The sequence below is a fragment of the Rosa rugosa genome, chromosome 1 (genome assembly GCF_958449725.1).
Source record: "Rosa rugosa chromosome 1, drRosRugo1.1, whole genome shotgun sequence".
Lineage (NCBI taxonomy): Eukaryota > Viridiplantae > Streptophyta > Magnoliopsida > Rosales > Rosaceae > Rosa > Rosa rugosa.
In genome coordinates, this window is record NC_084820.1 from 50159891 (window position 1) to 50304069 (window position 144179).

The 144179-nt window shown below is 42.0% G+C and overlaps 4 protein-coding genes, 1 long non-coding RNA gene and 3 pseudogenes across 6 annotated transcripts; 6 read left to right on the plus strand and 2 right to left on the minus strand.

Moving 5' to 3' along the window:
* Positions 1–21111: 21111 nt before the first annotated feature.
* LOC133729885 (uncharacterized) lies at positions 21112–26119 on the plus strand. The gene is made up of 6 exons (XM_062157512.1): positions 21112–21285; positions 21368–21416; positions 22579–22670; positions 23187–23259; positions 23684–25978; positions 26071–26119. Exons 5-6 carry the CDS (start codon positions 23697–23699, stop codon positions 26117–26119), a joined length of 2331 nt encoding a protein of 776 aa, XP_062013496.1. The 5' UTR covers positions 21112–21285; positions 21368–21416; positions 22579–22670; positions 23187–23259; positions 23684–23696.
* Positions 26104–29023, plus strand: LOC133725289 (uncharacterized). 2 transcript variants are annotated; one of them, XM_062152499.1, is made up of 7 exons: positions 26104–26594; positions 26902–27143; positions 27228–27431; positions 27513–27605; positions 27782–27904; positions 28233–28607; positions 28826–29023. In XM_062152499.1, the coding sequence occupies exons 1-7, from the start codon at positions 26288–26290 to the stop codon at positions 28847–28849; spliced, it is 1368 nt and encodes a 455-aa protein (XP_062008483.1). In that variant the 5' UTR covers positions 26104–26287; the 3' UTR covers positions 28850–29023. The 2 variants fall into 2 exon arrangements, with proteins under 2 accessions (XP_062008483.1, XP_062008482.1); XM_062152498.1 differs by lacking the exon at positions 28826–29023 and having other exon boundaries at positions 28233–28718.
* A 13721-nt stretch (positions 29024–42744) lies between these two features.
* On the plus strand, positions 42745–44197 carry LOC133725290 (uncharacterized). The gene is made up of 3 exons (XR_009854338.1): positions 42745–43075; positions 43186–43278; positions 43872–44197. It is a non-coding gene; the product is annotated as an uncharacterized LOC133725290 (long non-coding RNA).
* A 1460-nt stretch (positions 44198–45657) lies between these two features.
* On the plus strand, positions 45658–46530 carry LOC133729894 (uncharacterized). Its single transcript, XM_062157522.1, has one exon. It carries the CDS (start codon positions 45658–45660, stop codon positions 46528–46530), a length of 873 nt encoding a protein of 290 aa, XP_062013506.1.
* A 149-nt stretch (positions 46531–46679) lies between these two features.
* On the plus strand, positions 46680–47984 carry LOC133729900 (uncharacterized). The gene has a single exon (XM_062157529.1). It carries the CDS (start codon positions 46680–46682, stop codon positions 47982–47984), a length of 1305 nt encoding a protein of 434 aa, XP_062013513.1.
* A 371-nt stretch (positions 47985–48355) lies between these two features.
* Positions 48356–49734, minus strand: LOC133729911 (probable phospholipid hydroperoxide glutathione peroxidase; annotated as a pseudogene).
* A 13593-nt stretch (positions 49735–63327) lies between these two features.
* LOC133729921 (ABC transporter G family member 29-like) lies at positions 63328–110557 on the plus strand (annotated as a pseudogene).
* A 5768-nt stretch (positions 110558–116325) lies between these two features.
* Positions 116326–118515, minus strand: LOC133729928 (probable polygalacturonase At3g15720; annotated as a pseudogene).
* Positions 118516–144179: the final 25664 nt, after the last annotated feature.

Sequence of the window (144179 nt, forward strand, 5' to 3'; positions counted from 1 at the left end):
CAACCTCGGCATCAGGTTGGTCTTCTTGCTTTTCATCTTGTCAAATTCGCCATCTTTCTTTGCATTCTTCCCTTTTCCTGCTGTCCCATATGGTAGTTTGTTAACACTGCCGATTGGGCGTCCCCTCTTCCTCTTAGGTTGTTCGATAGTATGGGAAGGTCCCTCTAGTAATCCCATGGTCATTGCATCCAGATTTTTCTTTCCAATGGCTAGACTCAAACGAAGTTTTTTAGGAGAAATTGTTACCTCATCATCTTCCCGAATCCTACGTATTCCGGTGAGTTGGTTCTCATTGAGTCTTGGTTCAGGTAGTTCCCAAATCTGTACCTGTCTCTTGTGGCGTCGCATGTTCATGACCGATTGAGGAAGGAGAACTTCTGGTATGCTCCTTGGCACCTGCGCTTTGAATATTAGGGTTTGGTTATTGATCACCACCCTATTAGAGTTAGGGTTCGGTACAGATTCTCGCATGACATCCAAAGCCGTGGGTGGTGCTACTGCCCCCACCGGTGTATCAGTATCTTCAACTAGTGCCGGCCCGGAGCAGGGGAGGCCAACATGAGTAACCAAACCACAAGTGCCGCAACGACCGAAAAGCTTGTCATACCTGAACTGCACGATGAATTGGACTGCATCTTCGACCCAGAATCGACGACGGAACAGCAGGGGTTTCACGTAGTCGATCTTAACCCGAATACGCATGACCCGATTTCTGAACGCCGGACGATCGATTTCCTTGAGGTCACCGATCGTGCTGCCAATGAGGCGCATAATGCGCTCCGATCTAAATGCAGGTGGGATTCCTTGCAGCGTCATCCAGTACGATGACTTCTTGAGGGGTACATCCACCGCCGAGCTGACACCGTCATACAGTGCAAGGGCTATCGGAGCTCTGTTATAGCCCCATGGTCCTCCTTTCCAAACACGATCGATATCAGTTGGGTCTGTGAAGGAGAATAGAACTCTGTCATCTTCTCCGACGTCTTCCACCCGGAGGCTGCCATTGATCCTCCATGCAGCTCGGAACATTCCCAGGAACGAGCGGCGAGAGTATTCCCTCTCCGTAAGGAGCTTGCCAATCATGAAGGCTTCGGGTTGTCTTAAACCCTTGGATGGGCGCAGATCCACCGGGTTCTTCCCTTCAGCCAGGGCTAGGGAGGAGGCCAAGCGGGCTGCCATTACATCGATCGTTGTCATTGACGTGACAAAGAGAAGAAGCTACGCAGGCGGCAAAAGAAAACCCTAACCCTAGGTTAGAGAGAGCGGCTGCGACTTGAGAAAAACCCAAACCTCCTGAGCCTGTTTAGGTTTATATAAGCACTATCATGCTTTGTATTAGAATCAGTTTTATCATATCAAATTAATAAAAAAATGAGAGTTTTTTCTCAAATTTTCTAGTGGACTCCAGAGTTATCTTTTTAGGGTTTATTGCTTGTAAACCCAGGTTACTTTCGAGTTTCGACTGCGTCACTTATAAGGATTTGTCTGTTGTTTGAATGAAAAAAATTAGGCAGCATATCTCCTTCCCACCTTTGCTCAAATTTGGACCGAAATATTGATTTACCTTGTACCACAATATAGTTGTATATGTTGTATGAGAGTAAGTTGCAAAATATCATACAACACCTTTTTTTCTTTTTGTGTTGTGCAAGAGTTTGGAAGAAAATTAGATGTACCCCAAAATGAGAGTCATTACCCCCAAAACGACCAATTTTTGGGTGAAATGCTGGAACATGATTGCAAGTTCCTACAACAAAATGAACTATTTCTGTTGTGTGAATGAGAAATGCCTAGCCTAAGCGCCAAAACTGACATTTTGATGGCACAGACGGGAAATTTCAATATTTTGTTCCCTCAGTTGTGTAGCTATTCAGACAACGTAAATGCATCTATATGTTGTCTGAATAATAAAAAATAAAAAATAAAGCCAAAGTTAATGCTTAATGCCTTAGATAACTGAGGGCACACTTACCATAGCCGTTTTTCATGTCTGAGAGAACAACCCCAAACTTTTCTTCACTTTGAGCAAAACCTGGAGCTCTTCTCACCATCTTTCAAGTTTGGATTAGGGTTCTACTCGATTAGGGTTCGAGTTGGGTTCGATTTGGAGGTTTGGTTCTCACTAATCGAGTTGGGTATTCGATTAGGGTTCGATTTGGAGGTTTGGTTCTCACTAATCGAGTTGGGTTCTATTCGATTAGGGTTCGAGTTGGGTTCAATTTGGTGGTTTTTCGTTCTGCTGAAAAGGGGATTGAGTTATCACCAATCAAGTTGGGTTCAAGTTGAAGGAGAAGGAAAGGAGGTTTCACGAGTTTAGGGACTGGTGCCCAAATCCATTCGATTGGTAAGTTAAATTTGAGATTTCATTGCTCTTGTTCATTGTCTTTGTTTGTTTGGTGCTCAAATCCACTTCGGGTTTTAAGTTTTGTGAAGAAGTTGATTATCTTTGTTTGTTTAGTGCTCAAGAGCATTCAATTGGCTCAAGTTTATAACCACTTGTTTGTTGTTGTTGTTGGTGCTCAAGGTTTACTTCGTCTGAGTTTTCAAAGCATTCATCCTTTGCATCCCAGAGCTATACGTCCTTTGCAACGATGCCCGATTGATGATTTTTTTCATCTGTGAGTGGCATACTTATCATTTATGTTGTTGCAGGTTGTTGATGCCAAAGAGGCTGTAGGCAACTTGGGTGGCATGATTTCTTTGCGTTTATATCTTCCCCTAATATTCTCAGTGAATGTAGTTCACTGTGGCACACTGGTCAAGTCTCTTCCGGGTTTCTTTGGTGAACTTCCTTTCAACCTCTATACTGGGTATGTGTAATTTTGTAAGATGGGTTTCTTTGGATTCATAAGATTTAGGTACTTTGGTTGCTTGCATTTATCTAATTACTTATCTTCTCATCTATAATTACCTTTACATTTGGATGGTATACCACTGTTAATGGATCAAAGATGTTTTTAAAGGAAAACAGAGAGAATAGAAGAAAGCTAAGCATAAAAAACTTGTGAAATTGTATTGATCGAATGATCATTCTGTTATGTACACAGCTATTTATACATAGATGGTTGTTAACTTAGTTCCTAAACTTCAAGAAGGAAATAACCAACTGATTCTACATTCTTCTAGATTTCGTTACACAAGATATGAACATGCTTTCATTGTGTAAGAGAGTCTTGATCTGGTGTGGCATCTTGAGCGTCCTTTGATGGGGTTTGATTGTCGACAACAAGGCTATGCTCAATATCCCCCCTCAAGCTGAAGGGAGTGGCACGAACTGGAAGCTTGGTGTATAAGAAATGGAAACGGTCCTTGGTAAGAGACTTGGTGAAGAGATCAGCAGGTTGATGCAGGGTGGACAGATAAGATACTTGGAGGAACTTGCATGCTGAGAACCATTTCACAGATGTAGTGGTAGTTCATATCAATATGCTTTGTTCTAGCATGATTGACAGGATTGGAGGCTAAGGCGAGAGCACTGACGTTGTCACACCAAAGGCAGGGAGGCTGTGCGAGAACAAAGTGATAGTCACGAAGCAATTTGCAGATCCAAACAACTTCAGCAGCAGCCTGAGCCAAGGCATGATATTTAGACTCCGTAGAAGATCGAGAGACAGTGTGTTGTTTCTTGGAGGACCAAGAGATGAGATTGGAGCCTAGGAAGATGCAATAACCAGTAATGGAATGGCGATCAATAGGGCAGCCTGCCCAATCAGCATCAGAATAACCAATTAACCATGTAGAACAAGGTCTCCTTTGGAGAATTGAAGACTGTGATGTAGTGTACCCTTGAGGTATCGTAGAACTGCGTAGCAGCTTGTAGGTGAATGTCTTGAAGGGCGTGCATGAACTGGCAAAGTTGGCCAACGACAAAAGAAATATCTGGCCTAGTCCAGGTTAAGTATTGTAAAGCACCAACTAATGATCGATACTTGGTAGGATTAGAAATGGGAGTACCAGAGAGATCCAATTTGGAAGCTGAAGATGGAGTTGTGCAAGACTTGGTACCAACCATGTTATATTTGTGTAATAAGTCAAAAGTGTATTTGGTTTGGGATAGAAAGAGCTTATCAGTAGTACGATGGACTTCAAGTCCCAAAAAATAGTAAATTGGGGTAGGTGGCTTGATAGGAAATTTAGACTTTAGTTGAGAAATGATGGAATCACAAAGAGAGGAAGAGGAACCGGTGAGTAAGATGTCATCGACGTAAACAAGCATGAAAGCAATGTGATTACCAGCAACATAGTAGAAAAGAAAGGTATCATTTGGGGAAGGTGTAAATCCACAATCAAGGAGAGAGTTGTAAAGTTCATCGTACCATGCTCGAGGAGCCTGTTTAAGGCCATAGAGTGAGCGTTGAAGTTTGCAGACCATAGGTGTAGAGGATGGTGTTTTGAAACCAGGAGGTTGCTCCATATAGACCTCCTCCGTGAGATGGCCATGAAGAAAGGCATTGTTGACATCGATTTGCAAGATAGGCCATGAAAACTGAACAGCAAAAGTGAAGAGCAATCTGATTGTGTTGGGTTTGGCCACAGGACAGAATGTCTCAACATAATCGATACCTTCTTGTTGATGATACCCTTTAGCCACAAGGCGAGCTTTAAATATGTCAATAGAGCCATCTGGTTTGTGTTTGATCCTGTAAACCCACTTGCAACCAACTACATTCATATTGGGATGGTGAGGAACCAAAGTCCAGGTGTTGGTGTGTTGTAGAGCATAAATCTCTTCTTGCATAGCAGCATTCCACGCAGGATACTTCGAGGCTTGAGAGTAAGATGTAGGGGTGATGGGGCAGGAAGCAAAAAGAGAAGTAGCTTTGGGTAATGGGTGGTTAGTGGCAAAAAAAACTTTAGGTTTACTGTGTCCATTTTTGGATCGAGTGAGCATGTTGTGAGTGGGGATGGGAAGTGGTGGGGCAGGTTTGGAGCGTCTAAGCATGATACGTGGGGTTTTGGGGACTGGTGGGTGAGTAGGTGGAAGTGGGGCTAGAATAGATGATGGTGAAGGGACTGGATTGCGAATGGGAGGTGAGGGATTAAAGTGAGGTGATGGAACAGAAGTAGGTGAAGGTGATGTAGAATGGTGAGTGGGAGAGGATGTGTGTGGAGTAGGTATAGAGGGAAATGATTGTGGAGAAAGAGGGGATGTAGTAGTTATGGATGGTGAGTAGGGTTGCACAAAGATTGGAAGGTCAAAATGAGTAGAAGAGGGATGGGTAGTGAGTGTTGGAAATGGAAAAGAAGTTTCATCAAACTGAACATGGCGGGAAGTGTAGATGCGGCCAAATATGGGATCAAGACAATCATATCCCTTATGATCATGACTGTAACCAATGAAAATACTAGGGCTGCTGCGCGGTTCAAACTTGTGAGTGGTGTAAGGATGCAGCCAAGGGAAGTAGAGACAACGAAACGGTTTGAGAAATTGATAATCAGGGGCCTTGTTGTATAATATTTCAAAAGGAGACTTAGAGGTCATAGTAGGAAGTCTGTTGATGGTAAAAGTTTCTGTGAGACATGCACGAAGCCAATAGGAATAAGGCAATTGAGATTGTACAAGAATAGTACGTGCCATTTCAATAATGTGCCTATGTTTGCGTTCCACAACACCGTTTTGTTGTGGAGTGTGAGGACAACTTAATTGGTGTTGAATACCATGCTGAGTAAGATAAATTTTGAAGCTAGTACTAGTAAATTCACCACCACCATCACTACGCAAAGTTTTAATTGAAGTAGATAACAAATTTTCAACACGTAATTTGAATATATGAAAAGCCAGAGGTACATCAGATTTCTTGAACAATGGTATAATCCAACAAAACTTGGACCAGTCATCAACCAAGCTTAGAAAATACCTATGTCCTTGTACATACCTCCAACAATATGGAGTATTTGCTATCTCACCAAGCATAAGTAACACCCTCTTTGGGACACCCACAAGCCATGGTGAGGCCCAACCACTACTTGCATCTTGTAGCCCTATGTTTAAGCTACGCTACGGTATTCGGAAGTCGCAAATCCGTCGCCGGGAAGCCACCTTTCCGGCCTTGCCAACATGCCCTCACAACTAGGCATTTTAGACTAGAAATGGTGGTTGCTTGTCCCACATCGAAAACCATGTAAAGGAAGAGGAATCCTTCACCTATAAAAGGAACTCTCCTCCCACTTAGAAATTCATTCCATACCATCCCATTACATCTTTTGTAATCCCCTTGGGCCGCAAGGCTCAATACACTAGTTTAACATTAAAGTGGACGTAGTTTCCCGCTAAGGCGGGAGACGAACCACTATACATCTCGTGTCACTCTCTCTCTCTCTTTACTTATCGTTAATTAGATCCAAGCATTAACATTGGCGCCGTCTGTGGGAAGCCAACACAAATGTTTTGTCACCTACCACGAACTTTGACCCATCGGGGCCGGTCAATGCTTGGTCAACGCCCATCTGGGCCGGTCAACGCCGAACAAAGCTGATCAATGGCTGGTCATTGCTGATGAAGTTCGGTCAACGCTGAACCAAAAAAAAAAAAATATTCTATTTTACTCTGGACACCCAAGAATTTGCTCTTGGTACCCAGCCTTCTTCTTCGACTACATCCAACAGCCAAGCATCCGTTAAGCTTCATCAGCGGCAAAATTCCTCCGCTAAGCTTCATCAGCGGCACCGGCAAACTTTCGCCTAGAATCAGCGTTCAAATCACCCTGCTTCGTCGTTGATCACCACTCTTTGGTGTTCACCTTTCGCCTAGAATCGGCGTTCAAATCACCCTGCTTCGTCGTTGATCACCACTCTTTGGTGTTCACCTCCCTCACTGCCCGGAAGTGCCCGCACTTCGGCGGCCGTTGCACTTCATTTGATCAAACCAAATTTGAGGTCATCTCAGTTGATCAACCAGCCCCAGCTATCCGTGCAGGTCTCCAGCCCAGAGTTCCGCTAGCCACATCTCTGCTGGGCTTCACCGCTAGGAGTCACCGCTGACCAAAGCTCCTCTACCGCCAGCGCACCATCCGCTAGCGAGCCTACTTCCAGCGACCCCTCCGCCAGCGAGCCATCCGCCAAAGTGCCAATCACCACCAGACCTGCAAAACGCAGCAGCTAGCTTCAACGAGCACACCTCCACCGCTAGCCATGACCAAACAGCCTCCGCTACCCTAGAAATCTTCTGCCGGCGGCTCTTCCGCCTGACGGGTCTCCAGCCAGCGAGTCTTCCGCCGGCGAGTCTTCCGCCAGGCCTTGCTGCAAGCTCCGCTCCGCTGGCCAGCCACAGCACAAGCCTCTACACCGCTGGCCAGGCACCGCCGGACTGTCCGCTAGCAAGTCAAGCCTCTGAGTACGAGGCCTCAGCTGGGCTCTAGGCTTTCGCCGAGCCTCCGCTAGTAAGACAAACCTCCGCTACGCTCGGAGCCTCCGCTGAGCACCGAGAACCTCCATTGCACGGCCCCTCCACCAAGGGCCCTCCGCTGACCGTACTCCGCTCCGCTAGACAAAAGCTCCACTCCACCGTCTAAGAGCTCCGCTGGCAACCGGCAACCGCTGGCCATACGCCGCTACAGCCCACTGCCGGCCATGCTCCACAAAGCTACCGCCGGCAAAGCTTCCTCCGCTGAGTTTTTCCGCTAAACAAAACCTCCGCCAAGAACCCATGTTCTTCAAGCACCACCGGCCAAATGCTCCGCACCGCCGGCCAAATGCTCCGCACCGCCGGCCAAATGCTCCGTTCCGCCGAGCACCACCGCTGACCAAAGCTCCGCTCCGCCGAGCATCACCGCTGGCCAAGCTCCGCTGAACAACAGCTCCGCCGAGCATCACCGCTCTCCACCACCGGCCAAGTTCGCTGAGCGTCTCCACTAAAGAGCTCCTCCACCGGCCATTACCGCCAGTCAAAGCTTCACCGCCGGATAGTCTGCTGCACTGCACCACCAAGAGCCAGACCTCCGCAAAACTGCAGCTCCACTAGGCAAAGCTCTGCGAACCGCCAGAACGTTGTTTGCTGCATACCAAAATCTCCTCACCTAAACGTTGATCAGCGCCTGGAGCTGGAAAACTGGAAAGTCTTCTTTCTGCAAAGCTGCAAAACAGATGAGTTTTCTCTCGGTGCTGCAAAGCTAAAGCATATATATATATATATATATATGCATACTATAATCGTCCAAGGCATATATAATATTATATATATGTTTGATGTATGCTGCACGTCCGTGACCAAGCATATAATATATATGTTTACTGACAAAAGCATCACATACATGTGCTGTGCTTTGAAAACTGCCATGCTTTAAACACATCTCTCATTTATGCAAAGTATAGTGCATGCTTATTGATTGCATATTGATAGTCATGCTACATGCGTCATTCATACCACCCATCAAAAGTTCATAACCATGCAGGCTTGGATGTTTGCGGTTCTTATGACCCCAATGATCTCATATAAGCATGATAATCTTTGCTGCTTTATATATGCTAGCTCCGCTATACATCACTACATGTACATCTTACCTTGCTACTTATTCATTAGTGCACAAACCTTATGCCAGCTGCCGCACATGCACACTAACTCCATATAGCATAGGTGGCTATAGCATACATATATAATATGGTCATTCTTGATTAAATAGTTTTATCAAAAGACCACGTTAACTACTGCTATGCTTAATATCATGCGTGATATATGCTTCTCGGCATTATAATGGCACATTCAAAATAGCAACGACTGTTGGTCCAAACCCAATTTCGTCATTATGGTTCATTGTTTATATGGGTATGTCTATAAAGGCTCCAACGCCTACTGCACATGATGACTTATTTCCATTGTTACTTTGAAATTCATAATTTCATGGTCAAAATTGAAATGCATATTAGAGCACATAATTAAATATGTCATTTTGCCGTCAACTACTACTTCGCATATATACTTTGCTTAATATTTTATCAAAGTATATATGCAAAATACTAGTGTTGATTTTACATACTCATGTACTAATCACCTATTTTATTCTAAGGAAATTCAATTATTTCTATGGAGCATTCAACCTCAACTACGAGTAATGGACCGCCATGCTCGGCCAACTCCGCTAGCTTCCAAATCGGCATAAGATAAGTCACTATCTTATCTTTTACGCTCTTTCAAATTGATCTAATCCCATGCCAATCACATGCTTTTACTACTTCTAAGCATGACTACAATATATCACACTTGATATGCTTTTACATGCTTCCATAAACTTTTGACCATGCCAACAACATTTCGTAGATTTGGCAACACTTTCTAGACCTCACATGCTAGATATGCCATGCCTCATATACCGATCTCAATGATCCTTAAAGAAAATCTACAAAAGTGCAAAAATGATATTAGCATCCACACTACAAGTACATGCTGCACGTGCCATGCTTCTATTTAATTGCAAAGTTAAATAAATATGGGACACTCAAACAAAATTTTATTACTTGCTCTATTTTTTTGTCATGTTTCATACAAGTACAAACTTTACGAGTCTATGTTCTATGACCAACCGCCAAGCGGTAAGGCAACGCCTCATAATGACAATGACCGCTACGCGGCATTGCAGTTGTACATACCTCCAATAATATGGAGTATTTACTACATCACCAAGCATAAGTAAACACCCACTTTGGGACATCCACAAGACATGGCAAGGCCCAACCGAGACATACATCGTGTAGCCCTATGTTCAGGCTACGCGGCGGTATCCGGAAGTCGTAAATCCGCCACCGGGAAGCCACCTTCCCGCCCTTGCCAACATGCCTCCATAACATAGCTTTCTGCATGTTAAATAGACTAGAAATATGTGGAAACTTGTCACACATCGAAGAACAAGTAAAAGAGAAGCATTCCTTCATCTATAAAAGGAATGCCTCCTCCCACAACTCAACACATTCATTACATCTCTTGTAATCTTGTTAGGCCGCAAGGCTCGACACACTAGTATAGCTTTCAAGTGGACGTAGTCTCCCGCTCATGCGGAGGCGAACCACTATACATCTTGTGTCAATCTCTCTCTCTCTCTCTTTCTTTATTTATAGCTAACTAGAGATCCCCACGGATCACTAACGTTAACATTGGCGCCGTCTGTGGGAAGCCAACACATTGGCTTCGTCACCTACCGTGAGCTAAGTCTGCTTAGCGGAGCTTGAAGAAATTCCTTCCTTCTTTGAGTTTATGTTTGAATTAATGTTTCTTGGCGGCAACTAGAGCAGAGTGTCTAGAAATTTGCACCTTGCGGGCTGGTCAACACGTGGTCAACGCCCAGCGGAGTTGGTCAACGCCCATGAAGTGGTCAAAACTTGCAGAAACTGCTCAAAACACCAACGTATGAGCTGGTCAACGCCCGGCGGGGTCAGTCAACGCCCATCAAAGCTTGGTCAACGCTGGCACCACCAACAAAAAAAAAAAAAAAAAAAAAAAATTCTGGGCGGCCAAATTTTCTCTGGACACCCAGAAATCTTCTCTGGGCACCCATCCAGTTTTCAACTTTCCCGCCAGACTTTGATCCGCCAGCTGCAACTTCGCTGCGTTGCCCCCTGCCTCCCCTGCAACTTCGCCGCCCGACCCCCAATTGCTCCGCCCTGCTGCAGCCCACTGCTCCGCTAGACCTGCAGCTCCGCACGCTCCGCTGCAACACCTCCGCCAGTCTACCCCAGCGCCTGGCAACGTCAGGCACCACCTCAGCTCTCCGCTGCACCCAGCTCGCTGCGAGGAAGCGCTCCTCCGCTGGGCCGCTGGCAGAACTTTCCCAAGCTCAAAACCTCGCTCCGCCGGACTTCGACTTTGGTCCGCTACAAACACAGCTCCGCCCCGCTACGGCATGCCTCCGCTGGCATCACCTCAAGCCCAGCTCCGCCGAACTCTTGAGTCTCCGCTGGACTGTTCACCAAAGCTCCACCGCTGAGCTCTTCACCGCTGAACATCAGCGCCGAGCTTCACCGATGAGCCAAGCTTCACCACCTTCCGAGCTCCGAGCCGCCGCCGCTAGCAAACACCATCACCTTATCCGCCGAACTATCATCCAGCATCAGCTACATCAGCAGCAACCCAGCAGCCAAGGCATGCCTCGGAAACACGCATCCGCTCGCCTACAGTCCGAGCCAACCTCCGCTCCGCTGCACTACTCACAGCATGGCTCGCTGGCTCTTCCGGCACGTCTCCGCTGCACACTCGCTGCAAAGCTCCGCTGCATTACTCTGGGAATTAAACGTCAGCTCACTCCGCCCAACTTCGAGTCTCCGCCGGCCAACTCTTTCTCCGCTGACCACCACCAGAGGCAAAGCACCGTCGAGTGCTCCGCCGATCGCCCATCTCCCATCCGCCAACCAGCATCTCCGCTCCGCTAACTGGCAGTGAACTCCTCCGAGCATCTTCACTGCCTAGCCACCTCTCCGCCAGCCAAGCACTCAAACGCCAAAACTTGGACACCTAGCCTCCTATTCCTTGGGAGCTCCTCAATCATCATAGGCGCTTGGCGCTCTGAGGGAAGTCGGCACTCAGCCCCTGCAATTCGCCGCAGAACCAGGGAGATAAGTTTTCACAACCAATATTTCATCATTTACTCGTTCTGCCTCTATATCGACTTATAGAACAATCAATCAGCACACGTGTCGTTGATTTATGTGTTTCATGTGCATAACCTCTAGCCACCTACAGCACATTCTTAATTGCTAATTGATAGATGGGATTCAGACATGCACGTGCCATGCATGGAATTTTGGCCTTTCCACCCCACATACTTACAAAGTCCACACATGCCCCACATAAACGTACAACACAGGCTGCATGTTTTTTATATGTTTTCTACACATGATATACCACACAAAGAAACTAACCAATCACCACATGGTAGCTCGTACGCATATGATCAAGTCAGATGGACAATAATTGAGCATAAACTCCAGTAATTTATGGCTACCATGTTTACACTTTGTCGTGGTTCACAAAAATTTGGGACATGCCTCTCATGCATTTTCTGCAAAGTTCAAGCAGATTCCCAATCACTCTTCACATGGTTACGGTCTCATTCTTGGTAGCTTTATTACATCTGTCTATCAATTCGACATTCAAAATAGACATATATGCATGATATTTGTCATCAAGCACTACATTTGCTTATACACTTTGCTTATAATTCCATCAAGTACATATGCAAATTTTTGGTGTTGATTTTTTTCAAATCCACATATTAATCATATATTTTGCTTCAAGGAAATTTCTATTTTCCATTGCGCATTCAACCGCAACTACGACTCGACGGACATTATTGGAGTACTTTATTCGCCAATACAATGGACCGTCATGCTCGGCCAACTCCGCTCGCCTCCAAACCAGCACCGGATAAGTGCCTTCCTCTTATCTTTACGCTCTTGCAAATTTGAGCTACCGGACATGCCATGTCTATACATGCTTGCTCTGTGTGTTTTGTCATTTTTTCGTGCACATACAAACTTTACGAGTCCACGGTCTACGACCAAAACCGCCAAGCGGTCAGGCAACGCCTCATAATAGCCATTGATCCGGCAGCAAGGGACTAGTTAACACAGCCTACGGCAGCCATTGATCCGGCAGTTAACCCCGACGCTTGGGTACCAAAGATTGGGATCGCTTCCCAACACCCTCTGCTCCGTGCAGCTCCCCCTCAACAAACATGGCTGGGGAGTCGGGGACTCTCTAGCGGGCCTAGCAGGGGCCCAACCCTTGAACTTCCGCTCACGAGCTTCCCGCTCATGCCTTCCCGGCACCCCTTGAGCTTCCGCTCACGAGCTTCCCGCTCATGCCTTCCCGCCAACCCCTTGAGCTTCCGCTCACGAGCTTCCCGCTCATGCCTTCCCGGCATCCCATTGAGCTTCCGCTCATCCCCCTTGAGCTTCCCGCTCACGCCTTCCCGGCATTCTACTCGACACACCACACGTTAATGGAACATGGAATTTTTCTACCATTTGTCGCCCGCGACATATCAAATTCTTTTCGCGTTCCATTGATACAAGCGACAACCAAACAAACGCTTACCTTCGCAGCGCTCATACAACTTCCATTTATCATATGCAATCCATATGCTCACACGGCCATACGCGCTCTCGAGTTTGTACGTCATAATCGATCGTCCTCGACGCCATTCGCGTGTATACATCAACATGTATCACGCACCTCATACGTTTATATATGCCAACGCATATCAATGCAACTCACATTTTTTGCCCAATGCAACGAGCATTCTACGTATGCCTGCTTTTTGTTTTTGTTGTGCAGGTTAACGAGTCCCTTCTTGCTTACGGAGTTCGGGGACTTGTGGGCTCCGTACCGCCCGGTTACTTATGCATGATAACTTCATGATTTGAACTCCCCAACCAAGAAGCTCCTCTTACTCGGGGACTTCGGGGACTTGTACATACCTCCAATAATATGGAGTATTTACTACATCACCAAGCATAAGTAAACACCCACTTTGGGACATCCACAAGACATGGCAAGGCCCAACCGAGACATACATCGTGTAGCCCTATGTTCAGGTTACGCGGCGGTATCCGGAAGTCGCAAATCCGCCACCGGGAAGCCACCTTCCCGCCCTTGCCAACATGCCTCCATAACATAGCTTTCTGCATGTTAAATAGACTAGAAATATGTGGAAACTTGTCCCACATCGAAGAACAAGTAAAAGAGAAGCATTCCTTCATCTATAAAAGGAATGCCTCCTCCCACAACTCAACACATTCATTACATCTCTTGTAATCTTGTTAGGCTGCAAGGCTCGACACACTAGTATAGCTTTCAAGTGGACGTAGTCTCCCGCTCATGCGGAGGCGAACCACTATACATCTTGTGTCAATCTCTCTCTCTCTCTCTTTCTTTATTTATAGCTAACTAGAGATCCCCACGGATCACTAACGTTAACAGCAGTCAAGCTTCTCCTCCAAGAAATAGTAAAGGGACTAGTTAACACAGCCCACGGTAGCCATTGATCCGGCAGTTAACCCCGACGCTTGGGTATCTAAGATTAGGTTCGCTACCTAACGCCCACTACTTAAACGCAGCTCCCCTCATCAAACACTTTTTCGACCATCCGGAGGTCTAGAGCCAGGAGTGGGGGACTCCTTGCAGGGCCTAGCCGGGGCCCACCCGAAAGGGCAAAAGCGTTCGCTCCAACCAATTCTAGATGGACGACACACTCACACTAATTATGCTTGATATACTGCACAAAGCTACGCTTTGGTATCAACCCGCAAGAACACCCTCCTTGACTGAGGACTTCGGGGACTTGTACATACAGCCCAGCATAATTAGCAATGGTCACGCTCATGCCTCAGGGCATCACCTCGACCTACCCGTTAATGCCTCATGGCAACACCGAGTTTCGCGCTCGTGCCTCAGCGGCACCACCAGGCTTTCGAGCTCGTGCCTCAGTGGCACCGCCGAGCTTTCGCCCTCGTGCCTCAGCGGCACGGCTAGGCTTTCGCGCTCGTGCCTCAGCAACACCGCCAGGCTTTCGCGCTCGTGCCTCAGCGGCACCGCCAGGCTTTCGCGCTCGTGCCTCAGCGGCACCGCCGAGCTTTCGCCCTCGTGCCTCAGCGACACGGCCAGGCTTTCGCGCTCGTGCCTTAGCGACACTGCCAGGCTTTCGCGCTAGTGCCTCAGCGGCACCGCCAGGCTTTCGCGCTTGTGCCTTAGCGGCACCGCAGAGCTTTCGCCCTCGTGCCTCAGCGGCACGGCCAGGCTTTTGCTCTCGTGCCTCAGCGGCACCGCCGAGCTTTCGCGCTCGTGCCTCAGCGGCACCGCCGAGCTTTCGCCCTCGTGCCTCAGCGGCACGACAAGGCTTTCGCGCTCGTGCCTCAGCGACACCGCCAGGCTTTCGCGTTCGTGCCTCAGTGGCACCGCCGAGCTTTCGCCCTCGTGCCTCAGCGGCACCGCCAGGCTTTCGCCTCGTGCCTCAGCGGCACCGCCGAGTTTTCGCGCTTGTACCTCAGCGGCACCGCCGAGCTTTCGCGCTCGTGCCTCAGCGGCACCGCCGAGCTTTTGCGCTCGTGCCTCAGCGACACTGCCAGGCTTTCGCTCTCGTGCCTCAGCGGCACCGCCGAGCTTTACCATCATGCCTCAGCTGCACGGCCAGGCTTTCGCTCTCGTGCCTCAGCTGCACGGCCAGGCTTTCGCTCTCGTGCCTCAGCGGCACCGTAAGGCTTTCGCGCTCGTGCCTCAGCGGCACCGCCGAGCTTTTACGCTCGTGCCTCAGCGCCACCGCCAGGCTTTCGCTCTCGTGCCTCAGCGGCACCACCAGGCTTTCGCAACCGTGCCTCAGCGACACCGCCGAGCTTTCGCCATCGTGCCTCAGCGGCACGGCCAGGCTTTCGCGCTCGTGCCTCAGCGGCACCTCCGAGCTTTTGCGCTCGTGCCTTAGCGACACCGCCAGACTTTCGCGCTCGTGCCTCAGCGGCACCGCCGAGGTTTCGCCCTCGTGCCTCAGTAGCACCGCTGACTTTCGCCCTCGTGCATTCCCGGCACCGCCGAGCTTCCGCTCACCCCCGAGCTCCCGCTCACGAGCTCACCGCTCATGCCTTCACGGCAACCCCGAGCTTCCGCTCATGCCTTCGCGGCACCCTTGAGCTTCCCGCTCACGAGCTTCCGCTCACCCCCGAGCTCCCGCTCACGAGCTCACCGCTCATGCCTTCACGGCAACCCCGAGCTTCCGCTCATGCCTTCGCGGCACCCTTGAGATTCCCGCTCATGAGCTTCCGCTCACGCCTTCGCGGCACCTTCTAGCTTCCGCTCACGCCTTCGCGGCACCTTCGAGCTTCCGCTCACGCCTTCGTGGCACCCCGAGCTTCCGCTCACGCCTTCGCGGCACCCTTGAGCTTCCCGCTCACGCCTTCGCGGCACCCTTGAGCTTCCCGCTCATGCCTTCCCGGCAACCCTTGAGCTTCCCGCTCATGCCTTCCCAGGCAACCCTTGAGCTTCCGCTCATGCCTTCCCAGGCAACCCTTGAGCTTCCCGCTCATGCCTTCCCAGGCAACCCTGGAGCTTCCCGCTCATGCCTTCCCGGCAACCCTGGAGCTTCCTGCTCATGCCTTCCCAGGCAACCCGCGAGCTTCCGCTCATGCCTTCCCAGCAACCCACGAGCTTCCGCTCATGCCTTCCCGGCAACCCCGAGTTTCCCGCTCACAAGCTTTCCGCTCATGCCTTCCCGGCAGTCCTCGAGCTTTACACTCACGTCTACTCGACACACCACACGTTAATGGAACATTGAATTCTTCTACCATTTGTCACTTGCGACAAATTGAATTCTTTTCGCGTTCCATTAATACGAGCGACAACCAAACAAACACAAGCGTTCACGTATTCATCATTCACGAATTACAAACGCTTACCTTCGCACCGCTCATGCAACTTACATTTATCATATGCAATCCATATGCTCACACGACCATACGCGTTCTCGAGTTGAAGAGGTCCAGAGCAGATACTTGTAGAAGAAATCGAAGCAGGGCCCCAAACATCAGCATGTAGAAGCTAAAGAGGTCCAGAGCAGATACTACTTGAAGAAGAGAAAGGAAGCCTGTGAGCCTTGCCTTGCATACAGTGGACACACAGAGAGTGTTTTGAAGCAGCAGCTGGAACCTTGATGGCCTGCAGTACCTTATTAACAACCTGAGAATTGGCATGACCAAGACGAGCATGCCATACGTCACTAGAAAGTAAAGAAGCAGATTGAACTTGAGGTGATTGTGGTGAAGGGGTGGAGTGAAGCGAGGATGAAGATGAAGTGAAGTGGATGGGGTAAACACCATCACGCACCGGCCCTTGAGAAAGAGTTCTCATGAGTCCCAAATGATTGATCATTGAACCAGAGGGAGTGAGTACAAAGGCACAATTGGTATCAGATACAAATCGATTTACTGATAGCAGATTCTGTGTGATTTCCGGAACATGTAAAACATTATTCATGTTGAAAGAAGCAGATGGTGTGTGCATAATGGCCGAGCCAATGTGAGCAATTCTAAAATGTTGACCCTTACCAACTGTAAGTTTAGTGTTACCATAGTAAGGAGTGGCCTCAGAGAGCTGAGAAAGATCAGGAGTCACATGTTGACTAGCACCGGAATCAGCATGCCAAGTGGAGTTGGCCACCGGAGCAAGAGAGAAGGAGAAACCTGGAGAGGTTGGAGAGTATGGAGGATGCACAGAAGCTGTTTGTGAAAATGACGGTGTAGGAAGAATAAAGGAGGACCGAGTTACGAAGGCGACCGGAGCTTTAACAGGAGTAGTTGGAGCAGCAAACAGTGCGGTGAGTTTTGCCGGTGGAATGCGGCCAACATAGGCATGATTCATGCGGTTGTAATAATCAATGGCGAAGTGACCTTGACGCTCACAAATCTGGCACTGAATAGGAGGATGTGAAGGAACAGAGTTGAAGGATCCATAAGAATTACCTCGATAGAAAGAGTTGCGACCTCGACCACGATGCTGAAAACCACCACAAGCACCGCCATGAAAGGAGGAAGGAGGAGTAGCCATGGCTGCAAAAGAAGAGGCAGGAGCAGAAAGCTCAAGGTTGAGCTGCTTGCGGTCCTCAAGAATGACCTCTTCAGAGAGAAGGAGATTGTGGAGTTCAGCAGAGGTGACCGGAAAAACTCCCATTCTGGTGAACAGAGCAGTGGCGAAGGCAGCATACTCATCGGAGAGGCCTTGAAGGCAGTAGGTAACCAGATCGGAGTCGCTCACCGGAGCTCCGAGAGCAGCAAGACTATCGGCGTAGCCTTTAAGCAATTGAAGGTAAGCAGTCATAGAAAGAGTACTTTTCTTGCCCAATTGATGCTTAGATTTCAGATGAAGAAGATGAGCTTGAGAAATTCCGGCGAAACGAGCTTCGAGGTTGAGCTAGAGATCGCGAGCATGAGTGTAGCCGATGACGTAAGGCAAGACGGAATCGGAGAGTGTGGAGTTGATCCAGATGAGAAGCTGATACGTCTAAAGATGCACAACTTAAACCTTGCACTCAAATATCATCGCTGGTAATATAGTGATCAAGCAAGGGTCATTACCCGCTGAAGATTGTTCCTAAATTGCTAATCAAATGTCACAAACTACTCTAAACTATGCTACTGAACAGTTAACAAAAATAAATTAATTAACTAATCTAGACTCGATGGAATTTTCTGAAAATTTTACAGGACACTAAAGACGCATTGAGTAACACGTATACAAAATTTCAGAACAATCGAAGTTGACTTGATATATTAAATAATTTACAAAAAACTGAACACAGAAAGATAACGAAGCAGAAACAGATTTTATAACTTTAAAACTATTGATAGAAAGGACTCATTCTCCACCACCAAACACACTCAATCATATCAAAGCTCAGTTATGGAATCTTAATTCTCAATTGAATTTACCCGAAGTTAACTCACAAGCTCGAATTAACCCTGTTAACGTTAGTGATCCGTGGGGATCTCTAGTTAGCTATAAATAAAGAGAGAGAGACAGAGAGAGAGATTTGACACAAGATGTATAGTGGTTCGCCTCCGCATGAGCGGGAGACTACGTCCACTTGAAAGCTTATACTAGTGTGTCGAGCCTTGCGGCCTAACAAGATTACAAGGGATGTAATGTGATTGTGTTTAAGTGAGAGGAGGCATTCCTTTTATAGATGAAGGAATGCTTCTCTTTTACTTGTTCTTCGATGTGGGACAAGAAACCACACTATTCTAGTCTATTTAACATGCAGAAAGCTATGTTATGGAGGCATGTTGGCAAGGGCGGGAAGGTGGCTTCCCGGTGGCGGATTTGCGACTTCCGGATACCGCCGCGTAGCCTGAACATAGGGCTATACGATGCATGTCTCGGTTGGGCCTTGCCATGTCTTGTGGGTGTCCCAAAGTGGGTGTTACTTATGCTTGGTGATGTAGCAAATCCTCCATATTATTGGAGGTATGTACAAGTCCCCGAAGTCCCCTAGTAAGAGTAGCTTCTTGGTTGGGGAGTTATAACCACGAAGTCATTAAGCATAAGTAACCGGGCGGCACGGAGCCCCTACAAGTCCCCGAACTCCGTAAGCAAGAAGGGACTCGTTAACCTGCATAACAAAAACAAAAAGCAGGCATACGTAGAATGCTCGTTGCATTGAGCAACAAATGTGAATTGTATGGATATGCGTTGGCATATAGAAACGTATGGGGTGCGTGATTCATGTAGATGTATACACGCGAATGGCGCTGAGTACGATCGATTATGACGTACAAACTGGAGAGCGCGTATGGCCGTGTGAGCATATGGATTGCATATGATAAATGTGTGATGCGCACAAGGAGCTGTAAGTTGCATGAGCGGTGCGAAGGTAAGCGTTTGTAACGTGTAAATGATGAGTACGTGAACGCTTGTGTTGGTTTGGTTGTCGCTCGTATTAATGGAACGCGAAAAGAATTCAATTTGTCGGGAGCGACAAATGGTAGAAGAATTCCATGTTCCATTAACGTGTGGTGTGTCGAGTAGACATGAATGTGAAGATTGGGAATGCCGGGAAGGCGTGAGCGGGAAGCTCGAGGATTGCCGGGAAGGCATGAGCGGGAAGGTCGAGGATTGCCGGGAAGGCATGAGCGGAAGCTCAAGGGGGATGAGCGGAAGCTCAATGGGGTGCCGGGAAGGCATGAGCGGAAGCTCAATGGGGTTGCCGGGAAGGCATGAGCGGGAAGCTCAAGGGGGATGAGCGGAAGCTCAATGGGGTGGGCCCCTGCTAGGCCCGCTAGAGAGTCCCCGACTCCCCAGCCATGACGGACCTCCGGATGGTCGGTAATTTGTTTGTTGAGGGGGAGCTGCACGGAGCAGAGGGTGTTGGGTAGCGATCCCAATCTTTAGTACCCAAGCGTCGGGGTTAACTGCCGGATCAATGGCTGCCGTAGGCTGTGTTAACTAGTCCCTTGCTGCAATGCCGCGTAGCGGTCAGTGCTATTATGAGGCGTTGCCTTACCGCGTGGCGGTTTGGTCGTAGACCGTAGACTCGTAAAGTTTGTATCTGCATGAAAAAATGACAAAACACACAGAGCAAGCATGTACGATGTAGTAAAGGTGTTAATAACACGCCGTAGGCATGCGTAAGGGTTATAGAGATATGTATAGTCATGGCATCGGCGGTAGCTCAAATTGCAATAGCGTAAGAGATAAGATGTAGTGACTTATCTTATGCTGATAATGTTCGTCAACTCGTAGTTGAGGTTGAATGCTCAATAGAAATAGTTGAATGTCCTTGAAATAAAATATATGAGTAATATGTAGATTTGTAAAATCAACATAAATAATTTGCATATGTACTTTGATAAAATTTTAAACAAAGTGTACAAGCAAATGTGGTAGTTGACTACAAACATATTGAATATTGGCAATTCTGTTTTGAATTTTAGATTGGCAGGAAGCAAATAGAAGTCGTTACAAGTAACGATGGTTGAGGCATGGCAATTATGCATGACTGTGGCAATCACTGATGTAGATGTTAACTATATGGCACAAGTGAGGTAGCCTTTGACATACAGAATATGCAGCGGTGACGTGCATGGTTGTGTGAACATGAATATGTACTCATACCCCTACATGTATGGTAATAAGCATGAGATTGTAATGGCACCTGGGCGGTGGGGGTACATACATATATCATGAAGTTGACTATGCACTTGAGATTATAGATTCCATGAAGGAATATGTATGTGAAGTAGAGATGGCTATACAGACCGCTTGTCAGCAAGTAAATGAATATGCATGTGCAATAAAGTGGTAGCCGACATGTGCATGTGTAGACATTGTAAGCATGTGGGGCATAAAAGGCCTAAATTCCATACATGGCACGTGCATGCTTGAATCCCATCTATCAATAACACTACAAGAAAAAGGCTTATTTGCGACACTTATTTGCGACGCGAGACGCGGCCCTCGCAAAAGTCTTTAATTTTAGGCGGAATTAAGCGCCCAAAGTTGGCGCCAATATATTTGCGTCCCCCATTAAATGCCGTCGGGCACACTGTCGTAAATAGGTAGAAAATAAGGAGGTTTTGCGACGGAACTCAAAACACGTCGTATCAGCAATAAAAAAAAATAAAAAAAAAACTGAACAACGATCTAAATCAGTTCCCATCCCGTCTCCTATAGCTAGACGGCGTGCAAGACTCTCTAAATCAGTTCCTAACCCGTCTCCTCTAGCTAGACGGCAAGACTCTCTCTTTCTCTCGCTCTCTCGTTCAAAGCTGGTTCTTAGCAATCCGGCCTCAGTTTCTATCACGACTACAGAATCAAGCAAGGTTTGTTATTGCGTTTATGAAGGTTTAAATTGATTGTAGGATTATTGCTCGTTATACCCTAATTTCCCCCTTTTTCTTTCAGGTCTCTCTATCACTGCCCTAAATTGGTGATTTCTGTTCGTCTCAGTCAGGTAATGTCATTCAATATATCGCTTTTTTTGTTTTCTATGAACTAGGTGAGTCTTCTTTTTGTGATTCCTCTAGTGTGAATTGATGAGGGTTTAGTTAGTGAGTCGTCTATGAAAGGGGAAGGTTGTGATTCATCTTTGTTGAAGACATTCAATTTTGTGTTTGCTGTAAATTCCCAATTGCAATTTGTAGTGACTTGGTATGTGTGAACCCATTTTGTGCTTCTGAAATTGAATGCGAGAAAGTTAGTCTTAAGTTTCTGGATGCATCCAACACTTAATGATCATTGAACGTACTGCCTCAATTTTAGTACATTGCAAGTTGCAGAGTCATTGATTTTTCCTCATATGTTATGATTTCAGATTTACACATATACTTGTAAGTTTCTGGGTCCATCTTGACAGTGAACTTGCATCTTGTTTCCGTTGATCTCCGACAGCGATTTGCTTTTCTTCGCTCATTCTCTCTTTGCATCCTTAAAGATTTTGTTTTGATAACTAAAAGTTCTGTAGGAAAAAAAAAAAGATGGCAGAACTACCATAGATATGCTTGTGTTATGGGAAAGCCTTCATGCCCTCTGACATCAATCACTCATGCACTATATTCCTTTGGTACCAAAGCAACATAACCAACTATAGGGAAATTCATATTCGTGTTAAGTGGCTGTGTTTATGTCATGTCATTTTTATCTTTTTCTGGCTGTTCTTTCCTCTTTGGTTTGCTGCCAAGCTATTCTTTGCTGGGTTGCTTTTGTATTTGGGTGGCCTGATCAATTATTTGAGTGCTACTGCTGCTTTTTTCATCTTTCGCTGCTATTTTGGTTTTCTCTTTTTTTGCTGCTGCAGCATTCTTCACCTTATGCTGCTATGTATCTAAAGACTTAAGAGGGTAGAGACTTGACATGTTTTTGCTAGTAGTTATGTTTCTCCTTTTCTTCTTTTTTTGTTTTTTTTTTTTAGTTTTTGTTTTCTTTTGTTTTTGCTATGTTCTGTCTTCTTGTATAGTTGTTTTGTTAATAACCATTGATAAGTTGTTGCATTAATCTACCTGATCTATGTTGTATATATGAAGAACAATTGAAGCTAGTTTTCTTATATAATGGTCATCATCTGGTATCTCACAGTTGTATTCATCTAGCTCTTTTTTTTTGTTTTGGTCTTTTAGGTGAAGAAGAAAAGTTACAACTTTGATGCACTATTATCATCGCTAATTATTCCTGGGATTGGTCTTGGATAGGTATTCTTAATATTGAAGAGGTGCCTATAGTTCCTTTTTTTTTTTCTAATGATATGACAACATTGTTTGTTGTTTTTTAATTTGATATGCTGCTCTGCTTTGGTGGTCAAAAAATATACATGTATATAAACATAACATAGACCTTCTTTATCTGATCTCTTTTTCTTTTCTTTTTTTCCATTTCTTTCAAATTGTTCTTTGTCTTGTTTGGCTTAGATGCTTCCTTATTCTTAATCAAGCAAAGCTTGAGTACTACCATATAACACTTCCAAATAAGTCAGTAGTTTAGTTTAGGAACAGGTTATCAGGAACTTGACCATTGCTTGCTTATAATAAACTGATATGGGATCTAAAGTCCATTGACAATAACATTAAAATTGAACCACAGAGCAATTCTTGGAAAAAAAAAAAAGTCAGTAGTTTAGTTGTTGCATATGCTTGTTGTTTCTACATTTTGCTGCATTTTATTTTCATGCTACACATTGTAATTGTTTGTGTATTTTACTTTGCATATACTAATATAATTACATGTCTAGGATACGTATTGTACTTAATTGGAACATTTGCAAGACTAACAAGGAAGGTGTAGCATTCTCTTGGGAGAAAATCGTAAGTATCTTTTCTATTTCATGTACGAAATTCTCTGTTTTTCCATGCTTTTGTTTGGTCTGCTCTGTTTTTCTATGGTTAAATGATTAATAAATATGTTAAAAAAAATCTCTGCACAAAATTGAAGTTTTTGTACTCCTAACAATGCAATGTAAACATAATTTACTGAATTTAGTTCCTACAGTAAGAATTTTCTTAGGGTTGTGTGCAGTAAATTACAATGCCTATATCTCTATGTGTGTGTGTGTGTATAAAGCATGTTACATAAATTATTAATGAGTATTAGTCGGCCTTATTGATTACAAGAGATAAAATTAACTTATATGCCCAGTTTGATAGATAGTTTTTTAAATCTACATATATATATATATATTTATACATACACTTAATATATATATATATATATTTTTTTTTGGATAACAAGTAGGAGAATAAACATGGATAAGAGTTGGATTGATATACGAGAAACGGACTGGCATAAATATGAAGATGGAGTTGATAGTTTTTTGGAGTTTGCATTCGCCAACAGCGTTGATCCAACAAGGATAAAGTGTCCTTGTAAGCTATGTCGCAATCGCTATTTTAAGTCTAGGGAGGAAGCAAGAGAGGATATACTGGTAGACGGATTTTGGGAAACATATAGAATATGGGATAAACATGGTGAACCTTCCAGACCTGCGGCTGCATGCCAAGGTAGTGGGGTTAACTCTGATTCGGTCCTCATTGATGATATGTTTGGCATGATTAATGAGGCGATTGGGATTCCCACTGCAAATCCTGGTCTAGGTGATGATTTTCCGGTAGAAAGTGAAAATGTTGAGGGACCAAATGAGGAATCTGCGAAATTTATTAAATTGCTCAAAGATGCAGAATGTCCCTTATATCCCGGTTGTGAAAAGTTTACAAAACTGTCATTCATTGTTCGACTATTACACTTGAAAGTTCTTTGTGGATGGACAAACAAGTCTCTCGATTTATTGCTGGAGCTTTTAAAATCTTCTTACCCTGATGGAGTAAGCTTACCAGATTCTTTTTATGAGGCTCAAAAGCTGACTGCTGACTTAGGCTTCACATACAAAACTTGGGATGCATGTCCTAATAATTGTATGTTATTTAGAAATGAGGATGAGAAACTTCAAAAATGTGCTATTTGTGGAGAATCTCGATATAAAGAGTCTGAGCATGATTCTAATGACCAGCAGAGTGGTAGAAAAATTCCTGCAAAACAAGTGAGGTACTTTCCTTTAAAACCACGTTTACAGAGATTGTTTATGTCTTCTAAAACTGCTTCCCTTATGAAGTGGCATGCAGAAGACCGGACCAAAGATGACGTGCTAAGGCATCCAGCTGACAGTCCTGTGTGGAAAACACTAGATCAAAAGTTTCCAGATTTTTCTAGTGATAGTCGCAATGTTAGACTTGGGTTAGCGGCTGATGGGTTTAACCCATTCCGAACAATGTCCATAGCTCACAGTACATGGCCTGTTGTTCTAATACCTTATAACTTGCCGCCTTGGATGTGCATGAAGCAACCGTTTTTCAGTTTGTCAACGCTCATTGATGGCCCGAAAGGACCTGGAAATAAAATTGATGTATTTCTACAACCTTTAATTGAAGAGCTAAAAGAATTATGGCATGAAGGTGTTCCTACTTACGATGCCTCAACTAATCAGATGTTCAACTTGCGTGCCATGTTGTTATGGACAATCAACGACTTTCCGGCTTATGCAAATTTATCAGGTTGGAGCACTAAGGGTGCTAAAGCATGTCCTTGTTGCAGTAAGAATACTAAATCTAGTTGGTTGAAACATGGGAGGAAGTATTGTTATATGTGTCACCGTAGATTCTTACCAAGGAATCATAAATTTCGAAAAGATAAAGTATCTTTTGATGGCAAGCAAGAATGGGGTCGAGCACCAAATCGATGTTCTGGGACTGAGGTGAAAAGACAATTGCAGAATGTACTTACAGAGTATAAGAAGGAAGATCTTCGAAAGAGGAAAAGAGAAGAATTCGAGAACAAAAAAGGTCAGGATGAACACATTTGGAAAAAAAAGAGTATTTTTTTTGAGCTACCATATTGGGAGCATAATTTAATTCGTCATAATCTCGATGTTATGCACATTGAGAAAAATTGTTTGGATAATATACTTTGGACATTGTTGGGAGTTCCGGGAAGAAGTAAGGATAATTTGAAGTCTCGCCGTGATTTAGAAGAATGGGGAATTAGGGAGCCTTTACATCCTCAGCAACGGGGTTCTAATAAAGCATATTTATGTCCTGCATGTTTTTCCATGAATAGGGACAATAAGGATATCTTTCTACAAGTTTTAAAGAGAGTAAAACTTTCAGATGGCTATGCGTCAAACATATCTCGACGTGTTCGCTTAAAAGAACGTACTATCTCGGGTCTCAAGAGTCATGATAACCATATATTGATGCAGCAATTACTTCCAATAGCTGCACGAAGAGCACTCCCTAAGAATGTTGTTGAAGCATTGATTGAGTTGGCTAATTTCTTTAGGCAACTATGCTCAAAAGTAAACAAACCATCTGATTTGAAAGATATTCAAGAAAGAATTGTTCTTACACTTTGTCATCTTGAGAAGATCTTTCCAATGTCATTCTTTGATATTATGGAACACTTGCCTATCCATTTAGCTGAAGAAGCGTTGCTTGCGGGTCCTGTACAATTTCGGTGGATGTATCCCATTGAGAGGTATGTAAATACATTGCTTCAATCTTTGTATATTTTAAGCCTATATAATATTAACTATAGCTTGTCGGTATATGATACGGATACTTTTTTAGGTTTTTATTTACATTAAAAGAATATGTTCGTAATTTTTTTATGATATGATAACAATAGTTTTTATTTGGAGAAAGTTTTTAAGTAATTTGAAGTCAACTATTCATGACAACTCATCAATTATTAATTATGAACAATTATTTTTCATTCTCATTTGTTTATATATTTTTATTTTTTTACATCAATTCATTTGTTGATGGATTAATTTGATTCATTAGAATGTATTTCTATTGTTGTGGTATAAGGTTTCATTGCAGATTTATGGCACCTAAGAGAACAAAATGTATGTCTATGGAGGAGTTGATTCCACCTTCTCCTGTGAGACCAAGAAAGGGTCAGTCGCAAGCACGATCAACTAAACGTACGTCTGCTTCTGGTCAGTATAAACGGCCTAGATCTAATACTACTGGAAATCAACAAGAAGTTCAATTGGAGACACCTACAGCTACTCAATCAGAGACATCGCAGCATCATGTGTCTGAAACTAGTCAGGAGGAGCCTGTTACAACTCAATTACATGATTCAGGTTGGTTCAACTTTAAAAAGTTTTATTTTTGATGTGTTTTTCTTTTTCTTTACATTAGAATTAGCTAGAAAATATGTCACACCAAACTTGTATCAACTTGTAACATAGCTTGAAGCTTAATTGATGTAGTGTGCGCGCCTGCTAGTTCTTTCTGCCATTTTCCAACAAAAGAACAGAATAGTTGATTAATTACTTAAGGAAACTAGGAGAGGGTTTGAACATACAGTAGATAGCTCAAATAGATTTTGATTATGTGGCGTAGGTATAACTAGTAAAGTGTCTTTTGTTTACTATAACTATGGATCAGGTCAAATTACTCAAAGAGCTAAGAAAGGTAGAGGTGCTGCTTGTGGTATGCCTGAGTGGGGAACTGGAAAACTAATTCATATTGAGTTTGATGCTAACTGGATGCCTATTAGTGAAAATGGGAAGGGATTTAGTTCACAACTTGGAATTTTGGCGCGAGATGGAGAGAAGGTTCCTCTAACATATACTTCATGGAATGCCATGCCAGACGATATTTTGGATGCCATTTGGAAAGATGTCAAGGTACAAAGAAATTTCTACTACCTGTTTTAAACTAATCTTTATATTTTGTTTTGATTCTTGATTAATACATAAATTTTTTGTTAGGATAATACTGATGTTCCGGATGAGTATAAACAACATTGCTTAAAGGTTGTTGGTAGTAGATGGAGGGACTGGAAGTGCCGAGTCAAGACACAATGGTATGATAAATATGAAACGGATGAGCAGCGATTAACATTCATTCCTAGTCAGGTTGTTGGAGAGCAATGGAAGATATTAGTAAAGTATTGGGGTCTTCCGCAAATAAAGGTAAATTGATTAACTGAAATTATTTACTTTAGATCAAACAATACAAAAGAGTTAAGTATTGGTGTATGAGTATTTTTGTAGGAAATGTGTGAGACAAATAAATCTAGCCGTGCACAAGGAGGAGGTGTCCCTCATAGGACCGGTCGAAAATCTTTTGCTAGACTACGAAAAGAGGTATGTCTAGTATCCCAATAAAAGTACCATATATATAGAATCAATGCCATAATTAAGAATACTTGAATATGTCTAATTTCTTTTGTATATGGTAATGTATATGAGAATATGTTTATCATCACATTTTCTATTATCAGACTAAGAAATGTTGTTGCTTCCTTTTTTATTGGCTATAGATGATGGAGAATGGAGAGAAAACAGATCGTGTCAGCATGTTTGTCAAAACAAGAGCAATGAAAACAAAGGATGATGATGGTCAACCAATTGAAATTCATGATGAGGAGGCTACTGCTGTTATTGTAAGAAAAATATATTTAATTTGCATAATTGTATTTATATAATGAATGATATTAGACGTCTATGCACTGTGTTTTAATTGTATGTTGTTTAATTGGTTTAGTCCTTGACCACCTTCAATTCTTTATCAAACTTTTTTTTTTTTTTGGTTTCTGTTCTCTAATTCTTTGGTTTTAAGCTACTTGGTATGATGGGTAGAATAACAGTTATTATCGGCATTTTTTGTGTGAAGGATTTTGGCTTGTTTGTTATGTTGGTTATGTTTCCTGATGTTTATAATTAAACTTTGGTCTTAGTGATTATATTTTTTAATGAAATTATATTTTGTAGAGTCAATTCAATGAATATTTGGAGGAGAGGCCAGATGAACAAGATAATACTTTTCGTGAAGAGGTATTCACTAAAGTGATGGGAGAAGATGCACATGGACGTGTTCGCATGTATGGAACAGGTGTGACTCCATCTCAAGTGTTTGGTAATTCCAAAGCTTATGAGACTAATGAGAAAAGGACAATTGAGGAAATGGATAGAAAATACGAGGAAATGGAAAAGAACTATCAGACAAAGCTAGATGATCTTAAATTGAGCCATGAATCTCAATTGGGAGACATGAAATTAAAGTACGATGATGTATCGAATCGTCTCAATCTTTTGATGTCTCATGTTGGTATCCAAGTAAACCCAAGTGGAAGTACAAGTGAACAAGTATGTTTTTATTATTTTTTGTTTTTGTTTATCTTCTTCAAGATACCTAGGGTATAGCTTTTGTTATTTATTTATTTTTACTTATAGCTTTCATCTCTGTTGACTTTCATGATAAACTATAAGGTTGGAAATAAACGAATTCATCATCATTATAACAAAAATAATTTTATTATTTGGCTGAGTATATTGATCAATGGGTTTTCTTCTCATTTTTCCAGGTTGGAGAAATATCTAGGAGTTGATGCTGGAAGTACAAGATGTTAATAAATTTTACAATTAGCATGCTACTCTAAACTAGATCATTTTGTTTAGTATTTTGACTACTACTGTATTTGCAGCGACATTTTAGTTTGTATGACTCAAGGCATTTGTTATACAATTATTATATAGATTACTCTTTTGTATCATTTCAACTGCGATGAATCTTAAAGTTTATTTTGGTTATAAAAAATCAATTAAAATTCTCAAATTGAATTTATTATAAATCATTTGTAAAAAATTAGACACAGACTTCTTGCGACGGGAAAATTATAATAACCAGTGTCGCAAAGACTATTTACGACATTTACATTTGTCGGTAATAAGTATCGCCAAAACTAATTGCAACATGAAAACATTCGTCACAAAAAGATGTCGCAAAAAAATTACATTTTTAACGACATTTATATGGCGTCGCAAATATCTTTTTTGCGACAGACCTTCACGTGGCAAAAAAGAGTCGCAAATATCTTTTACGACAGACCTTCGCGTAGCAAAAGAGCGTCGCAAATTTCTTTTGCGATGCACCGTAGCGTGGCAAAACCATGTCGCATATATATTTTGCGACGGACTATCGCGTAGCAAAAAGGTGTCGCAAAAAAAAAAGTAAATTCGACGGAATTTTTACCGACGCAAAGTCAACCGTCGCAATTCCGTCGCAAATAATTAATAGCGACGCGAGTGACATGTCGCAAAAAGTGCTCGATTATTTGCGACGCGTTTTTTAACGACGTTTCTTTCCCCGTCGCAAGTCCGTCGCAAATAACCTTTTACGACGCTTTTTGCCTCTTTTACAACGGGTTCTTAACGTCGCAAAAAAACGATTTTTTTGTAGTGTAATCAATTAAGAGTGTGCTGTAAGTGGCTATAGGTTTATGCATATGGAACACATAAATAAGCGACACGTGTATTGTAGTTATGCACCATCAGAGAATATTATGTACAGAAGTAAGCATGATAGACGTGGTCTCATGTAGTCCGCACAGGTAGGCATATATTGCTTTGACCCTTATTATGATTATTCTATAAGTCAAAAATAGAGGCTGAACGAGTAATTGATAACTACTGGTTTTTGAAAACTTATCTCGTTGTCAGCTTGGCTGAGATTCTTTGAAGAGCTGTCCAATAGTTCGAGGACGAATGCCCAGATGGGTGTCAAGGCTAGCCAAATCAAGATCCTTCTTATGTTTTTGGTCGAGTCATGATAGCTGGGTCTGCTGCAAAATTGTAAATGAAGGCAGTGCAGCGACCAGAGCACAGCGGGAAAGCTCAGCGGGGGTCGTCCGGAGGAGAATCTCGGCGGGGGTCGTCCGGAGGAGAAGCTCAGCGGAGGATATGGCCGGCGGAGCGGAGGTGCCAGAACTAATGGGCGGTGCTCGGCGGAGTTGGCTAGCAGAGATGCTTTAGCGAGCTGAGGTGGTCAGCGGAGGCAGGATTGGCTAGCAGAATGGGGTATTTGACCACTGGTGCGAAGAATTTGACCGAGAGCAGAGCAGTCCACCGGTGGTGCTGGTGCTTTGACGAAGAGGATGATTGTTGATCGTGGGTGCCCATATCAATTGCAGTTTGACGTTTTGTGGCCGGCGGAGGCTTGGCTTGCGGTGGCAGCGAAGCTTGCTGGCGCTTTAGTGTGCTAGCGGTCCGTTTCCGGCGGAAGATGGTCTACTGGTGGTAGCAGTCAAGCTTGCTGAGCGGAACTTGGCCGGCGGTGGGCTGTAGCGGTGTGTTTAGCGGTGATGCCAGCAGTGAGTGTCCGCCAGTTGGGTTTGCCGCTGGTGGAGGCCAGCGGTGTCATTGGAGATGCTCATGGAGCTCAGCGGAAGAAAGTGCTACGGGTGGAGCGCAGCGGAAGAAATTGCCGCTCATGGAGATCAGCGGAAGAAAGTGCCGCCCATGGAGATCAGCGGAAGAAAGTGCCGCTGATGGGCTTAGCTGAGCCGCTGAGTGCTGGTGGCAGATGGTGGTCAGTTGAGATGCCAGTGGAGCTCGGTGGGCGCTAGCTGAGGACCTCGGCGGAGCTTGCCTAGCAGCAGAAGCCTGGCGGAGCGGAGGTGATGATTAAAGATGGGTTTGGGGAACTCATGGTGCTGAGCGGAGAAGAAGCGCTGTAGGTCGTGGGTGTGAAGAACAGATCTCTGGGTGTCCAGAGTAAATAGCCGCCCAAATTTTTTTTTTTTTTTTTTATTTATTTATTTTTTTTTTTGTGTAGTTGGCGTTGACCAACCCTGTCATCGTTGACCAGACGTTGACCAGACCCTATGGGCGTTGACCGCTTCCCCTGGCGTTGACCGACCCCGCCGGGCGTTGACCAAGCATTGACCGCCCCATATGTTGGTGTTTTGAGCAATTTCTGCAAATTTTGACCACTCCTTGGGCGTTGACTACGTGTTGACCGGCGTTGACCAGTGTTGACCGGCCCTCAAAGTGCAAATTTCTGCACATTCTGCTCTAGTGGTACCACTGGAGTGATGTTGATCATGCCTTGGCAAAAGTTGCCGCCAAGAAATATTAATTCAAACATGCATTCACTGGGAGCCGATGATGACTCAAGAATGATGATTAAACCAATGATTTTGAAGTAGCTCAAAGAAGGAGGGAAAACTTTCTTTGAGTTCCGCTAAGCAGACTTAGCTCACGGTAGGTGACGAAGCCATTGTGTTGGCTTCCCACAGACGGCGCCAATGTTAACGTTAGTGATCCGTGGGGATCTCTAGTTAGCTATAAATAAAGAGAGAGAGACAGAGAGAGAGATTTGACACAAGATGTATAATGGTTCGCCTCCGCATGAGCGGGAGACTACGTCCACTTGAAAGCTTATACTAGTGTGTCGAGCCTTGCGGCCTAACAAGATTACAAGGGATGTAATGTGATTGTGTTTAAGTGAGAGGAGGCATTCCTTTTATAGATGAAGAAATGCTTCTCTTTTACTTGTTCTTCGATGTGGGACAAGAAACCACACTATTCTAGTCTATTTAACATGCAGAAAGCTATGTTATGGAGGCATGTTGGCAAGGGCGGGAAGGTGGCTTCCCTGTGGCGGATTTGCGACTTCCGGATACCGCCGCGTAGCCTGAACATAGGGTTATACGATGCATGTCTCGGTTGGGCCTTGCCATGTCTTGTGGGTGTCCCAAAGTGGGTGTTACTTATGCTTGGTGATGTAGCAAATCCTCCATATTATTGGAGGTATGTACAAACCCATTACCCTTTCTTAGTTCCTCGTTAAGTGAATACAAGCTCACCACTTAATCTATTTCCAATTATGCAACCTAGACACAAGCTCACTAAGTTTAACATATCAAAATCATTAAGCAAGAAAAGGGTTTGGATAAATCTAGGGTCACAATTACATTGGTAGTCTTGCTAAACCTAGGGTTTGAGTCACATGTATCAAGAAAACATTTTGGTACTCAATTGGAATCAACACACGACATATACGAATCTAGTGTTACTCCTAGCATTAGAACCCTAACCTATTCATTTAGTTGCGCACCTAAACAAACAAGTAAAGATTCATCTTGTAGACACGGTGAAACAAACACTCAATTGATAATATAGAAAACCAAAAACTGAATTGTCATCAATATGAATTGAACATGTTTGGGGCTTTGAAATTGCCCCTAGCTACAAAAGTATTTAGCTAGTCATAGTCATGAATTCGCTGAAAGCATACATCAAGAGAATTGAAAAGAAAAATAGAGATGAAAGGAGTTGAGATCACGGCTAGATGATGGCAGAAGATGTTATTCTTTCTTTCTCTTGTGCGGCCGTCCTCCATCCAAACTGACGTCCCCTTTTTTATTGCTTAGGTTAGGAGATTTTCACTTCTTTTCCTTTTAGGAATCAAGTAGCTTCTCCTCTAAGATTCCTAATAATTTTCACCCATCAAAATATGTCATATATCTCTAATAAACAGAGATATTCAGTTAATACTCGTCGTTGGGCTTCTAAAAGGAATTCGGGCCTCAAATCATGGATTTCCGTCAAAGTGTCAGATTCTCGGACTGCCCGACCTTGCTGTACTAAATCAGCTATAACTTCTTGTAGAAAAATGATATGAACAAACAGTTAAAATTCCAATAAACTAGACATCCAAGGCTTTCCAAGCATGTAAAGTTCACTGTCTGGTTCATGCTGAGCTGCTCTCAGTTTCATGTCGAAGTTGACTGATCTGCATAGGCAGATTTACTGATTTAGCTTCCTTTCTTCTACTTTTCTCCATAACACCTACAAAACATAAAAATAAAGTAAATGACTCAAATAAATGGAAAACTAGCTAAGAAAACATGAAGAAATCAATACAAAATCATGTACATTTATGAGCTTATCAGAAGCTGCTGGTCACGTTCAAACCAAGAGATGAAAGCATCGTTCGGAACGAGATTGCTGGAGGAAGAAAGAACCTTCTCCGGTGGACATGGTTCAGAGCCATCGACAATGGAGAGGAGACGATACTTGTAAGCACCGGAAGAAATACCGATTTCCAGAGCAAATAGTTAGTCTCGGTCAGATGAACAGGAATGACCAGACCGAGATTTTGGACTTTCATCGACGACGAAGAAGCCTGAACCAGAGGGAAGGTCGGAATAAAACTACTGAATGAAGGAAAAGAAGCAATCTCAGCCTCTACAGCTAAGACCGCATTGATTACAAATAAAACAGTATTCACGTTTCTGATATTTTTGATGTTATAATGATCGATGCTTTCATGAACAATTAATCAGGTCTTGTAAGTGTTGATTGGCAATAAAACCCCTTAATGCTCATTCAAGTTAAATCCAAGCTTTGGTAACGTTTCCTCTTGCCATGAAACTGACAATCAAGCTCTTTGATGTGCCGCGGTTAATCAGCCGCGGTCATTCATTATGCCTTGTAGGTCATTTGATCTCTTCAGATTTAGTAACGCTCTATTATAAGCATTGCTGACATTCATTATGCCGCGCTCACTCATCGTGGTTCTACGTTATGTTGTGGCTATTCAACCGTTCAACCGCGGTTCTATGCTAAATTTGTTGTGGACTCTAACCACCTGTCTTCCATGTAGGGCTTGCCAAATTTGGATTCAAACAGAGCCCGCCCCAGTCCCTTGAGCTTCGGCATAAATATCGAGTGGTGAAGGGACTAAAGGATAATATTACAGGCTTAATTGGCAAGGTACACTCTATACGCTTCTTGCCTAATGTTGTTGACATCTCTCAATATTTGACATGTTTCTAAGCTCATTACTCCATGGCCATTTAACCATGGTCCTTCGCTCCTCAAGCTTCTTTTGTATCTCTTGATCCTGTCCCACCTTTTCCAATCTTCTGGCCAAGGCAAGTTCCCGTTGCTGTTGACGTTTTTGAGTTTTAGACAAAAGTGCAATGCGGTGGTCTCTAGAGATCCTGCCATACCATCTACTATCATAAGTAATTGGAGGTTTGTATGTTTATAACCTTCTTTCACCATATTCTCTATCGCCTCCATTACTTTGAGTGGTATTCCTACCAACCCAACCAGTGCGATTGGTTCGACGGTATTCTAGTTGAGATCTCATATTTCCTCGATCAGTTTGACCCAAATATATTAGAGAAACTTCCCTTATTCCATTGCCACAAGGAGGGTTATCATAACATTAATGCTTTCTACAGATGGGCTTTGGCTCAAGCTTTGCGGCTATTGGTCTCTCTCTCTTGGAGTGCTCTTCTCCACGTCTTCTATAATAACTTGGTTCTGCGGCAGAAGATATTCTCTGATTGAATTGTACTTTTGACTGAGACCTTTGAGAAACACCTTGATCAAGCAGCTTACCCTTCTCCTACACTATATCATTGTTATGAGTCTTTAGTTACAAAATTTTATCAAGACCAACCTCCTTCTGGTACCTTCTGCATAGAACTGCGGCCACAAGGACTTGAGCAGTTGTTAACTTAGAAGGAGAAAGCTTGATGGAACACACCATCACTCCTTCAACCATAGAGAGGTCCTTCTGCTTTGCACTCATGTCGGCTGCCATGGGAACCCAGCACTGATCATATTCACTTTGGCAGCTGGGAAAGGGTCGTTATCCACCTTCATTATAGAACTTGACTTGTCAGAGAACTTGAGCTTTCCTTGATTGATTAAGTCCTGCACAACATCATGAAAGATAACACAATTATTAGTCGAATGTTTCCAGGAATTATGAAACTTACAAAACATTCTTCCTTGCATTTGTTCAACAGATGGCAAAACATGTCCAACAGATAATTTAATTAACTTTGCGGCTAAAAGTTTATCCAAGATCAAATCAGCATTGCAAATGTCAAACGAATACGTGCGTGGTAGAGGTTTATAGGTGTCGTGTAGTGAACGTGCAACTGAATTCGTTTTCTCTAAAGCCTTGCATACAAAAGGCCTTTTCACAGTAAGCTCAGCCGAATTAATTTCGGCCATATCTTCGTCGCTACTCCACTCCTCAATATGGGTCGCGCCTACGGCCTGACTAGTGTAGTATGTGCCTTTTGAAGCAAGTCTTTTATGCACTTCTTCTCTCAAAATTGCATCATATCTTATGAGTCTGGATTCAAGTTCGTAAAGATCTCTAAACGTCAGACCTTCAAACTTTTTCCTTAACTCAAAGCCAAGTCCCGCCAATGCCATCTCTACAAACTCGAATTCTAGTAACTGCGCTTTGCATCTGGCTCTTAGGAGTGTAAATCTCCCTATATACTCTGGAGCGGTCTCATTGGCAGTCTAAAATGATTTAGCCAACTCAGCTATCGGTATGTTCTGCTCTGCCTTGTGGAATCAGTCATGGAATGCTCGCTCAAGATCCTTCGAATTTTGGATAGAATTGGGTGGTAGGACAAACCACGAAAAGGCTGGACCAGTAAGAAAATTGACGAACAACTGCATGTGGTTCTCTTTGCTATTTGCCTCACCACATTGTGAAATAAACTGCCCGATATGTTCAACCGTGGACTGATAAGCATCCCCAGAAAACAAATGGAAAGCGGGAACACGGTATCGATGCGGTAAGGGAACTTGGTCGATATAAGGTGGATACGGCTTCGTATAAATAGGTCTATCTACCTGCTGGCGTAGATCACCCACCATGCCTTCCACCAGATTCTGAATTTCATTAAAGAGAACAAGTCTATTATGTTCGCCATGCCATGGCTACATTGGTTGTTGTTGGTTCTGGATAGGCTGCCATCGTATTCAATGCTCTGCGTGATGTGGTGGATTGTGATGCAGGGGAATTTGTTATCCATATCCTTGATTTGCCGCTTGGGATAGCTGTGGCTGCCGACCAGTAGTTTGTTGTTGCACATATACATGCTGATTGAGAGGTTGAACATGACGCGCAACATTAGCTTGGTGAGCTAGGTGGTTCTGAGGCCGTGGAATCTGGTATACATGATTCTGGTTGCTTGTATTTTGCCCTAAGTGTCCACTAGGAAAAGCTTGTTGAGTTGACACTTGTTGAACTAACTACTGTCGCGGCTCTAAGAAAGACTATTGTTGACTGAGAGGATGAATAGTCGTGGCTGGTCTTATCAACATTGGTGCAGACTGTCCAGTTGGAGGTGGTACTTGCTGTGTTTGGCTGCTTTGACCTTGCTCAAAAGACCAATTTCTATTGCCTTCATTCTGACTACTCTGCGACACCTGTGTTCCTGTTCCAATCTGAAACCAACGTAGCCACTCGTTCATCATATCAGATTGGACTCCCATGCTACGGTTGAGTTGCCCAAAACTATTTTTAAGATTGCGATCAAGCCGAGTGAAACAATTTTCAAGACTTCGGCCCAACCGGCCGATGCCATGATCAACGTTGTCAAGATCATGGTTAAGGCTCTGCCAAGATACATCAGCTACAGTGGTTTCATGTGTGTTTGTAGGTGCTGGTTCATACAGTGGATTGAATCCTGGTGGTAGGCTCCACTTAGATTGTTCTGTCCCGGCTGTTGTTGCTGATGTATTAACCGGTTCATATAATGGATTATATCCTTGTGAAAACCCCCAAGGGAATGATCCAGTACTGATTGTAGTGGTTGGCATACTTATAGAATCGTAAAGAGGGGTATATCTTGGCGGGAGCCCCCATGGATAAGATACAAAGTTGTACGACTGCGTACTAGCGGCGATTGTACAATTATCTCTGCTTGATGTCCCTGAAACACGGACCTCATGCGACTGTTGATTAAAAAATGGATGACCAGCCGTAGTAGAGGCTGATACTACCGTAGCGGTCATTACACCTGATGTTACAGGATGTGCCATGACTCCACTTGTCATAGAGACCCCATTTGAAGTTGATGTTGATGTCATTGGAAGAATTGACATTGATACCACGGGATCTCTTGTTATGATTATTCTATTCAGACAAGAAGAAAAGGTATGGTCGTGTAACCTACACCTGTAACAACGATTCCTTCGAGATTTGGCGTAGGGATCTGATAACATTCACCGAATATTATGCCATCGGGTGTGCCAAAAGATGTTCGCTCAAAAATCGTCTCGGCCACGTGTCACTGGCCGAGGGCTTCTTTGACTTACACGTGTCCTTCTAGAGTGGTGACGTTATAATGATCGATGCTTTCATGAACAATTAATCAGGTCTTGTAACTGATGATTGGCAATAAAACCCCTTAATGCTCATTCAAGTTAAATCCAAGCTTTGGTAACGTTTCCTCTTGCCATGAAACTGACAATCAAGATCTTTGATGTGCTGCGGCTAATCAGCCGCGGTCATTCATTACGCCTTGTAGGTAATTTGATTTTTTCAGATTTAGTAACTGTTCTCTGAACACGTTATTTTCTGCCATAAATTTGAGAATCAACTTTGTAACTCTTTAATGTGCCGCAGCTAATTAGCCGCTATCATTCATTAAGCCTTGTGGGTTAGGCCCACCTATCTGCCACGTGGACCTTGCCAAATATAGGTTCAAACACATGATTACTAGGGTTCAAGCATGTGAGTTAAAGCCAGCCTTTGATCTTTCTACTTGCATTTTATTCCTTCTCTAGCCCCCCACCTCATCTTCTTTCCTGGAGTAATGAAAATTTTAAGACCTCACTACTTTTTTTTAATCTATTATAGCTGGTGTTGATCCTATATATAATTATTCTTTTTCCGGTCTCTGTACATATATTTAATTTAGCACCACCTAAAACTTTTAGAGATTCAGAAAGAAATTTCGAAGAGAATATAGAAAGAACAAAGAGATATGAAAATAAAGAGAAAGAAGAAATTGATATATAAAACAGGGATATCAGACAGGCAGACATAATAAGAGGTACATAAGGAGAGAATTACAGGTAGAAAAGTAGATAGCTAGCAGAAACAGAAGAAAGAAGAATAAGAGTTTGGAAGAGATAGATGTAATTACACTGAGGCTTTGTCTGCCAATAACAAGCTACAATTATCATCTAACAGAGACCACTTCTAAGTTCTAGATTTGCCAAATCCTAAAACCAAGTCTAGATAATTCCTAATGACATAGGTTAAGTATAGTTCCACTGGTAGTCCTAACTCACCATCTCCCTAGATAATTCCTAATGACAGACAGACAAAATCAAGTCCTTTTCAGTTATGTTTTTCTTGATTACAAATTGTTAGCAGCAACAAATCCCGCAGCGTAGTGTGGGGACCCTTGCTAGTAATTCACAAAATGGGGACTATATATGGTGGCAAGGTATGCTATTTTTCCAGCAAAATGTCTAACTTTTTTTTTCGTTTCAATTTTTGTTTTTGCTTTTCTGTTACATTGGAGACTCTGGTGCTTTACAATTTTTATTTTTTCTATCTACATAATTTTTTTTGTTCTTCTTTTTTCATATGTGGTGGCAAGGTATGAAACACTTCCCCATGTGAGCAAAACAGCCTCAAAGCTCAAGTCCTTAACAACTCAAGCCCTCCATTTTCAAAAAGCAAGCTTCTTTACTGCAACATTTGGAGATTGTGAAGAAGAAGAACCACAAAATCCAAAGAGACCCAAGTAGATGGTACATTTTCATGCACCATGTATGTGCCATGTTTTGGAACGATATAAATGTGTATCAGTTTTTGATGTCCCAAGTAGATGGGCATGCACTAGAATGCTTTTCTGGTTTAAATGTTGGCTTGGATGATTGGGAAACGCACCCCTTTTTCTTTTGAAGTTTAAAGTATTGGTTATATCGCTCATTTGATGGTTTGCAATGTTTACATTTGATGAACCACTGTTCATTTGGTAATTGGACCAATTTAATGCACAATTTAATTCACAAAGATCAGACAACATAATAGATATAATGACGACTCAATATTGTCTGACCGATTAAAAATGGAATAGTTACAAACTGCAATCATTCATATCACACATCGGTTTATAACAAATCAGTGTCTTCTAATTTATATTCACACACAAGAAGCAATTGACCCCAGTTATCCCAAAAGTAAATCATACAACAGATATAGTCCAAGAACTGAAGTTTGAAGATCAATCAGACAACACAAAAAATAAAAGTATGTTGTCTGACGAGCTTAACATACAACAGCTTGAAAACAAGCACTGTTGTCTGAAGGCAACGCCTCAACTGCTGCGCCTGGGATCTGCCGAGCGATCACACAACACTTATAACACATACCCGTCACCTGTGTGTTTCTCAGACAACTGTGTTCCGCCGTTGTTTGAATTTTCAACAGACAACGGCTCGGTCTACAACGATGGCACTCCAAATCACACAACAGTTTTCTCCCGTCCTCTGATAAGGTTTTTGGCATAGTGTGTTATCTTCTATTCCTGCTTTTTTTTTTTCACTCATGTTTTTATGAAGACTAATATGGTAGCTCACAAGCTAGCCAAATTAGCTCTTTATTTAACCAAATTTTAATTGATAGAGTTGTAGATTTCATTATTTACGATTTTTTCTTCGCATCTCTATTCGAATAATTTGATGTTTTAGAACAAGTTTCAAATATATTCATTTCAAATTATTTATCTTCGTTACGAAATTTTAAAACCTAGAATCAAGAGCTTCTTTTCTTTTCTTTTTTTGGATCTAAACCCTCTGTTTGTTTGATCCTTGACAAGAAAAACCAGACAGCTTAAAAGCAATCCGAAGTCCTAGACTCCTTTATTAATTATCTCGATCTGTTAATTTTACCCTTTCAATTTATTTCATAAAAATCTGAATAACACCAAAATGTTGTTTAAAAATAAATGCAGCATGGCTGCCACTAATCGTGTAATCACCACTTGCGTAAGAAGCTCGGTCTTTTAGAAGCTCTACCATGGAAATGCATTCCAACGCAGAACTAATCAGTATCTCTGACGAATTCAGACTCATCTTCCCAATTTATGATCGGGGTACATGCTTTATTTTCTTCAAATTCTTTTTAGGTGATCCAAAATGGAGGGAACAGAGAAAGTGAAGCTGATCGAGCCCACACCAGAGGCGCCATTGCGGAAGCAGATCGAACACCAAGTTGGAGCATGGAGGAGGTGTTTGGGAGTGCCACACACTCCCGAAGAAGCAGTCGAGGCCTGGGCTGCCATTGAGAGATTACCAATTTATAATCGATTCAGAACAGTATCATCAAGTCCTTTGTGGAAAGTGAATTTCCCCAGCCAAATAATAACAGAGTGGTGCATAGGGAAGTGGATGTGCTGAAGCTTGATATAGCCGAGAGCCAAAATTTCATAGACAGGATTTTAGTGGTTGCAGAGGAAGACAATGAAAAGTTCTATTAATTGAAGAAATTCAGAAGTAGAATTGATAGGTAAGTTATTGCATGTTTTATTCTCTAGATTTGATAGATAAGACTTGAGGGGCTTGATTGGAATTTTTTTCTAATTAATTAAGATCTGTAATTTGTTTAGGAATTCCTGATCAAATTCATACAAAATAAGAAAAGTTAGAGCTGCACGTTTAATAAATGACTCCAGATTAACTTGTCAACTCGAAAATCGGAAAATAACCCGTTTAATCCGTTTATTTTATTAAACATGTCCCTGATGAGTAACCTCCTTTATACTCTGTTATAATTCAACAAAACCTAGTCATATCTGATGTAACATTTCAATTACTTAATGTAATGCAATTTTTTCTTTTCTCAAAGTAAAAAACCTAAGTCATATATAAACTTAGAGCAACTCCAATAGTTGGAGCATTTCACATGCGCCGAATGGGGTTTATCTTGGGCCTAGGAAGCCTTTGGGTTCACCTTGACAAAGTAAAAAAAAAAAAAAAAAACTTAGAGCAACTCCAACAGCTTCCCCATATTTTGATTTTCCTCAACTTTAGGGAAAAAAGAGCCTCTTTTGCTCCAACAGATTCCCTATAACTTTCCCTATTTTAGGGAAAGTTAGGAAAGAGAAAACCAAGTTCCCTATATTTACAGCAATCTCTAAAATTTTAAGGAAGAATATGGAGATTTTAGAGATTGCTGTAAAATAGGGAATCTGTTGGAGTTGGAGAAGAAAAATATGCTAAAACTTTAACTTTTGCTTCCCTATTATACATAAATTATAGGGAAGCTGTTGAAGTTGCTCTTAGGGTGAAGACATCTTCTACGCTGCATTTAGATGAGAAAATTTTAAATTTTTGAGAAATTTTGAAATGATAGAATCTAGAACTCCATCAATTAAAATTCCATTAGTTGTAATTTTCATTGTTTGGTTGTAAATTTTTATAAGGGCCAATGATAAAAAAGGTCATTTTGAAGTATCTTATTATAATTCAGGACACACAAATATCCCCATGATAATTAAGGTCACCTCTTTCCAACCTACCACTAGAGTTAAATTTAATTACAACTCATGCCATCAGCTCTCTCTCTCTTTCCCGATCCATTTTAGAATAACCCCTCTCGCTCTCTCTCAAATCCACCGAAATCCGGGTCACCATCCACCATCACAGACGACCGCCGATGATGACGACGAGGATGATGAACTCGGTTTTCGATTCCCTGGTCAGCTACCTCATGCAGGTACCGTCTTCTTACTCCAGCAATGGCGCCAATCGGCGGGAGCGGTCTTCCGGCGATTTCGACGACTTAGCCTACTAGATCTCCGTCTCTGGCGGTAATTTCAAAACCTATTTTAAATTACGATTCCATTTTTGAATCTCAGATTTTGATGACGACGATGATGATGGTTGGGAATTCAAAGCTGCAGAACTAGAGAACCAGGTTGGCAATGAGAATTCCAAGGTAAAGGTGGTTCATTTTTGTGTTTTCAATTGATCTTGATTGTTTATGATCACATGAATTTGTCTTATGTATTTTGCTGGACACTAAGTGGAGCATTGGAAAAGCTATGATCTTTGCTATTGTTTTTGTTTATTTATCATGCCTTATTATGATGCCATTTTTGAATCTGATATTGGTTGGTTTGGGTGTTGCATGATTTGAATTATGTTGAAACGGAGTTTGCTTTTAGAGCATTTGTTCAATTCTGGTGTTTATTTTGAGATCTAAATAATAGCTACTCTAATCCGTTTTTGAATGAATTAGAATGAAAGAAGTTTGAGCATGATTTTGGAGCTCTGTTAGAATTTCAGCTTCCAACTTAACCATTTATGGGGACTTGAGGCAGTTGCCTCATATACAGCCATTCTAAGATGCTCAGAAGATGTTAATGTCTAAAAGTTCAGCGGTAGCTAAACATTCGTTAACGCTGATCCGATGGGCGGATCGATACTCGTGATGTTCTCAAAGATTCCGCTACCTGTCAAGTAAATTACAAAGCAGGGCCGGCCTTGCCCATGGGCATTATTGGCGACAGCCCAAGGCCCAGGATATTGGGGGGCACCAGAATTCAGCAATAAGATTTAATATATAATATATATATATATATATATTTAATTATATATAATTATATATGTATAGAGTGTAACGTGTAAAAAAAAAAAAAAGGATCAGATTTCCAGACGCATTATCGCGTCTTTACTTCTCCTCTTTCTTCTTCTTCTTCCAACGCGTCTTTACTTCTCCAGTTCTCCTCCTTCTTCTTCTTCCAAGTTCCAACGCACAACAGCAGGAAGAAAATTGATTATCCAAGCTCTTGCTCTCTCCCAAGTCCCAAACCTTGAAACCCTGCAAATTTTTTCTTTAAATTGGTTTCAATGGTTACTCAATTCTTCAATTCATTCTCATCAATCACCCAATCTTTCTCCTCTCTATGTTTATGTTATTCTACGGTGATCGTACGAAATTTTCAGCTTTCCATTGATGTAGGTTGAGGTACAAAGCAAAATAGGTATTGGGTGTTCTTCAATTTTGATATCTAATTTTGATTTGTATTGGGTGTTCTTCAATTTTGATTTCGAACAATCTGGACATTCATTAGTTTTCAATTTTCAATATTAGGTGCAATTGGAAGTTGCAGTTGCAAGTCAATCTCGATCAAAAGACTGAGAAGAGAAAGAACAAGAAGGAAAAAAGCAAATTCCAGATTTTCAGGTATTGTTTTAATGTTCTATTCTGAATCTTTGATATCTGGTGAACTTTCAAGCTTTGATTTTATTTTAAGTTTGGTTATTTGGCATGACATTTTGTATAAAATTAACTTGGTTAGTAAAAAGTTACAATCCAAAGATATGCTTCTTGATGTTGCCGTGAAGAACTTAGAGGGACTAGTTTCTTATTTTGAAAAGTATAGGCAAAATGGGTTTAATTTTGCCATGACTGAAGCTAAACAAATTGCAAATGACATGGGAGTTGAGCCTATATTTCCTATAAAACGTCATGTTTGCAGAAAAAAGCATTTTGATGAAATTCCAAATACTGAAAGGGAACAACAATCTGCTCAAGAGTCCTTTAGAACTGATTACTTTTTGGTTTTAGTTGATATAGCTCTTTCTCAATTAAAAAGCAGGTTTGAACAAATGAAAACTTTTGAATCTATGTTTGGCTTCTTGTTTGATGCATCAAAGTTAGCTTATTTGGATGATGATGACTTGAAAAGTTGTTTGAATCTTGAAACTGCTTTGAGAAATGGTGATGGTTCTGACATTGATGCGAAATATTTGCTTATGGAGTTACAAATTTTGCAGGAAATGTTGCTGAATGAGGCATATGAAACAGATAGGCCTTGGACATCCATTCAAATTATGGAGTTTGCAAAGAAAATGGATATGTTTGCAAGTGTTATGGTTGCCTATAGGATTTTATTAACTATACCGGTGACGGTAGCATCCGCCGAAAGAAGTTTTTCAAAATTAAAATTATTAAAATCTTATTTGCGGACTACCATGACTCAAGATAGGCTGAATGGATTAGCTATTTTAACCATTGAAAGAAATATGTTGGTAAATGTTGACTATGAGAAGATAATTGATGATTTTGCTTCAAGAAATGCAAGAAGGCATCATTTCAGATGCTTTGTAATCTTTTTTATATGGGGTTTTGGTTTTATGTCCTCCCCCCATTGTATAATATTTCTTTATGTAATAAAATCGGCGTGGGGATGAGCCGCCCAGCTTGACTGGGTTCCAAACCCCTAAATAAAGGATTTAGATTATGACATTTTGTAAGAATCATTACATTTATATTTCGGTTAGTTGGGCACACAAAAAAAATTTCGCCCAAGGCATCAAAAAGCTCAGGACCGGCCCTGATACAAAGGGCGTCAGAGGGAGACCGCGCTGGGCGGTCTTCAACTCTCCGATGCCTAAGTTAGTCAATGTATTTATGTTGACAAAGTAACAGTAGGTAAGTATTAAATGCGTAATTGATGAGGATAGAGGAGAGAACCTTTTATAGGTGAGGAGGAGGCTGATCTTCTCCTTGTTTTCGATGTTGGACTGATGTGCTTCAGTCCCCAGCTTCAGGAGCTTCTGATGCTATCTTGGCATGGCGCGTGGCGGCGCGTTGACGGTGATCTGGGGGTGATCCGAGGCTCAGGCTGTAGCTCGCATGGCGGTGTATCTGTATGTTATTTATTTGGCGGGAATTAGTACCTCTGGCGGTACAATGAGCATAGCCCATTATAGCTAATTATGCCTGTAAATGTACATGTATGTACAGAAGACTTATTTGTTTTGCATGTTTCATTTCCCTTTCTAAACATAACCAGCAGCTGTCATGAGAGAAACTATTTACTCCATGGCTTGCACTATCACCGGTTGTTGTCTAATTTTGTCTTTGTTGGATTGCCTATGCTGCAGTATGATGGAGGTTCAAATCCAGGGATCAGTTGTTTATAGAAACATATTCTATCAGCAGAAACAAGGGCATTCTTCCTGAGCATGGACATATTGAAGGACTTCATCACCAAACACAATTTTCCTAATCATGTCCCTGATGAACTTGTTGAAGATTGTTCTAACTGGATTACTGTAAATCCTCTTGTAATATAGTACAGTTTCAAAATGTCATTGAACAAATATATAGTTTTGTTCTTTATTCCAATTTTCATTTTATTAAGACTAAAACTTTCGTTTTAATATTGAAATTGATAACATTATTAATCTGGATAGTTTTCTTAGGGGGGTGTATTCAATATAGATTTTAAATGATTTTGTTTGACTTTTTATAATCCGTATATTCTGAGAATCCATGGATTGTTTTAATTCCATACAGATTTTAATAGATTCTAACGTATTTTATTAGCAAGATTTGTTTGGATTCTGTATGGATTGTTTTACACCTACAATCCACTAGAAAATATTTGTCTAACAATATAAAACATTTTAATTAACATGTTATACAAATGGAATGAGTATTCTCAGTACAGTCATTTGTATATCTTGAAAACCCTAGCAGAGCGCCGCTGTCGCCCTAGCCTTTGTTTTTGCCCTAGCTTCGCGCCTACGCGATTCATCGGTTTTTGAGACCAGCATGGCTTACCGGATCCTTGTATGGAACTGCAATGGGATTGCTAATTCGGTTACACGTCGGAATCTGTTGGATGTGGTTCGTAAGGAGCGGCCACGACTTATTTTCTTGGCAGAGACGTTGTGTGATAAGAAGCAAATTGACACTTTGAAGATTAAGATAGGGTTTGATCATGCCCTTGTTAAAGAGAAAGGACAGTTTAGTCAAGGACTTGCGTTGTTATGGATGAATGAAGTCCCAGTCCATATTCATCATTATTCTGCACGACATATTGATGCATGGATTGGAGCACCAGGAGATCCGGACCGATGGCGGTTCACTGGTATCTATGGATACGCATCTACAGCTCGCCGGAATATCACGTGGAATCTCATGAGACATTTGCATTCGGAATCTGACCTTCCATGGATAATTGTGGGCGATTTTAATGAACTTCTATGCTCAAGGGAGAAGACTGGGGGGGCATCCCGTAGGGTTTCACAGATGAATGAATTTCGTGCAGCTGTTGCCGATTGCTCTCTCAGAGATATGGGTTTCCGGGGTAGTCCTTTTACCTGGTGGGATCACCAGACTAAGGAGCTCTTAGATAGGAGCCTCTGGTCAGCTTCATTGCAAGCTTTGTTTCCCTATTCTCGTACCATTCATCTTCCACCAGGGGACTCAGATCATATTCCACTTTTGGTGGAGTTAGGCAGAACACCGTTCTTGCAAAGGCAACAGGTGAAAAGAGGCTTCAGGTTTGAAGAGTTTTGGGCCAGACATGGGGATTGTGATGCTATTGTTACAAAAGGTTGGGCAACTCCGGTTACTGATGATCCCATGAAACAGGTGTGTCTGAAGATTAGTTCTCAGATATACAAGGATGAAGACTGTTAAAGAACCCGACATCTCTTATTGCTCAAATATACAAGGCACTATACTTTCCAGAACGCTCTTTCTGGGAGGCGGAATTGGGTCAACAGCCTTCCTTTCCCTGGCGTAGTATTCTTGAGGCCAGGTCCGTGTTGACAGTTGGTACGAGGTGGATGGTTGGTAATGGAGCGAATATTCGCATTTGGGAGCATCGCTGGCTACCGGCAGAGCGGTATGCGCTTACACCTTGGTCACAGCCTCCTCTACATGGCCCTGTTTTTGTCTCGGAGTTGATTGATCACCCTTCAGCTACCTGGAATGAACCCTTGATTGATGAGTTGTTTTCACCCCCAGAGGCGCTGCTTATTAAATCCATCCCATTGAGTAGGCACCTACCTTGTGATAAAATTGCTTGGCATCCACATAAAAGAGGGTTGTTTACCACCAATTCAGCTTATTATGTGGCTCGCGATATTGCGTCTAATCGAATCAGCTTTCCTCCTCCTGCTGATGGATTCCAAGTTTTGTGGAAGACAATATGGAAGGCTAAAGTTCCAAAGAAGGTGGCTGTGGGTGTATGGCGAGCATGTCAGAATATCCTCCCTACCCGGGAACGCTTGTTAGCAAAAGGCTATGAAGGTGAAACCTCCTGTTTACTTTGTGCTTGTCCTCTGGAGTCAGTTGAGCATGTCTTGGCAGATTGTCAAGTTGCTAGGGAACTGTTGGGGGCGGTCTCCTTGCAGATCACTTGTCCGGTCACACCTATCTTTATTTTTAAGGAATGGATGTTGGAATGTGTCAATCGGGTCTCTTTACAGCAGTTTGAGAAATTCATGGTGTTCTTGTGGGCGCTTTGGAATAACAGGAACGCTGCCCTATGGGAGGATAAGCCACGACTGCCAGCAGATATAGCTATTGCTACCATGAGTTGGTTTAATGAATATAAGTTGGTACATGCTTCTTCCATTCCAGAAGTGAAGGTGGTTCAAAGGTGGTCCTCACCTACAGAACATGTGTTCAAGTGTAATGTTGATGGTAGTTATAATTCCCATCAGATGAAAGGTGGCATTGGTTGTGTAGTTAGAGACCACATAGGGGACTTTAAAGCAGGTTTGACGAGGGTGGTGCGCACTGCTAGTTCTGCTTTCCAGGTTGAGCTCTTTGCTTTGCAAGCTGCAGTTCAGTTTGCGATATCTTTGCACCATGAGAAGGTTCAATTTGAGACAGATTGCCTCCAACTCGTGCAAGTTATTCATGCTGAGGATGAAGATGCTTCAGTTGTTGGCCATATTGTGGAGGAGGTTCGTGGGCTGTTTCATAATTATCCTTTCTTTTCTCTAACTCATGTTAATCGTCGAGCGAATAATGTAGCTCATATTCTTGCTCAGACGGCTCTTCACTCTGAGTTGTCTCATACTTGGTTCTTGTATGCTCCCGAGTTTATACGGGATGCCATCTTAAGCGATATTCATCGCTAATTTCAATGAAAGTTCGTTTTATCAAAAAAAAAAAAATGGAATGAGTATTCTCACCAAACCAACCAATTGATAAAAGACACGATATTCTATATACATAAGATCATTGTTAATCATCCACACAAGGAATATAACATGTTTTTTCAGTTTGTGGAACTGATAGAGACTCTGCTTAATCAAACATTAACAAGTCTTGGTAGACAAAGCAAGCTTTTCAATTTTTATTTTTTCCTTTCGGTACACAATAGGCAAGCATATGCATACTGCTTAGCTGTGCTGAAATCCCATTTCTGAGACTCCCAACAGCTGTCTTTATGCCATGCTGCACAAAAAGTATGATATCAAAAGGTTATGTTGCGCAGACACAGGAAAACTCATGATCGATCAACTACACTAAACAGCAGAGGCAACATAACCAAATTAAAATCGGGAACCAGACATCTGGTTTTTACCTTAAGGCTAAGGGTGGCAGTTGTAGGGTAATAGCGATCAGAAACTTTCTCATCTGTCAACTAGAAACTTGGAAAAGTTCCACTGAATATCATCTCCAAAGACACCCATTTGCCTAACTTCAAGAACTTGTTGAAATGACTATAGGGGAAAATCAGGTATAAACTTTCTAAACTTGCAATTGTCAAAAGGAATTTCAAGTAAGCGGTCATTTAATTAGTACAGTCATTTGCTACTACTATTCTAGTTGATCTGACCTAAGACTTATAAACAAAGCTGTCCTCTAAATAATGGAAATGAGTTTTGCATGCTCATAGATGGAATCATGGAAATGCAGTTCCACATCATTTACAGAAACAATAATGAGATTGTGGTTGAAAAACCATATGACTGGCAGCAAATTGTAACATGTGTGAGCAACGGGAAAGTTAATGTTACAACATGTTCAAGATAGTCATTGTCAAATATCGGAAATTCTGATCTGAAACGAGGGGAAGACAAACTCTTCAATCTCTTCATTACTTCCGGGTTCCTGTGCAACAAACTTATTGCAAGGGAAAACCAGTATCTTGACTCCTACATCAACCCACAGCGAATCACACAAAAGGGACAAAATAATGAAAAATGTGGATTCATAACTTTTGAACTAGAATACTAGATATAATACATTTGAAAATGAGATTTCTGATTTACACTAGGAGGATTATTGTTTCTCTAATAAAATAAGACTATTCCATACGCAAAACAGTGAAAATTTATATGAAAGTTAAACAAGCAGCACAGCAGTTGTGCACATTTTAGAGAGGAAGTCAATGGAATCAATAAATGTAACTCACATGATAAAAGTAAAAAATTCAATGGTGTCACCTCAAGAACACAGTTCCTAAACTAGTTACCATTTTACAGTTTAACTGTCCTCAAAATGATAGGCATGAAAGAACAATAGTAGTTCAAAATTCAAACCTTGATCTTTATACTTTTCATATAGTTGATTCAGCTAGTTTGAGTTCGTTGGTCCACTGCAGCAAATCAGAGAAAAAAGAAGTGAAAAGAAAATAACTTTCCTATTTCTTAAAAATAAGAGAAAATGTGAGAAGCTACGGATGTGAAGATACCATTTGGAAGCAACTTTGACAATGAGCAGAACTTTTCCCTTATAAACGCTAAGATCAGCATCATTCTCTTTAGCATCCTGTACTAACATTCAAATGAATATAATAAAAGAACATTAGTTTCTCGACTCAACCTAATTAACCTCCTACATAGATTCAACAGAAACGTCCAAACAAACGTTCTCTAACATTCTCATCCCAATTCTCTGAATGTTTCCAATTTCAGGAACTCAATGGATCAAACACAGTTGTCTATCGTCCAATTGTTTCCCTAGACCTGTCGACATCCACTCCTAATCACCAACTGAGTTCTTAGGCATCTAAGAGTAAAATTGAGCAACAAGCTTCAATCTTGTGCATAATTGATTGGTTCCAATATTTGCAGAATCTAAAAATTGATGAGAAATTACCTTAGTTCGTAGAGAGTAGAGAAAGGTTGAGGTCTGTTCGTCTTCTATATCGAGGCCTTTTCATCTTCAAAATGAAGAAAGAGAGCAAAAACAAAAGACGTCAAAATCTCACGTCTAGATAGAGGATTTCTAATAGGGTTTGGTATTTATACCAAGCACCCTAGAATCCTACACAATCAAGCATTTAATAAAATCTTTGAAAACCTTTAGACTTTTGAATACCACCAGATTTGGAAGGACGTACTTTTTAAAATCTAAATTGAATATCACAAGATTTTAAAGGACTTTTCAAAATCTTAATTGAATACCACATGATTTTAAAGGACTTTTAAAATACAAAACAATCCAATAGACTCCTAATTGAATACACCCCCCTTAATCTTTAGAAAATCTATTTCAAAAGTCACTGGTCAGGTTACATTGCATGTCACTGACTATATCATTGTTATACACGTCACTGACCAAGTTACTGGTCAGGTCACATTACATGTCAGTGATCAGTCACTGGTCTATAACAATAATGTTTCATTAAGAAAAACTAAACATAACAGTGACACCATAAAAAGATACAAAAAACTAATTGATTTAGTAAGCTGGAGTTTACAATTGGGCAGGTCACTGGCTAGTCAATTGCATTCTAAGCCCTAAACATATTTCTAAAAATTTCATCTGTCCTTGTTACTCTTCTTTATATCATTTTTCTTCCTCGCTGGAATTTCTGCTTCTTCTTCACTTTCTTCCTCATGTTTTCTTTTACCCCGCCATGTGTCTTCTGTTTGTATATCCTGTACAAAATTGTGAAAATAAGAGGATCATCAGTGACTTTAACAGTTACATAATTAGTGACATGGTCAGTATCTTGGCCAGTCACATGGTCAATGAGTTGAGGTTAACAGTGACCCGGCCAGTGACTTAGCCAGTGACCTGAATTGGATGTAACTGACATGAACATCTCAACTTCTATGCATATTTCAGCATCAAACCTAGTATAGATTTAATGTCTACTCAGTGCATCAAAAAAGAAAAAAAAATGCAAAACAGGGGCTGGTTATGGCAAAGAGGGTTATTTGAAGGCATGGTCATTCAACATAGTCTTTCATCTTCAAGTGAGGGTCCGTGAAGTTTATTATCTATATGCATATTGTGTTATGCTGTCATATAATGGATAAACTAACTAATTGTACTTCCATTGCAAATGAGTATTAACACACAATACCATATGAAATGAAATCATGAAACAGCAACAAAATAAGATGGACACACACACACAAAAACAAAGCATAAACTACAAACTAACATAGCAATAGCCTCGCATGCTAAAGAACTTCTTGTCTTTCCTTTTTTCTCTATTGTACCTTCTTCTGTTAGTATTTCGGCTTACAGTAAGCAATTAATAGATCAGTAAGATAACTGAAAATAATGATATGGTAGAGAGAAGGTGTAGAGAGGACATCATGGGTTGCAGCACGCATTCTCGAATCTTCTCCAGAAACCAAAATGGATTGTGAAATTACCCAAAAGCTTTAATAAAAGTGAAGATGAACTTCTGATTTGTAAGCAAACAATCAGTTCTTGAATATAAACAAAACAGAGACCAAGTTGGCACAATTAACCAATCCAAACCTCCAAAACTACCATGAACCACACTAACATACAGACCAAGATGCGACACTAGAAATTCAATAATTAAAGAAGGAGAAAAAAAAAACACCAAGAGAAAATAGACCAGTCTAACCTCAAATGCATACTTTATAGGATGATATAATGAAACTGGCCAGTGAGGTCACTGGCCAGGTCGCTAGACAAGTCATTGGCCAGAGAAGTCACTAGAAAATGCCAACTCCTTGGCAACGTGTGTTAACCTCATGTCACAGATTATGTATATGATCATGTAACTGACCATGTCACTTACAATGTATGTAACTGACCATGTAACTGATCATGTAACTTACAATGTATGTAACTGACCATGTAATTGATCATGTCACTGACATTGTCATTGACATGACCTGTGACTTCACTGGGCCAACTCCTTGGCAACGTGTGTTAACCTCATGTCACAGATTATGTAACTGATCATGTAACTGACCATGTCACTTGCAATGTATGTAACTGACCATGTAATTGATCATGTCACTGACATTGTCATTGACATGGCCTGTGACTTCACTGGCCAGATCAGTAGCTGGCCAAGTTACTAGTCATGTAACTTGCAAACTCAATGCTAACCTTCTTATTTTAAAAATAGAACAAGAACATGTCAAGTCACTGGCTAATCATTGTTATATTCATATCATTGACCATGTTACATTGCAAGTCCTTGACCATGTCACTGTTATATCTAAAATGGAACAAGAACATGTCAAGTCACTGGCTAATCATTGTTATATTCATGCATTGACCATGTTACATTGCAAGTCCTTGACCATGTCACTGTTATACAAGTCACTGACCATGTCACTGGTTAAGTCACTGGCCAGTGAAGTCATTAGCAAAGCAATTATTAGGTCAAAATGCAACTGAAAATACATCATTACATCTACAATATTGGTCAACAACTTTATATATCATGGAGTAAACTTTAGGCCTTTCAGGCAGATTTATATATCATGGAAGCCAAATCCCCTAACAAGTTTCGCATTGTTGATCTTTCACCTATCCACAACAAAATGAATAATAATCTCAAAAAAAAAAACTAGTCATAAATCTAAGCCAGGATAAGGATGAACAAAGAAACTCAAAAAAAAATTGAAAATCGTAAACCTTGATTCTCCCAAGAAAGCATTTTACAGAAAACTAATACACTGACACAGTTTTCAAGCAGCTGAGATAACTAGATGGAGCAGAATTAACTTTGCAATTACCCCATTTGTTGTTCATATGAAATTCTAAAACTCTATAACATGCCTCCAAATTAAATGAACTGGTGTCAAAGCTTTACAGTCAAAGCTGGGGTTGAGGTAGAATGGATCAAAGAAGAAGATGGCGGAAGACAATATCTTTGTCTAGAATTCATGAATTCGACAATAGCTACCCTGTGCTTCTGAGGTTCAATTAAACCAAATAGATGGTCGAGGAAGACAATAGAAAAATCACTACGAAATTATGAACAACTATTCAACCTAGGTTGTGCCTGACATTTTATTACAAGGGTATCAAGCTGGGAATTGGCAGAATAGAAACTAAAGAAAGTGTACTTTGGTTACATATGGCAATCTAACCACTTGTTTCATTTCAAAAGAGATAGACCAAATTAATATGCACTTAAATAGAAAATTCGCAGCAATGATAAAACTTCAAAGCACGGATGGATCTTTAATTTTACACCAATCTTGTTCGGCAGCATGAGCCAAAGCAAACACTGGAAAGCAAATAACAATGTACACAAACAAAAGTAGACCAACAAGTATAGACAAATAAAGTAAAGAATATCAGTGTATTAATGGGTAACTATTGCCTGGTAATACACCAAGTATCACCTTTTCATACATGACCTAGGAGTCAAAATTTCAGGAGTGAGTAAAGTCTAGTAAGATAATCACTTGAACCAGTAAACACTTGGAAGAACAAAATTGTCAAGTTCCATGCATGTATTAGAGAACTTCAATTAAGCAGAAATTATGCAAAAATAAAAGAGGACTTCAGTTTCTGCACACACAAATGCCAAATATATAGCCATAAATTCCCAGACAAGTAGTACAGAACCACAAATCAAGCCTAGAAAGGCAAACACCAATACAAAGGCATCTAAAAGCAAAACCTATACAGCGATCTAGATGTTGAGAACAAAGCAATAACAACAAAATTAGAGAAGATTGAATTTGATGGAAAACCAATCAGGAATAAACAGATCACGAAAGTAACTAAGTCAATGACTAAGTCAAGATCGGAAATGAAGCCGAACCTGCCTGATGGTTACCGCATGCTTCAAAGTTAGAGCAAGGCACATAAGTGACTCTACTCCCCGTATCCACAATCAGAGTGCATATCTGAGGAGGTGTCCCAATCCACAGCCGCGTCGTGTAGTACCTGATTCCAATTCCAAGTTCCAGAACGTTTAATTCACTACAATTACAAATACCATAGCTGAAAAAAAAAACTAGGGAGAATTGAGAAGAGAATCAAACCCGTTGGTAAGGAGATCATCGTAGAGCCTCATGTGCGCGTTTGGCTCCGATCTCTGGAGACGTCGATCGTCGAAGGTTGGCCGGATTGCTGGCACCGCTTCAAGAACTCGCCCACTGATCCCAAGGGCGCGTCGTTCTTCGCCATTTACACTCGAGAGAGGAGATCTGTGTCTCTGTGGAGGAGAAGAATATAGAGAGAATTAGCTTGAAGGGCAGAATCGGAATCAAAAAATTAAAAATTGACCTTTTTTAACATCACATCATTATTCATAAGGACTAAATTAATATTACTAACAATTCACAATGGACCTTTTTATCAAGTGGGAAACTAGGTGATCTTTTTATCATTTCACTCTCTAAAGTGACATTTTCCATCATTTCCCTTTTTTATAATTTAGAATGAATAATAAATTAAGAAAGTTTAAAACAAACTAAAATATTTTTAAAAAAAATTGTTTTATGTTGTAAATATTAATGTGGCTATTCATATAATAGCAATTAGTGTTGCGTGATATACGCCAATTAAGATTGATTAGTGATTAACAGAATATAATTAGCGATTGAGACGAGTGATTGATGTAATCGTTAAATAGTTACCTTTTGTAAACCTGAGGTACTCTTATATAAGCCTCATTGTGAGATGAATAGAATCACTTCATTTTCCCATACTCCTTTCTCTATGTCTAAACTCTCTCTCTCTCAAATTCTTTTACTATCGTTTTACAACACGTTATCAGCACGAAAAGCTCTGAAATTGCTGATCAACCAAAGGAGGATCATCGTTCAATCTGGTTTAAGATCTGAATTACAAACAAGCTCTTGGATTGGCTGAGAAGACAACCTTCTCAGTTCTACACAAATAAGCTAAAGATTCATCCGTTCTTCATCAAGTAATGTTTTTCAAAATCTGTACATACATGTACATTTGCAAGCATAATTAGCTCTAATGGGCTACGCTCATCGTACCGCTAACGGTACTAATTCCAACCAAAGGAATGACATGCAGACACACCGCCAGGCGGGCTACAGCCCCAACGTCGGACCACCTCCAGATCGCCGCCGACGCGCCGCCACGCGCCGCGCCAAGATGGCATCAGAAGCTTCTGAAACTGGGAACTGAAGCATATCAGTCCCACATCGAAAACAAAGAGAAGATCAACCTCTTCCTCACCTATAAAAGGTTCTCTCCTCTCTCCTCATTAATTACGCATTCAATACTTACCTACAGTTACTTTGTCAACATAAATACATTGACTAACTTAGGCATCGAAGAGTTGAAGACCGCCCAACGCGGTCTCCCTCTGACGCCCTTTGTATTTTATTTGACAGGTAGCGGAAGCTTTGAGAACATCGCAAGTATCGATCCGCCCATCGGATCAGCGTTAACGAAGGTTCAGCTACCGCCGAACTTTTAGACATTAACAAAATCTAATTTTATATTCATGCTTATTGAGCCTATTGATTGATTATGTGAAAAATCACCATGATGCATGAACTCTAATCCTATGTGATTTATTTATTTGGGATATATATTTGTATATATTTGTTCATGTGTCTTGGATTGTTTGTTTGGAAAAGAAAAAAAATTAGGATTCTTTGGCTGTAGTTATTTCTAGCACTTGGTCCAGTAGTACCAATTCACAACTAAAGAGCATCAATCAATCATGCAAAAACAAAGTCCGCTGTTTTTGGGATTCGAATCCAGCCACAGCGTGTACCAGCCTAGCATGTTGTCCACTGTGCCATTATGACCAGTTGGTAATTATCACCACCATTTATTATTAATACTGCCAGAAGCATATTCAACTCCATTTAATTGGCGATTGATCAATTGATTCAATTCATGTTTTGGTTTTGATTGACATTTATCCAAAACAATTACCATAATAGTTTCACAATGTATCTTTTATTACTACATTTTAATATCGTATATTACGCGAATTATGGGCTTAATTTTTTGTTACACAAATTTGAATTTGCCATCATAATTCCTTATGCAAGAAGCATTATGGGCTAAATTATTACGTGAATATTATATAAACATTATACCAGAACCATTTACCCAATTTATTACCTATACGAAATGCCAGAAGCATTAATGGGATTTGAACCCATTTCCTTAGATACATAACCACTGCATTAATTTATTTACGTTATCATTTAATAACATATATTGAATTTGGTGTTATAATTGTGAATATTAAATGAGGCTGAGTCAGAAGCTCAAATCAAGCCCAAAATCACAACAACAAATCCGAGCCAGAAGCTCAGGCCCAAGTTGCAAGGCTAGCACAGAAGCTTGCCACGTGTTGCCATGGCAATGTTTATGAATCTTGTCCAAGTAGGCTCATCCAGTTGGATGCGATGTCTAGGTAAGGTTCAGATGAGGCTGTGTATTTAAGTGAGCCTTGCTCCACCAAAACCTCATCCTTCCTTACCTGGTCATATTCAATTGGAGTTACCAAAAGGATCGACTAATAACTTTTCATTCCTTGGCAGACCAGCCTGAGCCCAGAAGGCCCACTCTCCCTCCGCAGGACCTAGCAGCCCAGCAGGCCTCACTCACCTTTTGACTTACACATGAAAGCCCGGGTCACAAGCTTGCAGACTAAGCCCGGTAGGCTTCACTATCAAGCCCACTCATTCTTTGGTCCAGAAGAACCAAAATAAAAGGAAAAATGATTTGATATTATAAATAGGGAAAATTTCGCAAACAGTACACCAAGTAAAGGCCACTAATAATTCTTATACATAAAGTTTCAAACCAAACATTTCGGTACACGAAATCTGAAACTCGACCCACTATCAGTACACGACGTCAATTTTTGACACCAAAATGTCCATTATGCCCTCAGTTCTTTTTTTTTTTAATAAATTTTTTTTTCCTTCGTTTTTTCTGTTATTTTTTTCTATTATTTTTTTTCCTTCGTTTTTTCTGTTATTTTTTTTCCTTCATTTTTTCTTTTATTTGTTTCTATTATTTTTTTTCCTTCTTTTTTTCTGTTATTTTTTTTTCCTTCGTTTTTTTTCTGTTATTTTTTTCTATTATTTTTTTTCCTTCATTTTTTCTGTTATTTTTTTTCCTTAATTTTTTCTGTTATTTTTTTTTCTTCCTTCGTTTTTATCTCTTTCTTTCTTTTCACATGACTAAATATTGGCTGAGTTACAAATATAAGCTGTAGGACCATAAATCTCACCAATTGGAGGGCAAGGGCGGCGTTGGAAGCGAGGGAGTGAGCCCGGAAGAAGGAAGAACAAAGAGATAAAAACGAAGGAAAAAATAATAACAGAAAAAAAAAATAACAGAAAAAACGAAGGAAAAAAAATAACAGAAAAAACGAAGGAAAAAAATAACAGGAAAAAAGAAGGAAAAAAAATAATAGAAAAAAATAACAGAAAAACGAAGGAAAAAAAATAACAGAAAAAAAAGAAGGAAAAAAAATAATAGAAAAAAATAACAGAAAAAAAAAATTATTAAAAAAAAAAACTGAGGGCATAATGGACATTTTGGTGTCAAAAATTGGCGTCGTGTACTGATAGTGGGTCGAGTTTCAGATTTCGTGTACCGAAATGTTTGGTTTGGAACTTTATGTATAAGAATTATTAGTGACCTTTACTTGGTGTACTGTTTGCGAAATTTTCCCTTATAAATATATTCACCATATCTAATATGTGTAATTAATTGCCAGAAGCATTTATTCACATAATTGTGTGATAGTTAATATGTTAAATTAGTAGCATGCAATTAATATCTCAATTGATTTGTGATTTCCATTTATCCAATTTGTGAGATATTATTTCAATTTGCTCTATTCAATATTATTGTGTTACTTGTCTAAATTTTTGCACTAGAGTATATGTGTAGAAAATGCAGGTACCTAATGAACTAGAAGTTCTAAATGAACCAGTAGTTCATACATATATCGAACTTGTAGTTTCGATAATGCCATTTAAGAAACTTGAAGTTCCTTCATAAATTCACCACACATGATCAAACCAGTAGATTTAACATGTCTAATCAGATTTTTTTATACCATGTTATAGAACCTGAAGTTCTTATTAGTTGCTTATGAATGGTATTACCCAAAGCACTAAGATTATTTGTTCCTTTCCTGTAAGGAATGTCAAATCTCACTAAACTTGACTTTGTTGCTTTGGAGGATTCCGGAAGAACCTATCTAAAGTGGACTCAAGATGTGAAAATTCATCTGACTACAAAGAAGATGAGATCAACAATCAATACTGACAATGTCGTCACTGAGGCTTTTAAGGCGAGTGCCATAATGTTCATAAAGAAACATATGGAGAAAGCACTCCAAGTTGAGTATCCGATGAAGAGGATCCACAGACACTTGAGTCGCTCTGGAAGAGTACTTTAACCATCAAATGACCATTTCCTTGCCTGAAGCAAGACATGATTTGCAGAACTATATTACCCCATATGACCGTCTGCCACTTGGCCAAGGCCCAAGAGGACACATAATCAGGCTCCACGTGGCCAAGGCCCACGTGGTAGGAACCATGATGCCCTAACTCAGCAAGCCCGAGTTGAAAGGAACACTGGTCCGGCTTGTCGCCACCGGAATCAGCATGATCTTTGCTATTAATGTGGAGGAATTGACTGCTGGTCCCGCACCTGCTGTGCGATAGCCGAAGCAGTAGATGAGGATTAGAACTTGAAGGCATAAGTATAATTGGCCCCTCGTGCCATATCTATTTCATCTTAATGAATGAGAAACATCTTTTGTTTTTGGTGATTTATGTTTTCAATTATTTTGGATTATGGAAATGTGGTGCTGTTCGAATATATTTAATTCAATAAACTTATTTATACATGTGATCCATTGAATTAAATAAATGAATAGGCATATATGTGGAGAAGTTTGTTGTCTGGTTAAAAGTGTTATTACGCACACCATACTCCCAGATCGGAGATAATTTTCAAACTTATTGGCTATTCATACCTCTGTGATAACCTTATCAGGCCAATCTAACCTGATAGAGGGTTATGGCAAAACCCACTGTATGTTATCCAATGGTACTGGACCTACCATTAATGAAGTCTTATAATCTCTACGTTCCAAAAGAACGTTATTAAGTATTAAGGATATTTCAACCAACGGTTACCACGTTGAAACCACTGAGAAAAATGAGTGGAATATCTTTGCATAATCTCCGAGTGTGCGGCCAGAAGCGTACATTAGAGAAATTGAAATCTGTTAGCTAGAAGCTAACTAATTCAAGCAACTACTTGCTATGGCATGATCGTTTGAGACACTCAGGTCCAAGTATGATGCACTATATCCTCAACTCATCGCAGGTGCATCCCCTTTTGAATAAGGGTCTTGTATATAATGACCCACTATGCCATACTCGTTAAGAATATTTTATACTAGACCATCATATGCAAAGACTAGTACATACACCACCATTTTTCTGCACAGAATGATAGGGAAATTTGTGGACACATCCAACCACCATGCGGACCAGTTAAATATTAATGGTTTTGGTTGATGTATCGACAAAGTGATCACATGTTACACTATTGTCCACAAGAAAATGCTGCTTTTGCTAAACTCTCGCTCAGATCATGAAATTGAGGGCTCACCACTCGGATTATCCCATAAAGTCCATAAGACTTGATAATGCCGGAGAGTTTACATCGAAGTCTTTCGATGACTATTGCATATCCCTTGGGATTGATGCTGAACATATAGTTCCCTATGTTCACACCCAAGATGGTCTCGCAAATAGAATCTTGGTAATACGCACCAAGCTTCTAATTTCTACATGGGGCTACGCAATCTTGCATGCAGCTATGTTGGTCCCGTTGAGGCCCATTGCTACCAACTTACTCCGAGTTACTGGGTATGAACTTGTGCCGTCACAACATACAAAATTGGGTCCTCAACAAAGGATGAGCATACATGTCGATTATGAGTCCCAGCCATTATGTGCTCTTTAGAGCCCTTGACAGGCGATCTCTTTACCGCTAGATTTGCGGATTTTCACTTTGATGAGACAGTCTTCCAGCCGTTAGGGGGAGATAAGAATGTCACCGTTCCTGATGAACGGCGTGAATTAACATGGAATGTCCCCACAATGTCTCATCTTGATCCCCAAACCGCACGAAAATAGTGAAGTGCAGACAATTCTAGATCTATAGAGTATAGAATACAATATGCCAGACACTTTCTTTGATCTAGCTAAATGGACGAGATCACATTTACCTGCTGCAAATGTGCCTGCAAGGATAGACGTCCCCATAGGACATATTGTCCCAGATGGATGAGGTACGACCATGGCGGCTAACCAGTCATATGTCCTTGCCCATAAGCGAGGTAGACCATTAGGTTCGAAGGATTCTTATCCCCAGAAGAGGGTAAACTTGGCACAAACGAATCCTCTTGACATCGCAATCTCAAACCGATTCATCTCGTGAGATAAATCCGGATGATGGGTACGTCCTAGAAGAGACCATGTTGGGGGACGCTCCAAAATTTGAACCCACTCCCAAGAATAGAGAAATCTCAGTAAATTTAGTGAGATTTGAAATCGGAATGAGATTATCATCGATGATATATATATATATTTGCGGTGGCCACCGAAACTATAAAGCGATGACCTCGAACCTTGCTCTGTTGATGAATGTCAAAGAGACGACTGGCTAAAAAGGAAATAAGCAATCCAGGTCAAATTAGATTCCTTGACAAAGAGAAAGGTGTTTTGGACCTGTTGTTCCTACATCTCCCTATGTTAAACCTGTAGAATTTAAATGGGTATTTGTAAGGAAGCGTAATTAGAAAAACGAGATTGTGACACACAAGGCTCGTCTAGTGGCGCAAGGATTTTCTCAACGCCCTGTGATTGATTACGAGGAGGCGTATTCTCCCGTAATGGACGTCATAACGTTCCGCTACCTTATCAGTTTGGTAGTTTCCAAAAAACTGAATATGCAGCTTATGAATGTGGTCACAACTTATCTCTATGGGGATCATGGTACAGAGATATACATAAAAGTTCCTGAAGGACTTAATATACCCGATGCAAATAGTTCTAGACCATGGAACACGCTCTCCATTAGTTTAGATGCATTCACTTTATGAATTGAAATAATCTAGACGGAGGTGGTATAACCGTCTAAGTGAATATTTGATCGGGATGGGATATGTGAATTATAAACTATGCCCATGCGTGTGTATTAAGGAAACAAGTTCCAAGTTTGCAATTGTGGTTGTCTATGTCAAAGACATGAATTTGATTGATATTCCTGAAGAGATCAAGGAAACCGCAAAGCACCTGAAGTCAGAATTTGAGATGAAAGACCTTGGGAGAACAAATCATTGTCTCGACCTGGAGCCCGAGCACAGTGCAGATGAAATTTTGGTCCATCAACCAAATTACATCCAGAAGATGTTAAGAAGCTCTAATGAGGATAAAAGCAAGCACACCCATGGTCGTCCGGAGTCTAGAGAGAACCGTATTGTCCTACAGATGATAACGAGAAGATATTGGTGCCAGAAGTCTCATATCTAAGTGCAATAGGCGCATTATTGTACTTGACTCAATGCCCTTAGACATGACATTTCATTTGATGTGAACTTGTTAGCTAGATATAGCTCTGCGCCAACACGCCGCCACTGGAATGGCATAAAAGACATTTTTCGCTACCTTAGAGGTACGGTAGACATGGGTTTATTCTATCCATACGCATCAAGGAATGGATGAAACCCCCTTGATCCTCGGAATGATGCTCGCCTTGTTGGATATGCTGATATAGACTATCTATCAGACTCGCACAAGGCGCGTTCCCAAACTAGTTATGTATTTACCATTGAGAATACTGCAATTTCTTGGAGGTCTACGAAATAGACACTTGTTGCTACCTCTTCAAATCATGCTGAGATACTAGCTCGTCACGAAGCAGTATGTGAATGCACATGGCTAAGAGCCGTTACAAAGCATGTTTGAAACACATGTGGACTGCATTCCACCACTGATGAACCGACCATTATCTATGAGGATAATACTGCTTACATAGAGCAGATAAAGATGAGTTTCATCAAAGGAGACAACACCAAACATATTGCACCGAAGTTCTCCTTCAATCAGCAACAACAGGAGCATCAGAAGATTGAAGTTAAGCAGATTTGATCTGAAGACAATCATGCAGACCTCTTCACCAAGTCACTACCAAAGTCTACATTCGAGAAGCATGTCCAAGGTATTGGTCCACGTAAACTATCTGAATTACCTAACATGTAATTTTCAGGGGGAGTCGAAATCAGGGGGAGTATCCCGAAGCATACTCACTTGACCATCGTGTACTTTTTTTGTCCTTCGTCCAGGGTTATTTTGTCCCACTGGGTTTTTTTACCAGGCAAGGTTTTAACGAGGCACATCTTTAGCATGGTCACCCCACTTATACTACATCCTGAAGATGCTTTGATTCGACATATATATGCATTTGCTCATCTTTTCCCTTCGACCACGGGTTTCTCCCACTAGGTTTACCGGGCAAGGTTTTGGTGTAGCAACTCTAATGCATCCCTCTCGTAGACATACTACCTACTTATGGTATTGATAAGAAGACTTCACCTATCTCTAAAGTTATGATACTGCTACTCCACACTCAAGCGCGTTGTGCTCTTTTTCTCATTCGACCAAGGTTGTTTTTTCCCACAGGATTTTTATTACTTGGCAAGGTTTTTGACGAGGCAACTTAGAAGCGCATAGCAGGGGCAACACTATTGACATGGAATATCTAAGGGGGAGTGTTGTAAATATTAATGTGGCTATTCATGTAATTGCAATTAGTGTTTTGCGCGATATATGCCAATTAAGATTGATTAGTGATTAACATAATATAATTAGTGATTGATTGATTGTAATCAGATGAGTGATTGATGTAATCGTTAAATAGTTACCTTTTGTAAACCTGAGGTACTCCTATATAAACCTCATTGTGTCTAAACTCTCTCTCTCTCTCAAATTCTTTTACTATCGTTTTACAACATTTTAGAAACTAATAAAGAGATAGAAGGAATTTCTGCAGGAAATTCGAAATGATACCTATTTTAATGGAAATTAAAGTGAGGAATTCCTACAGTCAATTACTTCAATTTTTCCCACAGAGAGATTCATAATTTCCAAGTTTAAAATGCCAAACGAGGTAATTCATGTTTAGAGGTTATGAATTTCTCATTTTCATTTAAATTCCCTATTTTTTTCCTTCATTTAAAGTCACATGACTTGCACTCTTGTCGGTCGAAATTCCTTTATATGGGTGAAATGTGTCAATTTCCAATTCAACCCAGTACCACTTGAAGCAACCAATCGTGTTGCTCCCAAGATAGGAATGGTTCTTCCTTTCACTCCACTCGCAATGTCCTTTGACGATGTTAATAATGTTGGCGTGAGTCATACTTACCTTATTTATGTAGATATTCTGTAATATTCCATGATCTGTAATATTCTGTAATATCTGTAGTATTATTAGGTTTACTACTTGCCTTAGGAGTAGTACTTGTCTTATTAGGCACAATTGGAATTTGTATATAATTCCTTCTTGTAAGGCGAATGAAATATCTGAGTTATTCAGTCAAAATTATATCTTGTTTTTCGTTATATTTGACTTGGTATCAGATCAGAGATTTGATCCTGAACTCTGACTCATTGTTCTTTGATCCCTGACCCTTGTTCTTTGTGCTTGGATTTGTTCCTTGTTCTTTGATCCTTTCATCACCGTTGCCTTCTTATATTTCCAAGTACTTTGTTGTTTTTTTTCCTTCCACTGCATATTCACCATGGTGAAAGATCAAGACGTTTCGACCGTGATCAAGCAAGATGGAGATGGTAAGACTTCTCATGGTTTGTTTTGTTTATTGATGATTATACCCGTCTTACTTGGGTCTCTTTATTGAAACACAAATATGAAGTCTTCTCTGCTTTCCAAGATTTTTTTGCTCTTGTCGTTCAAAATCAATTTGGAGCCAATATTAAAGTCTTTCGTTCTGATAATGAAGGGGAGTTTGTCAATTCTCAGTTTCACCAATTCTTTCATTCTCATGGGATTATTCATCAAACTACTTGCCCTCAAACCCCTGAACAAAATGGGGTGTCAGAAAGAAAGAATCATCATGTTCTTGACATAGCCCAGTCTCTTCTATTTAGTGCTCATATGCCTAAGTATCTTTGGGGAGAAGCAATTCTCACTGCTTGTCATCTCATCAATAGGCTACCTTCCTTTGTTCTCAATGGTCAAACCCCCTATGCTGTCCTTTCACAACATGTGTCCATCCCTTCGTTTTCTAATCTCCCTGCTCGTGTCTTTGGGTGTGTTGTGTTCGTCCATGTTCCTAAGAATCAACGGTCCAAACTCGATGCCAGGGCATTAAAGTGTGTTTTTGTGGGCTATGGTGTTAATCAGAAGGGCTACAAGTGTTTTCATCCTCCTACACATAAAGTTTTTGTTACCATGGATGTCACCTTTTATGAGGATGCATGTTATTTTTCTCCCATTAATCCTTCACTTCAGGTGGAGAAACAACTTTTTTGGAAGAGAAGTCTTGTGGGATTAAAATTCAGCCCATTGAAACCAACGACACTGCTGCAGAAACAGAAATGACAATTGCCGAATCGTCTACCCTCCAAGAAGGCCAAGCTCCTCCACCCCTCTTAGATACAGATAACCTTTGTCAACCAATCCCAGAGGAGCATCCCAATCTTGAGGTTAGTGGTGTTTCTTCTAACTCTGATATTGGTGATAGTGTGTATGTTTTGCCTCCTAGGTCCACCCGTGGTAAACCACCTCGTCAATATGAACCATGTTTAGATGTTAAGTCTAAGTATGCCATAGCTAACTTTGTATCCACCCACCGGTTATCCAAATCCCATGCTTCTTTTGTGAATCAAATATCCTCTGTATTTGTTCCCAGTAAAGTGTAGGATGCTCGCAAGGATCTCAAATGGTCTAAAGTGATGAATGAAGAGATGGAGGCATTGGAGAAGAATAATACTTGGGAGTTGGTGCCACCTCCACAAGGAAAGAGAGTTGTTGGATGTAGATGGGTGTACATTATCAAACACAATGCAGATGGTTCAGTGAACAGGTATAAAGCAAGACTTGTTGCAAAGGGATATACTCAAACATATGGCATGGATTATGAGGATACCTTTGCTCCAGTAGCAAAGATTAATACTGTTCGAGTGTTGATGTCTCTAGCAGCTAATCTAGATTGGCCTTTGCAACAGTTTGATGTGAAGAATGCCTTTTTACATGGAGAGCTATTTGAAGAAGTCTATATGGATCTACCACCAGGATATGAGGCAAGCACAGGAGGTAGATGTGTAAGTTAAATAAGTCCTTGTATGGACTCAAACAATCACCACGAGCTTGGTTTGGAAGATTCTCTCAAGCTATGCGTCGTTTTGGGTACAAGCAGAGCAACTCTGACCATACATTGTTTCTGAAATGCTGTGAAGGTAAATTAACTGCCTTGATTATTTATGTTGATGATATGATAATTACTGGTGATAATTCAGAGGAGGTTGAAAGATTAAAAGATCTACTTGCATCAGAGTTTGAGATGAAAGATCTTAGTTCTCTTAAATATTTTCTGGGCATTGAGGTCGCCAGGGGGAGTTCAAGAATTTTCTTGTGACAGAGAAAATATGTGCTTGATTTGTTGACAGAGACAGGAATGCTAGGGTGTAGACCTGCTGATACTCCTATTAAGCAGAATCATAAACTGGCTGAGTACCCTAATCAAACTCTTACAGAGAAGGCTCGCTATCAGAGGTTAGTTGGCAGATTAATCTATCTCTCACATACTCGGCCAGACATTGCATATGCAGTTAGTGTTGTGAGTCAATTCATGCCTAGTCCAAGTGAAACTCATATGGAAGCTGTGATCCGTATTCTGAGGTATTTAAAGTCTGCACATGGAAAAAGCTTGATGTTTTCAAAGCATAATCATCTGCATATTAGTGGTTATATAGATGCAGACTGGGCAGGTTGTGTTACGGATAGAAAATTCACGTCTGGTTACTTCACTTTTGTAGGTGGTAATCTTGTTACTTGGAGAAGTAAGAAACAAAAGGTTGTGGCCAGGTCAAGTGCTGAAGTAGAGTATAGAGGTATGGCTCATGGAGTTTGTGAATTACTTTGGTTGAGAAATTTACTTCGTGATTTGGGATTTAAACCCAAACGAGCCATGGATTTGTATTGTGATAATAAGGCAGCGGTGGATATTGCTCACAACCCAGTTCAACATGACAGAACTAAGCATGTTGAGGTTGACAGATCGACATTTCATTAAAGAGAAGCTCGATGCTAAACTTATCTCTTTCCCTTTTGTCCACTCAGAAGAACAGTTAGCTGATGTTCTCACGAAGGCAGTATCGAGTAAGGCATTTCATGACTCACTTGACAAGTTGGGCATTCGAGATCTGTATGCGCCAACTTGAGGGGGAGTGTTGGCGTGAGTCATACTTACCTTATTTTGTAGATATTCTGTAATATTCCATGATCTGTAATATTCTGTAATATCTGTAGTATTATTAGGTTTACTACTTACCTTAGGAGTAGTACTTGTCTTATTAGGCACAATTGTAATTTGTATATAATTCCTTCTTGTAAGGTGAATGAAATATCTGAGTTATTCAGTCAAAATTATCTCTTGTTTTTCGTTATATTTGACTAATTACTATGTGGACATGCCCCTTGTGATGTTTCCTTTTTCCTTGTTGCACTCTTTATTCACCTAAAATGCTATACTGGTGTACTATTTAACTCTACTACCAAGGTGACTTGTTTCACTGTTACAAGAGATGAAGGAAGAAGGAATAACAGATGAGAGGCCACAACTACTTCGTGAAGTAACCGGTGCCTTCAGGCCTGGGGTTTTGACTGCTCTAAGAGCAAGCTAGTTCACCCGTTGGGTCACCGGGTCACCCACTGCTGTTTAGTGTTATTTTCACCCTCTGGGTCACGAGTACAGTGTATTTCGTGTCTTGGGTCACCCTGGATCACTTTCTGGGTCACCATGGTGACCTGCATAGTGTATTTTGTGCCCTGGGTCACGGGCACAGTGTATTTCGTGACCCAGAGAATGAAAATATACACTAAAAAGCAGTGAATAGTAGGTGACCCAACGGGTGAACTTGCTCTAATGGGGATCAGTGGGGCAGGGAAAACAACTTTGATGGATGTCTTAGCAGGAAGAAAAACAGGTGGCTATGTTGAGGGTGACATCAGAATATCCGGGTTCCCTAAGAAACAAGAAACCTTTGCAAGAATTTCTGGTTATTGTGAACAAACTGATATCCGCTCACCCCAAGTCACTGTCAAAGAGTCGCTAATTTGCTCGGCTTTCCTTAGGCTCCCTAAAGAAGTCAGCAAACAGGACAAGATGGTAAAACTCAACTAGTAATGCTTTTCTGAACAATGAATGAAGCAGTTCCATAGATGCTAAAATTACATTCTTGTTGTATATTTTATTATAAGGTTTTCGTGAGGGAAGTGATGGAACTGGTTGAGCTAGGCAGTCTCAAAGGTTGCTCTAGTGGGGCTTCCATGAATTACAGGATTGTCAACTGAACAAAGAAAAAGGTTGAGAATTGCAGTTGAGCTTGTTGCCAATCCATCAATTATTTTCATGGATGAACCAACATCAGGTCTTGATGCAAGGGCAGCTGCCATTGTTATGAGGACTGTTAGAAACACCGTTGACACCGGAAGAACAGTTGTTTGCACAATTCATCAGCCCGACATTGATATTTTAGAGGCCTTTGATGAGCTTCTGTTGCTGAAGAGAGGACAAGTTATCTACTCAGGACCATTAGGCCGGAATTCCCACAAGATCATCGAATATTTTGAGGCATTTTACATGCTAACAGCTTTTCCCTATCTTAGTTGTTAAAGATTGAATAGTTATCTAAGTCCACACTCATTGACTTAATTTAGGCAGTTCCTGGAGTGCCAAACATTAAAGAGAAGTATAATCCGGCCACATGGATGCTTGAAGTGAGCTCAGTAGGAACTGAAGTCAAACTTGGAATAGACTTTGCTCAACACTACAAATCATCTTCCTTGCACCAGTAAGTTATGGAAAGAAAAATAGAAGTACTAATAATTTGTAGAATCCATAAAATAAACATAAGTTATTACTTTCTGACAAGGAGAAACAAGGCTTTGATAAAGTAGTTGAGTACACCACCAGCAGGAGCAAAAGAGCTCTACTTTCCTACACAGTATTCTCAGTCAACATGGCAACAATTCAAATTTTGTCTCTGGAAGCAATGGTGGACTTATTGGAGAAGTCCTTATTATAACCTTGTCAGGCTGTATTTTACCTTGATTGCTGCTCTCATTCTTGGGACTTTGTTCTGGAAGGTTGGCAATAAAAGGTTTGTGATTTTGTCTACTAATAACAAGTTCAAACTCCAACTGATTCTTTTGGATGCAATAAAAGCTCTTCAGGAGTAGTTGACCTAGACTGATTACTTTGTTATTTATATTCCCACATGCAGGGAAAACACTGCTCATCTAAACATTATGATTGGGGCTATGTATAATGCTGTGATGTTTGTCAGATGTAACAACTGCGCAAACAGTGCAGCCAATATATAGTTTCCACTGAAAGAGTAGTTGCTGCTGGAATGTACTCTGCATTACCTTATGCACTGGCACAGGTAAGTTCAGATCCGAATTTTCTTAGGTACTCGAGTGTTTGCCATACACTCAGTTTGTTAAATATTTTGGACTATTAGATTAGTAATATATTTAATGGTCTAAAATATTTAAAATTTGGTAATCTGTTTAGCCCTTAGCCAATTACTATTAGTTAAATAGTATTTATTACTAATTAATGTTTGATTATCAATTAACAATTACACTATTGACAATTACGTTTTTTCCTTATTAAAAACAAAAGACTTCTAATCTAGGTTCACGGAATTAGTTTTAATTAAATAGTCTTTATTACTAATTAATTATAGCATTAGTAGTTTCCTTAACCAAATATAATTCTTTTTACATGCATTTTAGAACAACCACAACAATTAATGTAAAAATAGATAATCTTTGTTTTAGATGTAGTAACTACTTCACGTACAACTTGTTATTACTGTTTTTTGAACTAATTTACAAATGTTACCACAATGTGTTATCATATAGGTAAACCATTATATTTTGACTAAAAGCAGGTATGTTCTCATTGGTGTAATGAAGTTCTCCTTTGCGTAATTTAAGTAATATATTGTGTAATTTCCATCGTCGAAGTTGTAATTACTTTCAGTCAACGCAATTTACCACAAAATACAACAATTGATGTAAAAACGATAATTTTTGTTCTAATTGTAGTAATTACTCCACCTACAACCTATTTACTAGCTAGTTTATGGACAATTTAACAAGTGTGACAACAAATTTGTTGCCAGAGTGGTAAATCTTTATGTTTTTATCATTAATGAAATGATTACTTCAATGAGTATGCATTTTACCACAATCCACGACAATTGATGTAAAAATTGTCATTTTTGTTCTATTTGTAGTAATTACTCCACCTAAACTAATGTACTAGTTTGTGGACAATTTAGCAAGTGTGACAACAAATTTGTTGTCAAAGTGATAAATATTTATGTTTTTATAATTAATGGAATGATTACTACAATGACTACACATTTTACCACAAACCCACAACAATTGATGTAAAAGTGATAACTTTTGTTCTATTTGTAGTAATTACTTCAAAAACTATATCATTTACAAGATTATCAACCATTTTACAATTCTAATAACATTTGTGTTGTGAACATGGTAAAATTAATATTTTATAGCAAAAGATATGTAAGTACCCAGTATTGTAAGGAGGTTCTCCATTTGATAATCAATATTATCCATTTGATAAAAGCAGGGTTCTAAAAATCGGTCTAGGCGGCGCCTAGGCGCTGGGCGTGGTCTCACCGTTCCGATTAGAGGCTAGTCGATCCTTCTGGGCGTTCGGCTTCTAGGCGGGCACTTAGGCGGTATTAGGCGGGCTGGGCGCTAGGCGCGGAGCGCTGGGCAGATTGACTCAACTCTCCACCACCTCCGGTTTCAGCTCCACCAACCTCTCCTCCACCCATTGCTTCTCCTCCTCGTCTTCTGAATCACTTCCATACTTCTGCTTCTTCCTCTTTTTGTAAGGTTTTCTTTTGGATTTCTCCATTGGATCGTTAATTAGCTTCTGATGCATTTAGATCTCGAAGCCCAACTCGGAGTTTTGCTTTTTCGGAAAATCAGACTCCAACCCAGATAAGTTTTCAAAAGGGTCAGATTTGCTTGCGCAGGCGTCGACGAGAAAGGTGGTCCAACGGGGACTTGGTTCTGGTGCGAGTGAGGGTTGGGTGTGGGAGTGTAGTGGGGCGAAAGAAGAGGAGAAAGAAAGACTGGTTTACCATTGGAACGAGCACTTGGTTCTGGGTTTAGCCTCTTTGGTTAATAGGCTCTACCTTTTTCTTTCCATAAATTTAGATTCTTGCTTTTCTGGGTTTACTCTATCTGTATGTTTCTGGGTTTGTGGGGTTTAGATTCATATATGTTTACCTTTTCCTATATTACTTTTTGTGCTTCTTTTGTGGGTTTTGTCTTCTTTCATCCATTTCTTGTTATTTCTTATGTTTAGAATTTGAAACTTTGTCAGTTTGTAGACCCAAAGTACTCGGTGTTGCAGAGGATTAGGTAGACGTGTCATTTGTTCAAATTGAACTATAGAAGTCATTCAATGAATCAACTGATATAGCTAGCAAACCCACATAAAATTGAGATTTTTTGTTTGCTAATAATAGGAAGAATGTTAAATTCTTAAACAATTTTTTCTCTATTGATTATTTTTACTATTTCCAATTGATTATTAGAATTTATATAATTATATTTCATAAAAATAATTTAAAAATTAGAAAAATAAAAACAGCCTAGTTCCCGCCTAGGCCCCTAGGCGCTAGTCCTTGGCTCACCGCCCGACTAGCGCCTAGCGTTTTTTTGAACCTTGGATAAAAGTTGTCCAACTATGATATTTACATCTTTGACCATTCAATTACAATAACCACAATAAGTGTGGTCATGAGTCGTAATTTTAGTTCTACTAGGTGTAATTTATTATTTTGACATTATTTATTACTTGTTTCTGAACAGTATTACATTTTTTTTTTTTGAATCAAAGAAAAAATTTATAGATAGAAATTCAAAAGAGATTGGTTACAACCATATCGTAACACCTCCAAATAACATTTGTGGAGTGTTATCAAATAACTAGAAATTTGTGTTAGCCTAAGGCCAGAGTGGCCATTACATACCCTTCCGCTGCCATCTACAGACAGAACAAGAAGATGTGGTAGTACCCACGGTGGTACATAGAGATAGGTCCACCCATTTGATGTTTCATGCTCTACCAGTACAGAATAGCTTGAACCCTCCTTCAGTACTGTGATGCCCCGGAAATTTGTATTTATTTCCGAGGATTTTCCGGAATCTAATTTTTGCTTATTGGACGGTTTCGTGGCTCGTGGATGGAGCGGAAGTGTTTCGGGCGAATAAATATTCAGGAAGTGTCATTTTAGAGGGGGCGCAAAGGTTGACTTTTTATATGTTGGGTTTATCCGAAAACTTCCTTCAAGAAAGTTGTAGAGTGCGTCGATACGAGTTCGTGGACATGTGGAACGTGAAAATCGGAGTTTGTATGAAGAAGTTATGAGTGATTGAAATTTGGGGAAATTTCTATAAATATGAGAAAATTCCGGATTTTTCATTAAATCCCAAAAGTTTCCTTTTTCTCATTTTCCTCCCCAAACTCTCCGTTCTCTCTCCTCCCTATCCGTGCGACCCGACTGAACCGACCCGGCCGGAACGGCCACTTCCCGGCTTCCTCCGGTCACAACCCGGCCCTCCCCGAAGTCGTCTCGCCGAGCCCAGTCGACCCCCGTGGTCCCCTCACCCCGCCGCAGCCCCCAGGCCTGGATCGAAGAGGCCCCAGTCGTGCGACCCGACCCGGTCGGACCTCCTCGACGCCGGCGTTGCACGGACCGATCCTTCTCGGTTTTGGGTTGTCCTCCTCCTCCTGATCATCCCCATATAGGCCTTGCATCACGATTTGGAGTGTGGAGCAAAAGATCAAGGTTTGAAGCTTTGGACGGATCTGGAAGCGTGATCAGACGACCGAGGTTAATCCAAATTCCAAGCTTGATCTAGGACGATCTAGACCGAATCTCGCTTAGCTCCAGGTATGAAGGTGGCTCTTCTCCTCATTTTGAACAAGTTTGTAGTTGACGACTTTTGCATCAGAGGTGGTTGACTCGCCGTTGACTGCCTGCTGACCCGTCGCTTGTGGCGGCGCGTGGTGGCGCGTCAGTCAACCAAAATGTGTTTTGTTTTCAGTTTATGCATCTACGCATCCATACAATCGTTTTGATATATTATAGGGTCTTATTGGAAAAAGGTTGATGCATGCTAGATTTATGGTTTTACGCGTTATCTTCGGTTTGCGATCCGAGAGGATCCGACCGTCATATTTACTTCAAATTGTGATATGTTGATCGTAGAGCTGTTCCGATGACTTTGTGTGGTCACGGATGAGGATCCAACCGTTGGATCGTCGTCTAAGTGTGTTTATTGAATCGGTTGCTAAGTTAAGGTCGTACTTGTTTAGGTGATTGACGGATTTGATTGGCGAACGATTTGTGAATCGTTATTTTTGAGCTGTTATGAAGACGCAGCAGGATTTGGAGGTGAGTAAATCTCACGTGGTTCATTTACGAACGGATTTATTTATTACTCGGAATTACTTGTTTAATTTTTAAATCATTTTCGAAACAAATTATTTGTTTTAAAATATATGAACTTGATCAACAACGGTTCATGGGTAAGTTAGAACAATGTTTTGATATAAAATGATTTTCGAGAAGTATAATTTATAAAACTATAGTTGGTATTAGTGGTCATTCATGCGTGAATGACTACGTATATATATATATATATATATATATATATATATATATATATATATTTACGTGGAATATATATATTGATTGGCGTGTTATCGAGTGATGAGATGATTGGAATGAATTGTTGAATATGTGGTGAGAAAGCTATCCTGTATGTTGCGAATTTTGGATTTAGGGTCGACGTAGTGACCGGTATGAGGGAATCGGATGCTCTAATCTTAGGTGGATGATGGGCTACGATTAGTTGAGGGAATCGGGTGCTCTAATCTTAGGCGGATGATGGGCTACGATTAGTTGAGGGAATCAGATGCTCTAACCTTAGGCGGATGATGGGCTACGATTGGTTGAGGGAATCGGATGCTCTAATCTTAGGCGGATGACGGGCTACGATTGGTTGAGTGTATCGGATGCCATAACCTTAGGTGGTGACGGGCTATGATTGAGGTAACGATGTCGAGTTTTGAAACCAGTTATTTTGTGAGATGGTGTATTCGGAGGTGAAGGGTGAAGTCTTGGTTTTAGCATGAGTTGTTGATTTCTTTAATTAATTTCCTTTTTCATTTCTATTGTTTAGTTTCTTTTTCTCTTCTATGATTGATTTTTAAGTAATCTCCTGAACTAAATTTCTACGCAGGGATTACTACATTTTGTATTGTTTGTTTTAATGTAATCTCCTGAACTAAGTTATATGTAGGGATTACTATGGTTTCTTTGTTTGATTTTTAAGTAATCTCCTGAACTAAACTATATGCAGGGATTACTATGAATTCTTTTGTTTGTTTTCATGTGATCTCCTGAACTAAGTTATATGCAGGGATTACTATGAATTCTTTTGTTTGTTTTCATGTGATCTCCTGAACTATGTTTCTATGCAGGGATTACTGATTTTGCTTAATTCTTATTGTGGGTACAGTTGTGGGTTGTGATCTGTAGTGATTGGAAAATGAGTTGGAATGGCATGAATTTGGCAACCGCGTTATGTTGAGGGAAATGAGTATGATTTCCTGGTTGTGCCGTTGAGGCAAAGGAATGGTGATCAGATAGATTGTTGGGACGTAAAATGTTTAAAATATTGGGAGTTATTTGTATAATTGGAGATTGTGGGAAATAAGATAAAATGAATTGAGAGACAGAGCATGTGGGTTTTTAGTTGGGTTGAAATTGTTGAGCATGTTATTGTTTAATTTGAACTTGACGTTTTTGTTGTGATAATTGCATATTGTTTTTGTTAGGCTAAGATGGTGAAAGCATGTATTTTGTGGAATTAAATATTGTTGCTTTAATTCTTCTCATGAGTTGAGAAATTATAAGCATGCGTGACGTGAGTCACTTTATTTGAGTTTACTCATACGAGCTTAAAAAGCTTACCGGGTTTGTTTTGTTCAATCTCGGTACACTATTCCATGGTGTAGGGGTTATTGTGCAGGTCAGTGTAATCATCATCGAAGCTGAGGTTTTGTTGCTGTCATATCTTGGACGTAGTATGGTATTTTGGTTCTAGTCTTCCGCTGTGTTGTGAGTGTGGAGGGTGCGTTTACTTGTTGAATTGTTATTCGGTTTAATTTGTAAATACTTGGTGATGTGATATTTGACTCTAGAGAACGAGTCGGTGTTGAAATTGTGAGTTCAGTTTGTTTGTTGCTTAGTTTAAATGAAAAATTTTCTAATTGTCTTCTTGTGATTGTTTGTTCTCGCGTTTCGGATTTGAATTCATTTATTCAAAATTCGGGGCGTGACAGTTTGGTATCAGAGTGTAAGGTACATATTTGGTGACAGTCAGTGCTACTCGAGTGATAGCCCGTCTGCAGCGGATCCCTATCATATACTCTTCGGTATTGACATAGTCATTGCTTATGTGGAGTGTTAGGTGTCGTCTAGAACGTTAAGTCATCAGAGCATAGGTCGGCTCTGTAAGTGAAGTGTAGGAGCTTTGAGTAGCTTCTTGAGTTTTAGTCTTTTGAGGATTGGGAACCTCTGGATTGAACTCTGATTGAGTCGACGAGGATTGTTTCATGGAAGCGATGTCCTTTTGTACGGTTGAAGTTGGTTGGTTAGGGTCATGGCGTTTGACCTATGCTTGTATCTAAAGTTGGTACGAGTATTTGACCAGTAGTTGTTGTGCTTTTCTTGAGTTGAATCAGCAGATGTTTTGGGTTGTAAGGTACTTAGTGGTTATTGATTGGTTAGTGATAATGTTGTGATATAGTGGAGCATTCATTCCTGCACAATCTGTTTGGTGTTTGGGATGGCTTCGGTATATCTAACTAGGTATTGGGAATGATTGTGGAGTGTTGCTTCTCTGATTTTTGTTGTGGTAGAGATTTCAGCAATGTTGATTGTGTTTGTGAAATGCTTTGTGATGACTTATGTGTAGGTTAGCCGAGGCTAAACCTTACTGTGATTTTGGTTATGAGATGGTAGGAAGGGATAAGTGATTATGCATGCCTTAATTTTTTGTGGTGGTTGAGACCTTGGTGTAGTTTTGATTGGTGAAACGAATCCTTGGTGATTTGGAATGGTTTCACTGTGGCAAATTTATGTGTTGATTGAGTGATTGAAATGATGTTGTTGTTTTTTTTTTCTTTTTCAATTCTTGGAATGCTAGAGTTGCATTATCAATGTGTTGATGCAGATATTGTTTGCGGACAGGATTCTGAATTCTTGTGTAGTCTGTGTGCAGTGTTATAGTTAGCAGAGTTGTTGTGGTGTTTTGTACAGGGACGAGATTCATGATATGTTGAATTACCATCAAGTGGGGTGGTAGATGTCTTAGTGTGGTGATACTAGGTATTGTACTGGTATCAGTGTGTTTGATCGTGGTACAGTTTGAAGGGATGTTGATGTGACCATTGTTAGTGTCGGCTTGTATTCCAGACGGGATTACAGAGCAACTTGGATCGAGGGAAAGCGACTTGCTCAATATCTTGTGGAGGCTTCATGAGGAGAGCATTACTTGCAGGGGAGCGTGGACTAGATTTGAGAATAAGTTAGCCTTACCTGATTGTTGGGTAGAGTGCTTAAATTTCGGGACGAAATTTCTTTAAGGGGGGGGGGTAGAATGTGATGCCCCGGAAATTCGTATTTATTTTCCGAGGATTTTCCGGAATCTAATTTTTGCTTATTGGACGGTTTCGTGGCTCGTGGATGGAGCGGAAGTGTTTCGGGCGAATAAATATTCAGGAAGCGTCATTTTAGAGGGGGTGCAAAGGTAGACTTTTTATACGTTGGGTTTATGCGAAAACTTCCTTCACAAAAGTTGTAGAGCGCGTCGATACGAGTTCGTGGACATGTGGAACGTGGAAATCGGAGTTCATATGAAGAAGTTACGAGTGATTGAAATTTGGGGAAATTTCTATAAATATGAGAAAATTCCGGATTTTTCATTAAATCCCAAAAGTTTCCTTTTTCTCATTTTCCTCCCCAAACTCTCCGTTCTCTCTCCTCCCTATCCGTGCGACCCGACTGAACCGACCCGGCCGGAACGGCCACTGCCCGGCGTCCTCCGGTCACTACCTAGCCCTCCCCGAAGTCGCCTCGCCGAGCCCAGTCGACCCCCGTGGTCCCCTCACCCCGCCGCAGCCCCCAGGCCTGGATCGAAGAGGCCCCAGTCGTGCGACCCGACCCGGTCGGACCTCCTCGACGCCGGCGTTGCACGGACCGATCCTTCTCGATTTTGGGTTGTCCTCCTCCTCGTGATCATCCCCATATAGGCCTTGCATCACGATTTGGAGTGTGGAGCAAAAGATCAAGCTTTGAAGCTTTGGACGGATCTGGAAGCGTGATCAGACGACCGAGGTTAATCCAAATTCCAAGCTTGATCTAGGACGATCTAGACCGAATCTCGCTTAGCTCCAGGTATGAAGGTAGCTCATCTCTTCATTTTGAAAAATTTTGTAGTTGACGACTTTTGCATCGGAGGTGGTTGACTCGCCGTTGACCGCCTGCTGACCCGTCGCTTGTGGTGGCGCGTCGGTCATCCAAAATGTGTTTTGTTTTCAGTTTATGCATCTACGCATCCATACGATCATTTTGATATATTATAGGGTCTTATTGGACAAAGGTTGGTGCATGCTAGATTTACGGTTTTACGCGTTATCTTCGGTTTGCGATCCGAGAGGATTCGACCATCAGATTTACTTCAAATTGTGATATGTTGATCGTAGAGCTGTTCCGATGACTTTGTGTGGTCACGGATGAGGATCCAACCGTTGGATCGTCGTCTAAGTGTGTTTATTGAATCGGTTGCTATGTTAAGGTCGTACTTGTTTAGGTGATTGACGGATTTGATTGGCGAATGATTTGTGAATCGTTATTTTTGGGCTGTTATGAAGACGCAGCAGGATTTGGAGGTGAGTAAATCTCACGTGGTTCATTTACGAACAGATTTATTTATTACTCGGAATTACATGTTTAATTGTTAAATCATTTTCGAAACAAATTATTTGTTTTAAAATATTTGAACTTGATCGACAACGGTTCATGGGTAAGTTAAAACAATGTTTTGATATAAAATGATTTTCGAGAAGTATAATTTATAAAATTATAGTTGATATTAGTGGTCATTCATGCGTGAATGACTACGTATATATATATTTACATGGAATATATATATTGATTGGCGTGTTATCGAGTGATGAGATGATTGGAATGAATTGTTGAACATGTGGTGAGAAAGCTATCCTGTATGTTGCGAATTTTGGATTTAGGGTCGACGTAGTGACCGGTATGAGGGAATCGGATGCTCTAATCTTAGGCGGATGATGGGCTACGATTAGTTGAGGGAATCGGGTGCTCTAATCTTAGGCGGATGATGGGCTACGATTAGTTGAGGGAATCAGATGCTCTAACCTTAGGCGGATGATGGGCTACGATTGGTTGAGGGAATCGGATGCTCTAATCTTAGGCGGATGACGGGCTACGATTGGTTGAGTGTATCGGATGCCATTGAAGGAATGGATGGATTTCAAAACTTTTTAATTAGTGCGGAATTAGTTTAACCATTAAACTACTAACTAAACATAAAATCCATTCCTTTAACCCATGATCTTGGCTTATTGTGATATGTATATAAACATAGCATGCATAGTAAGGAAGAACAAAGAGGGAGTTTATGTTCTACTCACCCTTGGAGCGTGATTTTAATCCGATCCAAGTGAACCACCAAAGTTCCTCTCATTGATCTCTCCTTGTGTGTGTTTCCTCCACCTTGAAGCACCTTGGATTAAGAACTCCTTCTTGTACTCCTTCTTGTGCTTGTAATCTTCTCTTTGATATAACAAGTAAAGCCACAAAAGGATATGGCCTCTAAGGATCTTCACCAAGTGAATCAAGAGATGAAGAAAGATGAAAGAAAAGAAGAAATTATGCAAGTGTTCTTCTTTCCTTTAATTTTGTAATGGACCAAGAAAGAACTCTTTCTCTCTCTCTCTCTCAAATCTGAAAATAATAGTGTGGAGACACACTTATTCTCTTTGTCCATGCTTTCACTTTTATATAATAGGAAATAACTCCAATTACTAAAAGAAAATATTGACTTTCATAAAGCCAATATTTTGGCTGGTCCATACTTGTTATTGGGCACTAAAAATGTGTCTTGGGCTTTCATTTAAATCTCATTTAGTGAAGCCCAAGTCCACACGAAAAGCCCGACAATCGTTTAGGCCCAATAGGTTCGGTTTTACCCGAAAAACCTAATTATGTCCAAATAATAAATCTAATTAATTATTTGGTCATAACCAACTCTTGTTTAATCTTCTTCATATACAATCTCAAGGATCCACTTATATGGTGTGCGATCTCTTAGGTTCTAATTAACAAGGCAGTGAAGTTTATAGAAACCATTCTATTTTGTTTACGAATCAAAAACTCCATTTTTGATTCTCCCTTGTTATTAGGATTATAAATGTTTATTAATCCTCGGGGACTTCACAAGTCATGAGTGACGTCTTGCAACATATCATGACTACCCTAGTTAATGTAGAATGACAAAGAACCTATTTAATTGGAATTACAATACAATACGGTCCTTCTCTAACACTATGTTCTAAATCACATCATCGGGGTATGGAATTGATATGTCAATCCCCTAATGTGATTTTCATTCTTATGTGATTCTTAGAATGTGATTAAAAACTCCTTTTTAATCTCATTCAATGCTTTGGCCAAAGACTCATTGAATCACATCTTTGAACATACACCTTATTTACTTAAGGATAGAGATTCCTTATTGTACACTCACATGTCTCCATGACCGAATTGATTATACCAATGAATGCATCTATTATATCCATTAAGGGACACAATATTATTGCATCATCAAGAGATAATCCATTCACTCATAAGACAACTATGGTGTCTCAGGTCAAAGGACTAATTTGTATTATTGCAATTTAGAGTTCAAGTTTGACATGTAAGTAAGACTCCATACAAGAACTCTAATGATCGCGTTCAGTGTACTCTTTAAATTAAGAGCACCCACATACTTATATTAGTGTCTCTACACAAATGACAAGAGACATATCATCCTCCATATTGAGCATACATAGTATGTGCTAGTCTTTCCGGATTATCAATGTCCAAGTGATAATCCTATGACTAGGAACTTTTTAGGATAAGAGTGTGAAAGAGTAAAGGTCTCACACATCTAACTCTTTAGATTACTTTCTCTTTAACTCATATTCCTTGGACCTTGTTCAATCAAATATTAAATATAAGCAATGAACAATAAACTTGCCCTTTTGAATAATAATAATTACAATAATAATTACATCAAAATGATTGTTTTAGGACACAATTCCTTCAATCTCCCACTTGTACTAAACCCAATCAGCCATGAAACGTACACCCATCTTCTCAAGATGTTGTTCTAGCTTTGCTTGTGATAAAGGCTTAGTGAATGGATCTGATATGTTATCAACAGATGCTACTTTGAGAATGTTAACGTCTCCACGATTAACAATCTCCCTTATGATATGGAAACGTCTTTCGATGTGTTTGGATTTTTGATGAGACCTTGGTTCCTTGGCTTGAGCAATTGCCCCATTGTTGTCACAGAAAAGTGGAATCGGTGACTCAATGGTAGGAACAACATCAAGTTCAGTGATGAACTTTTTCATCCAAACTGCTTCCTTTGCAGCCTCTGCAGCTGCAATGTATTCTGCCTCAGTAGTGGAATCTGCAGTAACACTTTGTTTGCAGCTTCTCCAATTTACTGCACCTCCATTCAAGGTGAAGACAAACCCTGATGTGGATTTTCTGTCATTCACATCAGATTGAAAATCTGAGTCTGTGTATGCTTCCACTTGCAACTCTGATTGCAAATCACCACCTCCATAAACGAGGAATAAATCTTTAGTCCTTCTCAAGTACTTAAGGATATTCTTAACAGCATTCCAATGTTCTAAACCTGGATTGGACTGATATCGACTAGTTATGCTTACGCCATAACTGATATCAGGTCTTGTGCATAGCATCGCATACATGAGGCTCCCTATTGCAGATGCATATGGGATCTTGTTCATCTTCTGCACTTCCTCAATCGTTTGTGGGCACATTTTCTTAGAAAGGTGAATGCCATGTCTGACAGGCAGAAAACCCTTCCTAGATTGTTCCATGTGAAATCTATTCAACACTTTGTCTATGTACAAGGATTGAGATAATCCAATTAATCTCCTTGATCTATCTCTGTAGATTTTTATTCCTAGTACATAGGCAGCTTCTCCAAGATCCTTCATAAGGAAGGTCTTGGACAACCAAACTTTAATTGAAGATAACATTCCTACATCATTCCCAAATAGTAGGATGTCATCTACATAAAGTACAAGGAACACAATAGCACTCCCACTGACCTTCTTGTAAACACAAGGTTCATCCATGTTTTGTGTGAAACCAAAAGATTTGACTGCATCATCAAAACGGATGTTCCAACTCCTTAAAGCTTGCTTGAGTCCATAGATGGACCTATGAAGCTTGCACACTTTATGAATGTCATCTTTAGACGTAAAGCCTTCAGGTTGATCCATATAAAGGTCTTCCTCAAGGTTGCCATTCAGAAAGGCAGTCTTTACGTCCATTTGCCATATCTCATAATCATAGTGAGCAGCTATAGCAAATAATATCCGAATAGATTTAACCATGGCAACAGGAGAGAACGTATCTTCATAGTCAATGCCCTCTCTTTGCTTATAGCCCTTTGCCACCAACCTTGCTTTGTAGGTTTCTATTTTACCATCTGAACCTATCTTTTTCTTGAAGACCCATTTGTTTCCAATTGGTCTACTACCAGGTGGAGGGTCAACGAGAGTCCAGACTTGATTGGTATACATAGAGTCAATCTCGGATTCCATGGCTTCTTGCCATTTCTTTGAGTCAACGTTTGACATTGCTTCATTATAACTAGAAGGATCATGCATGTTTTCATTGTCACCAAGGAGATTTAACTCCCCAAGGCTTTCATGACACAAACCATACCTCTTGGGAGGTATCCGGATCCTACTAGATATTCTTGGAGTTTGTGTTATAGTTGGTTCAGGAAGTTGTTCAACGGGAAATGGAGTGTTAGTTTGTGGCTTGTTGGACACTTCCTTGAGTTCTACCATTTGCTCAACATTTCCATCAAGGACGTAGTCCCTTTCAAGGAAAATGGCATTCCTGCTAACAAACACCTTTTGTTCTTCAGGTTGATAGAAATAATATCCTAAACTATCTTTAGGATATCCCACAAATAAACACTTGCTTGATCTAGCTTCAAGCTTGCCTGCTTCTAGTCTTTTGACATAAGCTGGACAACCCCAAATCTTAATATGATTGAGACTTGGTTTCTTCCCATGCCACATCTCATATGGTGTAAGAGGGACGGACTTGGAAGGCACTTTATTCAACAAATAAATTGCTGTTTGAAGTGCATATCCCCAAAAGGATATAGGTAAATCAGTATAGCTCATCATGGAACGAACCATGTCTAACAAAGTTCGATTTCTCCTTTCAGAGACACCATTGAGTTGTGGTGTTCCAGGAGGAGCTAATGAAGAAACAATGCCTTCTTGTTTGAGATAATCAATAAACTCATTGCTTAAGTATTCGCCTCCTCGATCAGATCTTAGAGCCTTAATACTTCTGTCGGTTTGTTTCTCAACTTCATTCTTAAATTCTTTGAACTTTTCAAAGGCTTCAGATTTGTTCTTCATAAGGTATAAATAACCAAACCGAGAATAATCATCGGTAAAGGTTATGAAGTATGAGAATCCACCTCTACTAATAGTGGACATGGGACCACATACATCGGTATGTATTAGGCCTAGGAGTTCTTTAACTCTTGTTCTTTGTCCTCCATAATGTGACTTGGTCATTTTTCCTTTTAGACAAGACTCACAAGTAGGCATAGGATCAGATCCTAATGACTCTAAGTATCCATTTTTGGATAATTTGTGAATTCTATCTTGGCTAATATGACCAAGTTTAAGGTGCCACATCTTAATGGGGTTAACCGTTTCTCGAGTTCTCTTAGATCCCAAAGCATTTTCCTTCATACAGTTAATACTACCATCTAAAGCTAGATGAAAGAGACCATCAATAATATTAGCATGACATATCATGTGTTCATTAATAGATACAAAACCACTTAGTTTATCAAAAACTACTCTATAACCATCCTTCAAAAGCATGGAGATGGAGATAAGGTTCTTTATACATATAGGAAGATAAAGACAATTATTTAACTCCAATGTATCTCCTGATGGTAACTTCAAAATATAAGTCCCCACGGCTTTGGCATCAACTCTTGTGCCATTTCCTACACGTAGGGAAATTTCTCCAGCTTTAAGCTTCCTTGCTCCCACTAGGTCCTGCAACGAAGTGCAAACATGGTGGGATGCACCTGAATCAATTATCCAAGTGGAAGTATTATTAACTATAAATATTGATTCAATCACATTGATCATACCTTCTGTTGAAGACTTGTTCTTCAAGGATGCAAGATAAGCTTTGCAATTCCTCTTCCAGTGCCCATCTTTGTTGCAAAAGAAACAAATACCTTTTGGTTCCTTTTGTTCCTTCTTCTTCTTCTTTTGGACTACTCCCTTAGGCTTTATCACTTGTTTCTTCTTCCTTTTGCCTTTACATTTGGACTTACTGGATGAAGAAGAAGCGATAATAGCCGCACTCCCACTCTCTTTCTTAATTTGCTTCTCAGCTGTTACCAGCATATTGAGAAGATCAGAAAGAGTATGATCCATTTGTTGCATATTATAGTTCATTATGAACTGAGAAAATGAATCATCTAGGGAGGAAAGAAGAAGATCTTGAGCTAGCTCCGCATCAAGTGCAAATCCAAGGTCTTGAATTTGCTCAATAGGGCCTATCATTTTTAGACCATGTTGATGCACAGGAGCACCCCTCACATGCTTTGTCTTAACAAGCTCATTGACAGCTGTGAATCGCACATTTCTATTTCTCTCACCAAACAATTCAGTGAGATGGAGTAATATAGAACTGGCGCTATCCATATTCTCATGTTGCTTCTGAAGTTGTGAGTTCATGGATGCAAGCATAACACATTTAGCTTGAGTGTCATCATCCTTATGCTTTTGATAAGCAACACGTTGCTCATCGGTTGCATCTTGAGCCAAAGGAGTGTGAGGGGGTGCATTTTGTAAGACATAAGCGATCTTATCGAATGTCAATACAATTTTCAAATTGCGGAGCCAGTCATTGAAGTTTGGGCCCTCAAGACGATTTTCATTGAGAATTTTGGTGATAGGATGTCCTGACATATTGCAGTCTACATAACATAAAATAAAAGAAGTGAGATTGATTTTAAAACCAAGTGACTCGGGTCTTAAGAATCAAATGGCACCCTCTCACTATTTTAACAAATTCCAAATCCCTCAAAGGAATTCGAGAGTATAAATTAAAACTCTTAGTGAGTATGGAAGACTCATTTTCATTAAGCCAACCGCATCATAATAGAACTATAAGTCAACTTAATTTCCATGAGAGGATACTCTTATCCAATCACATCAAATGTGAATATCCATAACTTTGGCCTCTAAAGTAATTAAGTCTCACCATAATAGGATATTGATAAATTACTCTAGTTAAGCTATACCCTTCATCTCATGTAAGTATAGGGATCAAAAATTAAATCTCATCATAATAGAAAATTGACCAAGATTTGTCCCTACCTTACAACATCAAATGTTGAATAACCTCTCTTTAATGCTCCTAGCAAGAAATACCTCCGTTCGGAATGATATTCACATGCAAGAACATCTACTAGGAGATTACAATGTTGGAAGGCCACAAAGAAGCATTCATAATGACTTCTTCGTTTTTCAACTTAATATCACTTTGAGGGAATTTTAAGGTCTCATCTTTAATAATCTCATTAATAACAATCACATTGCATTTGCTTTGATCCTAATGCAATCACACATCCATTATACTTGATCTATAATAAAATACTCCCACTAATTGTTTTCAGAAAACAATTTGATTTCATCAAAAACATTTTTCAAATGGAATCATGGGAAATATAAAATTACTTGATCAAGTGAAATGAACATGCAATTATAATAGGTCACATAGGATGATTATGGACTTGTTGTTTGATCCAACATGAGCCAATATGTTGGATCAAGGTCATGTTTGGGTGGTTGATTTTAATTACGCGTAACGATTACGAGAATTAAATAACTAAGCTAAGCTATTACACTTTGCACTTGAACTCCTTTCAAGGCTTGATGACTTCAAACTTCTTCTTTGGATCATCCTCATGTGCCTCCATCTTTGATTACAAGAGTGGATGAGGGGCATACAAGCTCCCATTTAATTTAATCAAACTTGAATAAATTAAATAAGCTACTTAGTTACACAACCAAATGAATTAACTACTTTAATTACATAACCCAAATGAATTAACTACTTTAATTACATAACCACATTCATTCAAAATGAATAGTCGGCCAATCACATGCTCAATTATATTTGGCCATAGTCCATAATCATCCTTTAATTAACCAAGATTAATAAGGTTAATTAAACAAGCATAATTAACTTAATCAAAATAAGTTAACCACTAAATTACTTTAATTTAATGCAAGTAAATTAGTTGAGTGATTTAGGGGATGATGATGTCTTACATCATGCATCACTAACTTTTGGTGAGTAATTTAGGGGATGATGTCTCACATCACTTTTGATGAGTGATTTAGGGGATGATGTTTTACATCATGCATCACCAACTTTTGGTGAGTGATTTAGGGGATGATGTTTTACATCATGATTCACCAACTTTTGGTGAGTGATTTAGGGAGACATGTCTTTTATCTCATTCCAACTTTTGGTGGGTAATTTAGAGAAACTAATAGTAAAGATGACTAACTCTACCAACCTTTTGGTGAGGGAAACATGGAAATGATTTTATGTCATCATTAACTATTAGGTAAATTTGAATTCATGAATTTATGGATCAAAAGTGAAAAACAAACACCATGAAAAATTAGCTAGTTCATAACTAGATTAGACATGTTCCAAAGCTGGAAATAAAATTTCAGCTTTGTGTTCTTCCATTGAACACTTGTTTACTTCATCTTTGAAGCCAAAAATCATGCATACCCTAAAGCATATATAATCTAACATGTTTCTAAGATTAACACCTTAATTAAGAAACATATAGAATCCCTTAATACATATCTCATATGCATCAAAGTTTCATAAAACTTAAACCACTTCTTACATGTAATTTCCAGAAAACTTTTTCTAGCTATCATAAAATCTACCTTACATCACATGCTTCATAACTTTTATGATAAAGCAAATTTTATGATCTAAATTACATATTACTCTAAGCTTAAGAAAATCACATCAACCAACATACTTAGCCATGTTTATAACATATCAAAATTAAGCCAATGGCTCTGATACCAATTGAAGGAATGGATGGATTTCAAAACTTTTTAATTAGTGCGGAATTAGTTTAACCATTAAACTACTAACTAAACATAAAATCCATTCCTTTAACCCATGATCTTGGCTTATTGTGATATGTATATAAACATAGCATGCATAGTAAGGAAGAACAAAGAGGGAGTTTATGTTCTACTCACCCTTGGAGCGTGATTTTAATCCGATCCAAGTGAACCACCAAAGTTCCTCTCATTGATCTCTCCTTGTGTGTGTTTCCTCCACCTTGAAGCACCTTGGATTAAGAACTCCTTCTTGTACTCCTTCTTGTGCTTGTAATCTTCTCTTTGATATAACAAGTAAAGCCACAAAAGGATATGGCCTCTAAGGATCTTCACCAAGTGAATCAAGAGATGAAGAAAGATGAAAGAAAAGAAGAAATTATGCAAGTGTTCTTCTTTCCTTTAATTTTGTAATGGACCAAGAAAGAACTCTTTCTCTCTCTCTCTCTCAAATCTGAAAATAATAGTGTGGAGACACACTTATTCTCTTTGTCCATGCTTTCACTTTTATATAATAGGAAATAACTCCAATTACTAAAAGAAAATATTGACTTTCATAAAGCCAATATTTTGGCTGGTCCATACTTGTTATTGGGCACTAAAAATGTGTCTTGGGCTTTCATTTAAATCTCATTTAGTGAAGCCCAAGTCCACACGAAAAGCCCGACAATCGTTTAGGCCCAATAGGTTCGGTTTTACCCGAAAAACCTAATTATGTCCAAATAATAAATCTAATTAATTATTTGGTCATAACCAACTCTTGTTTAATCTTCTTCATATACAATCTCAAGGATCCACTTATATGGTGTGCGATCTCTTAGGTTCTAATTAACAAGGCAGTGAAGTTTATAGAAACCATTCTATTTTGTTTACGAATCAAAAACTCCATTTTTGATTCTCCCTTGTTATTAGGATTATAAATGTTTATTAATCCTCGGGGACTTCACAAGTCATGAGTGACGTCTTGCAACATATCATGACTACCCTAGTTAATGTAGAATGACAAAGAACCTATTTAATTGGAATTACAATACAATACGGTCCTTCTCTAACACTATGTTCTAAATCACATCATCGGGGTATGGAATTGATATGTCAATCCCCTAATGTGATTTTCATTCTTATGTGATTCTTAGAATGTGATTAAAAACTCCTTTTTAATCTCATTCAATGCTTTGGCCAAAGACTCATTGAATCACATCTTTGAACATACACCTTATTTACTTAAGGATAGAGATTCCTTATTGTACACTCACATGTCTCCATGACCGAATTGATTATACCAATGAATGCATCTATTATATCCATTAAGGGACACAATATTATTGCATCATCAAGAGATAATCCATTCACTCATAAGACAACTATGGTGTCTCAGGTCAAAGGACTAATTTGTATTATTGCAATTTAGAGTTCAAGTTTGACATGTAAGTAAGACTCCATACAAGAACTCTAATGATCGCGTTCAGTGTACTCTTTAAATTAAGAGCACCCACATACTTATATTAGTGTCTCTACACAAATGACAAGAGACATATCATCCTCCATATTGAGCATACATAGTATGTGCTAGTCTTTCCGGATTATCAATGTCCAAGTGATAATCCTATGACTAGGAACTTTTTAGGATAAGAGTGTGAAAGAGTAAAGGTCTCACACATCTAACTCTTTAGATTACTTTCTCTTTAACTCATATTCCTTGGACCTTGTTCAATCAAATATTAAATATAAGCAATGAACAATAAACTTGCCCTTTTGAATAATAATAATTACAATAATAATTACATCAAAATGATTGTTTTAGGACACAATTCCTTCAGCCATAACCCTTGGCGGTGACGGGCTACGATTGAGGTAACGATGTCGAGTTTTGAAACGAGTTATTTTGTGAGATGGTGTATTCGGAGTTGAAGGGTGATGTCTTGGTTTTAGCATGAGTTGTTGATTTCTTTAATTAATTTCATTTTTCATTTATATTGTTTGGTTTCTTTTTCTCTTCTATGATTGATTTTTAAGTAATCTCCTGAACTAAATTTCTACGCAGGGATTACTACATTTTGTATTGTTTGTTTTAATGTAATCTCCTGAACTTTTGTTTGTTTTCATGTGATCTCCTGAACTAAGTTATATGCAGGGATTACTATGAATTCTTTTGTTTGTTTTCATGTGATCTCCTGAACTAAGTTTCTATGCAGGGATTACTGATTTTGCTTAATTCTTATTGTGGGTACAGTTGTGGGTTGTGATCTGTAGTGATTGGAAAATGAGTTGGAATGGCATGATTTTGGCAACCACGTAATGTTGAGGGAAATGAGTATGATTTCCTGGTTGTGCCGTTGAGGCAAAGGAATGGTGATCTGATAGATTGTGGGGACGTAAAATGTTTAAAATATTGGGAGTTATTTGTATAATTGGAGATTGTGGGAAATAAGATAAAATGAATTGAGAGACAGAGCATGTGGGTTTTTAGTTGGGTTGAAATTCTTGAGCATGTTATTGTTTAATTTGAACTTGACGTTTTTGTTGTGATAATTGCATATTGTTTTTGTTAGGCTAAGATGGTGAAAGCATGTATTTTGTGGAATTAAATATTATTGCTTTAATTCTTCTCATGAGTTGAGAAATTATAAGCATGCGTGACGTGAGTCACTTTATTTGAGTTTACTCATACGAGCTTAAAAAGCTTACCGGGTTTGTTTTGTTCAATCCCGGTACACTATTCCATGGTGTAGGGGTTATTGTGCAGGTCAGTGTAATCATCATCGAAGCTGAGGTTTTGTTGCTGTCGTAGCTTGGACGTAGTATGGTATTTTGGTTCTAGTCTTCCGCCGTGTTGTGAGTATGGAGGGTGCGTTTACTTATTGAATAGTTATTCGGTTTAATTTGTAAACACTTGGTGATGTGATATTTGACTCTAGAGAACGAGTCGGTGTTGACATTGTTAGTTCAGTTTGTTTGTTGCTTAGTTTAAATGAAAAATTTTCTAAGTGTCTTCTTGTGATTGTTTGTTCTCGCGTTTCGGATTTGAATTCCTTTATTCAAAATTCGGGGCGTGACAAGTACTACTCCGGAAGATTCAACAGTATCACTTATGTCAAGGTAAACATATTTTGCTCGATCAAAGCCTCCAGGATCCCAAATACGAAACCCTAACAGATTAGAGCTCATCAATTTGGCCCACAAGAGAGCCAAACTCCAACTCAGAGCCCCTAGTTGAGCCCACTTCCAAGCTTTCACCCATTTAGGTCTCAAACTTCCTTTGGGCCCCCAATCAGAATTTACTTTGGGCACCTAGCATGGTGCAGGCACCCAAACTTGTTGGGACACTCTATCAGGACCCAGCATACGATCTCCATCTTCACGGCCGCTCCTCGACCCATCGCCCCGCCTCATCATTTCCATGCAAACATTCGTCGTCGCATCACAAGCAGACTTCGCCGCCCCGCATGCCGATCGATGTATGTCTCTCTGGAACCTTAGTCTACATCGCCGTGAGCAATCAGGCCTCATCGCCGTCGCCGGCTTCTGATTACAGTTGAACTCCGACATTGCTCGCTCAATTTCAAAGACATGCTGCAATGGCAGATCTGCAGCCTGCTGCCACCAGTCCAACCCAATCAACTCCTGCTTCCATCCTTTATGCCAAGCACTAACACTCTGCCATCCAAGATTTGCGATGTCACTCATAGCCATCTCCAGATCTTGATCATATAGAAGGCCTCTTCCAGACATGCCTGGGTCTACCTTGAGCCGACCTTTACTTGGACGAATCCGGAACACATAATTTTGCACCCACCGATCGAGTCTTGGATCTCCACGGATCAGACCACCCATCGATCTCATTCACCTCATTCAATTCATTCCGGTGAGGGTCAAAAGAGGTGATATTAATGAAAGGGTTAGATTGGGTGGCTGCCACACGAGGTTGGCGTTGGAGTGCCATCAACAGATGGCTTAGGATGGAGACCGCAGCCGGCCGCCATTGTTGGACTGCAGAGCCAAAGAGGCTAGGGTTTAGGAGGCAATAGCGCAGAGCCATCCCTAATATTCCTTAATGATGCATGTTCTTTGTTCTTGTTACGTCGAAATGAACAGTATCAAGAAACAATGTGTTGTTAATATAGTAAATTTTATTTTTAAAAATGACATATGTCAACATTTAAGTGAGTAACATGTTAACCAGTTCAATAGGTTTTCACTACATTAATTTATTAAAAATAAAAAATAAAAAAATAAGGGTATGGCATACATCAAGGTACCCTAAACGACCCCTGTTCAGATTAGCCATATTTTTGTTTACTGTTAATGTCTAAAAGTCCAGCGGTAGCTGAACCTTTGTTAACGCTGATCCGGTGAGCGGATCGATACCTGCGGTACTCTCAAAACCTCCGCTACCTGTCAAGTTGAAATACAAAGGTTGTCAGACAGAGACCGCGCTGGGCGGTCTTCAACTCTCCGATGCCTAAGTTAGTCAGTGTATTTATGTTGACAAAGTAACAATAGGTAAGTATTGAATGCGTAATTAATGAGGAGAGAGGAGAGAACCTTTTATAGGTGAGGAAGAGGTTGATCTTCTCTTTGTTTTCGATGTGGGACTGATATGCTTCAGTTCCCAGTTTCAGAAGCTTCTGATGCCATCTTGGCGCGGCGCGTGGCGGCGCGTCGGCGGCGATTTGGAGGTGGTCCGACCCTGAGGCTGTAGCCCGCCTGGTGGTGTGTCTGCATGTCATTCCTTTGGTTGGAATTAGTACCTTTGGCGGTACAATGAGCGTAGCCCATTAGAGCTAATTATGCTTGCAAATGTACATGTAAGTACAAGTCCCCCAAGTCCCCAGTCAAGGAGGGCAATCTTGGTTGGGGAGTTGTTCGGCGGTTTGAAGCGTTTTCTTCCGCTAGACTTGCAAGAGCATAATTAGCGTCAGTGCGTTGTCAACCGTTGGTTTTACTGAGCAAACGCTTTATACCCTTTCGGGTGGGCCCCTGCTAGGCCCCCCAGGGAGTCCCCCACTCCCCGGCTAAGATGGACCTCCGGATGGTCGGCAAATTGTTTTGAGGGGGAGCTGCATGGAGCAGAGGGTGTTGAGTAGCGAACTCAATCTTAGTACCCGAGTGACGGGGGTCAACGTGCCTGATCAGGGCCGTCGTAGACTGTTTGACAAGTCCCCGTGTCCCGTAGGGACGGTATGACGGAAACGTCGCGTGGCGGTCGTTTGTCAGAGTGAGGCGTGGCCTCGGGATCCGCCGGTGGCGGATGTCCCCCCGCGGGTTTGAAGCAGGAAACAGCGTCTAGTAGACGTGCTTGGCAGTACCTTATTGAGCGGTAATGCGCGGAATAAAGTACGACTTGGCAGACGAAAAGAGGGCTCCGCTAGCGGTGTGTGGTGTAGCGGAAGACGCCTCACTGGCAGGATGACAAGGGAGAACCTCCACTGTCGGGGACCTCGACGGTGTCGAGGCAAGTGGGAAGTTCCGCTGGCGGGGTTTCGCTCAGCGGAGACTTCGTCACGAGATGAAAAGTGAGAAGTTCCACTGGCGGGGTTTCGCTCAGCGGAGACTTCGTCACGAGATGAAAAGTGAGAAGTTTCGCTGGCGGGGTTTCGCTCAGGGGAGACTTCGTCACGAGATGAAAAGTGAGAAGTTCCGCTGACGGGGTTTCGCTCAGCGGAGACTTCGTCAGGAGATGAAAAGTGAGAAGTTCCGCTGGCGGGGTTTCGCTCAGCGGAGACTTCGTCACGAGATGAAAAGTGAGAAGTTCCGCTGGCGGGGTGTCGCTCAGCGGAGACTTTGTCAGTTGGTGTCGTTGCCCTAAGTGGTTGCTTCCCTTAGATGCTTTGTCTGATGGTGGCTGACACGTGGCAAACTGCTAGAGGGTTAGCGTGATCCCCTCAGCCTGGCCGTCTTCTCGCCATTAATGCGAGCAATGATGGAGTTCATAACCGAGGCGTCGCCTCGGTTAACCCGGAGAGTTAGTGTAGGCGTGGGACACGTGTACGGCCGGTACGTGATGTCGTTTTTTACTCGACGGCCCAGAAGCCCCTGATGTGGACATAAAAGGGGGGGAACGTAGCCAGATTTGCCAGTTTGCCAAAACCTCAAACCTTATTTGTCTTCAAGCTCTGTGTGTCCGAGATTCAAGAAAGAGGGTGCCGTGATTTCGCGGAGTTCATGTGTCCGGAAAGACGAAAGTTTCTGTCGTCGGAGACCAGCGCGCACCACGACTCCAGAAAGTTTCATCGCTGAGGTTAGTATTCTGGTTCTCTGTCCTGTTTCATTGGTTTTGGCGATTTCTGGGTTTGTTTGTGTTATTTCTGGGATTGGTGTCTTCTTTGTTGTTCTGGGAGGGTGTAGAGTGTGATTTGGGGGTGGGTTATGGTGCTTGATAGGGAGTTCGTATTTAGGCTAGCTTTTGCTAGATGGTCCAATCTGGGTTAGGTGTTTATTCGTGTTTCGGTATTTTCTGGGTATCTGTTCTTGGTGTTCTTGGCTATAACTGGTATGGGGATAGGTTAGATCCGTTGCTGAGCTAACCGATTTGGGTTTTAGGGTTTGGGATGGCTAACGTCGTAGAGATTTCGAGCAGTGAGGACTCCGGGTCTGACGTGTCGTTCAGCGCGGCGGATAGAATTTTTATTGACTCGTTGCGTCCGTCTGCCCGTGCAGGAACCTCACTGCCAGAACCGCTAGAGGTCGAGCCGCTACAAACCATACCCTGGGAAGTTGTCATGGGTCGTGTTTCGCGTCCGGAAAGTTCTAGGGCGGGGGAGGCTGCCGCTGCTCAGAATAGACGTGAGGAGCGGCTGGAAAGTAACAGCGCCGCCAGTGGGTCCGCTGATGGGGGAGATACGACGGGGGAGGACACATAGTCGGCATGGGTTCTCCAGGATGGGACCCCTGTTGACGAGGTTGGAGGGAGGATGACTGCCGTCGCCGTCAATCGGTTGAAGCGGGTGTTTCGGTTGCCTGGTGCGGTGAAACTGCGTCCGCCGACAGTAGAGGAGAAAGCCTCCATTCTCCCAGCGGGGTTCGCCGCTGTGCACGAGGCAATATTCCATCAAGGGGTGACGCTCCCGCTCGTGCCCAATCTACAAATCTTGGTGTGTGAGTTCGGCCTTGCGTTTGGGCAGATATGCCCCAACATGTGGCGGTTGATGTTGGCGATGAACTCACTGTGGCGGCTGTCCGGCTGCGAGGGGCCAACTGTGGCGGAGGTACTGCATTTCTACGAACTAGTGTACGTGAGGCGCCAAGGTTGCAGAGGGCAGGTGAATTTGAGTCGCCGCCAGGGGAGTTGCCTCCTCAACGGTTACCATTTCTGGTCCGGGTTCTGGCTCAGTGCCGGGTTCTGGCTGACGCTCGGTGAGTTCAGCGATGAAGTCCGCCACTGCCTGGCCCTTCATGGCGGTTCTTGGCTTATATTCTATGTCGAACTCGCTGAGCTCAATGGCCAACTTGCTGAGGCGCCCCGAATGTTCGGGGTTCTGCATCACTTGCCTCAGCGGCTGATTGGTTAACACATGGATCGTGTGAGCCTGGAAGTATTGGCGGAGGCGTCTGGCGGCAACGATAAGTGCGAGGGCCAGTTGCTCCAAGGGAGGATATCTTGTTTCTGCTCCGTTCATTCCTCTGCCGGCGTAGAACACTGGGAGCTCATCTTGGCCTTCCCGCCGGACAATGGCGCAACTTACCGCCGATGCCGAGACCGCTAGGTATATGAATAGTGTTTCTCCTTGCACAGGGACAGAAAGGAGAGGGACTGCCGCCATGTATTCCTTCAGGCCCTGGAATGCCGCCTGACACTCTGGGTTCCAGTCGATGATCTTCTTGTGAGTTGTTTTGAGGAGTTTGAAGAATGGGGCACACTTATCAGTGAGTCGAGAGATGAATCGAGAAAGGGCGGTTAACTTGCCCTGGAGGCATTGGACGCCAGGTTAAGGATGGCCTGTATCTTATCTGGGTTAGCCTCGATGCCTCGCTCGCTGACGATGTAACCCAGAAATTTGCTAGCGGTTACCGCAAAGAAACATTTTTCTGGGTTGAGGCGCATACCATAGGCCAGGAGAATGGTTACTATGATCCTGAGATTTGCCACATGTCCGCTGGCCTTTATGCTCTTAACTAGCATGTCGTCCACGTAGACCTCGATGATTTTTCCCAGATGCTCAGCGAACATGGCGTTCATCAACCGCTGGTAAGTTGCACCGGCGTTCTTCAGACCGAAAGGCATGACATTGTAGCAGTAGAGGCCTTTGTCGGTGGTGAAGGTGGTGCATTCCTGGTCGCTGGGGTGCATTTTGATCTGATTGTATCCGGAGAAAGCGTCCATCATGCTGAGGAGCTTATGTCCGGCGGTTGAATCGACTAGCTGATCGATACGAGGTAGCGGGAAACTATCCTTTCGGCATGCCTTGTTGAGATTTTTGAAGTCGACACACATCCGCCACTTGCCGCTGGGCTTTTTGACCATTACCAAATTTGAGATCCACTGGGGATAGATGACTTGGCGGATGAATCCAATGTCCTGGAGTTTGGCGACCTCCTCTCCGATTGCCCGGTATTTTTCCTCATCGAAGGCCCTCCGCTTCTGCTTGATGGGATAAAAGGAGGGTTTGATGGTCAGTTTATGAGTGATAATTTCAGGAGAGATACCTGGCATGTCCGCGTAGGACCATGCAAAGACGGCGGCGTTATGACGTAGGAATTGAGTGAGTTCTGCCTCCACTTCTGGGTCTAGTTGGGCGCCTATGCGGACTGTCCGCTCAGGGTGCTCGTCTGAGATGCAGACAACATTCAAAGACGTGTCCGGGTTGACCGGCTCCTTCCTTACATATTTCTCCTCCTCATCCCTAGGATCCTCAAAGATGTTTGGTGGCGGTGCCTCACTACCCACAGTCAGGATTTCATGGCGGCGTGCTGACCGCGCTATAGTCGTTGAATAACATTCTCGTGCCAGCTGCTGGCTTCCCCTCACACAGCCCGTGCCATTGGGCGTGGGGAACTTCATGAGAAGCATGTACCCGGCAATGATACATTTGAGCTTGTTAAGCACTGGTCGACCAATGATGGCGTTGTACGAACTCAAACAGTCGACAATAATGAATTCCGTATGTACCTCCGCCATGCATGGGCTAGTGCCAATAACCAGTCGCATGTAATCCGAACCTAGCGGTTGTGTGACGTCACCAGAGAAGCTGAGCAGTGGCTCGTGATCCTGGAGTAGTTTTTTGTTCCGCTTGAGGTGGTCGTAGCAACCGCTGAAGATGACGTTGACAGCGGACCCGCTATCCACCAAGATTCTCCCTACTGAGAATTTGCCGAGAATGGCATCGGCCAAGAATGGGTCGTCATGGGGTAAATGCACTCCGTACTCCTCCTCCTCTGAGAAGGTAATAGGTTCCCAACCCGCTCTTGGGAGCTTGGCGGACCTCTCGTAGCGGATATTGCAGACTTCCTTTGGGTGGTTGGCGCGTGCATAACGCTTCCTTGCCCTGTGAGACATGCTCGTGATTGGAGCACCACCGTCAATGGTGTTAATGCGGCCCAAGGTCTCGACGTTGGCGATCACAGGTGGCGGTTGGCGCACCTTGAACTGCTCCATCTTGCCCTCTCGGTACAGGGTCTCAATGGCTGTTTTTAGTGCGTTGCAGCTGTTGGTATTGTGACCGCTGTCCTCATGGTACTTGCACCACCTGCCGGTTTTTCTAGGTTTGCCCATCTTTGGGTATTTTGCTGGGGGTGGTGGCGGGATTTGATCCTTGCACTGATTGTATATTTCCTCATACGAGGTTGTGAGGACCGTGAACACCGCATACCGCTGAGAAGACTCCGTTTGCTTGTTGCGGTTATCCTCCTGGGTTGGGCGGTTGCCCTTGTGGTATTGGTCCTTCTGCCGCTTGTTCTGGTAGTGGCCCTGTTGCCATTCCCTTTTTTTGTCAGTTGGCGGTGCGGCGGGTGCTTTATTAACGGTCTCCTGCTGACTGGAGGTGGGTTGTGTTGTCTTTGCTGGCGTTGCCGGTGGTGGTGGGGCTTCTCCATATGTGATAAATTCCGCCTGGGCGTGAATGACCGCCTCACTCATGATATGGTCATATGCCGCGTTTGGATGGTTGTAGTTGAGGTGGTAGAGGAATGGCCCCTTGAGGAGTCCCTGCTTGAAGGCCGCCGATGCCATTGATTTGTCTAGATCGCGGCACTGAGATGCTGCCGCTCGCCACCTTGTGACGAATGCCTTCAGTGATTCGTTTCCCCCTTGCTTGACGCTGAACAGCTGACTTGTGTTATGATGTCCGGCGGACAATAAGATGAACCGAGAGAGGAAGGTGTGAGATAGTGCATGGAATGAGTCAATGGATCCCGGCGGGCATTCGAAGAACCAATTCATCGCCTCACCGTCCAACGTTTCACTGAACAAGTGGCACAGGGTGGGGTCGTCAAATCCCTTGTTATTGGTGACCTTCTTGAAGGTGTCCATGTGGACGAAGGGGTCGGACGTGCCGCTATAATGTGACATCTTTGGAGTTTTTGATTATGCCGGTCTGATAGCTTGCAGAATTGCAGCGGTAAAGGGCCCTGGTCTGGACGTGAAAAGTGGACTTTGAGTTGGTGCCGGGGCGCCCGACTCCGCCCGGACTAACCTCTGTTCCAACCGTTGCATCCTTTCCAAAATTTGGGCTGTTGCGTCGTCAGCGGATCCGGCCTAGGTACTCCGCTGGGCCTGCCTACGCCTTGGCGCAGGCGGATTGCCCTCAGTTCTTGCCCTAGCTTCCGAGCCGTTGGTGCGCGGTACTGACTCCGCCTCCTGCTCTAACATTAGCTGGGGGATGGGCGGTGGTCCCATCCCCAATAGCTCAGGTGGGTCCAGCGGGACCTGCATCTGTATGACTGGTCCTGGTGCCGATGTGCCAATGTTGGGCTGACTACGTGTTAATGTCTAAAAATTCGGCGGTAGCTGAACCTTTGTTAACGCTGATCCGGTGGGCGGATCGATACTTATGGTGTTCCCAAAGCCTCCGCTACCTGTCAAGTAAAATACAAAGGGCGTCAGAGGGAGACCGCGTTGGGCGGTCTTCAACTCTCCGATGCCTAAGTTAGTCAATGTATTTATGTTGACAAAGTAACAGTAGGTAAAGTATTGAATGCGTAATTAATGAGGAGAGAGGAGAGGACCTTTTATAGGTGAGGAAGAGGTTGATCTTCTCTTTGTTTTCGATGTGGGACTGATATGCTTCAGTTCCCAGTTTCAGAAGCTTCTGATGCCATCTTGGCGTGGCGATCTGGAGGTGGTCCGACGTTGGGGCTGTAGCCCGCCTGGCGGTGTGTCTGCATGTCATTCCTTTGGTTGGAATCAGTACCTTCGGCGGTACAATGAGCGTAGCCCGTTAGAGCTAATTATGCTTGCAAATGTACATGTATGTACAAGTCCCCCAAGTCCCCAGTCAAGGAGGGCAATCTTGGTTGGGGAGTTGTTCGGCGGTTTGAAGCGTTTTCTTCCGCTAGACTTGCAAGAGCATAATTAGCGTCAGTGCGTTGTCAACCGTTGGTTTTATCGAGCAAACGCTTTATACCCTTTCGGGTGGGCCCCTGCTAGGCCCCCCAGGGAGTCCCCCACTCCCCGGCTAAGATAGACCTCCGGATGGTCGGAAAATTGTATGTTGAGGGGGAGCTGCACGGAGCAGAGGGTGTTGGGTAGCGAGCCCAAGCTTTAGGACCCAAATGACGGGGGTCAACGTGCCTGATCAGGGCCGTCGTAGACTGTTGACAAGTCCCCGTGTCCTGTAGGGACGGTCTGACGGTAACGCCGCGTGGCGGTCGTTGTCAGAGTGAGGCGTGGCCTCGGGATTCGCCGTTTGGCGGATATCCCCCCGCTAAATGCAGTAAGAAGCGGCGTCCGGTAGGCGTGCCTAGCGGTATTTTGTAGAGCGATAGTGCTGAACAACATACGCAGCTAGCAAGCTGAAAAGGAGGTTCCGCTAGATGTTCATAGCGGAAGATGCCCAGCTTGCAGGATGGCAAGGGAGAAGTTCCGCTGGCGGGGTTTCGCTCAGTGGAGACTCCGTCACTTGGTGGATGACAAGCGAGAAGTTCCGCTGGCGGGGTTTCGCTCAGCGGAGACTTCGTCACTGGGCAGAGGATAAATGAGAAGTTCCGCTGGCTGGGTTTCGCTCAGCGGAAACTTCGTCACTTGGCAGATGACAAGTGAGAAGTTCCGCTGGCGGGGTTTCGCTCAGCGGAGACTTCGTCACTTGGCAGAGGATAAATGAGAAGTTCCGCTGGCTGGGTTTCGCTCAGCGGAAACTTCGTCACTTGGCAGATGACAAGTGAGAAGTTCCGCTGGCGGGGTTTCGCTCAGCGGAGACTTCGTCACTTGGCAGAGGATAAATGAGAAGTTCCGCTGGCTGGGTTTCGCTCAGCGGAAACTTCGTCACTTGGCAGATGACAAGTGAGAAGTTCCGCTGGCGGGGTTTCGCTCAGCGGAGACTTCGTCACTTGGCAGAGGATAAGTGAGAAGTTCCGCTGGCTGGGTTTCGCTCAGCGGAAACTTCGGACGATTGGGGAATTCTGCCCAAATGGTTGCTCCCACCGGACGCTTCGTCTGGTGGTGGTTGACACGTGTTGAACCCGTAGAGGGTTAGCGTGTGCAGGCCTGTCCCCTAAGCGTAGCCGTCTTCTCGCCATTAATGATAGTAATGATGGATTTCGTAACCGAGGCGACGCCTCGGTTAATCCGGAGAGTAAGTGAAAAGTGGTGACACGTGTACGGCTGGTGTGTGATGTCGTATTTTAGCGGACGGCCTAGAACGCGTTGATGTTGACATAAAAGGGGGGGAACCTTAGCGAGATTTGACACTTTGTGAAAACTTCAAACCCGAGTCGTCGTCTTCAAGCTCTGTGCGATTTGCGAATAGAGGTCTGCAGGGCGAAAGCTGTGGAGTCACCGGGTCTTGGGAACGAGGTTTCTATTGGTGAGGACAAGCGCTTGCAATCACAGCAAGGGTTTCATCAGTAAGGTTGGTTCTCTGAATCTTATCCCTGTGCCATTGAATTTCTATGTATTTGTTGTTGTCAGTGTTCTGGGTTTTGTGAATTTGGGGTGTTCTGAGTGTGTAAAGTGGGTTTTGGGGGATGGGTTTTGGTGTTTTTGACGGTCGGGATTTATGGGTTTGCTAGATGGTCGAATCTGGGTTCAGTGTTTGTTGGTTATTTGTTCTTGTTTTTGTGATTTCTGGGTAAACTGTGACTCATGTTCTTGTCGATACTGATGTAAGAATAGGCTAGATCTGTGTTTGTGCTAACTGGTGTGGGTTTTAGGGTTTGGGATGGCTAACGTCATAGAGATATCGAGCAGTGAGGATTCCGGGTCTGACGTGTCGTTCAGCGCGGCGGATAGGATATTTATTGACTCGTTGCGTCCGTCTGCCCATGCAGGAACCTCACTGCCGGAACCGCTAGAGGTTGAGCCGCTACAGACCATACCTTGGGTAATAGCCATGGGTCGTACGTCACGTCCGGAGAGCTCTAAGGCGGGTGAGGTGGCGGCGGCCAAAGCTAGGCGCGACGAGCGCTTGGCGAGCAACAGTGCCGCCAGCGGATCCGCTGGGGATGAGGAAACAGCGGGGGAAGACGCTGAGTCCGCGTGGTTCCTCCGGGATGGCACCCCCGTCGACGAGGCGGGAGGGCGGATGACTCTCGCCGCTGTTGGCAAGATGAAGCGGACGTTCCGGCTGCCGGGCTCTGTGAAGCTGCGCCCGCCGACTGCGGATGAGAAAGCGTCAATTCTCCCGGTGGGATTTGCGGCCGTTCACGAAGCGATACTCCGCCAAGGAGTGACATTACCGCTGGTGCCGAATCTGCAAATCCTGGTGTGTGAATTCGGCCTTGCGTTGACTCAGGTTTGTCCCAACATGTGGCGCCTGCTGCTGGCGATGAACTCCTTGTGGCGGTTGTCCGGATGCGAGGGGCCTACCGTGGCGGAAGTGCTTCACTTCTACGAACTGGTGTACGTGAAGCGCCAGGGTTGCAGAGGGCAAGTGAACCTGAGCCGCCGTCAGGGAGCACCGAAGTTGATAGAAAACCTAAGGGATTCAATGTCCTATTGGCGGGGGACCTTCTGTGTCGCCACTGAGGGATGGGAGTACCAGGCTGGAGCGAACGAAGCAGGGCCGACGTTTAGGATTAAGTCGGAATTCCAACCTATCCGAGGTTGGTGATCAATTTCCGCTGGCGGTAGCCGGCGGGGTTTTTATCTTGAAGGCTTTGGATTCTTACTAATCTAATTGTGTTTGTGCAGCGGGACTGCGGTACAACCTAACGCGGGAGGAGGAGTGTCGCATTGCTCGTATCAGAGGCTGTTGGCGGAACCGTAACCTGCTGGACTTCAGACTTCTGACTGGCTGGGAGTTGCTAGTCGACCAGAAACTTACTCGCTCCGTTGGTAAGAAATTTTCGTCAGACCGATGTTTCGTTTGTAATAAGTAGTCGAGACTGACTGGCTTGATGTATATTTTCCCAGAAACTCCGCCAGGAAATAAGTCGAGTCGCGACGCTTTCGAAAAAGCAATGGACCGCGCCGAGGTGGACAATTATCTGGAGACCATGTACGCCGAAGGGCTGGCAGCCCAACAGACGCTGGTGAACCCCGAGACACTGGCGCTGAGCCAGTCAGAGGTTCCGGTAGTGCTGCCAATGCCACACCACTCCCATCTTGGTGAGGATGGCCTGCCGGTAGTGCAGGCGGGGGTCCCAGTGGCTGGCGGGAAGAAGGGAGGCGCTGCGGCTGGGCAGCAGAAAGATCGGATGCCCGCCAACAGGCGTGGCCCCCAAAAGGAAAAGGCGGTGCCGCCGGCGGATACTGTCATTGCAGCAAGGGAGGAACCGCCGGTGAGGGTGACAAAGACTGCCGCCGGGAACCAGAGGGCGCCGGAGAGAAAACGTCGGCAGGCTGACTCCCCTGACGAGGAAGAGGGCGAGGACATGGAGGTGATCGGCTCGCGCCAACAGAAGAGGGCCCGAGGAGCTCCGTCGAAGACTGCTGTGGTGGAGGGAGAAGAGCCTACCGCCAACGAGCTAGACTCGTTTGCCGAGTACGCACCGTTCATGACAGATGGGGAGCGGGAGTTTCTCTTCCACCTATGCGAACGGCTAGGGTTCGGCGGCCTAGCGGGTATCTCACGCCCGACAGCAATTGACCAATCGCCCTTCAACTTGGCGTTTGGGCAAATATCGGCGGGACTGTACGACATGTTTGCGGCGGCGTCGAAGCAGCCCATGGTCGAGGGGGAGTTGCGGGAGGAAATTCAAAGTCTCCAGCGGGAGTTGGCGGAGGATAAGGAGAAGCTGGCGGAGGCAGAGCGGCGTCTGACTAAGGCAGAGAGTGACCTTGCCGATGCCCGCAGTAAGCTCCGCGTGGCCATCGAGCGTGACTTGGAGAGGAATGACCGCGTCTCCAAGTTGGAGCGGGACGTTGCGTTGCTGGAGGAACGGATTGCCGCCAAGGATAAAAAACTTATTATCGTACAGCGGGAGTCTGCCGCCAGGGTGACGGAGTTGAAGCGGTTAGAAGGTGAGGTTGCTCGTCTGAGAGCTGAAGGGAATACCGCTGCGGCAGCCGCTGTCGAGGCATTCAAGCGGTCTGCGGAGTTTAAGAAGGCGATGACTGAGTCGGCGAAGGCCGGGGCCCTGGCAAACATAGATATGCTGAAGCGGAAGGGTGCCATCGACTTTGCCAAAGCGTCGCAGCCTGATGCGCCGCCAACCAGGAGTACGCCGCCGGAGAAAACTGTCGTGGCAGCCCCAGTGGGAGGCGCTCGGTCAGGGAGCGGGGAAAGTGGTGCACATCCGGCGGAAGACTCCCAGCAGACTCCCAACCCCACCCCATCGGAGGTGTCGCGCGCTGGTTTCTTGGCGGCGCACACCCGTGCGGATGGTACCATAGAGACCCCAAGTCCGACAGCGCGAGGGTCCGATCAGACGAGTCGAGCGGTCGTGCCGCCGCCCGCCGGAGCAGAAGATGCCGAAGAGCACCCCTGAGGCCAGTTGGACCGCTCTAGATTTTGCAACTTCCCTATTTCCTTTGTAGCCGTTGAGGCATATCATTTTGTAATGTTTTGCTGAATAATATGAAATTCTGAGTTTATGTTTGCCCCATGTGTTTGTACCGTTAGTACTTTGAGTTACATTTTGCTTTTGTCAATCAATGACACATTAAAGGAATTAAAATTGGTCCAAGTGCACCTCGTAGCGGACGAGGTCCGCTGACGATCGCTGGCGTTGCCAGTTGCCCTCAGTGCTAGACTTGGTAACAATGGTTTGAATAATTCCTCGTTTCATTGATAGCTGATTGATCAGCGTACAAAAGTGGGGTAGTACCCGTCGGGTAGCTTCCCTTAGCTAAATATTAAACAAAAATTTAGCTAAGTCAAGATGCTCTTGGGTAGCGGTCTGACTATTTGTAATAATACCGAAGGTGTTCAGTATTCCAAGGGTGGGCCGATTTGACGCCATCCTTGTCCATTAAGTAGAAGGTGCCTGGGCTCACGACTTCCACAATGTTGTATGGGCCTTCCCAAGTTGGGCGGAGCTTTGTCGGAGGTGGAATGACTTCTTTCATTACCCAGTCCCCCAGTTGGAGGTTCCGGGCCTTGACTCTGGCGTTATAGAAACGCGATACCAGCCTTTTGTTTTGCAAGTTGCGCAAATGGGCCTTGAGTCTTTTCTCTTCTAGGAGGTCCCTGTCCAGATTGATGCCGTCGCCGTTGGTGTCTGGGCAGTAGCCCTCGACCCTAGCGGTAGGCTGAGTTACTTCAATAGGTAGGACCGCCTCTGCGCCGAACATCATGCAGAAAGGAGTTTCGCCGGTGGCGGTAGTTGGAGTTGTCCGGATGGCCCATAGGACTTCTGGAAGCTTCTCCGCCCATAAACCCTTGGCGCTGTCGAGCTTCTTTTTTAGCAGCTTCTTGATTATCTTGTTCGCTGCTTCGACCTGGCCGTTGGTTTGGGGATGGGCGACAGATGCAAAACTTAGCTTGGTGCCCAAGTTGGCGGTGAACGATATGAGTTCCTTGTTGTTGAACTGTGTACCGTTGTCTGTAATGATTGTGTGCGGGACACCATAGCGGCAGTAGATGTTCTTCCAGAGGAAGCGAATGACCTTGGCGGTAGTAATTGCCGTTAGTGGCTCCGCCTCTATCCATTTACTGTTGTAGTCGATGGCTACAATGATGTACTTGAACTAGCCCTTGGCGGTTTGGAATTTTCCCATCAAATCAAGGCCCCACGTGGAGTGAACCCAAGGGCCGATGATTACTGACAGAGGTTCCGCCGGTGCATGTGGGAGATCTGCGAACTGTTGGCATTTGTGGCAAGACCTCGAAATTTTCCGGGCGTCATCACCCAGTGTGGGCCAGAAGTAGCCTTGTCGCAATGTGCGGTTGGCCAATGATCTGGCACCTGAGTGGTTTCCACATTCTCCGCCGTGGATTTCCACCAGGACGATCTTTCCCTCCTCTGGGGTTAGGCAGCGGAGGTTGGGGTGGGTGAACCCCTGGCGGTACAGCTTGCCATTCTGAATGTTGTAGCGGGTTGCTCTCCGCTTGAGCTGTCTTGCCTGGATCTTATCCTCTGGCAATGTGCCGTTGCGCTTATATGCAATGATCTCGTCCATCCAGCTGGAGTTGACTTCAATGTTGAAGATCTCTGCCAGGGTCTTTGTGATGCTTGGCCTGTCAAGGTATTCTACCCTTGTGTCCGCTGGACACTGATGTGGCTGGGCGGTTGCCAGTCTCGCCAGTGAATCAGCCTTGGCGTTCTTTTCCCTGGGGATTTGTGTGATGTTGTGGAATTTGAACTTTTTTAGCAACGTTTTGACGTACCCCAAATATGCCGCTAACTGCTGGTCCTTGGCTTGGAAGCTGTCGTTGACCTGGTTAACGACTAGCTGGGAGTCGCTGAATATGTTGACGCTGTCAGCCCCTGAGTCAATGGCGAGGAGTAGACCGGCGATGAGTGCCTCGTACTCCGCCATGTTGTTCGAAGCTTTGAAGTTGAATTTTAACGCATACTCCACGTTCAGTCCCCCGGGTCCTGTTAAGATGATTCCGGCGCCGCTGGCCTTGGCGCTGGCGGAGCCGTCCACATGCAGGTTCCAGTCTGACTGTGGGGGAGCTACCTCCTCAACGGTTATCATTTCTGTTCCGGGACTTGTCTCAACACCGGGCTCCGGCCGTCGCTCGGTTAGCTCAGCGATGAAGTCCGCCACTGCCTGGCCCTTCATGGCGGTTCTTGGCCTGTAATCTATGTCGAATTCGCTGAGCTCGATGGCCCACTTGCTGAGGCGCCCCGAGTGCTCAGGGTTCTGCATCACCTGCCGCAGCGGCTGATTGGTTAACACATGGATCGTGTGAGCCTGGAAGTATTGCCGGAGGCGTCTGGCAGCAACGATAAGTGCGAGGGCCAGCTGCTCCAAGGGAGGATATCTTGTTTCTGCTCCGTTCATGCCTCTGCCGGCGTAAAACACTGGAAGCTCATCTTGGCCTTCCCGCCGGACAATGGCGCAACTTACCGCCGACGCCGAAACCGCCAGGTAGATGAATAGTGTTTCTCCTTGCACAGGAACATAAAGGAGAGGGACTGCCGCCAGGTATTCCTTTAAGCCCTGGAACGCCGCCTGGCACTCCGGGTTCCAGTCGATGACCTTCTTGTGCGTTGTTTTGAGGAGTTTGAAGAATGGGGCGCACTTATCAGTGAGTCGAGAGATGAACCGAGAAAGGGCGGTTAACTTGCCCTGGAGGCACTGGACGTGTACCTTATACTCAGGGTCCGCCAGGTCAAGGATGGCCTGGACCTTGTCTGGGTTAGCCTCGATGCCTCGCTCGCTGACGATGTATCCCAGGAATTTGCTAGCGGTGACCGCAAAGAAACACTTCTCTGGGTTGAGGCGCATGCCGTAGGCCAAGAGAATGGTTACTATGACCTTGAGGTTTGCCACATGTCCGCTGGCCTTTACGCTTTTGACTAACATGTCGTCCACGTAGACTTCGATGATTTTTCCCAGATGGTCAGCGAACATGGCGTTCATCAACCGCTGGTAAGTTGCACCGGCGTTCTTCAGACCGAAAGGCATGACATTGTAGCAGTAGAGGCCTTTGTCGGTGGTGAAGGTGGTGCATTCCTGGTCGCTGGGGTGCATCTTGATCTGATTGTATCCGGAGAAAGCGTCCATCATGCTGAGGAGGTCATGTCCGGCAGTTGCATCGACTAGCTGATCGATACGAGGTAGCGGGAAGCTATCCTTTGGGCATGCCTTGTTGAGATTTTTGAAGTCGACACACATCCGCCACTTGCCGCTGGCCTTCTTGACCATTACCAGGTTTGAGATCCACTGGGGATAGATAACTTGGCGGATGAACCCAATGTCCTGGAGTTTTGCGACCTCCTCTCTGATTGCCCGGTATTTTTCCTCATCAAAGGCCCTTCGCTTCTGCTTGATGGGATAAAAGGAGGGTTTGATGGTCAGTTTATGAGTGATAATGTCAGGAGAGATACCTGGCATGTCCGCGTATGACCATGCAAAGACGGCGGCGTTATCACGTAGGAACTGAGTGAGCTCTGCCTCCACCTCTGGGTTTAGATGGGCGCCTATGCGGACTGTCCGCTCAGGGTGTTCGTCTGAGAGGCAGACAACCTTTAGTGACGTGTCAGGGTCGACCGGCTCCTTCCTTACATACTTCTCCTCTTCATCCCTAGGATCCTCAAAGATGTTTGGTGGCGGTGCCTCATTACCCACTGTCAGAATTTCATGGCGGCGCGTCGACCGCGCTATAGTTGTTGAGTAACATTCTCGTGCCAGCTGTTGGCTTCCCCTGACACAGCCCGTGCCGTTGGGCGTGGGGAACTTCATAAGGAGCATGTACCCGGCAATGATGCACTTGAGCTTGTTAAGTGCTGGTCGACCGATGATGGCGTTGTACGAACTGAAGCAGTCGACAATAATGAATTCTGTATGTACCTCCGCCATGCAAGGGCTAGTACCAATAACCAGCCGCATGTAATCTGACCCCAGCGGTTGTGTGACGTCACCGGAGAAGCTGAGCAGTGGCTCGTGATCCTGGAGCAGTTTTTTGTTCCGCTTGAGATGGTCGTAGCAACCATTGAAGATGACGTTGACAGCGGATCCGCTATCCACCAAAATTCTCCCCACCGAGAATTTGCCCAGAATGGCATCGACCAAGAATGGGTCGTCATGGGGTAAATGCACTCCGCGCTCTTCCTCCTCCGAAAAGGTAATAGGTTTCCAACCTGATTTCGGGAGTTTGCCGGATCTTTCGTAGCGGATATTGCAGACTTCCTTTGGGTGATTAGCGCATGCATAGCGCTTCCTTGCCCTGTGAGACATGCTGGTGATTGGGGCACCGCCATCGATGGTGTTGATGCGGCCCAAGGTCTCAACGTTGGCAATTACTGGTGGTGGCTGACGCACCTTGAACTGGTCCATCTTGCCATCACGGTACAAGGTCTCAATGGCCGTTTTGAGAGCATTGCAACTGTTGGTATTGTGGCCGCTGTCCTCGTGGTATTTGCACCACTTGCCGGTGTTCCTGGGCTTGCCTGTTTTTGGGTATTTTGGAGGGGGTGGCGGTGGGATCTGATCCTTGCACTGATTGTAGATGTCTTCATATGAGGCAGTCAGGACCGTGAAAACTGCATACCGCTTGCTGGTCCATCTCCGCCTGCTTGTTGCGGTTATCCCCATGGGTTGGGCGGTTTCCCTTATGGTATTGCTGGTCCTTCTGCCGCTTGCTCTGGTGGTGGCCCTGTTGCCACTCCCTTTTCTTGTCAGTTGATGGTGCTGAGGGGGTCTTGCTAGCGGTTTCTTGATGACTGGAAGATGGCTGTGTTGATTTTGGTGTTAGTGGTGGCGGTGGGGTTTCTCCGTATGTGATGAATTCCACCTGGGCGTGAATGACCGCCTCACTCATGACGTGGTCATACGTCGCATTGGGATGATTGTAGTTGAGGTGATAGAGGAACGGTCCCTTGAGCAGTCCCTTCCTGAAGGCCGCCGACGCCATCGTTTTGTCTAGGTCACGGCACTGAGATGCTGCCGCCCGCCACCTTGTGACGAAGGCCTTCAGTGACTCGTCCTCCCCCTGCTTGACGCTGAACAGCTGACTTGTGTTGTGATGACCAGCGGATAATAAGATGAACCGGGAGAGGAAAGCATGGGATAGTGCATTGAATGAACTGACAGACCCCGGCGGACACTCAAAGAACCAGTTCATTGCCTCGCCATCCAACGTTTCGCTAAACAAGTGGCACAAGGTGGCGTCGTCGAACCCCTTGTTGTTGGTGACCTTCTTGAAGGTGTCCATGTGGACGAAGGGATCAGACATTCCACCGTAATGCGCCATCTTTGGGGTTTTTGCATATGCCGGTCTGACAGCCTGCAGAATGGCAGCGGTGAAGGGCCCGGGTCAGGAAGCGAAGAGCGGATTCTGAGTTGGCGCTGGGACGCCTGACTCCGCCCGGATCAACCTCTGCTCCAGCTGGTGCATCCTTTCCAATATCTGGGCGGTTGCATCGTTGGTGGAATCAGCCTGAACAACCCGCTGGGACAGCCCGCGCCTTGGCACAGGCGGAATATTCGCGGTCCTTGCCCTAGCCTCCGAGCGGTTGGTGTGCGGGAGTGATTCCGCTTCTTGTTCTAACATGGGTTGGGGTATGGGCGGTGGTCCCATTCCCAATAACTCGGGTGGGTTCAGCGGCACCTGCATCTGTATGACCGGCCCCGGCCCCAACGTTCCGGTGCCGGGTCGGCTATGCCTGGTGCTATGTGACTGCTCGCTCTGTGCTGGGCGGGCGGTGGCCTCCAGCGTCTTCTTTAATTCCTCGAAACGTCATGAGCGTAGCCACCTGCCGCTGGGCTTCAGCCTTTTCCTTGCGTTCCGCCTCACGCTCCTTGTTTGCCTTGTGAAGATCCGCCAGTGCTAGCTCGTACATAGTGACGAGATCTTGGACCGGCGGGCGGCTGCTGCTCGGATTTGCCTCACCGCCGGGGTTGGCCGGGGTTGTGAATAGTGCGCGGTTAACGCCTACTGCTGGGTCGGGAGGTTGGGGGACGGCGGGATGGTCTGCCTGCTCTTCAGCGTTTCCCCCGCTACCGTTAGTCATGGTGATTGTGGTGGGATGGCCTTTTGTTCAAGGATTCCCACAGACGGCGCCAATGTTAATGTCTAAAAGTTCGGCGGTAGCTGAACCTTTGTTAACGCTGATCCGGTGGGCGGATCGATACTTATGGTGTTCTCAAAGCCTCCGCTACCTGTCAAGTAAAATACAAAGGGCGTCAGAGGGAGACCGCGTTGGGCGGTCTTCAACTCTCCGATGCCTAAGTTAGTCAATGTATTTATGTTGACAAAGTAACAGTAGGTAAAGTATTGAATGCGTAATTAATGAGGAGAGAGGAGAGGACCTTTTATAGGTGAGGAAGAGGTTGATCTTCTCTTTGTTTTCGATGTGGGACTGATATGCTTCAGTTCCCAGTTTCAGAAGCTTCTGATGCCATCTTGGCGCGGCGCTTGGCGGCGCGTTGGCGGCGATCTGGAGGTGGTCCGACGTTGGGGCTGTAGCCCGCCTGGCGGTGTGTCTGCATGTCATTCCTTTGGTTGGAATCAGTACCTACGGCGGTACAATGAGCGTAGCCCGTTAGAGCTAATTATGCTTGCAAATGTACATGTATGTACACTACGCCTTGTGCTGTGTGATTGCTCGCTCTGCGCTGGATTGGCGGTTCTTTCCAGCGTCCTTTTCAGGTCATCAAATCGTGACATCAGCGTAGCCACCTGTTTTTGGGCCTCAGTCCTCTCTCTGCGCTCCTCTTCACGTTCTCCGTTTGCCTTGTGAAGGTCTGCCAATGCCAGCTCGTACATGGCGGCGAGGTCCTGCCCTGGTGGGCGGCTGCTGCTTGGATTTGCCTCACCGCCGAGGTTGGCCGGGGTGTTGAATAGTGCGCGGTTAACGCCTGCCGCTGGGTTGGAGGGTTGGGGGATGGCGGATGGTCTGCCTGCTCTTCAGCGTTTTCCCCGCTACCGTTAGTCATGGTGATTGTGGTGGGATGGCCTTTTGTTCAAGGGTTCCCACAGACGGCGCCAATGTTAATGTCTAAAAGTCCGGCGGTAGCTGAACCTTTGTTAACGCTGATCCGGTGAGCGGATCGATACATGCGGTACTCTCAAAACCTCCGCTACCTGTCAAGTGAAATACAAAGGTTGTCAGAGGGAGACCGCGCTGGGCGGTCTTCAACTCTCCGATGCCTAAGTTAGTCAGTGTATTTATGTTGACAAAGTAACAATAGGTAAGTATTGAATGCGTAATTAATGAGGAGAGAGGAGAGAACCTTTTATAGGTGAGGAAGAGGTTGATCTTCTCTTTGTTTTCGATGTGGGACTGATATGCTTCAGTTCCCAGTTTCAGAAGCTTCTGATGCCATCTTGGCGCGGCGCGTCGGCGGCGATCTGGAGGTGGTCCGACGCTGAGGCTGTAGCCCGCCTGGCGGTGTGTCTACATGTCATTCCTTTGGTTGGAATTAGTACCTTTGGCGGTACAATGAGCGTAGCCCATTAGAGCTAATTATGCTTGCAAATGTACATTTACATTAACTCACATTTAGAGTGTCGTGCTCCAATCTCAGACCGGATATCTGACATGTTTGTTTGCTCGGTATCAATATGGCCGGTTATGCATTTAACTAACATTTCACCTATTCAATGGTGGAGATTTCAAATCTAGATATGCTAGACTCTCTGGGAAGAGAAATATACCTTTAGCTATATATCCAAAGTCGACAGTCGACACCAAGAGAATGTGTCTATGAGTTTCTATCATCCTGCGAATTGCTATTTTTTTAGTTGATCCAACAGAACCATATGAAATGCAGGTTATTGAAATTCCATGTGTGTTTGTTCAAGCCACATATTATACGCTTATAGTGTATTCCATGCTGAGCTTTCAATGGACGGCCGCAAAATTTTTCTGGTTCTTCTTCATCACATTCTTCTCATTCCTTTACTTCACATACTACGGAATGATGACCGTTTCCATCACCCCAAACTTGCAAGTAGCAGCCATATTCTCTAGAGCTTTTTATTCACTCTTCGATCTCTTCTCCAGTTTCTTCATTCCTAGACCAGTAAGTAATTAATAAAGCTACTTTGTTTTATTACAAGTAATATTCATATTCTCTTACCAAGCTCTTTTAACTTTTGAATTTTCAGAGAATACCCAAGTGGTGGGTTTGGTATTACTGGATATGTCCAGTAGCATGGACAGTGTATGGATTGATTGTGCCACAGTATGGTGATATCGAAGACACCATTAAAGCACCTGGGATACCCACTTGACCCAACTGTAAAATGGTACTTAGAACACCATTATCGATTTGATACAAACTTCATTGGATCAGTGGCTGGAGTTCTGGTTGTCTTCACACTCTTGTTTGCTTTCATGTATGCCTATTGCATAAGAACCTTCAACTTTCAGACCAGGTAGAAGAGTTCTTGTTAAACCGAGTTATATTACAAAAGGCGACTCCTGTGTGATATAAGCGTAAATAATTTAAGATTCTGAGTATACTGAAGGATACATTGTATAAGCCTTAAGCTTAAAGCTTTCAGTGTTTGTTGGCTTGTTCATATTCATCTGCATGCTAAAGTTGAATCTATATATGCTAAAGTTTAGTTAGTGTTTCTACTGAAGAATACGGAACGGGACTAAGTGTGGATCATGATGGGGAGAGAGAGATAGAGAGACACAAGCATGTATAGTGGTTCACCTTGCCCTTGAGGCAAGGCTACGTCCACTTAGATATTTCTACTATGAGTGAGGCCAAGTAGCCTTTGTTGTGATACAAGTGTGGGGATCATGGATCCATCCCTTCCAAGAAGGGGAGGACTTCCCTTTATAGCTAAGGGAAGTCCCCATCTATTCTATATTTCCGATGTGGGATACAATGTACATATTGCTTCTCTTGAAGCCTCTTGGAGAGCATGGGAGGGTGGCCTCCCTATGAGGTACCGGCCGACTTCCACCATAGCGAGGTAGCTCGGGTGTCGGAGTACCGGATGCATGTTGTAGGCGGGACTAGCTATGCCGCGGGGCCCACCTAAGAGGTCGTTGCTTATGCTTGGCGGTATGTAGTATAAGTGATATCAACAAGTCCCCCAAGCCCCCGAGTAAGAGGCGCTTCTTGGTTGGGGAGTTTAAATATGATGTCGCCAAGTATAAGTGATGACCTTGTTTGAACGCTATACCCATACAAGTCCCCCAACTCCGTAAGTAAGAAGGGACTCTACGGGTATGTTGGTGCCCCGGGGCCCTCATCAAGCTAGTACCTGCAAATAAGATGAGTGCACACAAAGCATATTGATTGCGCTAGGGCAATCGAAGTGACATTTGAGTCAAATGCATCGAGGTGCATGAATGTTTATGTGAGATGCATGTTACACAATGTGTGTATGCATATATTATGTAATGTTTGACATACGACGTATAAGTTGAAAATGTATGTGTTATGATAGTATAACGAAGTGCATATGATGCATAGATGTGTGATGAACACGATGACACATAATGATATGTAATGTTGTATGCACGTGATGAACACATGTTAGGACCGGGAGTGTAGTCCCCCAAGTCACGTAGAAAAACAGGAATTTGGATTTAGGCTATGGTAGACGAAACCGGTAAGGCTAAGAATGAAGCTCCGGTATCGAAGTAACCATTGACAATACTAGCGAGACTATGGCGTGACCATGATAGTCCCCCAAGTATAGGTTAGAAGAAGGAACTCTAACTTACTTAACCCGAACGTATAAGCCATAACCTGATTGTTTGGCTCATGTGTAACAGGAACGTAAGAGATGAGCTCGCTCATGTTGAGCGGGTGTGAGTTTTGTCCTATGGTCTTATTAATGGGATGTAAAAGAAATTTAATTGTTGCGATCAACAATAGGTGAAAAATTTCAATATTTCCATTAATAGACCATAACACGAAAGTATGAGCGTGAAGCTCAATGATAGTCCCGGTCGGGTACTATCTCCACTTGTGATAAGTGGTATGAATAAGTCCCCCAAGTGTACAGAACGCTCGGGAGGTGAGATGATTCAAAAAGAAAAGGATTGGACCTTCGCTTACCCCGCCTCCGGTACCAAGTGGGATTTTCCGAGGGCTTGAGCCTATGGTACCCGATAGGGTAGAATGAGGATTTGGGTCTATGATACCCGGAAGGGTAAATGAGGACTTGGGCCTCTGATACCCGGAAGGGTAGATTGAGGACTTGAGCCTCTGATAGCTGGAAGGGTAGAATGAGGACTTGGGCCTCTGATACCCGGAAAGGTAGAATGAGGACTGAGGACTTGGGCCTCTGATACCCGGAAGGGTAGGATGAGGACTTGGGCCTCTGATACCCGGAAGGGTAGGATGAGGACTTGGGCCTCTGATACCCGGAAGGGTAGAATGAGGACTTGAGCCTCTAGTACTCGATGGGGTAGCATGAGGGCTTGATGCCTCTCGTACCCGATGGGGTAGCATGAGGGCTTGATGCCTCTCGTACCCGATGAGGTAGCATGAGGGCTTGATGCCTCTGGTACCCGATGGGGTAGCATGAGGGCTTGATGCCTCTCGTACCCGATGGGGTAGCATGAGGGTTTGATGCCTCTCGTACCCGATGGGGTAGCATGAGGGCTTGATGCCTCTTTAACCCGATGAGGTTGAATGAGGGCCTGTAGGCCTCGTTTACCCGGTGGCGTGGCCCCGGGTAGCATGATGGTTGTAGCCTCGTAACCCCGTTGGGGTGTCCGGTGGCTTTGGCCTCCGGTACCCGGTGGCGTGGCCCCGGGTAGAATGATGGCTTTGTGCCGCGTAACCCCATTGGGGTATCTCGCTCGGGGCGAGGATTTTAAGTACCGCACGTTACACTTATTTAGTGTCATATGTATACATGTAGTAATTTAATTGATGTGCAATCAAGTTAAAGTATGACATTAATACATAGGCTCAATAGATATGATAGCGAAACTATCACATGTCGTAGGCATGCTTAGATTATAGAAATCGTTATTTGAAGCATGTAAATAATTGCATTAGCTCAAATTTAAAAGTGTAAATGAGAACTTATCTTTTGCCGATTGGGGAGGTTGAAAATTGGGATTGACCCGAGTACTACATCATGTTGGAGTTGTTCAAGCATAACGCTCCTTGTAACCGACGAATGATCGTCAATAGTTTGCTTGACTATGTTTGTATATATACCGGGTTGGATGAGTATACCGTACCTCCTCGAAAAATAAATAAGTAATTAGCAACTTATTTCATTTGATTTAATTGAGTGGCCCAAATATGGTTACTGCATGCATAATTTAAATGAAAAAAATATAGCAGAATGATTATGAGAGTAGGGCATATTAGTGACCCTGGCCCGGTGACATGCGGAGTCCAACTGTACATAAGAGCAACCAAGCGAAATCATATAGGTCAAAGCCCATGTAGGCATTAGAGCCTATACCCATCAATTGAATATAGGGGATATATACTGTGGCTACCCCCACTATGACGATTTGTTCATTCTTGATGAAAAAACCAAGATATATCATATGTGTGATTGCGACTACAATACGCATGGCAGCATGCAGCCAAGAATTAATATAGTTAAGACACTTGTGAGAGTGTGATATCACATGATAAGTCTGAGGCATTAACCACGGTGCAATAATTGCCCAAAAAAAAAACCACGGTGCAATAATAAATGGCATATAAAAGTGTAGGCTTAAGTATGTATGTGTGCATGGCACTGAAGTAAGTGGGTTGGGATGCATGCTAAGTTTGGCCATAGAAAAGTATGTGTCAATCATTGATCATGTTTGCGTGTAAACATATTGCCGGTCATATACCCATGTATGTGTAAGCAGTGCTATATTCAATAAGATAGAAAAGTGAAGGAAGACATAACTTGTGGTGGTGAGGCGTCAACTTGCATGAGTGTGTATCGTGGTGAGAGTGCAAGCTGCATCTTGATCGATATCTGCTGGAGAACTGTGATTCTACACTGGGTTTGATTCACTTGGTGGTGCATCGAGCTCGAATGAGTCAAGTTCCAGTGTTGTACTGCTAACATCCCGGGCAGCTATCGATCAAGATTTCCCCAGTTCACACCGAGATGAGTTACGGGTACCGGGTGGCAAAGGTGCTGCCGGGGAGCGAAACTGCTACCGGGATGAGCTGCTGAAGTTGTGGCAGTGGGGCCAAAGTCCCGATGGGTGTCCAAAGGATGAGCTGCTGAGAGGAGGTACCGGTACCGAGTTTGAGGAGGTGTTACCGCAGCAGACCAGCAGAGCAAATCTTCCCCGCCCCATTTTTTTTGAATCCCGGAGTGTGATGCTTGATTGAGTTGAATGAAGGTACCGGTCGGGAGCATACATGGCTGAGTCACCGAGAGGTGAAGCAAAGAAGCCATCAGAGTATGGGTGTCCAGAGGGGATTTCTCATCTGTGGGTCACCGGGAAGAGGTGAGGTTGCTGCCGGGTTCACCAAGAGTTGGTGTCGTTGTCGGGTCACCGAGAATAGGTGGTGTTGGTCACCATTCACCAAGAGGCTGTGAACTGGGTGAAAGACATGGTTACCGGCGGAAGTTAACTTGAGAGGCACCGGGATGGGTAGTATGGGTACCGGAGAGTGTCCAAATCAGCTCCCGGGTACCGAGAGTTGGACTTGGTGAGATGAGTCCCCGAGAACTGCCGCTTGAGAAACTGCTTCCGGGACTTGGTGAGGTTGGCCAGTGTGCCAAACTTCCTTCCGGGATGAGGTGAAGGACCGAGAGCGGGAGAGCGGATAAGTCTGTTACCGTGAGTTGCTGGGTTGTCTCGCCGAAGTGTCGCTGTTTGGGTGCCGAGAGCAGGATCGAGTGTGGGTACCGGTGGGGATATGAACTAGTGACCGGTAATCCAGAGATGCTTGGATGATTTCGGAGAGGTTAAACCACAGCAGTAGCTGGGCAATCAGCGGGGCTGGAATTTGAATTACCGATGGAGTTGAGCTCCTGGGGTGAATTAATTTCTCAGACTGGTACGCACGTGGTCCGGGATTTGAGTACCGCTGGGATGCTTGGTGAGTTACCGAGTGGGGGCTGGTTGCCTAGTGCATGGTGAGTTTTCTGGGGGAGACATGGGTGTCCAGAGAGGTTGTGTTTCTCTCAATGTTGACTAGTGGTCCCGGGAGTGACCAAGTCTAACCAGCGGGGTGTTTTGACTCTCAATGTCGGCTAGTTGCTGCAGGGGCAATGAGTGGTGCATGGCTGCATGCATGAGCGTGATGTCTCGAGCTCTGCACATATGAGCGGGAAGAGTGACACAGCTGATGACTCATGAAAGTCTCGGAGAAGCGTGAGGCTTGGGGAGGAAGGTGGGTGGTACGTGTACCCGGAAGCTCATGGTACCCGAAAGGTCATGGTACCCAGAAGGTCATGGTACCCGGAAGGTCATGTACCCAATGACTCATCGGAGGCTTGGGGAGGGAGGTGGGTTGTCTTGCATGTACCCATGTACCCGATGACCTGTGGTACCCATACATGACTCGTGGTACCTATCCATGACTCTTGCTCAAGGTCAGAGGTTCATACCCAAACATAGGGACCCTCCTTCTAGCGCCAATGTTTCTACTGAAGAATACGGAACGGGACTAAGTGTGGATCATGATGGGGAGAGAGAGATAGAGAGACACAAGCATGTATAGTGGTTCACCTTGCCCTTGAGGCAAGGCTACGTCCACTTAGATATTTCTACTATGAGTGAGGCCAAGTAGCCTTTGTTGTGATACAAGTGTGGGGATCATGGATCCATCCCTTCCAAGAAGGGGGGGAGGACTTCCCTTTATAGCTAAGGGAAGTCCCCATCTATTCTATATTTCCGATGTGGGATACAATGTACATATTGCTTCTCTTGAAGCCTCTTGGAGAGCATGGGAGGGTGGCCTCCCTATGAGGTACCGGCCGACTTCCACCATAGCGAGGTAGCTCGGGTGTCGGAGTACCGGATGCATTTTGTAGGCGGGACTAGCTATGCCGCGGGGCCCACCTAAGAGGTCGTTGCTTATGCTTGGCGGTATGTAGTATAAGTGATATCAACAGTTAGTGAAATAAAAGAAATAAAAAAGTTGACTGGATGAAATATTCAGAGTTTATTAAATAATTAGACGTAATGACAGGCTGAATTTCCCAAGTACAAACAGTTATTCTGCCTAAATCTTTTAATTAACAAGTTTACATCTATGTATATAGATTAAAAGATATTGTTTCATTTGTCTTCAAGCAAGGGACTGGGGGAACAGTTGTGCTATAAGTTCCATTCGCATTGTCACAAAAGGCAGAAATGTTCTGAGAAGAAACTACCGAAGTGATATTGATTTGATTCATAATAATGTTGGTACAACCCGGTGTCTCAGTGCAATTAAACACAATCGCCTCCTCGATCACTTGAAGAAGTTCCTTGAAAATCACTATATGTGACATCACTCACTTCTACTGCCTGAGTCTATATCATGTTGAACATATATAACTAAGCGGTTAGAATAATCCAGTGAGATAACTAAATTTTACTATAATTCATGAAAATAAAAACTCACCGAATTTTCACAGTCGTGCTTTCCATTACAGTAATGTTGGTCAATGATGATAGGATGCTTCGCGGCTATTAGTGTTATGTGTTCAAATGTTATCTTCCTAGCATATCCAGAACCACCCTAAAAAGCAAAAAAACCAAAAAAGAAAATTGAAATAAAAATAAAAATAGCAACCGTATAATAAAATGATTAAAATCATTTACCTGCCATGTCTTAATTCTCGCTCCATTTTGTGTACCGTTGAAACTACAATTTCGTACTTGTATCTCTTCTACCGTCTGATAACTTTCATTCACACCTAAACTTCCCACACTTTAAAATACGAGGAGAAGTTAGAGATTTATCACCAGGGTACTTATTCTAAGCAAATTGCATGCATGCATTTATATATATAATTGCAAAATGTATACAAACCTAATTCCATGACCAGGTCCACATGCAATATTGGTGATATTGATAAAGGATGAACCATTATTAATGGCAATACAATCATCACCTGTTATCATGATGTTCCCAAAAGAAAATTATTTGACAAGAACTTACATCACATATAGTTAATGATTTATAAGGTTGATTAGTAGATTCACGCATGCATGAAAGAGAATCAAGATTACCAGTTTCTATTGTTGAGTCATGAATATTGACATGTGTTGAGACAGAGATGTCAATACCATCTGTGTTAGGACTATCTTCAGGTGCACGAATATGAAGATTAGAGACGGTGACATTATTGCTACGGTTGATGCTAATATGAGCCTTTGGACTGTCAATATGTGTGAGTCCACTTAACTGAAGATTACTGCATTTGAAAAGGTGTAGAGCCTGCAAAGTATGCATTTTGGTAGAGTTCAAAAAAATGACAAATAAAATCTATCGAATTTATTACAAATTATGGTAAAAGAGTCCTCATTTTATTTTCCTTTCAAATTTGTACACAGTAACAAGTAAAATGCCCTCGTTCTATCTTATAGAAACATTGATTTATTTAGCTTAAAGCGTACTTGTGATGTATAAAAGAGTTAACCTTTGGTCGTGCGCAGTTGACCTTGCTCACCTACAAATGAGCGGTAATTTTAATGTTTAGAGAAGCTCATATACACTAACTAATATATGTACGTATAAGATAGAATAAAGATAGATAATGATAAGAATGTAAATTATGTGCAAAAAACAATAATTTACATTCATTATTACTTTGTTAGGTTGGGTGGTAATATTGCTCCACCAAAGTGAACCTTGGCCATTAATTTCTCCCGTTCCATTTATTATGAGGTTGCTCAAATTTCCAAAAGATAACCAAGATTCTACACACCCTTTCCATTCATCTGGATTTTTGGGTGCCACAATTTTCCCCAGAATCTGCAACGGTAAGTTGAAAATGATTGTTATAGTTTGAAATCCTGATCCATATATATATGAATGATTACAACAATTTAATTTCTGCTTCAATTTCCTACCTCGACCCGGATACCGTCGTTAGAATTGCAAGAACCTGAGAAGATGGTAGGTTGCAAAAGGAATGTTCTCTCTGCTGGTATTACTAGTGTTGGTGTCCCGTTACTAGCGTTGGTTGAACATGAAGCATTCCATGCTTTTAAGAATGCCTAGTTTTCATGCAAATATATAATTAATTAAAAAAATAATATTAATTCATTAAGAAGGAACATATGCAATAACGTACGAAAGAAAAATGATTTATTACTTCAGAATCATCTGTATCGCCATCTCCAACAGCACCATAATCCAGCACATTAAAAGTTGTTTGCCCATGTCCAAAACTAAAATTTGAGGAAGCAATAGAGTAAAACATCAAAAGGTTGACAAGTATATTCCTCATGTTCAGAGATTTTGAACTAAGCATTTCAAATTAAAAGAGTGATACAATTGCACAGTAACAACAGATCGTGTAGCCAACTATAAAACTTGATTCTGTATTTGATAAAAAAGTGCGATACATTCAAATCCTGAACCATTGTTTATATATCCAAGGATTGATCGAGGATGAAACGAATATAACCATGCCATGTTTTTTGATTCGTGAATTCACATTTATTTTCAGGGTATACCTTGAATTTTTTCTATGTTAAGTTAGGAAACCAGTGCGATTAATTTCTTAATCAAAATGAATGCTTTTTTGACTGATCGAATTTTCACTTATTTTTATCACATAAGTACATTTAATACATTCCTTATGAAGTTTTAATTATTTTTGTTCAAAGCATGACATTAATTGTTTAATTTGAAAACTGCATCTAAAATTGTCCAAAAATGATTTGTATATGAGGTATTGACGATATTAAATTTTGAAAATGGTTTAGTTTGCACTAGCTTGTTTTTCAAAAGAAGAAACAAAAAACAGAAAATCATTTAAACTTTAATTGATGTTGACCCGAGATCAAGCATTGATTTTTTTTTTTTTTTTTTTTGAGAATGGAGATCAAGCATTGTTTGGTCAAGATCATCTTAGGAAAAAAACCCTATCGCTGCTGTAGAACGCGCCGCACACGTTTGCAGTCTTCACTGACTCTTCTCTACCGTCTAACGGCGCGTCCTCGTGGCATCATTGTCGGACGGGTAAGCTTCTGGTCATTGTCTTTCTGCAGGTGGAACAGGGGATGGTGGGTGTGCGAGATCGGGGAGTGCTGATTGAGTATACACACCGCTAAAAGGTTATAGCAAACTCGACCTGCAGAGCCATGCTCCATACCATTGAGTTTAGGCAGAGGCAATCATCGATCTGGCCTTCTAGATGGTTGAGTTAGTCTAGTTTTGGGTCGAAGGCGATGGCAAAAATGAGTAGTGATGGGTTAGTGGTTGGTGGGTGAGGTTATCTTTTTCTCGGAAGTATTTCAAGGATGGGTTGGTGTCGTCAAGGATGGATTGGGTTTGGAATTCATAGGGGTGCGATCGATGGGATTGATCCGATCTGCACACAAGTGGAGATTGGGGTCTTGTGAGGGCATGTTACGGTGGTTGCCAAAGGAGAGGGTATGTATTTGGTAATTGCATATCTGATTTTGGTGTTTCTAAGATGGTACAAGCGAGGGGAGGTGACGGCCAAGGAGATGATGGTGAAGAGACGAAGGTGATGGCATGGTATCGACAATATGGATGCTGGCAGGTTTTGCTGTAGTCTCAGGTCTGAGTGTCCAACAATCGAATTTGGTCGGGTGGGAGTCACAAAGAGTGTAGGCTAGGTCGATCAAGGGCTAGTCGGGTGGACTCTGGGTGGCTAGTTAGTGGTGTCACAAATGAGGTTGTATGTGTCACGCCTCGGACCCGGTGTCAGTGGATTTTAAGCACCTGACCCCGACTCCGAGGTGTGAGTTTTACAAAGCAGAATGTAAATAAGTTCTTCCTTTTAGGCTCTTCATTCTAGGCTCGTCCAACCCACTTTGGCTCGTCAAAATCTAAGTACTTCTCTGCAAAATATATTAGGAATGGGTGGGTGAGCAAAACCACGCACTCAGTTAGTAGATCATGTAATATGCTAGTAAAGCCATATCATTTTACACACGCTAGAAAGTAGTATATCGTATACATATCAGTTCACAGCAACTCATCACATCGCATCATCCCTTCTTATTGATTATCCTTCAATTTAGTGTACCCCACAGGAATTCTAATGACCTTCTCAAGCCTTATACCACCGTGTGACACATCCATACTTCGGCATAATCAATCAAGAAGGTCTCATGTTCCTTGACTAGTCAAACAATGGATCCAGCACATAATATATATAAACTCCGCATATCTCGCAAATAGACATGCTTCACTTGAAAATAGAGAGATATTTTGTAAATAGATAAAATCATGCTTTTCCACCATTTTTATAACAAATAAGAATATTTGAAACATATTACACAACCCACTCACCTCAATAATACGTATCACCTTCTAGAATATCAATCGTAAACTGAGCCTTGTAGAAATAACCGTTGAATCTAACTCAAATCCAAAACACCTACAAGCTTGTGCCACTTGTCAAGCACACAAAAACCTTATGCCACCATTTGACAAATGTCAATCTTATCTTGCACATACAAGACACGTTTTGCTGCTGCTACTTGGTCTCCAAGTTAAGCCTACCGACCAATGGTAACATGCCACATCGCCACCTAATTTTATTTCCAACTAAACTTCAAAAAATCCTTAAAAATAGCTCGGGAACCCGAAAACTTCACCCAAAAATGCTGCGAACTTATGGTGACGTTTACTTTTCATTTCCAACCTCAAAAATAAAATTCGACTAACTTCAAAATTCGGGACCTCACAGTATGGTTCCTTGGTCTTCTTAGCTGGATGAGAGTTGAGATGTAATGGCTCCATTATTCCTGCGCATGGGTTATAAATTGAAGTTATGTTTAGCTGAATCTGTCATAACTGCGTTGTGTTTCTGGTAATATTTGGTTGAAGTCAAGTTGTTAGTTTAGTCTTTTCAAGTTTGTAGTTGGCGAATTGTAAGACGAGTGAGTAATAAAGCTTCCCATCGTCTTGTAAAACAAACAATATTAGTCAGCCTTTTGTTAGCATTGAAGCCACCATCAAGTATAAGGGTCAAGTTATAGTGTAGTGGAATTTAGAGTAAGGGATATTGTACTCAAGGAATTGGTAAATCCACTCTAGCTAGGGAAGTCCTAAGCTAAACTAGAGAGAATATGCAAATGTACAATCACAAACAAAGGCTCACAAGTGAACCAAAGTTCATGGTGAGTATATGCAAGATGGTGTGTAGAGAATTGATTTTGATGTTGAGAATATGGTTTCAAATCAAATTGAAACAACTAAAGCAAGTAATGTAAACTAAACTAGACTAAACAAGTTGTTATCAAATGGATGAGAGTTAGGGCATCAGGTTTCACCTTTTGTCTCCCTTGCAAGTAGTAAATGATTGAATATGAATGATGCAAAGCTAATTGTCCAACTACCCTCTTAGCATCCGGATAGGACTATTAAGACTTAAACCCCTTTGATTTTATTAACTCTAACCAAATAAGTCTAGAGTTAACTATCTAGAGGCAAATTCAATTACCAGATAGGTCTCAATCATTTGCCCATAAATGCATAAAGCTTAGAGTTTAGGTAACCAAGCAAGCAAACCACTCTTATCTCTAGGTAATTTTAGCTCACTACCCTCACATGCACACATGATGTGCTTTTCATGCTCCCCTTTGCTTAAAGGTAATCAATCTCTAAGCAAAACTTCATGACATGAGAAACACATTGACTCAAATTGATTAGGTCTAAGTGATGCATTCAACTATTGAATTAGCATGTGAGGATGACAAAATGAATTTGCATGAATTTATAAACAAAAGCATCAATAAAAGAAAGTTTGGCTAGGGATTTCAACATTAGCCCTAACTAGTTCACTACTCACTGCTTATAGCTAGATACACAACTTCAACATTCTACTAAATATCAAATACATAAAGAAATAGGGAGTAAAGAGTGACTATTGATGATTCCGGAAAAGGTAGTGGAGATGGGATATCAAGATTATGATTTGGTGGTTGTCACCTCCTTCTGCTTGCTCCAAGCTCTTGATATTAGTGAGAATGGTGAAATTTAGTCTCTAAGGTGAGTAGTGGCAGAAGGAAATGGATTAAAGGTAATAAAATAATATGAAAGACAAGAGAATTTCCATAGTTTTAAGACACAATTACATAAGTTATGACTCAACACGCTGTCATCATGAAACCAGAATCACATGACCCACACAGCCATCAATACAACATCTCCACAATCCATGTCACCGACATTCTAAGAAAGCAAACCAAAGTTTGTACAACACAACCGTAGCATCTCAGATACCTCACACCAGAATCCACAGCCAAAACCATCTTGCCAAACTCCTAGCAAACGACGTTCCCAAGAAAAATCTGACCCCGAGCAATAGCATCAATTCTCTCGTCCGACAGCCAGTCACAACATCGAAGAGGCTAGAGGCTGGCCCAGACGTCGACCGCCACCGGACGAGATCGATCTCACTGAATCTGAAAAGTCGGCCTTAGAGTTTCCATAGCGCTTTCCATTTTTATATTAATAGTTGAACCTTTAAAATTTTACGGTGGGGAAGAAGAGAGAGAGAGAGAGAGAGAGCTATGATTGATAATTATGAAGTGGTATATAGAATAAATATATATATATATATATATCTTATATAATTAAGTCAATTCTTGAGAGAATAGTTAATTTTTTGAACTACCATATATGCCCTCACATAATATAAATATTAATAAACAAATTATTTCTATATGAGGATAAGATAGTCAATAAACTATATCATATTTCAAAAATTTGCAATACCTCCCATGAAAAAAAAAAAAAACTTCCCCAAAATCAGGAGAGAAATTGTTGTAACTTTTTTTTAATTTAAAAAAATAAAAAAGTCAATTGACATGTGCGGAGCACATGTTAAGGGGCTAGTATATATTAAGCATATTTTTTTACCTATAAATATAAACTAAGAATAAATCACAAGCCATCTAGCTTAGGGTGAGGTTGGGTGTAGTGCTTGTGATGGGTAGGTTCCTAACAGGGCCGGCCTTGCTGCTGGGCAGCGTTGACGACCGTACAGGGCACAACAACGAAGGGGGCACCATATTTTTTAAATAAAATTTAATATATATATATATAATTATATATATATATATATATAATTAATATATATATATATAGTTATGTATAAAGATAAGTAAAGAACATTAAAATAATATTGCAGATTTCTAGACACAATTCTTTTCTTCTTCTTCTTCTTCCAATTGCACGCACGACGTCATTATTCTAGCGTCACTTACTCTCTCCCAAACCTTGAAATCAAGCAAATTCTCTTTTAAATGGTTTCTTTGGTTATTCAATCCTTCAATTTCTTCTCATCATTTATCATCACCCACTCTTTCTCCTTTCTATGCTTCTGTTTTTCTACGGTGTTCATACGAATCTTTGGCTTTCCATCGTTGCAGGCTGACATACAAATCAAAATAGGTATTAGATGTTTTTCAATTTTGATATTGGGGTACTTGATTTTTGGGTTCTGTTGATTTCTAACAACCTGCTAATTCGTTTTCAATTTTCAATATTAGGTGCAATTGGAAGTTAGAAAAGGAAAAACAAAAAGGAACAAAGTTGATTCCACGTTTTATTGTTCTATGCAAGTATTTACATTCAAAGTTTAGTGGACTTATATTTGGCTTCTCTTTAAATATCTCAATTATTGAAGGCTTTTTTTTTTTTTCATTTCATCTTATTGATGAATATACAAGTTATGTTATTTTTCGCCCAGGGCCTTGAAAAACTTAGGACCGGCCCTGGTTCCTAATTCAAAGGTGTTAGTTAAAGAGTGGTACATGGTATAAATATAATTGAGTGGTATACAGTATATATATGCCATTGAGGTTATGTAAGGAAATAAGAAATATAAATTTGAAGGAGATTTTAAAGGTTTAGTTTATACTATAAATACAAAAATGAAGAATAAATAACTAATATACAAGTTTAACGTTGTGGTTGGGCGCATGATTTGTATGTGCGTAGTTGAATGTTCGATTCTTAGCAAAGTGACTTTGAAAATTAGAATAAAATGACTTTGATTGGAATTTAAAAGGGTATAGGACTCACCTTTTCCAATTAGAGATTGTCATATCAGAAAAAGAAGAGTCTACCAAGTTCATGTCAACACCTAATCTGACTAGATGGTGACACGTCATCAGCATGTTAGCAAAAATCAATCCCATGTCCATTACCAAGTCAACAAGCTAACAGTTTTATTGGATGTTAAACTAACGGTTGGACCTATTGGATAAAACATAAGAGAGTAGAGACGCTTTTGATGAAATTAAAAATGTAGAGACTGAACTGATTTTGTCCCTAACGTTCATGGTGTAACCAGAATCTAGTCCTTTTATATACTGAACTGATTTTGTCCCTAACGTTCATGGTGTAACCAGAATCTAGTCCTTTTATATATATATATATATATATATATATATATATATATATATATATATATATATAAGGAGCCGTTCGAGAGCGGACGTCCGCAACCCAGAAAAAGTGCGGACGTCGCTCCTCCGGCCTCGATAGCGCGTCGACGGTGCGGCGCGGCTTGCCAAATGGATGCCGGGGGTCTGCAAAGCCGGTCTGGGGTCGGGTGGAGTCGCCAGCGACCATTCTGCAGCGCTGTACAGAACCTGCAGTTGCAGGTGAGGTGGCTGCCCAGAAACCGGCAACCCCGACCTCCTCCGACCTCGATCGCTGCCCAGAAGAGGTCTGGGACGCCTCCGGCCAGCCCCGCACCGCCGTCGCCACCTGGAACCGTCTGCTACGTCGACGTCCGCACTTTCGCTATATATATATATATATATATATATATATATATATATATATATATATAATCAAACAAACAATTTCATTTATCATGTAAAACACATAACTCTTTTCTTATTTGGAATTTTGACCACACCAAGGTGATTAGTGTATTGCTATTAATATTGGTTCATCCTACATTAATATCACCAACTTAAAATGTTGACCAAAGTATATATATAAAAAGTATTGCCTATCATATATTAATCACAACATGTATGCATGCATTTTCTAAACCCTCCTATTCACATTTATACATGGTGAAAGTTTGGGTAAATATGGAGTTTATGCCATGGCAGAAGAAATACTTGTAATAAATTGGACATTCAATGGTATAAATAACAGAGCCACAATAAAACATGATAGGTCACCACACATAAAAAGCACGTCGGGTTGTATCGTTATTAATAGTAGTTTATCCTACATCAATATCACCAACATTTTTAGTTGTCTTATTGTGAATGTAGAACATAGTCACGTTGTTGCAAGATGTAATCATATTTTCAGTAAGTGAAAATCCATTTATCTAAAACATTTGTAAAAATCTAGAGACTGCAATAAACATCCACAATTAATACATTATGTGTGTGTGTGTGAAAATAATTAGAATTCTGTCAACAATATAGATTGACTTGTATATATCTATGACTAAGATATCTTGATACAAAACTATTTGTTCCAATATTATAGTAGTGCTGAATATAGAGATGGCTCGACATATATAGAGATGTAAATATATATTATGTTTAGGTACCTTAATGAGAAGGTAGAAGATATCCACATTGTTGAAAAAATGAAAAAGCACAATCCTGTTAGATTGCCAACAAGTAAAAATCAAACAAAAGCTCTTACATTACTATATTTTCTCTATTAAATTACCTATCCCAGCTTAGTTTATTTATAGTAACAAAGCCCCTAGCTATACAGGCACCATGACACTTATTCTAATAACCAAATTACACGCATGCATATTTATATAATTGCAACATATATACAAACCTAATTTCATGACTTGGTCTGCATGAAATATTGGTGATGTTGATAAAGGATGAACCATTGTTAACGGCAATACAATCATCACCTGTTGTAATGAATTTCTAAAAGAAAATTATTTATAGTAACAAAGCCCCTAGCTATATAGGCACCATGACACTTATTCTAATAACCAGATTACATGCATGCATATTTATATAAGGGAAAATTTCGCAAACAGTATACCAAGTAAATGTCACTAATAATTCTTATACATAAAGTTTCAAACCAAACATTTCGGTACACGAAATCTGAAACTTGACCCACTATCAGTACACGACGCCAATTTTTGACACCAAAATGTCCATTATGCCCTCAGTTTTTTTTTTAATAAATTTTTTTTCTGTTATTTTTTTTCTATTATTTTTTTTCCTTCTTTTTTTTCTGTTATTTTTTTTCCTTCTTTTTTTCTGTTATTTTTTTTTCCTTCGTTTTTTCTGTTATTTTTTTTCCTTCGTTTTTTCTGTTATTTTTTTTTCTGTTATTATTTTTTCCTTCGTTTTTATCTCTTTCTTCTTCCTTCTTTCGGGCTCACTCTCTCGCTTCCAACGCCGCCCTTGCCCTCCAATTGGTGAGATTTATGGTCCTACAGCTTATATTTGTAACTCAGCCAATATTTAGTCATGTGAAAAGAAAGAAAGAGATAAAAACGAAGGAAAAAAAAAACGAAGGAAGAAAAAAAAATAACAGAAAAAAAAGAAGGAAAAAAAATAATAGAAAAAATGAAGGAAAAAAAAATAACAGAAAAAACGAAGGAAAAAAAATAATAGAAAAAAATAACAGAAAAAACGAAGGAAAAAAAATAACAGAAAAAAAAATTTTATTAAAAAAAAAAAAGAACTGAGGGCATAATGGACATTTTGGTGTCAAAAATTGACGTCGTGTACTGATAGTGGGTCGAGTTTCAGATTTCGTGTACCGAAATGTTTGGTTTGAAACTTTATGTATAAGAATTATTAGTGGCATTTACTTGGTGTACTGTTTGCGAAATTTTCCCTTTATATAATTGCAACATATATACAAACCTAATTTCATGACTTGGTCCACATGAAATATTGGTGATGTTGATAAAGGATGAACCATGGTTAACGCCAATACAATCATCACCTGTTGTAATGAATTTCCAAAAGAAAATTATTGGATAAGAACTCACATCACAGCTAGTTAATGATTATTTATAAAGTTGATTAATAAAATCATAAATGCTTGAAATCGAAATTAAGATTACCAAGTGCTATTATTGAGTCATGAATATTGACATGTGTTGAGGCAAAGATATCAATACCACATGTGTTATGACTATCCTAAGATGCGTGAATATGAAGATTAGAGATGATGACATTATTGCTACGGGTAATGCTAATATGACCCTTTGGACTGTCAACATATGTAAGTCCACTTAACTGAAGATTATTGTATTTAAAAAAGTGTAGAGCCTGCAAACAGAGATATCAATACCATTTGTGTTAGGACTATCTTGAGGTGCACGAATATGAAGATTAGAGACAGTGACATTATTGCTACGGTACGTTGATGCTAATATGACCCTTTGAACTGTTAACATGTGTAAGTCTACTTAACTGAAGATTATTGTATTTGAAAAAGTGTAGAGCCTGCAAAGTACGTCTTTTGGGAGAGTTCAAAAATAAAGAATAAAAAAAAATCTATCAAATTTATTGCAATTAATGGTAAAAGAGTCCTCATTTTTTAAATGTTGTACATAATAACAAGTATACTATATACAGGAACAACTAAATGATGGCACTCCTGCAGCTCCTACAGTTTCGTCTGCTTCTAATAACACCAGTGAATTAAAAAGCGCGCCTCAAGGCTATATGAAGGTATGATTCCAATTGATTCCATTATAAATCTTGAAAAATGAGTGTTTGAACTTTGAACCAAGACTATATTTATATGGGGTAATGTCAAGAATATATTTGAATGTTTGAATATATGTATCTGGCGAATGTGAAACCTCCGATCTGTATGAAGTTCCTCTCTGCTTCTGCCAATGAAAAAGTCGAAAAAAACTTTTATCTGTTCACTAGAGTATATCATTATAAATTTAGTTGCTGGGTTGATTTTCAGGTGATTGTGTTTATAGTGCAGAACATTGTGTTTATAGTGCAGGTGATCGATTATAATTGATTCTGAGTTTCCGTGTACCCAGTGGCGTAGCTAGAAATCTTAGTTAGGAGGGTCAAAATTTAAATTATAATATGAAACAAACATAAACTTCTTCAAATAATATAAAAATTATAAATCATCACAATACTTAAAAATAACAAATCTATCTAAAATAATTATAGTTGTCCACGACGATTACTCATTTCTGAAATATCATCATTTGATGTATTTCTTATTTGAGGAGTTTCAGGTGGCGTCAACTGTTCTGTTGCTTTTCTCTTATAATACCTCTCTAAAAAGGCTTTCATATTCCAAATTTTCAATTACGAAGATTTCAACTTGCTATTCGGAGAGAGAAAATCTGAGAGAGACAAAAGACGAAATTATGAGAGGAAACGACTTAAGAGAATGAGCAGGAGACCAAAAAAAGCTATACAAGTCTAAATATATATAGCCTACATAGGAGAAAACAATCGTTAATTAGGAAAATATATTAAAATATTAAAAGAATGTGGGAGACCGTTTTCTGTCCAAATTGGGACAATTTTGATTAGGAAAATATATTAAAATATTGGAGATTGTGGGATACTAGGAGTAGGACTGTAGGAGAACCGTCCAAGTTGATCATGATAATAATTAAAAGCAAACTTTTTTTTTCTTTGTCAGAAGGGTCAATTATTGGATTAAAATATGATATATACATGTCACTATCACATATTTGGACCAACCATGGCTCAGTTTGGAAAATTGAGAAGGGTCAATTGACCCTTCTCGCCCTACTGTAGCTACTCCCCTGCGTGTACCAGTAATCAAAATTAGGAGAATCCAATGGGAAATAAGTTGTCGAAAACACAAAATTACCATCAGATTTCAGTGTAAGCAGGAACCTTCCCTTTGAGTAATTGTTTTCGTATAGGGAGAATAGAGTGTGCTATCTAGAAATTGGTTCAGTCATGAAGTCATGTTTTGCCAAGGTAAATGGAAAGGTAGCAGGTGGCATGGTTTAGAAAGACTGAGCTTTGTGGATAAAAAAGAAAACCACCTGCTATGATGTTGGTGTTAGATGTAAAATAGATAGTCATATAAATATACATTGTACTCAACTATAAGAACACACTCACATATGCAGCATCTATGAATTAAGAATACAAACCTGGATAGGACATGTTTGATCTTCTCCTCTGAGCAATCTGATGAATGCAATCTCAGTAATGGGGCAGAGAACTTGAATGCTTGTGTAATTGCTAGAGCAGGGATCAAGGTCCATATATAGGCTTTAAGGATTAGATGCCTCCCATAAAGGTTTCCTAATCCTATTACATCTAGGCCAACCTTTTCCTGTTCCATATGCAAATAGGTATACTTCATTAGCAAAGTAACCTTTAATCAGTACTGATATCAATAGGCAATAATCATGGAACCAATGAATACTAGGAATGTCTATTTGCTTATTCTGTAAGGTATGCAACTTAGTTGTTGTAGTTCCTAATGAATATTGATAAGTCCACATCAAGTCTTACAATCTCCCACTTGGACTATCAATGTTCAAACAACAAGAAAAGCTGCTGCATCAGATGTAGCAAAAATGAAGTGTGCACAAAGACATTCTTAGTTTCACCAAATCCATTTTAGTACTCAGTCATTCTGCAACCTACTACAATGAACCACAGGAAATCTAATACTTAACCAAGCATTAGCACCCTGCAGTCACATTGCAATATCTTACAGAACACAGGAGCAGCTTAAATGCATATGAAACTTTGTTTTACTTACAGAATGAAATGCAAGTAATTAAACTGATCCAAACTTCAGAGATTCTTAAAACTTAAGGAATCTATAAACTTAATGCTTCTTGTAAAGCTTAGTACAAATTTCATCAGTACATTGAAAATCTGCAAATAATGCTAATGAACTGAAATAGCAAGTTTACTCGAGTAAAATTAAATAAATGCAGAAACTCATTCAATCATACTTCTTGAGTCAGAAATTTGAATATTCAGAATACCAAAGTAGGAACTTCAAAGTTAATGTTAATCAAAATGCTAAATAAAGTCTACAGCAATGAAAGTTTAAGTAATACAAAACAAAAGTTTGCAACCTCCCACTAATCTAAAGCATCAAAACCTGACAAGATCCCCATACTTTTAACATGGTCCTGAAAAGAACCAACTGGGTTTTGTAAGTGGGTCTGCTAATTGATCTTGTGTACCTATCTTAATGATTTCAATCTCATCATCCCTTATGCTCTCCCTAACAGCAAAGTACTTCACGTCAATATTCTTGGAGGCTGTGGACCTTTTATTATTCTTGGCAAAGAATACTGCAGCTGCATTGTCGCAGTATAATTTTATAGGTCTCTCAATAGAATCTACTACTCCTATCTCTGTAATGAAGTTTCTGAGCCAAAGTGCTTGCCCTGTAGCTTCATGAATGGCAACATACTCGGCTTGCATAGTAGAAGTAGCAGTTAGAGATTGTTTCACACTTCTCCAAGATATTGCCCCTCCAGCCAACATAAAAATGTGTTCAGAGGTCGATTTAAGATCATCCACACAACCCTTATAATCTGAATCACTGTATCCAACTACTTCTAATTCTGTATCATCCATCTTTTTATAAACCAGCATGTGATCCTTTGTTTTCTGCAAATACCTCAAGACCTTTTTGCCAGCAGTCCAATGATCATTACCTGGATTGGACTGATATCTTGACAAAACTCCAACTGCAAAGGCTATATCAGGCCTAGTGCAGACCTGTGAATACATCAAACTGCCCACCAATCTAGCATAGGGTCTCTTATCCATCTCCTTCTTTCAATTGCATTCCTAGGACACTGACCTGCATGTAATCTATCTCCTTTAGACATAGGTGAGTCTCCAGCTTTACATGTTTCCATAGAGAAACGTTTGAGGACTCTGTCTATATAATTTTTCTGAGACAATCCCAGTAATTTTCTGTTTCTATCCCTCTTTATTTCTATACCAAGGACAAACATTGCTTCTCCCATATCCTTCATATCAAAATTTTTCATCAGAAAATTCTTGGTATCTTTTAACAGTCCTATATCGCTACTAGCCAACAAGATGTCATCCACATATAATATTAAGAAAATAAATTTACTCCCACTGACTTTCATATATATGCATTCATCTAACCTGTTCTCAGTGAAGCCGTATGAAGTAATCACTGAATCGAATTTAATATACCATTGTCTGGAGGCTTGTTTTAAACCATAAATCGATTTTCTTAGCCTGCACACCTTTTCTTCATTGCCTTCTGACACAAACCCTTCAGGCTGTAACATATATATTTGCTCACTCAAGTCACCATTTAAAAACGCTGTTTTTACATCCATCTGATGTAACTCAAGGTCATAGTGAGCAACCAGAGCCATCATTATCCTAAATGCATCCTTAGTAGATACTGGAGAAAAGGTTTCAGTATAATCTATGCCTTCTTTTTGAGTGAATCCCTTAGCAACAAGCCTAGCTTTGAACCTCTCGACATTTCCCTGTGCATCCCTTTTAGTTTTAAATACCCACTTGCACCCAATAGGTTTGAAACCTTCTGGTTTGTTAACTAGTTCCCAAACTCCATTGATATCCATTGATTGCAGTTCAGATTCCATTGCCTCTAACCATTTGTCTTTCTGCGGTGACTCTACAGCTTGAATATATGATTTAGGATCATCCTCCATTCCTAAATCAAACTCTGCTTCAGTGAGAAAAACAGTTGTGTAGTCATCAGGAATAGCAGACCTCCTAACTCTCTGTGACCTTCTTAACTCTATTACTGGTTCTTGTTGTAGCTCAGGTACTGGTGGCTCGGGCTGTACTACATCATTAACCTGTTGTGGTGCAAAATTCTGCGCCTCTATCGGTATCTCAGCATGATTATTATGCTCATTCAACTCTACAACCTCGTTACCTGGTGGTACAATAGCTTCTAGAACTGGTTCTTCATTTATTGCAGTAGACACATTATTTTCTGCTTCATCATACACAAACCACTCATTAATGTCACTCATAGTATTGCTTGCAGCTTCCAAATCCAACTCGTCCAAAACAACATCATCAGCATCATTCATCTCTCCCAAAAAGGTAGCTCTATTGGTCTCTAAAATCCTAGTATGATGATGTGGGCAATAAAATTTATATCCTTTAGACTTGGTCAAATATCCTACAAAGAAAACACTCGAGGTTCTAGGATCAAGCTTCCCTGCCTTAGGATTGTAAATTCTTGCCTCTGCCTTACATCCCCACACATGAAAGTGATTTAAACTAGGTTTTCTGCCGAACCACAATTCAAAAGGTGTTTTGTTATCCACTGATTTACTAGGAGTTCTATTGCAAATATAGTTAGCTGTACGCAGTGCTTCCCCCCACAAAAATCTAGGAAGACCTGACTTACAAATCATACTTCTAACCATGTTAATTAACGTTCTATTCCTCCTCTCTGCAACTCCATTTTGTTCCGGTGTCCCTGGCGTGGTGTACTGAGCCTGAATACCACACTGTTGAAGATAAAGAGCAAAAGGTCCTAAATTCTGTCCAGCCTCAGTGTGTCTACCATAAAACTACCTCCCCTGTCTGATCTAACAACTTTAATTACTTTATTCAATTGCTTTTCTGCCTCAGCCTTAAATATTTTAAAGACTTCTAAAGCTTGAGATTTTTCAGAAATAAGAAATATATGACAAAACCTTGAAAAGTCATCGATAAAGGTAATAAAGTACTGATTCCCACAAAGAGTTTTATGAGGAAACGGACCGCAAATGTCAGTGTGAATTAATTCCAGTAGTTCTTGGCTCCTAACCGACCCCTTTTTCCTAGATTTAGTTGTTTTACCCTTAAGGCACTCAATGCATGTATCAAGATCAGTGAAATCTAATGAAGGGAGAATGTTTTCTTTCACAAGTGTTTTTAATCTTTCTTTAGAAATATGCCCTAGCCTTTTATCCCAAAGAAAAGCTGAGTTTTCATTATGTCTAGATCTTTTAACCCCTACAGTTTTCTCTGTTAAAAATACTTCAAGTGAATTTTTACAATTTAAATGCCAATAACCATCAACAAGAGATGCATTACCAATGAAATCAGAAAATTTGAAAAAATCCAATCCTTTATTATTTCCAACAAAAGAAAAACCATGTGTTTTGACAAAAAGAGATCCTGACACTAGATTTCTCTGCATAGAAGGTATGCAGTATACATTATTTAAATCTAAGGTAAAACCACTAGGAAAGACTAATCGAACTACTCCAATTGCTTTAACTGCTACCCTGTTGCCATTCCCTGAGCTAATCCTAGCTTCATCCTTGTTTGGGATCCTCTTTCGTAGATATCCCTGCATAGATGTAATAACATGTATCGGTGAAGCGGTATCAAACCACCAAGAACTAGAGGACACACTGACAAGATTATTTTCTAAATGAAAAACAGTTTTGGTTTTAAAATTATTACCTTTCTTTAGAAGCCAGTCCTTAAAACCCTTGCAATCCTTTTTGACATGTCCAGGCTTTCGGCAGAAAAAACATTTCACAGAACCATTCTTAAAGTTTTTAAAGTTGCTAGACCCCTGAGAAGTTCCCTGAGAAACTTTAGAAGATGAGGCACCTGATTGGTTTGATTTGCTGCTGAACTTTTTCTTAAACTGAGGCTTGCTGACAAAGTTGATTCCTATGCTCTTTCCCTTCTTAATTCTATCCTCTTCTTGAACACATATAGAAATTAATTCATTCATAGTCCACTTCTCCTTCTGTGTATTATAGTTAGACTGCATCTGATTATATTGTTGAGGCAGAGAATTCAAAAGCAAATGTACCAGGAAGGTTTCTTCTATGTTAAGATTAAGGGCCTTGAGTTTTGCTGCTACATCAATACCCTTCATTATATACTCTCTGATGCTTCCAACTCCATCGAATTTCATGGTAATGAGGGTGTTCATCAGGTTTCCAATCTCAGCCTTATCTGACACCTTAAATTTCTCCTCTATATTTTTGAAATATTCCCTAGCATATTCAGACTCGGGTATACTCCCTCTCACAGCTTCTGTCATAAATTTCTTCAAGATTACTAGGGTTAATCTGTTGTGTTTGTGCCACTGATGGTACCTATCTTTCACATCCTTGCTGGTAGTAGGTGTTGGTTCAGCTGGTGGGTCTTCCTTAAGGACATGGTCATAGTCTATCATGCCTAGATGCAGCTCTATGTCTTGCTTCCATCGCTTAAAATTTGATCCATTCAAGTTTTCAATTTGATGAAGTCCTACAGGGAGGTTCATGGCTGTAGCAAAACATTAAAAGTTCCAGATTTAGTAATGAAAAATTATTAATTCGAATTATGGCATTAAACTGAAGTGCCCCCAAAATGCATAAGGTGTTTGCCTTACCTAGAGTGGCAAAGGACATATAGACACTAACTGAATCATATAACCAGAACATTAAAACTACTATAGGTTTATTAGATTATGTCAACACCTGGAGTGGCAAGAAGAACAACCTCTAACAACCACTGAATGCATTTCAATCTTCTGTTATATGCTAATATTGAACCTAAGAGATGTGAATGTTTAAACCTCCTAAAGGGAGCAAAGACACAGACAATTAGATTCAATATTACAAGGCGTTGATCCATTACTTATGTTTAATTTAGGTTCTTTTCAAAAGATTGCTATTGACAATACAGTTGGTTAAAGAATTACGATTAAACTGGATCAAGAGAATATTTGAAGTTTTATGTGTCTTGAGTTTTGTTAGATCGTTTTCACAAGAAATTAAATATACTAAATATAGAGAAAAACATAAAACAGTGAGCAGCTAATATTCATAGAAGAGGCAGAAGAACAATACTCAAAACACACTAACTTAATTAATAACAATAATCAATTATATGCGTCAACAATGCCAAGGAGCAGAAAGAAACATAAAGCATATATGAATTGATAATTGTTTTCCTTTCAAATTTTGTTTTCAGTGGTACGAAAGCATACCCAGATACTATAGTTCCTTCTTGTTGATGAAGAGAGGCCAAGCCAAGACCCGTATGACAGCTTGTAGGATTCTTCAATCATGATCCCAATCCACTTGTAAGAAGAATTTAGGCGGAAAGACTCATGATCGAGATCACCATCGAAGAACCCAGAATTTTGGGAATGAAATTTGGGGCTGACCGTTATGGGGATAACGGTTAGTTAGAACTGACGGCTGTTTTTACAAAAGCGGGTCTTAGGTTTGTCTCTGAATGGGTTTCGGGCTTCGATAATGAAGCGAGGCCCAACCAAAATTCTAGACAAGAAAAAAGTTTTTTTTTTTTTTTTTTTTTTAAACGATTTTGTTTTCAATTTTGGGTTCTTAATTGAGGACAATGGCTCTGATACCAATTGTTAGATGTAAAATAGATAGTCATATAAAAATACATTGTACTCAACTATAAGAACACACTCACATATGCAGCATCTATGAATTAAGAATACAAACCTGGATAGGACATGTTTGATCTTCTCCTCTGAGCAATCTGATGAATGCAATCTCAGTAATGGGGCAGAGAACTTGAATGCTTGTGTAATTGCTACAGCAGGGATCAAGGTCCATATATAGGCTTTAAGGATTAGATGCCTCCCATAAAGGTTTCCTAATCCTATTACATCTAGGCCAACCTTTTCCTGTTCCATATGCAAATAGGTATACTTCATTAGCAAAGTAACCTTTAATCAGTACTGATATCAATAGGCAATAATCATGGAACCAATGAATACTAGGAATGTCTATTTGCTTATTCTGTAAGGTATGCAACTTAGTTGTTGTAGTTCCTAATGAATATTGATAAGTCCACATCAAGTCTTACAGTTGGTACAAAAAGGGACTCAATTCAATCATTGATGATGGTTATGGGAGCGCTTTATTCTGCTTGCTTGTTTCCTGGGGTCAATAACGCTTATTCAGTTCAGCCAATTGTTTCGATTGAGAGGACAGTATTTTATCGAGAGAAAGCAGCTGGAATGTATTCTCCTTTCGCTTATGTAGCGGCCCATGTAAGTCCCTTTACAGTACAGAGTATTAAGATTAATTATCAAATTGTATTTCTGGAAAGCAAGAGTATATATATATCTTCTTTGCCTTCTACTGCCATGCAGGGCCTTATAGAGATCCCATACATTGCTGTATAGACAATAGTACATGGATTTTCATGTATTATGTTCTCTCTCTCTCTCTCTCTCTCTCTCTCTCTATATATATATATATAATTTTTTTTATATCGTAAGGCTTACGCCTTACGCCTTTGCAAGGCTCTCCTGAAAACGCCTCAGGTTGCGCCTTAGCGTTTTAAAACATTGAATAACACTCCTACTTTTATCAACTATTTTTTATTTTTTTATATACCATGACAATACCTCTATAAGAATGTGACAAAACTTATAATATAACAAATTAAGTGAAACTAGGATAACAAAGTTACTCATTCCAAAGCTTTTATATATAATATATAATATATGATATGTAATATTATATATATATATATATATATATATATATATATATATATATATATTTGTGTGTGCGTGTGTGTACACACTTCTATATATTTCTTGTGTCTAATTTACTCTCTCTCCATTTCTCTAACGTTAACTAGACCCCCCGGTCGCACCTCGTTAACAAGTTCCAAGGCCGCCGATCTATCACTGCCGTGGATATATAGAACCAGTACAACCACTACGCTTAGCCTACAATCATATCCATCAGTAACGTGGAAGGTCCCGCTTGCCAAAAATTAACCTCGCAAACGAGGATTTGTATAACTTCTTAGGGGCTGTTCATTCATCCCACTACTCTAATATCAAGCACGACGTGGTTCTCGCTACAATTCTCTCTGAGGATCCAACGTTAACTTTCCTCTTGTAGTGAATAGTAGTGGTAGTACTAGTGGTAGGAGATCAGGAAATCAGCAATTCAGCAATAGCCGGTTTACACTTGCTACATTGCCCACCACATCTGTTCTTATCAGATTGACGGCATCTGGAGAGAGAAGCTCACTGCATGATTATCATGATGAGACCTAACTTTATGTGCAAGTAACTGAACAAGTTGTAAGAGCTTTAGTTAGATTTGTTAATTATTGCGTTGCTTTTAGATTTGGTGTGAACAATGTTAAGCGGATAGCACATTCGGCTTTGCACCAGCCAATTCCCTAAGGTAAAGCTAGACACAATAAGATATATTATTTACTGCTTCTCTTTTTCTTATGCAATAATGGAGTACATCGGGAGAGGTAAAGCCTAACTTCCTTCCTGAGGGGTTAGCTTCGAATAATTAGGATGAAGGGTCAAACCTATTGGAAAATATGGTTGATGGATGCTACATGTACACCAGATTTTGATTCTCCTACAAAATCACATAAATACAATATTAATAACAAGTAATTATCATCCTTTTATTGTCATAATAGATTAAAATAACAAGAACTATAGGACTTATCTCTTGGATTTGTAGGCTTCCAGAGGACACATCATTCAAAAAGAATTTACGGTTGAGGCGTGTAAACACTGCCCTTAAAATTAGATTTTGCTCCTCGGAGACATTGTCTCGGTGTGGCAGGTTTCTGGCACCATATCCTCCAGGGTACAACAATCGTTAATCCTTATAAGCGTATACTCGCAAACTTGGATCCTAGAACTGCTTCTGTTCTTTCATTTGGCACAATAGAAAGATTGAAAATACTCTCACTAGGACTCTATGCAAAGCGCAGTTAGGAAAACTCATGGAGAAATATAATTAGGAAGGTATATGAATAGAGAATGTGCTTCTATGATTTTTCAATTAGGGTGTTGGTATACATATACCTCTTAGCCACAAGTATCGGAAGCACAAGACTCGTATAGCTAATGTAGAAGGGAGTAAAGCTCCCAGCTGGCGATCCCGATACCCCACGGGCAATATCGGGATCCCGAACGTCCCACACAGAAAGAAACGGAGCCAGACTCCCACAAGCCTGCTACAATAAGGGCATCTCCAACAACCCAAAAATGTAACTGTTTACTATCGCTTTCCACTATCATTATCTTGTATCGATACTGACTTAGGCATCGGAGAGTTGAAGGCCAGCACACCCGGTCTTCCCTCTAACCTTTGTCTGTTTTGCAGATAAGAGAGACCGATAGCGATAGTAGCAGGCCAGACCATCCCTTTATTTAGCTGGATCGAACCCCTTCCGAGACAGCTGAAACATTTGGCGCTAGATGGACTCCCCTCGCTCCTTGCTGGCAGAACAACACGCCGCCCATGGCTACCAGCACTCCCAATACCAATAACGACGATCCACCACACGAGGCAGCGACCCGTAAGGTCCAGCGCACGCTTGAGTTCCATAGACCAAACACCGAGACACGCTCCGTCATGACCACCAATGCGACCACCGCACTAGAAATAGCAATGCGTGACTTAATGGAGAAACATATGGTTTATATAGGCTTTGTTTAGGCTCATTTATGTGTTGGACATTATATTCAAATTGAATATTAAATTGAATGGTATGAAACAGATGAACACATTATGACATAAAGTTTCAAGGCTTTAATAGACAACTAATAGTGAATATTTCTAGCAATATTACAATGATGGATTTCATTGCTTGTTCAACCGTTATAACAAAATTTTGTAATTTGAAATAACTACCAAAATTCTAACAAAACTTTCATTCTGAGATAGGTTGGCTGGGCCAAGTAGATAATGCTCGATCGTGTCAAAAATAACTTCAACTAGGTATCCACATTATCTAATTGATATGGATAAATGATATAACAACACATGTATGTTAAAATTTATCAGATAAGTTTTGGTAAAACATGATGTTTTGCTCCCATTCTAGGTGCAAACTATCTCTTTTGAGTGCGTGAGCGTGCCAATTATCTCTTCTGCAACACCTTTCGGTGTAGTCGTCGGGGTGTCCCTTGACCTGACTTCTTCTCAAACGCTGTTGACGAGGAGAGCACCAACCTCGTCACCAGGTTCTTTTCTATGCCTTTCGGAAAAGGACTTATTGCCTTACAGGTAAGGACTTGTGGTGTGATCTTTTGCGTCACCGAGTCGATACATAGTGTTGTAGACTAAGCAGAGCAATCACCGGGAAGTAGGAGAAAGCACGGGTTTGCTAAAGCGTGACTTTAGCTTCGCTGGGTTGCGAGGGCGTTACCCTTGCTTTGCTGGTTTTCAACAAGGTTGAAGGTTGCTCCGGGGAGGCTTTGATAATCTGTGCGATTAGTTGATTGAAGAGTTGTGTGTTTTTTGTGTCCTTGAACCCCAGTATTTATACCTTAGGGTTTTGACTGTTCCTTGCCATAGAAGGATTATTGATTGAAGATTCCTAATCGATCTCTACTACTTGATTCCTATAAGGGCTCGTTTTCCTTATGGATTTCGGAATGGATGAAGCTGTAACCCAAACCCAAGTAGACTTAATTTTGGGCCGCAGGTATCGGCTCGCTAGGCTGAACCCCCTCAAGGGATCTTGCCAAAAATACTTTTGGGCTAAAACATTGCCCCCCAGGCCTCAAAGTCAAAGGTCCCCGTCTTGACTGAAGAGGTCTTGAGTCAGCACTTGTCTTGCAATAACGTTGCTCTAAAGCCACTTGCATTGACTTAACTGATAACTGATAATTGAACAGACTTACAGACCTCAAGTGCTAGGTCGTGAAGCTTGAATTACATTGAGTCTCCTTGACGAGACAAAGACACGCAGATGATGTACTCACCATAAGTCTTCGAATTGCTCCAGAAAGTATCCTCAACTTGGATGAAAAACTTTATTTGTAGGCTACTGGAATTGGCCTTAAAGAGCTTAAAACACTACATAAGTCTTGAGCAAGAATATTGGCAAAGTAAATTCACCACTTGACAAAGTAAGAACTTCGGTAAAGGCTTAAAAGCCACAGGTGTTGGCCTTAAAAGTACTAAGACAGTATAAGTCTTAATATGAAGTTTGGCATTAAAGTAATGCCACAAAAATGCTCTATTTGCCCCCCAGCTTTAATGAAGCGAGTTGAGCTAGGGGTTGGCGAAACTGGAAAATGTGTAAGACCTCGAGACTTTAGCGTGCCCCCCATGCGAAAGACTAAGAGGCAGCTCTTGATTGAGAGCCGCTGCGAAATCCCATGGCGAACTATATGTCTTCCTTCGTGAACCATTCGTTGAAGAGAGTGGAGGTGATTATGAAGCGAACCGTTCGCGAACCATGCTTTTTCATCTCTTCGTGAAGTGCATGCTTTTTCTAGTAAAGTGAATATGCCAAATGCTCTACCTGATGGTCATGCATGAATCATGGCTATAAACAACCATCACATGTGTCCAAGTGAGCCCACCACCATAACATTTGCAGACACCACACTTGCTCGCAACAATTAAAACCGCATGGGTTGTTTAAAGAAAACTGAATTGTGAGAGAATTGAGTCGTACTTTCATTGATAATAGGGGCCTCTTTATATAGAGGAATACAAGACATAGAATCATAGTTCTACAAGGAAAGATAATCGTATAATTAATCGGATATCTATGAATATCTCCGAGAATATCTCTAATTCATAACCCTATTACAACTAGGTCAAGTAACCTAGAGTTTGGGCCAGACACATATTCTGGATTTACTTGAACACTCCCCCTTGTGTCGCCCAAATGTGGTGCTCCTCTCGTTGCCTCATTAAAAATCTTGCCGAGTAACAAAAACCCAGTGGGAAAAAAATAACCTCGGTCGAAATGGAAAAAGAACACAACACACCCTTCACGTTTCGAGACCATACATGTAGACATCTCCCCCTGATGTCTGCATCTCCCCCTGATGACAACGGTCATGGGAGTTCGGATAACTTCCGCAAATGATGCTACCAACATGTTTCTCGAAAGTGGAATTTAGGCAATGACTTAGTGAGCAAGCCTGCCATACTGTCCTCAGATTGAACCTAGTTCACTTTGATCTTGAGGAGAGTCTGTTCTTGCTAATTATGCTTGGTGTTGCCGCATTTGATGTAGCATTGCTTCATTTGTTCAAAACAAGCAGCATTATCCTAAATGCTCGTAGGCTCATCTGTGGTAGACTTCAAACCACAATTGTTCAAACATGTGTAATTATGAATCCAATCCATATACATTCACGAACCACTTCGTGAAGAGCAATAATCTCTGCATTGTTCAAAGATATAGAGACTAGGGTCTATTCTGTAGACCTCCAAGATATCGCGGTCTTACCCATGGTGAACACTTAATCAGTTTGGGAATAACCTTTGTGTGGGTCAGAGAGATACCCAACATCAACAAAACCTTCCAAAACAAATGGGATGGGGATAGAGGACGCAGGCCAGTGTTGGTGGCGTTCCTGGTGTGTGATGGGTCTGAATCCATCGTCTCTCTGTAAGGGTAGAACAAGTCCATATCAATCGTACATCTCAAGTACCGAAAGATATCTTTTACACCAATCCAATGGCGTCGCGTTAGCGCAGAGCTATATCTAGCTAACAAGTTCATGGCAAATGAGATGTCCGGTCTTTTACGTACAATAATGCGCCTGTTATACTTAATCAGGGCATTTTTGCCTCTGGCACATCTTCGTCATCATCCTTCAGGCGAAGAGGATCCTTTTCAGGATCAAGACTACCGACGATCATGGGGGTGCTTGAAGGCTTGACCTTGTCAAAATGCCTAAGCATCTATCAACACGATGCTCAAGTTCCAAACTGAGACATAATCGTGTTCTCCCAAAATCCTTCTTCTCAAACTCGGATTTCAAGTGTTCAGCGGGGTCCCTTAACTCTTTAAGGGCTTCCAATGAAGATCATGTCCAACATGAACCGCGATAGAATCCGAAACTTGTTATGGAAACGCGCGGGCATATCCTTTCCCAATCAAGTAGTCACTTTAGTAAGCGTTTCAACCTTATTGTAAACACGCTCCATGGTCTAGAGCCACTTGACTTGGGTAAATGAAGTTCACCATGAACCTTCATGTATATTCTGTATCTAGATCCCCATAAAGATACGTAGTGACCACTTCTGTAAGCTGCATGTTCAGTTATTCGGAAACTACGTAACTGACAAGGTAGCGGAGTGCAATGACATCTGTTAATGCTCAAAGTCCGGCAGTAGCCGAACCTTCGTTTAATACGGGTCCGATGGGCGGACCGCTACTCTGTGGACTTGATGATCTCCGCTAGCTGTCAAATGAAAGACAGGGCGTCAGAGGGAGACCGCGTTGGGCGGTCTTCACTTCTCTGATGCCTAAGTCAGTTGATGCAAATAGACAGCATAACAATAAATGAGTAGTAAATGCGTAATTAATGAGGAGAGAGGAGAGAACCTTTTATAGGTGAGGAGAAGGCTGATCTTCTCCTTGTTTTCGATGTGGGACTGATGTGCTTCAGTCCCCAGCGTCAGGAGCTTCTGATGCTATCTTGGCACGGCGCGTGGCGGCGCGTCGGCGGTGATCCGAGCCTCAGGGTGTAGCTCGCCTGGCTGTGTGTCCGTAGGCTATTCCTTTGGCGGGAATCAGTACCTCTGGCGGTACAATGAGCGTAGCTCATTATAGCTAATTATGTTTGTGAATGTACATGTATGTACAAGTCCCCCAAGTCCCCAGTCAAGGAGGGAATCTTGGTTGGGGAGTTGTTCAGCGGTTTGAAGCGTTATCTTCCGCTAGACTTGCAACAGCATAATTAGCGTCAGTGCGTTGTCAACCAAGGATTTACTGAGCAAACGCTTTATACCCTTTCGGGTGGGCCCCTGCTAGGCCCCCCAGGGAGCCCTCCACTCCCCAGCTAAGATAGACCTCCGGATGGTCGGCAAATTGTTTGTTGAGGGGGAGCTGCACGGAGCAGAGGGTGTTGGGTAGCGAGCCCAATCTTTAGTACCCAAGTGACGGGGGTCAACGTGCCTGATCAGGGCCGTCGTAGACTGTTGACAAGTCCCCGTGTCCCGTAGGGACGGTCTGACCGTAACGCCGCATGGCGGTCGTTGTCAGAGTGAGGCGTAGCCTCGGGATCCGCCGCTGGCGAAAATGCCCCCGCTGGTTGGAGCAGGAAGCAGCGTCGCGGAGACGTGCCTGGTGGTATTTTATTGAGCGGTGTTGTGCTCAGCAAAGTACGGATTTTGCAAGATGGGAAGGGAGTTCCGCTAGAGGTGTCGTGTAGCGGAAGATGTCCCACTTGCAGGGTGATAAGTGAGAAGTTCCGCTAGCGGAGTTTCGCTTAGCGGAGACTTCTTCACTTGAAGGTGACAAGTGAGAAGGTCCGCTAGCGGAGTTTCGCTTAGCGATGACTTCGTCACTTGGGGGTGACAAGTGAGAAGTTCCGCTAGCGGAGTTTCGCTTAGCGGAGACTTCGTCACTTGGAGGTGACAAGTGAGAAGTTCCGCTAGCGGAGTTTCGCTTAGCGGAGACTTCGTCACTTGGAGGTGACAAGTGAGAAGTTCCGCTAGCGGAGTTTCGCTTAGCGGAGACTTCTTCACTTGAAGGTGACAAGTGAGAAGGTCCGCTAGCGGAGTTTCGCTTAGCGAAGACTTCGTCACTTGGGGGTGACAAGTGAGAAGTTCCGCTAGCGGAGTTTCGCTTAGCGGAGACTTCGTCACTTGGAGGTGACAAGTGAGAAGTTCCGCTAGCGGAGTTTCGCTTAGCGGAGACTTCGTCACTTGGAGGTGACAAGTGAGCAGTTCCGCTATCGGAGTTTCGCTTAGCGGAGACTTCGTCACTTGGAGGCAACAAGTGAGAAGTTCCGCTAGCGGAGTTTCGCTTAGCGGAGACTTCGTCACTTGGAAGGTGATAAGGGAGAAGTTCTGCTAGCGCAGTTTCGCTTAGCAGAGACTTCGTCACTTGGAGGTGACAGGTGAGAAGTTCCGCTAGCAGAGTTTCGCTTAGCGGAGACTTCGTCACTTGGAGGTGACAAGTGAGAAGTTCCGCTAGCGGAGTTTCGCTTAGCGGAGACTTCGTCACTTGGAGGTGACAAGTG

Coding starts and splice junctions, on each gene's coding strand:
- LOC133729885 (XM_062157512.1), top strand. CDS start 23,697: ATGGATAAGAGTTGGATTGATATACGAGAAACGGACTGGCATAAATAT. Junction 25,979..26,070: donor TGGATGTATCCCATTGAGAG/GTATGTAAATAC, acceptor ATACTTTTTTAG/GTTTTTATTTACATTAAAAG.
- LOC133725289 (XM_062152498.1), top strand. CDS start 26,288: ATGTATTTCTATTGTTGTGGTATAAGGTTTCATTGCAGATTTATGGCA. Junction 26,595..26,901: donor AACTCAATTACATGATTCAG/GTTGGTTCAACT, acceptor ACTATGGATCAG/GTCAAATTACTCAAAGAGCT. Junction 27,432..27,512: donor GGGGTCTTCCGCAAATAAAG/GTAAATTGATTA, acceptor GTATTTTTGTAG/GAAATGTGTGAGACAAATAA.
- LOC133729894 (XM_062157522.1), top strand. CDS start 45,658: ATGGCTTACCGGATCCTTGTATGGAACTGCAATGGGATTGCTAATTCG.
- LOC133729900 (XM_062157529.1), top strand. CDS start 46,680: ATGGTTGGTAATGGAGCGAATATTCGCATTTGGGAGCATCGCTGGCTA.